General features: G+C 37.4%; 9 protein-coding genes across 18 annotated transcripts in view; 7 read left to right on the top strand and 2 right to left on the bottom strand.

The window, feature by feature from the left end:
* The first annotated feature begins 12,050 nt into the window (after nt 1-12,050).
* On the top strand, nt 12,051-34,123 carry LOC106651155 (pituitary homeobox homolog Ptx1). Its single transcript, XM_023462591.1, has 5 exons — nt 12,051-13,331; nt 13,410-13,632; nt 19,911-20,111; nt 21,933-22,183; nt 32,084-34,123. Exons 1-5 carry the CDS (start codon nt 13,206-13,208, stop codon nt 32,873-32,875), a joined length of 1,593 nt encoding a protein of 530 aa, XP_023318359.1. The 5' UTR covers nt 12,051-13,205; the 3' UTR covers nt 32,876-34,123.
* An 8,068-nt stretch (nt 34,124-42,191) lies between these two features.
* Nucleotides 42,192-52,835, bottom strand: LOC106651189 (progestin and adipoQ receptor family member 3). Of its 4 annotated transcripts, XM_014369596.2 has the most exons (8): nt 52,172-52,834; nt 46,747-46,951; nt 44,783-44,961; nt 44,559-44,715; nt 44,327-44,479; nt 43,939-44,218; nt 43,684-43,848; nt 42,192-43,395 (listed from the first exon to the last, which is right to left on the bottom strand). In XM_014369596.2, exons 2-7 carry the CDS (start codon nt 46,912-46,914, stop codon nt 43,709-43,711), a joined length of 1,077 nt encoding a protein of 358 aa, XP_014225082.1. In that variant the 5' UTR covers nt 46,915-46,951; nt 52,172-52,834; the 3' UTR covers nt 42,192-43,395; nt 43,684-43,708. The 4 variants fall into 4 exon arrangements, with proteins under 4 accessions (XP_014225082.1, XP_023318356.1, XP_023318358.1 ...); XM_023462588.1 differs by lacking the exon at nt 42,192-43,395 and having other exon boundaries at nt 43,709-43,848; nt 46,747-46,948; nt 52,172-52,835; XM_023462590.1 differs by lacking the exons at nt 42,192-43,395; nt 52,172-52,834 and adding an exon at nt 47,188-47,255 and having other exon boundaries at nt 43,709-43,848; nt 46,747-46,948.
* Nucleotides 52,836-55,879: 3,044 nt separating this feature from the next.
* LOC106651215 (ubiquitin-conjugating enzyme E2-17 kDa) lies at nt 55,880-62,405 on the bottom strand. Of its 2 annotated transcripts, none has more exons than XM_014369645.2 (7): nt 62,044-62,405; nt 61,619-61,832; nt 59,977-60,040; nt 59,357-59,388; nt 58,959-59,036; nt 58,459-58,564; nt 55,880-58,245 (listed from the first exon to the last, which is right to left on the bottom strand). In XM_014369645.2, the coding sequence occupies exons 2-7, from the start codon at nt 61,640-61,642 to the stop codon at nt 58,106-58,108; spliced, it is 444 nt and encodes a 147-aa protein (XP_014225131.1). In that variant the 5' UTR covers nt 61,643-61,832; nt 62,044-62,405; the 3' UTR covers nt 55,880-58,105. The 2 variants fall into 2 exon arrangements, with proteins under 2 accessions (XP_014225131.1, XP_014225130.1); XM_014369644.2 differs by having other exon boundaries at nt 61,619-61,817.
* A 271-nt stretch (nt 62,406-62,676) lies between these two features.
* Nucleotides 62,677-66,653, top strand: LOC106651190 (transmembrane 9 superfamily member 4-like). Its single transcript, XM_023462499.1, is given in 11 exon segments — nt 62,677-62,817; nt 62,928-63,137; nt 63,256-63,503; nt 63,579-63,725; nt 63,799-63,951; nt 64,036-64,313; nt 64,388-64,600; nt 64,671-64,828; nt 64,903-65,162; nt 65,236-65,416; nt 65,489-66,653. Coding segments are annotated over 10 exon segments (1,881 nt in total). The 5' UTR covers nt 62,677-62,817; nt 62,928-63,134; the 3' UTR covers nt 65,729-66,653.
* A 6,645-nt stretch (nt 66,654-73,298) lies between these two features.
* Nucleotides 73,299-74,866, top strand: LOC106651156 (facilitated trehalose transporter Tret1-like). Its single transcript, XM_014369544.2, has one exon. It carries the CDS (start codon nt 73,376-73,378, stop codon nt 74,690-74,692), a length of 1,317 nt encoding a protein of 438 aa, XP_014225030.2. The 5' UTR covers nt 73,299-73,375; the 3' UTR covers nt 74,693-74,866.
* A 226-nt stretch (nt 74,867-75,092) lies between these two features.
* Nucleotides 75,093-128,276, top strand: LOC106651214. 6 transcript variants are annotated; one of them, XM_023462491.1, is made up of 9 exons: nt 81,141-81,182; nt 121,765-122,180; nt 122,266-122,606; nt 122,716-123,210; nt 123,303-123,625; nt 123,706-123,804; nt 123,876-124,631; nt 125,477-125,627; nt 127,393-128,276. In XM_023462491.1, exons 1-8 carry the CDS (start codon nt 81,153-81,155, stop codon nt 125,480-125,482), a joined length of 2,466 nt encoding a protein of 821 aa, XP_023318259.1. In that variant the 5' UTR covers nt 81,141-81,152; the 3' UTR covers nt 125,483-125,627; nt 127,393-128,276. The 6 variants fall into 6 exon arrangements, with proteins under 6 accessions (XP_023318260.1, XP_014225128.1, XP_023318257.1 ...); XM_023462492.1 differs by lacking the exon at nt 81,141-81,182 and adding an exon at nt 75,093-76,693 and having other exon boundaries at nt 123,876-125,627; XM_014369642.2 differs by lacking the exon at nt 81,141-81,182 and adding an exon at nt 75,093-76,992 and having other exon boundaries at nt 123,876-125,627.
* A 2,105-nt stretch (nt 128,277-130,381) lies between these two features.
* LOC106651157 (F-box/LRR-repeat protein 7-like) lies at nt 130,382-131,911 on the top strand. The gene is made up of 4 exons (XM_023462565.1): nt 130,382-130,526; nt 130,590-131,104; nt 131,165-131,438; nt 131,505-131,911. Exons 1-4 carry the CDS (start codon nt 130,382-130,384, stop codon nt 131,909-131,911), a joined length of 1,341 nt encoding a protein of 446 aa, XP_023318333.1.
* A 1,788-nt stretch (nt 131,912-133,699) lies between these two features.
* LOC111694424 (proton-coupled amino acid transporter 1-like) lies at nt 133,700-135,860 on the top strand. Its single transcript, XM_023462564.1, has 4 exons — nt 133,700-134,091; nt 134,926-135,089; nt 135,153-135,346; nt 135,772-135,860. Exons 1-4 carry the CDS (start codon nt 133,700-133,702, stop codon nt 135,853-135,855), a joined length of 834 nt encoding a protein of 277 aa, XP_023318332.1. The 3' UTR covers nt 135,856-135,860.
* A 6,105-nt stretch (nt 135,861-141,965) lies between these two features.
* Nucleotides 141,966-144,179, top strand: part of LOC106651181 (proton-coupled amino acid transporter-like protein pathetic) — a 22,025-nt gene continuing 19,811 nt past the window's right edge. Inside the window, exon 1 of the mRNA XM_014369583.2 lies at nt 141,966-142,507. The gene's annotated coding sequence lies outside the window, so the exon portion shown is untranslated. The remainder of the gene's footprint in view (nt 142,508-144,179) is intronic.

Here is a 144,179-nt window from a genome sequence, read left to right as displayed (position 1 = left end):
GGAGCTGTTATAATTGTGGTACGGTAGGACACTATTCTCGTGATTGTAAGAATTCGAAACGCGAATTTTCTTGTTATACATGTGGTAAGCCGGGTCACGTAGCATCGAGATGTCATTCTAATAAAAATGCGAATAGAAACGATGTACAGATCGAAGAAATTTCGTTGATGAAAAACAATCAGAGTTCGAACGTTAGTATTCAAAAATTTATACGCGAGGTTGAGATTTCTGATCATAGATTGTTAGCGCAAATTGATATGGGTGCGTCGGTATGTACAATAAAAGCGTCTGTAGTCAGCAATGCTAAATTTGTAGTAAATAATGTGAAAACTTTGATTGAAGGTTTTGGACAGAATACGGTAGAATCAGTAGGTATGGTCGAAGAAATACTAAAATTCGATAAACTCAAGCCGCGTAAAATGATTTTTAAAATAGTGCCCGATGATGTTCAGACATATGATATTATTCTTGGTCGACCGTTTACTGAAGCTCCCGATCTGTGCTATGTACGCACTGGAGATTCTCTGGTATTTTCAGATGTTCCGAGTCAAAATGCTAAAACTAAAACTTTTAAAGCTACAGAAAAAACGATTCTCGAACCTGACCAAATTTGTCTCATTAATGTACGTGTTGATGATAAAGAAATGGCTGTACCAATTACGAATATGACTAATGTGCGTCAGATCATTAAGGAAAATGAGTGTGTCGGTGAACAAATTTTGACTGTAGAACAAGCTAAAAGCATTGAATGTAGAATGAACGAAATAGTCGCCGAGGAAGTGTGTGTTGATGAGAACGTATCGGTCGAACAAAAAAGTGAGCTATTGCGTGTTTTAAATGAGTATCGTATGTGTATTGCGAAAAATTTGAGCGAAGTCGGAAGAACAGATACTATAGAAATGGATATTGATACAATCAATGATGATGTGGTTCATTGTAAGCCGTATAGGTTAAATGCAACAGACCGTCGTGATCTTGAAAAGTTAGTCGATGAGTATAAGCAGGCGGGCTTAGTAACCGAGACATCGTCGCCTTATGCGAGCCCTGCATTCTTAATTCGAAAAAAGGATGGCACGCCGCGTATGATCATTGATTATCGACGACTTAATAAAATTACAAAACTCATTCATTATCCTATACCTAACATTGACGATTTATTGGAAAATTTGAATAACGCGTACGTTTTCATTACTTTAGACTTAGCGTGTGGATACTTACAAATGCCGCTTTCTGAGAAAGCCAAGGAAAAAACAGCGTTCATTACCGAGACTCAGACCGGGCAGTTTGAGAGAGCCATGTTTGGCTTGGCCAATGCGCCACGTTATTTCGCCAAATTAATGGATAAAGTTCTGGGTACGGTCAGAAAAAAAGGCATAGCTTTCAATTTTTTCGATGACATAATAGTATATGCAGATTCATGGGAAAATTTGATAAAAAATTTTATTGAAATTTTAGATTCATTAAAAAGTGCCGGATTAACTTTGAAACTCGAAAAATGCAAATTCGGTATGAGATATGTTGAGTATTTAGGTTATATTTTGGGACAAGGAGAATTGCGTCCAGGCAAAAGGAAAATTATTGCGATTGAGGAATTTCCCGTACCGACGAACAAAATAGAAATAAAAAGATTCATTGGATTGGCTAGTTTTTTTAGGAGATTTATCCCGAAGTTTGCGCAACTTGCTAGGCCTATGACTCGTTTGTTAAAAAATGACGCAATTTTTGAGTGGAAAAATGAGCAATCATTAGCATTTCAAGAAATAAAGAAAAAGTTATTATCCGAGCCGGTACTCAAATTGTACAATCCAAAAGCCGAGAGATCAGAGCTTCATACAGACGCGTCGAGTAAAGGGTTAGGAGCAATGTTTTTACAACGCGATAGTGTTAATGAACCATTAAAATTAGTATACGCAATCAGTAGGTGTACTACAGAAGCAGAAGCTTCGTACCATTCTAGTCGACTTGAACTAATGGCTATTGCTTACGCGCTTGAACGTCTGAGACCGATGTTAATTGGAATAAAAGTTTATGTTTATACTGATTGTTTGAATGTGATTCACATGAATGCTTGGAAAACTAAAAATCCACAAATTGCTCGTTGGATGAGTCAAATTTCTGAATACGATATAGAGATTATTCATAAATCAGGCGAGTCCATGAAGCATGTAGACGCACTCTCGCGTGCACCGGTTTCTCATGAGTTTGTAATGAANTGGCCGATTGTTAGCAATAAGATACACTTCGCGTGCTAAACTGTATATGCGTGTCTGCACGATGTGTGGCGTGCGTGTGTGTGTGCCGCGTGCGATGTGTGTGCGAGGGGAGGGGACGCTGAGCGCGTTGCGTGACTGTGGTGTGTGAGGCGTCGAGCGCAGACTCAGGAGAGTCACTTGATTTTGGGCCGTCTGCGGCGAGGGTCGTGTGACCGAGATTGTACTCCATTTTTTACCTTTTCAACTAATAATAATTATTTTTAATCTCTTTAACTTTGCCTTCTGACTCATTCTCATCCTGACCATAACAAAAGAATGCTGAAAGCATAAAACGCAAACTGAAAACCAGTCTAGTATATAGATATTATACGTAAGAAACGAAAGGCAGAAAGAGCAGCACAACGAGATTTTCGATTTACGAAAAGGGGTCGTTGCTACGTAGCGTCGTTGTATGCCGCCAAGTCCTCGCGCTTGATCCTCTGTCAAGAAAATGTATAGAACTAGGGGAAGCACCGGCACGAACTTGTTACATTATATTTATCAGCGAAAGCAGAAGCGGCAAAGCACGCATACACACACACATGCACACGCGAATATACTGCCTTTTTCCTCTTTGGTTTCGACTCTTGGTAACTTGGTAGCAGCTACAGAGTACGGCACAATATTATATCGCGATTTCCCTGGGGGAATTGCAGTCACCAACAAAAGGACGCGCAGCGCTTTGGCGCCTTTTATTGCATATTCTACGCTTCGACGAGCATCTTTTATTCTCTTTTATCTTTAGTTTTTTCTATTATATTATTTGACTCTGAAGTCACTTGGAAAATTGCGTGGGATATATATTTTGTGCGATTTGCATTCGAGCTTCGACATTCGGAGTAGCTAAAAATTGAACGAGGCTTCTTTTCTGTAAGAGATTTGTAATAATATTGCCGCATTAAGGTAAAAAATATCAAAAAAATGAATTTTCTCTCTTAGAAGCAAATTGATAAATAACCTATACGAGGAAACGTTCCGAATGAACAAGCGTATGAACGCCACCACAAATGTGCATTCATAAACAATGCACAGATACAGGGTTGAAAGTGTGGGATTCGTTGCTCTGTTTATCTTTTCATTTTAAATCGTACCAGTCGATTGTCATTGTTATTGTTCTGTTGCAAGCTTATAGACACACACGAATCCAATGTTTTTTTATAATGTACACGCGTACACGGAGCTCAAAAGAGATGGGGTACGTTACCAAGGGTCGAGATACAAGAATAATTTTGTTTTCAATCGCTGAATTTTGCGCGTTCTGCACTTTAATACGATAGAAAATGCGTACGTACTCGTGAACCAGTTAAAACGTGCCAACGCGCTTGTAGCTACACGAAAGGTTTATGACACAAGAGGAAATCACCGTTAAATAATCTGGCCCCAAAGTTCACTGTATATATAGGTTCAGCACAAATGTTGCCGACGTATTTAATGGCTCGAAGCATTTGTTTTCTCACTTCGATACGAGTGTGCAATTTTATCGTTTCTCAGCTTAAATCAGTCGAAAAAAGTAAGTATTCAAATATTATTCGAAGAGTAATGGAATCAGCGGGCGTTGTAGAAAAGTAAAAAGAGCCGCGACGAGGAGAGTAGCGCGTGCTGCACGCGAAAAGGCAGGGATCAAACGGTCACAGCCAACGGCAGCAGCGCAGCTTCGAACATTACCTTTCGAGGGTCTCTTCAACTCTTGTGTATCTATGCGGGTGTGTACGTGTATAACTAGCATTATACAGGCCTACGCATTAGCAAAGGCAGCTCGAGGTTGAAGCAGCTAACCTCTTGAAAATCGCTTAAAATAACACGAGCACGAGCCAGCGCGTGATTTTACATTATGTAGATGACGCGAGCGAGAAGGGGTGAGAAGCGCCCCGCCACTGATATTTAGAACGTAGACCGTAATGCGTAATCCTGGATAATCATCCAGTGCTCGCGCACGCACGCCCTACGACTCCTCTCGCAGACCGGAGAGCTCGAGGCCCGATGCGTCGCCTCGCGTTTCCAACCTGGCGAGCGCCGATCTATTTTCATTTTTTCCTCCGCTGTGCTTACGCTTATTCTTCCCCTAGCCTCCTTGTCGTGCTTCTCTTTTCTTTATCAGTCATTCGTGCTCCCCAAAATTTCCCCTGAGCAAGAATGACAAGAGTCCACCTATAATTATAAGCATTGCAGGCCATGATATTCATTTATTTCGGAACGATCGATCGATTCGCTGGCAGGATAGCTTCTTTCGCAGCTATCCTAGTAGTCCTTGAATTGTTAATGAAAAAAATCGTATTCTCGTGAAAACTCGTTTTAAAAACTAATCAACCTAGAAAAATTAACGGAGGCACGAATAAATCACGTAATTGAGATATCGATTAAAAGTCCATACATTAATTCGACGAGCAAGTGGAGGCTCGAGCGAGCTATCGAACTTATCAGAAAAACACAGGCATTCATCAAAAATATCCAAGTTTGACGAAAAAGGGGTTGGATTTATTCGAGCGTGAGGGCATCTTTCAACGTGACCGCGCTCACCTTCAGAATTATGCGTGCTGATACGGCGCGCTACGTCACCGGCTCTTCTTTGCCCCGGCTCGGCGCGCGCTGTATATATTTACGGAGTCAATGCCACTCGAATGCTCGCTCGTCCGAATAATCGGACGTATTCGGTCGTGCAAGCCACACGCCCTCGACGCTTATGACAGCCCTAACGTCAAGTCTCCCGTTGACTGACGCTTTTCTCCTGATGGAAATCCAATAACAGAGCGATTATATCACGATAATTCAAGCACATCGCTCTTCTGCTGCGATTATCGTGTTATTTCGATTCTCGGAAAAGTACTGAAAAATATTTCTGTTTTCTAATTTTCTTGTGCTCGAATGCATATATCCGTATATTAATTGCTTCAACGAACCTCGTTACGTAAAAGTAGCAAATTGTTACTGCGCCGCCGAATATGCACGAGTCCATCGTGCGATCGTGCCGCGAGTTATCGATGAAAAGCCTTGGGTCAACGTATTGTTAGATTGATTTGTCACCCGATACAATAAGTAAATGAACTCACGTATCGCTCGACGTTTATTCGCTACCTCGATAATTTGCTAGATGATTCAAATCCTTTGCTCGGCTTTATCAAAATGACAATGTGACTATAAGCCGCTCAGATAAATTTTTCCTCTTTTTCTTTTTTTTTTTTTCATCGTTACCAGGAAAAGTTCAAAGTCATTTCGACCGATGCGATAGTTGTAGACCTAATAATTAAACGATCCTTGCACACTAAATTATTAAAGTAAAGGCATAAAATATGTCTTCTTCATCTATATCTGATTTCGGGGAAAAGTAAACACGCACAATTGCAAAATTGAAAAGTGATTAAGCGAGCAGCGCTTCAAAACGAGCTGCAGTGCAGCTCGGAGAGATAAGCTTTATTACTTGTCACTCATCATTGTTTCGCATGTGTGTGTAGCGAACCATTTTCAATTAGTTTACGCGCGGATGCCATTTGAGCATTTGGTTGTGAGATTCCTTCGGCAACTACGAATTTCTTCTTCTTTTTCGTTATCAAATTTTTTTAATAAATAATTGAAGTCTCAAAAGCACTTTTTAGACAGGACACCATTGAATCACAGGGTAAAACTTGTTATATTACAGCTGAGTATGACAAAAGTATATCGCATCAAAACGCTGTGAAAAAAACACATATCATTGAAACGCTGTGAAGAAAAATACACCTCATCGAAACATCATTATATAATTTTTTCAATCGTGATTCGATGAGATGTAATTTTCTTTGCGACATTTTACAATTAGGTGTTTTTTCTTGCCCTTTTGATTGTATTTTTTTCACAAGCACTGGCTATATATTAATTGTATTCCATTTAAAACGCGAAAAAATAATTTTGTAACTTTTTTTGTTTTTATAAATATTAAAGTATTGAAAACATTATTTTTTGAGAAATACAACGATTATAATTTTTAGATCGTTAAGTAATTTTGATATTATACTCCGGATGATATTATTAATGTATATTTTTCGATCATTTTCCATGTATTGATAATAATAAAATATTTAAAATAACGTTTATATTTTGTCGATCCACCTTATGATCGATTAAATGATTTGAAAGTATTTTCATAGCAGCTCTGAATTTGCATGCTAGCACAAAAGAGCCACATTGAATGCATAAAATGTGCTCGTGCCTATTGTGCTCAAAAGATATAAATCAGCTTGATTTTGATAAATCGTTGAGAGAGAGAGAGAGAGAGAGAGAGAGAGAGAGAGAGAGAGAGAGAGGAAAAAGCATCTTTACGTGCATAATAGTTTAAGAAACCGATGTTCACGAGAGGTTACCCAAGCGTGAGTTGCTTTACACTCATCCTATATAGATACATAATTTATACGATAAAAAGAAAGAGGGGAAAAGGAAAGAGAATGAAGAGAGAGAGAAAGAGGGAGAGCTTGAAAAACGACTGAGGCTGCTGAGAGACATTGGAGGGTACAGGAAGCAGGAAAAGGAATATTTATAACGTTGTGGTTTTGGCGCCCAAGTAGACTTTCCACCGTATTTTCGCCTCGAGATGATTTTCTATGATTGTTGAGAACAATTTTTATCCCTTGAATTTTTATAATTTGAAACAACTTTTAAATTTGAAGTTTGGAAAATACAAATAGAACTTGGTAATTTTTATAAGAAAATTATAAGAAATTTTTGAATGTCAAGAAACTTTGCTTCTAGAATCTTAATTTCGATATACCAATGATACAGCTTAGCAACATTCCTCTGGACTTCTGGCGACTAAGATCAATATTATAAAAGAAATGAGTGAAAAAGTGCAAGAGATAAAGCCTAGAACATTTCTCATTCTTGAAATATACTATAAGCTACGCGTATACACGGAACACGAACTCAATCAAAGCCACGCACTATTGCCTTCTACATAAGCATGAGCAGAGAGAAAAAAGACTGGCAGGAAATACAGACTAACGCTAGGAAAAGTTTCATCGCATGACGGCAAGAGCAGCAACAATCACAGACGCGCGCACGCGAGAAAAAGAAATGGGGAAAAAGTGAAAAAAAAGCCCGAGGCAAAAAACGTGAGATTCGCTCGCAAGCGGCAGCGCAGTCGCAAGCTCGAGGAAACAAGACGGCCAAGCGGACTCTTTTCTCTCTCGCTCTCTCGCACTCGCTGTGTATACAGCATGATGGCGTCGGGGCAGTAGCGCGCCCCGCCTCTACTCTACTGCTTCCCATTGGCTCTGACGTCACGGCGCAGAAACACAACGAGTGGGGTATTCTATCCTATCTATGCTCATCTGCGTCTAGTGCCGCGCTTCTGCCTCTATTTTAGACTTGTCACACATGCGAATTGCCAGAGACTCGTCTCAGCTCCCTCAAAAAGCAAAAAAGAGACTTGCTTTTACTGGGAGAGAGTTAATTTCAAATGTGTGACTTTCTTATCTTCCTTACTTATCTTTATTAAGAATATGCTTTCTCAATTTCAACGTTTGGCTGCTTTAACAAATAAAGCTTGTCCTACATGTCAGCTTTTTATACTCCCAACAAAGATATGCAAATTCATTGCATAACTACATGCGTGCATCAAAGTTTTGTAATCCAAAAAATAGCATAGTTCTTTACATAATTGTAATAGAAAATCATTGATAAAATTTTAAATAATCTTTGAATGATATTAAAAGCCGAAGGTATGATACGATATAATAAGTATGTAATATATCTTTACTTTTCTTTTGCCAAAATGTTTTTCGCATTAATATATTCTCAATTATATTTGATGACCCATAAAAATCGAATAATTGGGTTTCGTTTTTACTGCAGTTTTTAGTAACTTTTTTTATTTGATTTTCCGTTCCGTCGAGCAATATCTGCGATGCTCGATTTTACGAGCGATTTCGTTGATGTAATTTGAACTCCGATGCGTCTAAATTTTTGTACGTCAAATTTTCATGCTCTGAGAGATACATGAAAAAAGTGAACTTTTTTGTAATAAAGTTGAAAATCAATTGCTTGAATAAAGTTAGCAACAAAGTCCTATGTGGGAAACGAATTATCCGTTTCTACATAATTCAGTATGGAATATGAAGCATGCCGTAGTTGAAACATTGCTGATAAAAGCTTGAAATATTAAAGAGTAAACATTAAATAAAGCAAGTTATATGGTATTACATTGACAAGCCAGTACTTTGATGCATAAACAGGGCTGTCCTTCTATAACTGCATTAAAAAACTTACCACACATGTAGTCTTGTATTCTATGGGGCAAAAAAAGTCTCTCTCATCAGAAGGATCATCTCAGAGTCTTCAAATGTTGTGGAAATAGTCGACAAATGGTACGTGAATCGAGGCGGGGTTGACATACTATAAAGCTACTCAGGGGAGTATATGCGAGCATATATCAATCGTTCATGACTCTACACAAACATCGAGCCCTGGGGAAGTCGCTACTTATAAAATATGTCAAAGTTTTGTGGTTTTCTATTCTACTTAGAATTGCCTTAGTTTGATTTGTTTGGCTATGTAACAATTGTTTGTCATTTTACTTTTCATCGTTCAAATGCACATAAATTCAAAAGAACAAAGAATTTGGAAAAGTGATTATGTAGATATTATAAGTTTTCTTTTCAGTACCCTCTAAAAAGAACTCGTTTCAGTTAAAGGTTATAGGAAATATTGAAATGATTCTAAAGTAAAGAAAGTAAAATAAATATATCTTTGTAAAACTAAAGTTAAAGTACTACCCCAGAAATACTTTTGCTAGATAAAAGTTAGATGCATCCATATACAGAGAAGTAGGAACAAGTGAGTTATATAACAACGTCGCTAGAGTAGGGTACGAAGAGGGAGAGGGAGAGAGAGAGAGAGAGAGAAAAGCGAGTTCGGGCCCAGGCATTGGTAGGACTTCTTTTGTGATTGAAAATTGATGGACTGTAATCAAAAAAGAGAGCTCGACGCGTCGCTCGTTTATCAAAGTTGGTAACTAAAGGGTGCTACGTGCGTTCACTCTAACTTATACATACTTTATATTTCTGATTTTTTCCAATTGCACAGATTTTTTTATGTCTATACCGATAGAACAATGGTTTGTCGATAATACTTTTTCTATTGCAGATTATGTGCTTTCCACTTTTCCAGCTTCATTTCGAGTTTATTATTTTTTTTTTTTCAGAAGAAGAACAAAAGAAGAATAATAAAAGTGTTACGAGGAAAGTCAAACAACAAAATAAAATACAATTTAAAAGATTTACAACTGTCGTAAATCTCCTTGATGAAATGTTTGACAGTAATTTATGGGCAATGTAATAAATTCGACATTTTCGACAAAAAATTTGAAAATTCTTCAACGTTTTCCGAGTACAATGAAATTTTCATTAAAAAGAATCATTTTAAAGCACACATCGGAATTATAATTGTGATATTACCTCCTTTGTTGAAAGTTTTTTAAATTCATTGAATATGCATAAAGTTTCATTCTTTCAAAATCCATCATTTTTGCGTAATTTATCAGATTTTTCTGTTTTAAGATCAATAGTCATTTTGTTTTTTCCTAAAAGCACGTGTCTATGAAAATTTCATCAACATGTGCTGTTTCAACATGATAGTGCAAATATACATGGCATGTTTCAAGTCTCTCGAAATGTGTATTCGATTTTGCCCATTTTCATTTTGGACGGAGGACGATTCGTAGTCGGTTCGGCACGTATGTATGTACTTACATAAAGTTAAAGGGAAAAAAAGCGAACACGGTATTTTTTTCTTGCTTGTCTATATATTTTCTACAGATCGTCCGGAGTGCAAAAGCTGTCTTGAACGGCTCTAGGCGACTTTATGCGTCGTAAAAATGATATAAAATTTGTAAAGAAAGAGTGTGTAACGAGCGCACCTATATACTCGCAATGAAACGAAAGAGAAATGAGGGTCGCGTCTCTGTGCTGTGACTTGAACATCAGTGGTATAGCAGTTTCTGCAGCAGTAGCAGACGAGCCAGAGAAGAACGGATGGATAAGCTGAGAGGGAGAGAGGGAGAAGAACGACGAAAAAATATACCGAAAGAGGATATAGACTCTCGTGATGTCTTCCCATCGTGATCTCTCCTGGCTTTTTTCTCCTCGTTTTTACTACTTTTTATGCTTCTCAAGTTTTTCCTTATTTTTATCGGATTGCGTGCGCTACATAAGCTGGCCTGATGTAACCCAAGTGAAATATATTGTTGTTCGATTTCCTTCAATTTCACGAATGGAAAAATTTGTTCCTAGCTACACCTTGTTTTTATATGAAGTAAGTTTATTCGTGAATGCTTGTTCGCGTGCGTAAACGTAAATTTTTTTTATACATCTTTTTGTCGCTTTGCAAAAGCTTCAATTTCTTGTGAACGATATAAATTATTTGGTCAACACAGTCACGAGTAGCTAAAAACCCATGAAGTTGATATTTTCAATTATAATTCCAGCCGTCCCAAATTATATCTCTATCATGAGACTTGGATCAAGTCCCGATTGATCGATGAGAAAAAGTCATGCTCGTGTACCACGAACATGGAGAAACTCGTCCAAGCTCAAAGAAATATAAGAACTCTGAGTATATGGGAAAAGCTAGTGCCTCGATCTCTACTAGCTGCAGCAAGCAATGTCTCACACACAGACGCACTCACATGCGTGCGTCGGCTGACACGAGAGCAGTGGTTAGGGGCAAGCTTTTTCGAACACGCCCACATGGAGCCTCGAGTGGGCGGAGTCAACAGAGTCAACCCCTTCTCGCGTTCGTTTACGTAGCACAGAAATTTTTCTACTACCCTTCCAGCCTCGCTCTGCACATAGTTATAAAGTCAAGCTGCCAACAGAAAGAAAAGTAACTTTTTCCGTGAGCTGCTCCGACGACAGAGCAATTTGATATGTCTCTCTTTCTCTCTTACTTTTCTCTTGTTTTTCTTTTGTTTCTTTTTGTTTCTGTTGCCACGGAGTTTATTATATACACATTTGAGCTTGTGCTGGGGAAAGGGTAAGGCACTTTTACTTCACTGTCAATATACGAGTTGCTAATTCATGTTTTCAAGTATACAAAGAAAAAGTGAGAAAACTTGGATGTCTTTTCCCATTGAAAATCTGAAACTTAGATAGTGTACATTTTGTACGTCCAAGTTGGAATGAAAAAAAAAAAAAAAAAATAAATAAATAAAAGTAGCGTAATTTCGATCGATTTGCTGGCAATTATCATTTGTGATTTGCGTTCAAAGTACGCGCAAGCTCTTGAACGGCTAGCTCGAGTATAAATTAATATCATCATTCGGCTAGGCGTAAGTGTGAACAGGCGCGAACTCAAAGAAGTATATTCCGGCCGATTGTTGGACACTTGCCCAAGTCTCCACAGAGTCAATAAAAACAAATTCCATCTCGCAGCACATTTTCAAGATGCGGCAGGACGCGAGCGAAACGGAGCTCTCTTCCTCCGCGCGAGACTACGTGTCAGGCTAGTCCGTACTTGTACGAGTAGCGCGATCGGTCGTCCGTAGCCGTAGATGTATCTGTCGGCCTCGAAGCGCACGTACGGCCACGCAACTTTGGAAGCGGCTGCGAGTGCAGGGGAGAGCTGCGCCCCTGTCGTGCGGCGACGTGTGGGTGGAGCAGCGAAGCCGTCGCCGCGTCGACTAGTCGAGTGGGGAGTCCGACTCCCCTCGGCTACGCACGCAGCATCCGCAATGGAGCGACGGAGATCCACACCCCACGGTGTCTATGGGCAGCAGCAGCAGCAGCAGCAGCAGCATCAGCGGTGGCAGCAAGCTCGGAACGTGACACACGCACACGAGCTTACACGTACAGTCGCAAGTGAGAGAGAGAGAGAGATGAACAACGCACGTAGGGTCGAATCTTCGTTGTGTGGCGCACGCCAAGCCGTTTTTCGAACAGTAGCAGCAGCATCAGCAGCAGTGACGCCACACAGTACAAGCAGCAGCAGCATAAAAGTAGCAGCAGCATCAAGGGAGCTCTAACTGTGCCTGCTTTTGATTTTCTCTCTCTTCTTTTTCAAAGAACATCGGCATCGGCATTGCTCGCGAGACTCGATTGCGTCAACTGATGCGTTCTTCTATCATCGTTGAGTTGTATTCGCCGCGATTTTTCTAGTTGTTGGAGAAAAAAAGAGAAAGGGAAAGAGAGAGAGAGACCGGCTTAGCCGGACTTAGCGAGGACGTGGAAGAGCTTGCAGATACCACCTAGTCGAGTTTAGCCTCAAGGCTACAAGGTTTATCTAAAAAAAAAAAAAAGAAAAAACAAAGGAGATTCACCAGACATTATTTTCTGCTAGTGCAGTGCGTGATCGTTGTTTGTTTGGTCGTCCTAATTGGCCAGGCGACGTTGTTCCTACGAGTGCAGTTGATAACGATGCAAGTAATGTAGCTCGGTAATTCTTGAGGAGGCGAGCTTATCGCGCGCCTATGCTATATCATCGTTGACGCGGAGAGCGATTCGCCCCGCCAGCGTCGCAGCGCAAGCGACGACCCGCCAAAATCAGATAGTACGTGCATATTCATGACACAGTTGCTTCCGAGTGTGCAAGAGAAGAAGAAGCGCAGGACTGCGCCGACGAGCCGACTCTCAGTGTCAGTGCGAACATCCCGATGTGGCTAGTGCGCGTGTAATCCTCGCGATTCGTCGTACACGACGAGATTCACGGGCTCTCTTGATTCGTTGGGGTGGCGTGCTTGAATTCACGACTTGCTCATAAAACAGTGTTGGATTTCGTTCTACATTTTCGTGGTATTTTCATAAGCGAGTGAAAAGATAATCGAGTCGCTGCTCGCTCTTTGATTGTTCGCGTTGATCCGCGTGGAGTGAACTTGCGCTCGGGAAGCGCCTGGACGCATCAGCCCCGTTCGCGACTGCGGCCCATTGCAGTTGGCCAAATTTTTCCTCCCTACGGTGATCATCCCCAACAGCCACGACGTTAGCCTACTACAATATGGAGCGCGGCAGCGGGGTCGGGGCCGGTGGCACCGCTGCCGGTTCTGGCCTCGAGCTGGCCGGCTCCGAGTTATGCCTTCAGGACCTGGTGTCGGCGGCCCCCGGCAACGCGGCCGCCGCAGCCGCCGCCGTCAGCAGTGGCCTGCACCAGCAACAACAGCAGCAGCAGCAGCAGCAACAGCAGCAACAGCAGCAACAACAGCAACATCAGCACCAGCAGCAGCATCATCTCCAGCACTCGGATCACGCGCACCATCAGACGAGCCATCATGGCTCGTCGGCGCTTGAGCATCTGCACCACGCCGTCGCCAATAATCACCATCACCATCATCCTCATCACGAGCACCATGTGACCGCTGCAGCAACGATGCTGCACAACGGCAGCCATCATCAGATTTTTCATGAACCTCTCGAGAGGCTGAAACGTGGTGAGTCGCTTCTGGTTACGAATAATCTTTCATCTCTCTTGCTTTAGGCTCGATTGCTAAAAAAGCGTGGCATTAGAATAGCATGCCACGACGAAATTAATTCAGTTTTCTTAGTTATATCGATCAACGAATTGAGTGGATGCACGTTTACGCGATTCAGTAATCGATAATATTGATTATTTTTTTCATCGTGTCTTTAGTTCGTTTTCTTGTTTCAATTTCTGTGCAATAAATTCACACGCAATCTTGTGAGCTTTCCTCAAAGGTCATGACGCTTTTTTCGTTAATATCGTTCCTATACCTTTGTTCATGGCGACGCCTTAATCCGTCGGGCGATTTCCACCTTGGCTCCTTATCAATGATTCGAGTATTCGTTGAGTTCGTTCAAGAGTGTGATAATTTTCCGTAATTACGATTCGGTACATTAATATTTCTTAGCATGATAATATCGTTAACTCTATAATATGCACCATTAACAACTATTGAAAATAAACAAGTCAAAAGCAAGGCCCAGACGAAAAAAAGTTGAAGAGAAACCCGTTAGTAATCTGCAATATAAAGCTATACAAACATTGGTGCGCGAGTAAGTCATATAATTTAAACGTTTTATTCGTAACAATAAAATCGCTGAATTTCCTTCATTTGCGCCTGCCTTCTGTCACTTGGACGACGCGTCACGCTCGTCGTTGTACTCATGACAAATATTCTTATCAGGAGTGCAGCGCGCAAAAACTTTTAAATCACTCGGTTACTCGTTGCACGTAAAAAACGAGCTGCGAGCGAGGAAAAATTCATCCAACGCGAGAAACGACAAGTTGTAACTGTAACACTTTCCTCACTTTTGATGTTGGACAAATATGAGATAAATTTTTAGCATCTATCAAGATAATAAGTACAAGTGTTTATATCACTTGCCCAGAGTACTGCAGACTTTGTCAAAAGCAAAGATGTGCCAAATAAAAGCCAAAAAAAATGTATTATTTATCATTAATGAAACTATTATTATAAAAATCATTGATATAATTTGTGAATTTTTAGCGCGCGCACTCCATCGAATTGAATCGAAAATAAAAACTCGGAACCCAAAAGCCTGGGAATTGGAATCGGTCGAGCTTAGTCCAAGAGAATTAATAAATAATTCTTTCTCTTGTAATATTATCAGAGGGCAGGAGCAAAGGGATTGAGTCAGATCGTGCACAAACAGGAGACGGTAGCGACGGTGCTGCTGCTGCTGCTGCACCGCCACCTGTTTTGTGATTCATTAACTCAGTGGGCTTATCGGGATAAGGCCAGACTTATTCCGGAGGCTCGAAGCTGACACCGCGAACTAAAGCTGATCTTATTCCAATGGCATCCAACCTATTCCCATTTCAGTTTCCAGACTCCAATTCTGACTGCTTCCTTGGGCTTTTACTTTATTTTGCTAGTTCTCCTTCTTCGCTTTGCCACTGCCTATATCGTCGAAACTCCATTGCCCATTGCATTGCCCGCGCACGTATATAGGTAATACCAGTGCAACGATCGCGCTATTACCTTACATCCTCTTCCGTATTATATTATAGGCCAATGTCGTTGACCAAAAAGCAAAGGCTTATAATGAAGTTGAATTCGTATCGAATAAAAACATTTGTGTGTCATGCCGTGTCATTGATTATATATTCATTATTGTTTTTAAAATAATTGTAATAATAATAATTATTATTACAATTATCGGCTATTCGTTTGTTCACTTCTTCGGTTGATATTATTTTACTTGCATGTATTATAGTCGCGTATTTTTGGTTGAATTTATTTTGTTTTAATGTGTGATTGTGCGTATATCATACGTACACAGCCAAGAATACTCGTCGAGTATATTAAAAGTTCACCAGATACAAATCGCATTGTTCGAGCAAAAAATTAATCGGTTATCGCCCGGGTATATAATCGGAGATATAATCAAACCTTAAACTGATAGACTGAACTCGCAAAGTTGAAGGTGATTATTTATTGCTCTAAAAACATTTTCCACTTGCTTCTGCTCCGGGTAAGCAAGCTTCTTTGCTAGTATCCATCGTAATTTACCGGTGTATAATCGAGCAATATGGGATCATTGTCGGCAGTTATACAAACACAATACAGGCATTTATGTCATTAATAGTTAATCGATCACAACAATTACTAAACTAGCAAATTGACTAAGAAAACAAAAAGAGTTCAACAGAGGGATAATTATTCAAAACACTGGTTCGCATAATTTTTCAAAGCATATACGTTATTCAGAAGCAACTGAGTAAAGACTGACATTTGAATCAATTTTCAATAAGCTGCTTTAATGACGAACCTCTTTCTTTTTATGTCAACAAAATGACGATATCGACTAGAACCAGTCTATCTGAGACCATTAATCTCTGCTCTAGCGTCATTCCAAGCAGAAAAATCGTCCTTCTAACTATTTATTCAATCCTTATATGTACGCACATTCCCCGTGCGTTTCATCACACGTTCGGCGGGTGTCTGTTTATACAACACACGTACGGCACTCGCAGGCTTTTATAGGTCGCGCTTCATTAACTACCCCTTTACCGATTGGAATTATCCTGCATCGAGCTACAGATGTGCGCTGTTTGTGCTGCTGCATGCTGTGTACCATATACAACAAGAATAGTGTTGACAAATTACTCGGCTAGCCACGGGTAAATCATCTCTCCCCTTTCGTGACCAAAAAGTCACCCATGGGACCCACAGCGCCAGTGTCAAAAGATGTATGGCATTTCAACTCGAGCAAATTTCGATGTTTTAGCGAGATATTTTATATACGTAGATATCACGGGTGATGATTCAAAGGGAATAGGGTATTGCACTGCTGCCACGTCGACGCGGACTTCTATCGAAGCAATAAACAATGCCACACATTTTGAGTTTTGCAGCGGTAATTGACTTCTTATACCGATGATTAATATTCACAGACAAAAAAAATCGCCGCTTCTAAAACCGTTGAAAGCTCGAATTATGGGAAAAATCTTTATTCAGGATGAACATTTTTATGTCTTCTGCATTTTTTATAATTTATTCAATTCAACAACGAAACTGTAAATGAAAACATCGTTGCACTTTACGTTTCTACTGAGAAATACTTAGTCAAAAATATAAGGCTCTAGAATAAAATAAAATTTTTCGGATCATAACATCAAATGTAAACCAATTTTTAACGATTCTGTTAGTTACGATGCGCTCTGCTTAAATAAATGAACATTATACGAGAAGCAGAAATTTTAATAGATATGCCATAATCGATAAGATTAACATGAAAATAAACTTATTAAAACACTTTACTTGTTTTGTTGTCGTTGCCTAAAAATGTTATTATGGGTTCATTATCAACATAATCTTAATTGTATTTAGTAAACTGAAATTGTATCAAGTAATGAGTACTTTTGATGTTTATAATGTTTTTTCCTCCTAGAGGAAGTTTAATGCTAATTGTGGTAGATTTCAAAATGAGTTTTTCAACCAGACATCATAAGACAATTTAGTTTACATATTTGTAAATAAAATTGAATTCCCAAAAAATGTGATATTTTTTATTCAAGGATTCACTAATTTTTCAAAAACTGTAATTTAATCTTAAATATTATAAGATAAAAACTCTCTCTTGCTCAAGAACAATAATTTCTTTTATTTGCTGTATTCAATGTCCAAAGTTAAATTTTAAATCGCGTTAATAAAAATTTATTTGAACCTCCCGTTACACTTATTGACCTGTAAAAATAATAGGAAAAATGTCTAGTCTGTAACGTTAGTTTGCAAAAAAATTCCGAGAAAGAAGCTGAAATAGACGTCAGGTCATTGCAACTCAATAAAGCGCGGGCAAAATATAGCAGACATCGATCGTAACTCGTAGAAGAGAATAACATAAAAAAGAAAAAGCAATATGATTAACGACTATACACAGGCTACCCGAGGTATAAAAAAGCGATTTCGAACGAATTAGGCACACGAAGTATCGAATAATATTACGTGCTGGTGCTTCACTTGTATACAAGTACATGCTCCGGGATATCATGCCTACATTATCGCTCAAGTGAATCGGAAAAAAACACGTGAAAGTCGGGCCTATTTCAGTGTCATTCGATGCTCTACCAAGTGCAAGTAGCTCCAAGTCGAGCTCGACCATGCGCTCGCTTCAAATAAATTGCTCCAAGGGAAACGTGTGCAGTGTATACGCAGGCTAGGTAAAGAGACCCTTACATTATGAGGCGTCATGCCAAGACACGCGCCACTAAACACCCTGCCATCTATGCAGCAGCTAAAACACAATAGCCGATTCCGACACGTGACAATTTAGATACGCTCGCAATTTGCTGTCGATTTACGTGCAATTTACCACGATAATATCGTTCACGCTAACGGATCGTTTAGTTGAATTTACTTATTCTTACAGATAATTAGTATTAGTAGCTTATTATTACACCTGAAAATTCAAATCGATATCCACTCGACAAATGAAAATAGTGGAAAGGAATAGTATCGCCTCATTTACTAGTCGAGGAGAAAATTAGATTGATTTGGACGCGTAAATATTCGAAACTTAAGAAAGATCAAACTTGCATGTACGAGGCAATAAAGTCCGTGGAGTTTAGCCCTAAAACATTGTGTACTACATATACATGCCTGTATTTCATTCGTATGTAAGGACGAAGAAAATTACTCAAGAACACAAGTCAAATACATGATCAATCCAAAATAATCAAGCGACGTCTCATTATTTTATACGTGCGAACTAGTAAAATTCTTAATTTAACATAATAATATCTAATAGTCTCACACTTGATACAATTTTTCAATCTTCTATTATAAAAGTAAAAGTTTCATATTATTTTATATTGAGAAAACAATGTGGTTTTACTTAACGGAAATTGTCGATTTAACTTCTACGAAGAGTGTAGGTGGCTATTTTTTCTTGCTATTAATTTTTGTCGCATCAAAATATATTTTTTATTTAATTTTTCCGACGCAATAATGAAATAAACGAGATCAAGTAATTTATAGACCTGCAACATCGTGCTCAATCATTATCTTTTAATCATGAGTAAATATGATTACATTCAGATTATTATATTTTATAAAAACTCTCAAAGAAAAGTGGAATCTCTCAAGTACCTCGTTATTGTTTATTGAAGTAAATACATTTTTCGAGGGGGGCCAAAAAGAACTACGGACGAGAAAAGTGACACTTCGCAGTAGTCCTAAATCAGTCGAGGCGTGACAATTCCACTTATACGCAAATAAGTACTTATAGTTTACATGCGCGTCGACTTGTAGTAGTCGTTTGTACATACATGGAAGCTGATGAGCGCGCGAGTACGTGTACGTTTCGTCGCGACCAAATATAACATAGCCTATTAGTATCTCTCTCTTTTTTCGTGCACGCGACAACTGCATCGCTACCACACAGCGAGTTTTTTTCGGCGCCCGCCCACGCCTACACAATTTTTCGACCTATTTGTCGCGGATGCACATCGCGTGAACGTGATGTTTCGTTATTTTTTTATTGGCCGCGAACCGAGAGCAAGCGCGAACGTGCTATTTTTAAATGCGGATTATTCGTTTATTTTGAAGGGGCTGGCACATTTTTTATTTTTTATTTTGTGGTATTTTATTAGCGGATGATATTATAAACTCTGGAATTTTGACGCCTGTCGACGAAAATTTTCAAAATAAAGAGACGATATTAATTTTTGCTTACGCCCCTCGCTCACTGCGTTATGCCATGATAACTTTTTGACAAATTTGTTTTCTAGCGATTTGTGTGTTTTTACATCTGGATTGCTTTTTTTGTGCACCAAAATCTCAAGAACGATTCACACGTACTTTTATGGCTTTTTTGATGCCTTTTTGTTCTTAGTTGACTGCAAGCTATAATTCATATTATAAATCACTCGCATACTTATAACGTTTACTTCACTCTTTATCCTTTATAAATCCATGCAATTAAGCATGATGTTTAAATTTTCTATATCATTTTTTCATCAGTCTTAAAAAGTATTAAATTTGGATAATTGTTTTGCACAATTTTGTTGTCGCCCTATTTGAACTATCAAAAACTAATCAAAAACTAATATCAAAAAATTAAATGATACATGTACATCAATCATACAAACAGGCAAAGAGCTATCACTTTATGAATTTTAATACGTAAGCGTATTAAAGGCAGCTGCCAGTCACAAATTACATATCATTCGATTTCATATAATGATTTTGACCATAACATTGGTTTTATTTGTTAACCACAGAATGGGCCCAAAACGACTTCCGAGATGAAACGACGAGTGGTTTGGCCAGGCTTGATTCTTCAACGCACACAGCCGGCGGTGGTGGCAGTAATCCTAGCACACCGGGCGCGGCGCCCACAACTCCCTCCGGCGGATTCTCTGCCGCGGCTCAGCATAGAAATCGCAACAATAGTATACAAAGGCCCACTGACATTCGCAAAGGTAACAATTTTATAATAATATCACTTTTTATAGAGTGAATTAGATATCAATTGACTTTAATTAAGCTATAATAATGTTTATTTGAAAATAAAGACAATTAATTGCAAGCTTAGTGGTTACATATTTTTTACTCAGTGGCCGAGACTGAATATCAAATTTCAATTGTTCAGAATGAGCTTACCCACAAATCTAATAGAAACAAAATATTTAGGTTTAAGAAAATAGTGACATGAGCTCGAATCATTCAAATGAACTTGAAAAACATCGTCAATAGAACTTTTTCCAATTTTCAAACTGGTTGTCGTTGATTTTTTTACTATCATAGAAAATGAAATGAACTTATTATTAAGTCATCAATTCACTAAAAAAACAAATCTACGATTTCATGCATTAAGCCTATCGCGAAAATTGGCAGATCAGTTTCAATAATTTGTTCCCACTTCAAAGAGATCGTCATCGATTACCTGAGGAAATTAAAATTTTGTTACATTGTTTGGATCGCGTACTCGATCGATCTGAAAGGGTGACTTGAATGGATTCACACCTGTCAGTATCACAGCGGGGAGTTGTGTCAGCCGTCACCCATACCGTCGATCTAAACGCACCACCCGACCAGCGATTACCCAGCTAACTTAAAATGTATCCATTCGAGCCATTTCTGCAGCTGAGACTGATATTATGCTCGATTGACTGTTAAAATTTGATTGATCGATCTATACTTATTGTGTGTGTGTGGACGTTTCCGAGGACGATTAATGCTTAGCATAACATTAATATCTATATAGGCTGTATCACGTTAATCGCGGTACAACCCAAAAAGAGATCTAATCATGTTATATAATTTATTGAATGAAAATCTTGAAATTTCGAAACATTCAGATATCATTCGTTTGCGTCTATCGAAATTAAAATATGAAAATTAAAATATAAAAAAATATTAAACACTCATTTTGACGCGCAATTCGGGTAGTGTTTTTGTTTATCTCGAAATTGAAGTGTTGCAGTCTATATAAAATAAATGAATTTGATAAACTGGCTTAGCAATTTTTTAAATTAATGCTTTAATCTTTTTACAACCAATAGCATACGTTGACCAAATGATTTGACTATAGTACAAATTTGAACTGGTTTTGGACCAGAATTGTATACTCTAAGCAATCAAATATCAATGGAATTTTGGCATCTCGATATCTTTTCTGACTAATTTCAAAAGTTTAATAGCAATTGATTTTTTAAATTAAAAAAAAAAAAAAAAAAAAAAAAAAAAAAAAAAAAAAAAAAAAAAAAAAAAAAAAAAAAAAAAAAAAAAAAAAAAAAAAAAAAAAAAAAAAAAAAAAAAAAAAAAAAAAAAAAAAAAAAAAAAAAAAAAAAAAAAAAAAAAAAAAAAAAAAAAAAAAAAAAAAAAAAAAAAAAAAAAAAAAAAAAAAAAAAAAAAAAAAAAAAAAAAAAAAAAAAAAAAAAAAAAAAAAAAAAAAAAAAAAAAAAAAAAAAAAAAACAATACGATACGAATTAAAAACTTTAAAAATAAAAATACATCGATAGATTTAAAGCTATCAGTTTCGCTATCGATCACTGCGCCATTTTTTACGTCACTATATTCATCTATCTTTGTTTTTGTTTTCAATACGTCATAGACAAAGTTGGACAGCTGAAAGCCCATATGTTGCAGGAGCAGTACCTGCAACTATGGTTGTCAACATTCGACTGATTAATCGTTTGCAAATTTTCATCAACTACTTTTTATTCTGGCCAAAAAGTTAAAAAAAAGTATATCATCGTTAACATGACTCGCTGCTTATAAGAAAAAATGATGCTTTCAGGGGACCGGCCTTTAACGGAAATAAAACACGAGCTGGTGACGTCGGGCGGTTCACCGAGCGGAGGCGGTGGTGGCTCAAACGACGACGACAAAGATGGCAAAAAGGGCAAACGTCAGAGACGACAGAGAACACATTTTACGTCTCAACAGCTTCAAGAACTAGAGGCTACTTTTGCGAGAAATCGTTATCCTGACATGTCGACGAGAGAAGAAATAGCCATGTGGACGAACCTCAGCGAAGCAAGAGTCAGGGTGAGTAGTTGGAACAATGATTTTCATACAAACGCTCATCACTGGAGCAAAAATTGCACAAGTAAATATACGCAGTAACAATCAAGAGCGACGTGATAAAGTCAAGCACGTTCACAAATAATAATAAACAAACGTCGCTCTCTATCATTTTTTCCTTTCTTCTTTTCTGCTTTCTATTTTCCTTTCTTTCTTTCTTTCTTTCTCTCTTTCCATCTGTTTATAGATGGACAGCAGATTACACGAATATTGAATTACCAAGTCAATAATCATATACGCACGTAGAATTGCAACAACAAAAACGTACGCTCGTTACTTTTGGCATTGGCAAACTGTTTCATGTCAATATATCACTCGGTTCAAAAATTCGTTGTCGCGATTGGAAATTACATCAAGTACGCCATTGCGTAAATTTTATACGTAAAGATTTTTATAATTGACGGATTCTTGACAAGCATAGCGATAGGTCGCGAGTCAAAAAAGAAAAAAAAATAAAGAAAGAAGATTCGCAAAGATGACATTTATACGTAACGAAAAGGAAAATATCCAGGGGAAATGTATGCTGAAATTGTAGATGGCTGCGCGTTCAGCCACATTTATTTAAATGTCCTGGACATTGGTTTATGCAAAATCATGTTGAGGCAGCAGAGCAGCAAGCAGCGGCCAAGATATTTGAGAGCTGCCAGGCGACGTATACCCGCAGTCAGATGTTATGCTTCTATCCTTCTCAATTTTGCATTTATATAGGAAGTGTATAGTAGTTTCGTTGTTAAAATTGTCGCACATATATCGTATTCAGAGTATAGTACAGAGAGAGAATCTGTACTGCAGCAACAAACTCGTGCGTGCGTATACATGTGTATGTAGGAGAGAGAAAGAGAGACGAGTAAGTATATATGTGTGCAAAGAGAGGGAGAAAGCGTCCGACAGAGGCTTTGCGCTCAGTAAACCCCTATGGATTTATAGAACCGCACGCGCGCCCCGCAACTATAGGCCACGACGTTATGCGCTCCACCGCCTCGACTAGACTACAGCGGCACTTGCATCTCGACTCGCTGCTGCTGCTAGTACTACGCGTATAAAATGTACACCGCGAAATTCCACAAAATCTGGCCCTGAACGTTGTGCCGAAAACGCGGACGCTTTTGCGCTGTAGCAACGTCTAGGCCGACTCTGTGCGCTAATCAGTGCACCTGCGCCAAAAGTCCCTCTCGATTTTATCGGGCCCGCAGGATTGACGCGTCGAAACAGTCGAGCAAACGTCTCTCGCTCGCGATAAGTTTTTCCCAAAAAACCAGTTTGTGGCCAGACATGCCTTGAATAGTACACGTACGTACGTGACTGGATGCGCGCTCGATCTAGTCCGGCCGAGTTATCGGCGAGGAGCGACTCCAGCAGGCGCGCAATGTACATATAGATACCGGCAGGCCTGCAGCAGCGCCAGCCGCGAATGTCGCTGTCCGACGATAATCCGCCGGTGATTAAGACCGTAAATCCATTGGCGGATTAGTATTGGCGCGGTGCGCGTCAGCTCGTGCTGCATCTGCAGCCAACATCCCCCTGTAATGTCTTCGTATGCCGACGGTGCAGCGAATACTGCGGCCTGCATCGCTTCATCATCCTCTTTTTCCTCCCTTTTTCTTTCTCATCCCATCCTGACTTTTCCCTCTTACGTATTCCCATGGAACGATGAAATATATTCAATCCAATTGGCAGCTCGGGCCTATACGCGTCCATTGCCTACAGCTAAGATGGAAAAAAAATCACGACGAGATGATTTCACTGGGCGCTACTTATAGAGTATTTAGGCGTGAAAAAAATGAGCGACCGAATCATCGCGTTTCCTGAGCACGCACGCACTCTCGTTCTGCCGGTGAAAAACGTCACGATCGCTGTGGCTCGATCAAGCTGGATCAAGGAATTAGCAGCGCCGAGTAATCAAGCTACGAAATCAATTTTGACACTCGTGGCTTAGCTGACATAATACATTTGACTTGCTACTGGTTTGGAAAAAGAAAGAAAAAAGCGGCCGAAGCTGGGCTATTAATACGCGGACGAGATAGCACGGCACGCCCGACTCGAGAGCTCGGCGGCAGTCGCGAACCCGTGGAACGGCAGAACGCGGCCGCTCCTAAAAGTGCCGAAAATCCTCGGGGCAAAGACAAGCGCCAGCGCAGTATTTATTTTCATTTCGAGGCTCAGCCGCGGATCATAAAGAGCAGCAGCGCTAGCTGGAGCTCGAGCGAGGATTATAGCTTAGTAGTGCGCCTGTCAGCGAGCGAGCGCGCGCGAGGCCACCCACCGACGCCCCGAAAGCCGTATATATCAATTATTAGCGGCCAGTCGGCAATCCTCGGGGCAGATTTGCATCGCGCGCATTTACATTCGTTCTAATATCGACGGCTGCAGCTGGCCATTAGGCAGCGCTCGGATAGGTGCAGATTCATTAGGCGCGACGCCGGCTCGAGCGTTAGCCCGGATTTCGGCAAGTTGGAGCGAGCGAGCGATAGTTTAGCACGTCGGCGCGTGTACAGCCTGGGATTGCGTCCTTTGGCTCGGGCGCAATCCTGAAATAGCGAGCTGAATTTTCGACCTTTTAATGAAGCCTAGCCAGTTTTGGCCGATAATATTTCAAAATGCGCCTGACTGAAAAAGCTCACTGCGGCTGTAGTTAGTTAGCGCAGGCCAAAACAAGGAGTTATCCGTGAACGCGCCTGGACGACGACAGAGTCCGCTTCCTCGATGTTCGCTCGGTCCTTTTTATCATCGGTTCGTGTTTTCTTTGCAGCTACTGCAGCCAACGCTCGCTTCCGAGCCGTGCGTTGGAGAGCGTCCACCAGCCGTAAGCCATTGGGCGTGCTTGCGCCAAGCCGACTGCGCCGTACAGCAACATTAAAAATCACGTGTCTCCCGCTTGAGCTCATAATCTCGTATAATCTTTTGCAAAGTTGTTAATACTCGCCAGGGCTTACCAGTCTGTTAATTTAATATCCATACAGGTGCACCAACATTGAATATCCAAATCTCGCTTTCTCTCTCTCTCTCTCTCTTTAGTCGCACTTATATTTATGTGTCTCGTGGCTGACCTATTCCGCGTTCTCAACATATCCAATCGGATAAAAGAATCCATAAAACTTACAAGTTTGCGACACACGAGTCTCTCGATTTTCAGCTGGGATTTTGAGCGTTAGATATTTCAAAAGCCTATATAAATTTTGAACGATTCACCCAGGGTGGTTTTAGATGTAAAACGATAATAGTTTGTGGCCATGATATTTCTAAACTGTCAGACAGCGCAAAAGTCATGCGCGGTAGCTTCTCAAAGTCACGACGCCAAGGGCAAAATGATGAAACAACAAAGTTACACGCGTTTAATTCGTCATTTTTACTGGAACTGGAGAAAAATAATTCATTCGAGTGATCAGTCAAATCATAATCTAAATTTAATCGCTGGTATGCTTCGCCGTCCTACATATTATATCGCCCACGTAAGCTTCGGAATGAGAAGATATATATCCGCTACGGTACGTCACGGCCGCGTCGGATGGAAAAACTTGCTGCAACAGACAAGAGGATGTGTAAAAATTGTCTAGCTAAGCAATTCGTGCTCTCTAGCAGCGAACGTGATCATTTTCAGTTCTTTCGCTGTATGATCCATCTCTGCGCTGCGCTGCAACGAGCTGCTACGAACCGCGAGATTTATGGAGATGCTTCGGGCTTTTTTCCCCTCGCGACGAGCTTCTATATGCATGCGCGAGCGGTACGATACTTTTTTTCTTATCCATCTCGTTCCAACTTTCGTGTTTTCTTTTACTGTATATTTTCCGACGCGCGAAACGCGCCCGACGCTTTGCGCGCTCTATGTTCTTTTGCACCGACTATTCGTGTGTATACGCAAAAAAAACTTTGTGTAACAAGCGAGCTCGTCGTTTGCATTCATAACTTCATGAGAGCTGCATCGCTTAGAGGAACAGCGAAAGACAGTTATTTATGAGTCAAAAATTTGTTATCTTTTTCAGGTCTATATGAGAATATATAAAGTTTTTCTCAAACCTCGCAATTTATTGTGAAAAAACAACCTACCTTATTTTCTTTCTTTTTCTAAAAGTAAATGTCTTACTTGTTTTATTAATTGATTCTGTTCTCGCGAGTTCGTCTACAATTTTAAAAATTCATTCAAGCCGTGTAAAAATTAGTTACGTAGCAATTAAAAAAATAATTATATCAGTATGAAGTAGGACAAAGAGCAGCGCCTCGAGATATTTTATGGTCTTGTCAACTGACACACATTCAGCAGCAGCAACAAAGCGACATTTACGATTCCTGCATATATTACCCCGCCGAGCACACGTGCGTGAATGAAATAATTCGTCATCGATGCTCGAGGGACTTTGAAAGACAACCATCCATCATGTGGTAAAAACTATGCAGTCTGCGCTAGCGCATACTTTACAAGCTTTAGCTAGACTTTTTGCAAAAAATAATCGAAATTATTTATTCTCGATTTTCAAAAAAGTGTTGAGTACATTTTGCTGGCTGAAACCTGCTCAATTATCAGCGAAACAAACAATACTTCTGAAAAGTCTATTTTGGATGGCAAGATGTTGCTGCAACGATAAGAGCAGAAAATACGTAGAAGAGAAACGTTCGATCATGATTATTAGCCCCTCGGCTCGTTGCACTTTTATCATTGTCGTAGCTTATCGTTACTCGTACTCATGCAGCGGTCGAGTTATTTACGTTTGTACGCCTGTGGGCCGTTAACACACATAAAAGGACACCGACGCAAACAAAGAAAATAAAGCCGATATCGCAGCTGACGAAGTCTATTAAACAATTTGCAACTATATGAATACATTGATGATCATGCGAATGCTCAAGCCTCAGATATATGGCCGATTCTCTGTTAAATCAAATGGCCGAATAATTTTTCAAGATTCTCTTTGACTCGATGAACAGTTTCAAAATTCTAACGTATAGAAAAATGTATTAAAATAATAGCTCATATTATGTAGCTATAAAGTTATAACATTTTTGCGCGTTTTTCATACGTTTCTTTATACGTTTCCAGTTGCCAGACTGATGGATTTGTTGAAAAAGTTAAGGAAGTACCAACTAACAGCGTGGAAAAAATTTCCGAATGCTCAACGTTGAAAGTCCGGAAAATTTTAGGACATTCGACTCGACGGAGAATCGACCGTATACATGCGAACGTTGTACGTATCGCGATGTTTTATCGCGCGCAGCACTCGATGATACGAGCACATTCAAAGATAATATCTGTATATATGATCGCGCCACTTGAGCAACTACGTGTGTATCTATCCTGTTTGTTTACATTCATAATATACATAAAAGTGTATATGTGTATGCATTTATTGCACTTGACTCGTCGTTAAACATTTTTTTTTTAATTTCAATTTTTTTGGGGAAACAGAGGCACGGATCAGAAAGAAAAACAAAAAATGAACTTTAATTAATGTCGAGGTTCACGGTTGTATTTGGTCAGACTGTATAATTTATCGACTGTAAACATGCGGAAGAGTAAATATATTACTTTAAACGAAGCTCGATTTCAGGTACGTTGTGTATCGAATATGTAATTCAGCAAACAAGCCACCGAAAAAATCGAAGAATGCATTTGCAGAGAGCAGCAGTAAATAAGCGAAGCGCTCGTGCACATCCGCGCGCGTTCTAGCCCCCGAACTGGATAAATAAATAACACAAGGAAAGAAAGCTCGAGTGCGAGCGCGACTCGAGGCCATAAGAGCTTAAGTAGCTTGTTGCACCTTTGGAGCGCGCGCCACACTCTCTTACTCTCTTTTCGCGCCGGTATAACGCCGCTCGGAAGTTATGGACGCGGCCGCGCAGGAGGCAGCATGAAATCCTCTTCGAAGCCCCCCGGATATCCGCTGGCTCTTTGGCGGAATTTATTTTTAATGAAGTGGCGCACGCCTCGTGTACGCGGCCTCCGCTGGGCTATGCGTAGCCGAGCGCGCCAACTCACCTTATAGCTCGAGAACAACTTATACTTTTATTGCGCGCGTGTCTGGCTCTTTGCGCCTCGACTTTTGCCTCGAGCTAACCAAACGATCCTTCGCTCGTCAAGCGGACGTACATCGGTAGCGAGTAAGGACCCGTCGCAATTTTTGGCCCCGTCTCGAGGTCACGCACAAATAAAAATGATACAAACTGCATCATAACGGGCACATTCGTAGATAAAGAGAGTGGAGCTGAAAAAGAAGTGGAGCTGTGAGATAAGAGTTGGAATATCGGCGAGTAAATGTGTGCTGCCGCTTGGTCGGACAACAGAGCCAGAAAAACAAAGACCCGCGCACGCACACACGTAAGAAGATCGTAGTAGCTGCCTCGAGCTTTGTATGTATGTAGCCACGCAAGCGAGTACGAGAGACAGAGCAGAAGAGAGAGAGCGAGGGATGGTGGATAACGTAATGATGGCGGCGGTGGCGACGCAGCTCGGCTTGCCTTAGGAGGGGCGGGGCCACACCGAGGGGGATCAATATAATCCTCCTCCTTCCCTCTACTCGGCGTATACTCTATCCTTTACATTCTAGCAGTAGCTCTTACATATACAGAGGCAGCTGGCGTCTCCGGGTCCAAAGACCAGAAGCAGCAGCTTCGTACCAAGTGTGTGTGTACGTGAGCTCACGAATATGAAAGCTTTTTTGCCGAGCTCGCTTGCCCCTATATCGCACTCGGGCATACAATGAGCGATTCAATGAGTCGTGAGTCCAGCGAGTGAAGCCACTTTTCTATGCGTACGCATCTTCATTCGGCTACTCCTGCAAACTCATTATTTTTTTGTATTACCCTTCCCTTCCTGTATGTGGCTGCACTTGTGTGTCGAATCCCTAACATTTTCCATTTCGCGCGCAAATGGGCATTTTATCCCTTTACCTATAAGAGATGGAGCAATTTAAAAGCTCGCCCAGATTTATCACTCGATCGTTTTGTGCCGCTATTCTGTTGTTTCATCGACGTACGTACGATTCGACCAAGACAATCGTAAACGTACATGCGCTGCAGCCTCCCTCACTCGCTTCGCCTGCCCAACGCGTTTGTCATGACGAATGGACCAGCCAGAGTTTCTTCCTTCGACGTGACAAAGCTACCGTGCCAACTCCCGCTAGATCAATCAGAATGACTTTTTGTCACGCGCTCGAATATACGATTCAAGGCTTCCGTCGTCCTTTTCCAAAGGCTCATTTACTTTGCTTCTCGCGAATCAAATTACACAAACGAAGCTGCGATTTCTTATTACATCGCAATATTTCATTTACGTCCAAAGCAGCTCGATTCACCACTTGGACTCGTCTTAATCGAATGCAAGCCAACTACTTTATTACCATTATTCCATCTTTCATGCGAATAACTAACTATCCTATAAAAAACAATTAAAATAAAAGCCGATTAGTTATAGAGTATAATGTGATGTATTGATGTGGTGCAGATACCACACGCAGAGAGCTTTTTATGAGAAAAACCTCAATGTCGTAGTGGACAGAGATAAAAATATACGAGAGGATGATTTCTTACCACCAACTTGACTGCTCGTTTTTTTCTTAAATTTCTCTCGGTATAAAAGCGCGCTCAGTTCTTTATAAGATCACTGATTCCTTGAGCAGTGGCACCCAACTGTCGCATAGAGTCGTCCATTGGGCGACGACCTTGATTGGCTTTATAAAAGTAAAGAGGGAGCCGCACTTTTTGAGATTTCAAGCGAGTCACTTTGCAAATCTCAATTATAATACCCGAAGAACGATCTAAAGTCATTTGTGCGAACGTTTAATAAATGAAAGTATATAAAAAAAAAAATTAAAAATATTCAAAAGTTATAATAAATGTAAAAAGCAATGCAATCTGCCAGAAGTTATTTATCGAGCGGGTTTGTGGCCATGATGGCCGAAAATGGGCGCGGTAACTCGAAATTAAGTGGTCGCAGGCGCGTGCGTACAATCCTTGGAAAATGTGTGTGTAGCTCGTGCGCAGTGAAAGGCAATAAAACCTCATCGAATCATGACCCTTCGCTTTTCTAAGCGCTTCCGTACACATATAATATGTTTGTCTATCTATAAAAGCATGTTGGTACGAGGCTGTGGGGTTTAAGCTACTTCTTCTCCTCTCATTTCTTTTTCTTTTCTTTTCTCAAGAACGTTGCGTGCCTATATATACTGTAATAGTTCCAGCGTATCACAGCTCAATCTAGAGAAGCTTACGTAGCTGTGATGAGACTACGGACTGAGGTCTCATCAATCACCCTCGCTTGGTCACCCGCACACCCTGCTATCGCTTTATCTAACATTACTCGATTTTAAGAAAATTTTTCCTGGAAACAACTTGGATTTTTTCGACCTTTCACCATTAGCAATTGCGCTGATTATAATTTACCAATGGGTTTCGAAATAATTTTTTCAATCGAAAAGACATGCATCCTATTCAATGAAAAGTTTTTATTAAAAATCCCATTTCACTCGTCATTCGCATATGAATACGAATTTGAGCTTTTCACACCCGCCATTGCGAATTAATGCGAAAAATGCAAAGAAAAAGGTGAAAAATTATCAGACCGAGCGAGTAAAATTGGCAGTGCACGGTGAGACAGTGGCAGCCTTAGCAGAAAGATTCCGACGGCGTCGTCGTATATTACTCTTCATTAGTTGCGCGATCGAGGCACACAAGTTATACTTTGGCGCTTCCCCTCATTCAATGACTCGCATCTCGCGCGTTCGTGCGCCGCTCGGAACGTCGCTCGGAACGTCGCTCGGAACGTCGCTCGGAACGTCGCTCGCAAGCATCCAGCCGAGGGGCTGACGATGTATTTTCCGGGCGCAACCGCAGCGCCGGCATCTGTCTCTTTTCGCTCGTGGACGAAGGTGCATAAGCGAGCCGCCGACCACATTAAGCCGGGCAGCCAGCTGTATAATTGCCGGCGATTTCGCGATTCGCTGCGCGTCCGAGATATCGTCCTTCGTTACAGCTGCGATGGAGAATCATCGAAAGCTCCCGAGTTCGGCAAAGCAATTGATTACGACTAGCTGCGGGTTCGTTCAGGCATTGTAAGACGCGGCGGCGCATCGAGCCTACCAGCCATCATCCAGGGGATGGATGGTTAAAAAACTGTTAAAAGTACATAAGGAGATGTAGCGGCGATGCCGAAGGGAAAATAGCGCTTGGGAGCTGCGCATTAGGCGCTGAGCCACGCGCCGACTTGAATTAACGCCATCATATTTCAGAGTGGCAGCCATGCAGGGAACAGCATATACGGCGCACGCTAAGAGGGGCTCGCTCTCCTGCCATTTGTCTCGTCGCTCTTCCTCTCGCTCGACCCTCTTGCTCGGGTGCTATCTCTCTCTCTCTTTCCCTCGAACATGGCTCGCCTCTTCTTCAGCCTGAGTAATACGCGCCACCGAGACGATACATATAAATCTGGCGCACTATCTACCTCTACACACATACACACACAGAAATATATGTATAATAGCATGCAAAAGCTCGCGCGATCGTTATATTTACGTATATAACTGGCGAGAGAGCCCGGGGAAATTTTTTTAATCAGAAGAGAGGAGGAAGCCGCGCTACGGTACGAGGGCGATTATCGTCACACGAAAACTTGCGCCTGCAGCCAAAGGGATCCCTGTATTTTTCATTCGCAAGCTCCTTCCCAGGTGAAATATTTGCGAGAAGAAGGAGCGTCTCGCTAGATTAATGGCTCTCGCGAGTGCTTTATTTGTGCTTGCGATGCGCCTTATTTCCGCTATACCCGATCCATTATTCATATCGCAAGCGAGCGCGACGAAAACAAATGTCTCCTCTCGCACACACTTACGCACTCGCACACTCTTTAACACGATTTAATTAAGATGCAAAAATGTCATGTTGCAGGTCTGGTTTAAAAATCGTCGGGCAAAGTGGAGAAAGCGCGAGCGAAACGCCATCAACGCGGCGGCGGCGGCGGCCGAAAACTTCAAGTCGAACTTCAGCACGGCGGGCTTGAACAGCTTCATCAGCCAGCCGTTCGGCGACCCGGACCTCTACAACAACAGCTCGTACTACAACTGGGCCTCGAAGGTGCCCTCGCCCCTCAACTCCAAGACCTTCAGCTGGCCCGTCAACGCCCTGGGCAGCCATCACAATCCCCACGTGACGCCGGTCAACTGCTTCAGCTCGGGCAGCGGCCTGTCGAGCGGCCACGTGGCCGGGATCTCGGTGTCGGTCGGCCAAGCCGCCACCTCCATGATCCCCGGCATGACCTCGGGACTGAGCGTGGCCGGCTCGCCGGTGGCCGCCTCGAGCGCCGCCTGTCCCTACGCGGCTCCGACGGCGCCGCACCACGCCTACGGGCCGCCGGTCTACTCGCACCACCGGGCCGCCGCTCAGCCCGACACCCACGTCATGACCAACAGCATAGCTTCGCTGCGGCTCAAGGCCCGTCAGCACAGCACCACCTACTCGGGCTTCAACAGCGGCGCCGGGGCGACGAGCAACAACAACAACAACAACAACAACAACAACACCTCGTCGGGCAGCGTCGGCGGGGGCAGCATCAGTCCCGTCAGCTCGAGGGCTTCGTCGGGCGGCGGTGGCCTCAGCGCCTGTCAGTACGGACTGTCGATAGGGGCGAATCCTCACTCGCCGAGCACCGACGCGAGCGCCACGGTCCGGGCCCCGGTCTGAGGCGAGGCGGGGGCTTCCAACAGCCCCCGACAGCAGCAGCAGCAGCAACAGCAGCAGCAACACGCGATCGGCGCTGGACTCGCGGCTAACAATGGCATCGACGCCACCGGCACGAGTCAAGCCTCTGCCACCGACGAGCCCCAACTACAGCAGCAGCAGCAACATCACAACTCGAGCGAGCCCGTCGAGTGACATAGGCCAAGGTCCGCCGTAGGATCGCCCACGCTGTCGTCGACTCCCTCGTCGATGGCGTCGCCGAACAACTACCTGTTCGACGACGAGAGCACCGCGACGGACCGAAAGCTCAGCGAGAGCCACGAGGAGCTCGGAGGCCCTGGGCTCGCGGCCCCGGTCCAGGTCAACTCGGTCGAGCGCTTGGGCTTGGCTGGTGCAGCTTCGGCCACTTCCAGCTTGGCCGGATACCTGCAGCATTCGGCTGCGGCCTCGGCGGCCGGCTACTGGCCTCCCTTGATATACGACTGGCCGGAGAGCTCGCCGGCTTTGCAGTTGCAGCCGCAACAGAGCGTACGCAACGACGCTGTTCAGCGAGATCCATGATGGAAGTGGATTTATCCGGACGGGAGAGCGTTTTTCACGCTCGTCAGCTTTTCCATTTCGTCGATCCAGTTCCACTCTCATCTCCTCCGTATGATTAGTTTTCTACGAGTTTTTTTCTTTGACTCGACTCCCTTTTCATCATCGATATTTTCAATATTATGCTCGATTTACCGATGCATCGGATCCTGTTGGACAAACACCTGATCACGTGTCAATGCTCGTGTGCTGATAGTCTTATAAGAATAATCAAAGACCTTTCTAATCATCCCATGTAGATATTCTGTATAGTGAACGTTTGAAATAAATAACAGTAAGACTAATATAAATATAGTGAAAAAGCAAATTGTTATGACTCGACGATAATTGTATACAAAGGTAAAAACAGAAATTTATAAAATGATAATAAATTATATACAAACAAATTTAATGATAATAAAATATATGAACATAAATAAAACAAAATATATAAATGCTAATCAAGTTCGGCATATACATACCAAAAATGTTTTAGCTGGTAAGGTAATGATGACTCCGTAATTATTACGGAATGAGAGGTGACATTGTGAAATAATTTATGGCAAAATAGTATACCTTTTAAGGATTTAAATAATTGTACAGTCTAAGCGTTAATTACTTTAGTAAATAGAGTGGCCAGTGCCATACAAATACATATAATTAATAGCAACGAAATATAGTTGTTTAAATTATAGTAACCATTATACATATTTATAAATTGACACCTCGCGCAACTTTGAACGTTTGACATCTCAATGAATTTCGATTATCTGGGTAAAAACTATTCGTATTTGTACAAGTATAAAATATTTGTGTAAAATCGTGCATCGAGTATTTATTATACGCAATAAACATTGTGCAAAGTATATCACTTAACGAGACAATGTTTGACAATTATCATAATTTTTAGTTGTGCGTCAGTACGGAAGTTGACGTGGCAAAGTCGATGTCAGTCAAAAAGGCCATAGACGAATTCAAAAGTTACATGAATATATTCAAACCCGATATAAGAATGTGAAAAAACGGTCGATATTTTGCATGAATTTCAAAGTCGTACAAAAAAAGTAAAGAAAAGATGCGGTTACGAGTAAATGGAAAAAGGGAAAAATGTCTGAAACGAATAGAGAAACTCGCACGATACTCTGTGAAAAGGAGAAGAAAAAAACATAAAAACGAAAGAAAGGCCATTCATCGCGTTACGTTGATGACATCCTAAAGCAGACGGTATAACAGTGACGACGACCATGTAAAAAGGTAATACTGTTATCTTAAGATACTTGGCCAGCCATTGTCAGTTAAGGCGCGCCCGAGTATAAACGTTCCTAATCAGCCCATCTGACGATGGAAGGCATACCCATTTGTAATCTAGTCACAATAAAACCGATTCTATTCTACTTCAAAGTCTTGTGCTTGCATAGTTATTTTTCAACTTTTAACCCTTTGAATTCCGCCAGATGTTTGGAAGGAGAGACGAAGAACTACGCAAGCAATCACGGTAATCAGCAGCTATCTCTTTATTCGATATCTGCAAAATCGATTAAAGAGCAATGATCCCATCGAGCAAATTATGCACGTGCAACAATAACGATCGACATAACGAAGTGGGTGCGATGGAGTTATTGCGCGTCAGTAAGTAAGAGAGAGAGAGAGAGAGAGAGAAAAAAGACCATCCCGCAAAAGCATCACTGCGTGTAATGCATGCCATTATTACAGTAGCACAGGCTCGCACATGCACAGTGGCAAAGGCCAAGTTACGGGCTAAATCGCCCTCGATAAATTATGCACCCCCTTTTGTCTGCAAAGTGTATGTATTGTATGTATATTGTATATATTTATTATTATTATACAGGGAAGGGATCGGACGCGGGCCGGGGGTGCTGCGTAGGTACGCGTGTGGCCTCGGTACTTTGGGCATTATAAGCAAACGCCGTCGCCGCTTCGCCTTTATTACAATATCGTCGCGCGTTAATGTTATACCTATTACGCTACATTATGCCGACCGTATGTTGGATACATAAACCGACAAACATGCTCACGGAGCACAGCTCCGACCCTCTCTTACTCACTATTGTAGCTTCTCTGGCTTGCCGAGTCTTCTGCCTTTGCCACGCAGCTCGCGATGAATGCGAAATCTGAAATTCATTATATATGTACGCACGCCTCACTATATATATATACACACTTTATACGTTTAAGCTTCCGCAGCTCCTTCCAAAGCTCGCCTCCGCCTACCTATACGTGTGCTCAGCTCGAGCTTTTAATTACTTTTTCTTCGTTTGTTTCGCGCCTCGTGTACAGCCGCGCGATATGGCATACATACGCTTGCTCCCTATGACTGGAATATTAATCGTTACCGCAGCGACGCGAGCAATGCTAATCCCTCCACTTTATTATAATGAACCCTTCTTGTGTATCGCAGAGCGACGGAAGAAAACTAAAAATGGATTTAAAATTTAATTTGTGTTTCCGTCTTCTAAGCCACTTTGAACACGTACTGCTCGGTCTTTTTAGACTTTTTCTGATACGCGCCACAATGCCCAATAATTCCGATCATGTCTCAACGTACCAAATTCAAATATAGCCTTCAACTGACTTGACATGATGAATGAGCCTAAATTATAATTTGTAATATGTTCAGATTGGTCTATGAAAATTTACAGCCTCATAAATAATACTTTTCTGTTGCTTCGTGGCAAGTGTCGGTGGTTCTTTTCATTTTGATTCGGACCTTTTTTATTTTACATGACGATGCTCATATGGATTCTTGTGTTTTAACATTAAAGTCACGATGGATAGGAAATTGAGCGAGCTTGTGGTTTGGTAAAGTTTCGAAATTACTTAAACTTTCAGCGTCGATAAATTAATTTTCAAAGGGTACATCGAAAAAATCGACTAGTTTCTTTAGCGCGTTAACATAACATGATGAGCGTTAAAAATGTACAATGCGTAGACGATCTAAATTCAAAGTCATTGTAAAACAGTAGCATTTGAATTGCACCCTTCAGCTTGGTGAGTAGACGCTAATCTTGCTGCTGCATGTACTAAAATAATGACTCGCTGTCTGTAGCTTTTAAATATAATAGTCATCGAGTCTAATCATCCAATTGTAGATGTAAATTGAATACGATTGAGCCCAACATAGGAGCTCATTTGCAAAAGTGTTTTGCTCGTGGGCGGGCTTGCGTTGTAGGTACTACGTTTTCCTTCTCGCCTTCCAAGCTGGCAGAAATGATCCGAGCTAGGCTGCACGACATACATGCGCGCAAAGCCAAGTAGCTATACTCAACGGCATCGACTGCACTCGCTCCTACTTCCAGCTATATTGTCTCAATATGCAAATGGCAATCAACTTGAGTGTGAGCTTCTCCTTTCCTGTGCGCATGCAAACGCGATTCTCCGCGAGTACACGTATTCTATACGTTTTTGCCGGCTGCGAGGCGTGCTTGGATCAACCAGTCGCTTCTGTCTATGTTATAAATATTTAATCTAATCTAAAATATCGTTACGCAGTGGACTTCTTTTATCTCAAAAACTTGCTGCAATGTAAAAATATTTTAAATGCATTAATTATATTATAAATGTTAAATCATATTTTATGAAAACTATTGTAATCCTGGGCGATGCTTCAACAAATCTTGATTACAAGTTAACATTGAAAAAAAAACTAAATTGAAGAGGTCATAGATAAAGTGCATAAATTGTTCAACAATTACTTGGAAGACGTTTAAACGTCATTTCTTAGATGCTCAGGGTTGAATTGCTTTAGTAAATTTACATGTAATAAGAGAAAGAAGACAAAAGGGAGGAAGAGAGACGATGCACTTACAAGTTATAGGAAAGCGTATATAAGTAAAGAGAAAACGCTTTGAAGTATAAGGTACAGTAATCCCTGGTCGCGCTTGCTCTCTCTCTCTCTCTCTCTCTTCCTCTTTTTCTCTCTCAAACTAGCGACTGACGGCTCGCCTAAGCCTTAGTGATTTAGAATCTTGCGCTTGGAGTATTTTAAGAATCCCCAGCATGCTCTCGTTGCTTCTCGTGATCTCGTTTGTTCTTACACCCAGAGCAGCAGCGATCTGCTTCATGCGCATACCTACTTAAAACCAGTAAAAAAAGCGATTAATATCCTTGCTGCGAAAACGTTGACTAGCTGTAAAATTATTTGTAGTGAGCACCAAAGTAGTTCATGCGACATTAATTTTCCTACGTTTATTCTCACAAGTTCGTGTAAAATGTAGCTTTTTAACGCTGCACGAGACTAGTATCTGTACTTCGTGCTGCTTAATAAACGGAACTGACTTTTTAATCGCTTCATCGACCATCGAATCAGATTTTCCATAGCAATGAGCCAAGCTATAATTAACTGATCCTCGCCAAAAGATGTAAAGAAAATCAATTATTGGGATAGCTATAGAAATACATCTGCAGAACGACGATTAAAGTTTCCGATTTAGATTAAGCTATGAAAATAAGGTATTCGCGCAATGATGCTAATTGGAATAAAGAAACCTCTATTAATACCGTATGCTGTGCTTTATTGATACCTCCAGATGTTACAAAAAAAGATTAGGTGTTTTCACATCGACGATGTAAATATAAACTTGGTGATATAAAAAATGAATTATCGTCTGTTATCAGTGAATCATAAAAATGAAAATGAAGCCTAAAGTGACCAAAGATTTAATTCAAAGTAAAAATAACTTTTACAAGAGTCATAGATAGAAAATAATGAGATGTATACATTTTTTCCAAACATAAAAATGAAATAGAAATTGCGTCGATGAGAGATTTTTGTATTGTACTATGATTAAAAGCCATCTTAGAGCATTATATATGTGCGGACAGGGCAAGACAAGTGTTTTTGGCTGGGTTGGCTCTGCATGCAAAGCGTCAATGAACTTGGCTAACATATCTATATTTTCTTGCTCATGTAGCGCCAAGAGCATACAATGATTTTGTCTATTTCCAATGCAAAGCCTTCTCGAGCTAGCTGCAGCCACTGAATTGAAAATCTTTCAGCGAATGTCATTATTTTTCATTTAGGCTCTACTGTATACATACATATATTTTGTCTATAGCTACGTATGCGAAAGACTTGGGCGATGTATAATGCAGCTTTCGTTCTCGTATACCTACTCTTACTACGAGGAAAAAAAGTCGCACCCGTCAGACAAAGCGCTGCGTTTCAATCGGCAGAGGTTCTTTTTATCGCGTTAAATGTAGATACGCTATTTCATTATTGAAATTCAATGATTCGATATTGCGCAAGTTTTTTTCCGAATAATTGATTTCTTTTGAAAATTCAACTGATATCTGACGAGCGTAACCGCTTCGATATGATTGAAAAAACCTCGATCCCGCGTTAAGAAGGAATAGACGCCCAGAAAAGTTCGCTTTTTGAATTATGCAGTTGTAGTGTTTTGGATACTAGCACCATAAAAAGAGTAAAATCAAAACCATCCCGAGCTAGCAAGAAGAAAAAAACACAAAGACGAGCAAGTGCGGATGCAGATAAGAGGGCAAAAGGGGGCGCACATCAGCATTTTCTTCTTTCTCTCGGCGGCAGTCACAGCCTTTAGTTTCAAACTATAGGTGCCGCAAAAGCAGTGGCACTGAAACTTGCGTGCGCTCGTTGAATCTAATTACACTTTGCTTGACTGGGAGTGCTGTCGAGACGCTTTTGGTATCTTCCCTCTCGAGCAGGCTGCTTCTGGTTGCCAAGCGACCCCGAAGCCATCTTGGAGGGTTGCAGCCACTAATGGCCTAATGAATTTAATGGAGGCTCCTACTGACGCTCTGCCGTTTCTTCTTCTCCTGTAAATGTGTACGAGCTTCTGGATCGGCACAGGTAGACACACAGATAGGCTAACAACTATATTTTTGTTTATATTTTTTTGTCAACAAGAGACAGATATTCAATTTGATGTTTATAATACTTATAAATATAATATAAATATAAATATTATAATTCTTATAATACGTATACAGCCATTTCATATTATTCAGTCACTTTACAAACAATCTTTATCATTTTCGATAACTGAGTAATTATTCCTAATAAAATAGTATAAAGCGCTACTCCAGTCTGTGCTAAGGTCAAAAAACATTATTAAATAATGCGTCCTTCCTAAAAATGAGAAAATATAAAATTATTACCAAGTATGTGCAGAAACAATTGAAAAAATTGCTGTTAAAAAGTTTTTGTTGTTATTGGCTAGAATACCACATTCGATTTATGGCATGATTCCATATTTTTTTGAGTTAGACAGCGCCTATTCTTTTTTTTTCCACCTATTTTACCTCTGGGAAATCTTCTAGGTACGTGAAACTTTTTCTTTACAAGACAAAAATCAATAAACCCGGCAACTTATTGCTTTTCGTTTATTTCAATCCTTTTTTCGCACCAATTTTTGATAATTAAAAAATTATCAAATTAAATTTATTATTTTTAGAGAACGAATTCAAAAAAACTGTATTTAATTGTAAAGCTTAGCAGCTGGAATCAAAGCCTTTTACAAATTAATGACCTGAATAATTTTAAGCTTTAAAATATAGTTATTAAAAATAATTTTTCAGTCGATTGGTTAACTTTTATAATAAATTTGATATATTCTCATGCTATATATAAAGCGACTTAACGATCAAAAGATTTTGCGTTTTCTAAAATTTGCAGTGATTAAAAAAAGTAATCTGAAGTTCCTGCTGAGCTAGGTGATTAAAAGGTTCTCTCTTTAAACACACCCAATAGTTTTGCTTCCTCATAGAGGAAGTTCTGTGATAGGCTTGAAAACGAGATTTGGAACCTGACGTCGTAGGACAATTTGGTTTACATATTTGGATTATCAATATATTACGCGTTGAATGAATCTCGCGCTAAAATTCTGGCCTCCCCAACAAATCTGGAAAATCGATGACTAAAAAAAAAGAAATAATTTTTTTATATATATACTTTGTATTTACAATGTATATAAATAATAAATAGCTTGTATTTACAAGGTATATATATAGTAAATACCTTGTATTTACAAGGTATGTACATTGTATGTACAAGGTATATACATTATATATATACCTGGTATATAAATTGTATATACCTGGTGTATACCTTGTGAAAACTTATTTTATATTTCTTACTTTCTTAAAAATTCTTACAAAACTCTGACTCCACCGAGCGAGCGTGAGCGAGCGAGGTAATCTCCTAGTTTGGATTATTGATTGATTTATACCTATCATTGAATTACCAACTAATGTCTGTATGGGGGTTTGTTTTCTCGGCCCTTTGGCTAAGATAGAAGTGTATTGGCCGTGATTGTTTAGTAGTTAGGACCCTAGACAGTGAATCAAAATTTAAATACGAATTTTCCCTTTAATAACCGATCCCTTTTTTTAATATAATTTTTTATGAGGAAGCTCTTTGTCAATAAATTGGCAGCGGTTTTTAATTTTTAAAGTGCAAGCGTGATCGCAAAACTGTTTATCGAGGAATTTTCCTAAAATTTTGGTATGTTATAGTACATCATAAAAGGGACCCAAAACCAAAATTTTAGACGAAGTTCAGATTTTAGATTTCGATCGAAAATTTGAAACGGTCAAAATTTATTAAAACTTGACAAGGAATTCAAAAAAAAATATTTTTAATTTTTTTTACCGGAACCATCGGGTTCCGGGAACCTTTTTTTGTTAAAAATAGCGTTTTTCGGCTTTAGACGCTATTGCCTTCAATTAAAAAATCTGAAAAAATTCAAGGTTGTTTGGATTGTTGAAAAGTACCTTCATATTTTAGATTTTTCAATTACTTCAGGGCTTCGAAATAAATATAATTAGAAAATAGACGTTTATAGCGGGTGCAGGAGGAGGGAGGGGGTCTAAAATTTTGGTTTTGGGACCTTTTTATGATGTACTTATAACATACTAAAATTTCAGGAAAATCCGTGAATTTCGTTCGCAGGTTTATTTAAAAATTTCTAAATCTGACCCATATATATGTGAAAAATATATGTGAAATGATATATGTGAAAATAAGTAGTAATAATAAAAATTATTCTTTCAAAATTTTTTTGAAATTTCACAGTTTTTTATAGACTATAAATACAACTTCATTTTAATGTAGTATAGGCTACTTTTGATATTTTTTATTTGACTTTTAAAATATGGTGGCAATAACCGTACAAGAAAAGGTAATATTTTTCAAATTTTTGCATCACTTGTAACGTATGAAAATTTCCCCATTTTTTCTATACTTCACAAAAAAAAATTAAATAATGAGTTTATGAGTTTGGAAGAAATTTAAATGAAATCCCGATGACAAAAGAAACGTAAATTAAAAAATATAGCAATTTTTCTTAAATTAACTACGAATAAAATTTTTTATTGAAATTCTAAAGTTTATTTAATTTTAATTTAGCTTTTATAACAATTTTGGCATCTTACCCTTCGATAATTTTTTTTTTAATCGCCCATTTGAAGAAAAAAATTCGTATCATTCATCGACTGTTGAAAACAGGAAACAGTTTAAAAGATCCCAACTGCTTGAACGGGATTTCATGTATTTTTGATTATATAAATTATTTTCAATAAGTATTTCAAATTTGTAACAATTTTGTTCGTAAGTTTCTGAGAGTAATATGCGTTTCAAAATTTCATGTTATCAAAACGCATAATTTTGTGTTGGAGTGAAGAAGGTTATAATGATATTGTGTTATAAATTTTTAAAACAAATAATGCTTTCAATAAAGTCATAATCACATTTCAAATATCACAACTATTCACTTTTTTATTTTCTTGAAGAATTCATCTTTAAATATGTTTGACTAATTAACTATTAATTATGTTTTAGTTGTTTTAACTAGTCGTAGTAACCTTATAACTATTCAGTCCCAAGTAGAATAAAAAATGAAACTTTTAAATGTGTGACCCGTAAGCTCTGAACGAAGTGTGAATTATAATTAATAAAAAAATTTCAATACTTTCACCAATGGAATAATATCGTTTATTTAATGATGAATAAGAAACAGATGTGAATCGTAATCATGATTACGATCATCTTATTTTTACAATTGGAATATATCCTAAAATAATTTTATACGTTCATTTTTTTGCCCCAATGTTTGTTATAAATATAGAACAAGTACGGATCAACACTTTAAAGGTTCGACACCAAAACTCACATAGTTGGCAAGTTTGAATCAATTTCAGAAAAGGATTTTGAATCGATCTATTCTATTGTTGAAACATGAGTAACTATAATAATATACCTTTGATGAAATACTAATTCTATTTCTATATTTGGAATTATGATTTTATGGTATAAAAATATTTACATCGATCTTTTATATGATCAATCAAAAATACAATTTTTTGCACTCATAATATATAAAAAATATTAAATCTAGTAACATATTTTCATGATATTTTGTATTGAATCACATTTTAATATCTTGAGAGAGAATTTGTCAAAAATCATCTCTGCTTGTCGCATGAATAGCAGATGCTAATTTTTAATCGATTTAATTTTCAGCTCAATAAGCCGTTTAAACGAACAATATTTTTATGATAAATCAATAAAAAAAAACGTTGTTAACGACATAGATAACAATAAAATACATACAAAACAACACTTTTCCTTCTAAACAGTAGCGAACCGTCGCATTGAAATCTTAACGATTTCACGATAGCATAACAAAGCGTCCAAAGTTCGGAAAAATTTTTAGTTGAATATTCCTCTTCACTTATCACGCGCGTTAACATTTACTCGAAAAACAATAAGATTTGCTAAAAAGTAAACACTTTACGTCTACGTAATTGAGCATAAACACGTAATGGATTTTCCATGAGGCAGGTGAGCACGCCTTGATGAGCGTAGTAAGGTATCACCGGCTGCTCTTGATACCACGATGACGTCCACCGGGACTCCAGTTCGCAGGCGCACTCCATTGAGAAGACTGCTGGAGCTGTAAAATGTCATCGTAAAATCCAAGTTATCGTTCACGCTTTACTATGTGTCCGCAAACTCACGTGTACGTGTACTACACATCATTCAAACTGTGTAGTCAAATGTTATTACTCGAATTATTATTTGGCCGGTTTCCACGTACACGAGGTGAATACGGTCTTGAATAATATTTATACTTTCGCATTCGATTACGTAAAAGCCAACTTGCAATTCAATGATGGCAAAAGTGAATTCAAGCTTTTATATGTGTATACGCAGAAATTTCGAAATTAACAAGGTCACTTACACGATGGATCGTCATCGGCCTCATGTCATAATTGACTCAAGCCAGGACAGCCGTTGTTGAGACGGTACTCGACGTACATCATGCCGGTGTTATGCCAATAATAAAGAGCTGCAACGACCAATACGTGCCACCACTGATGCGATGAACCAATGTAGTCGACCCATCCTTCGAGATAACGAAATATCAGCGTTTCTTCTTTTTTTTTTTTTTTTTTAATCAACAGGGGCTCAAACACACAAAGCGTGAAAAACTTACCTGGAAACAGTCTTTCAGGCATCTTACTGAAGTAAATGAGAAAAGCTGCACCACTGATGCAATACATGCCGAGGACACGAGGCAGAAGCAAACTGACGATTGGATTTTGCATTCCACCCATGGCCACAGTCCAATGGAGAGTTGGCACTACTCCATAAACTGCCCAACCAACGAATACAGCTAATTTGATGTTTTCGTTGATTTGATATCGTTTCATTTGTAACATCATCGCCACGATAAATATCGCCAATATAGTAATCAGGTAGAATCGCTGCAGCGTCTATTAAAAAGTAAGAATGAGACGGTTAAATATTTGCAAAAACAAATGCTGGTAATGAAGAAAAAAATCATAATAGACAAAAAAAGGAAAATAGATGAATTGATTTACCTTGTGACACCAAAAGGCGTAATAAACTCCTGACATGTATATTGCTAATAAACTAAGAGCCACTCCGAGAAGATCGTAAGAAAGAAAGTACCAGTAATCCTTCTCACTTCGGCAGGAAAATGTATGATATATCGAAGAAAGTATCATGCACGCCTAAATAAAAGAAAGATTAACAATTACAGAACAAATGATGATTTCAGAAATTAGATGATAATAATTGAATGTAATTTACTTGAAAACAAACAAGCAGCAAGGCACATAAAACTTTATCGCCGAAGGGTGCACTAATATTGACTAAATATAGATCGTAAAATGTAAGACAACAGAACAATGCAAAGCCAAATATGTGACTCCAAATATTGATTGTTTCGTTTGTCCACCAGAAAATACTGTAAAAAATTTTAAAATCGTATGCTTCCAGAAATATAAATCTTATAATGCAATCGAATTGTTTACCTTTCAATGCATAATTTAGTGGTTAAATAACCTCGATAACCACTGAGTATGTAAGGATTGTGCCTTAAATATTCTGGAGCCAGATGCCACGGTAATAGTTTTCGCATTTTTTCTTCATCCTCGGGTGTGACTGGGCCTTTAATTGGGGAATCTGCATAAACCTTTGAAGACTCACAGAGCTGAAATGCAATGAAAATAATCAATTATATTTATTATGGTCGATATACAATCACGAGAGTAAGCCCCAATGATCGAAGGTGATTTTTTATTGCAGTTTTCGAGTCATGAAAAAAAAGTTTGAATAATCAGCTGATCGATCGTCGTTTCGAGTTGATAAATAAAAATTAGGAGACATCAATGATCATGTTTTCCGCCAAACATACCTACTTTGAATGTGAGATTGTAACTCATAGCAATTCTGATCTTGTTGCCACATTTGAATACTTTTGTGATCGAAACATACAAGACAGTATAGAATTTCAATATGTTTTATGCAAAATTTGAAAACTAATCAATTTTCTCATTTTGCAGTTGGTTTTCTAAAAAAAATTATTATTCATAAAAAGAGTATATAACGCAGATACGATTTATAAGTAGTTTTACGAGAAATTTATTATCAGTGTTCAGTTTACCAGACAAGTCAGACGATATGACTATTCGGAAAAAATAATCGCTAGACTTGTATAAATCATTTCCAGGAGATCGCAATTATTAACAGAAGAAAAGTATTAAACATAATCAAATCCCACGAGCATGATTCACTGATATGAAAATTTCGCCATTGAGTACGCGCGTTTTTTTGATAAATTATTATATCAAGTAAAAACGCCAGCTGTGTTTTAGCTTGAGATGAAAATCACAGAAAAAACTGAAGAGAGCTGAATTAAAGCTATAGAAACTTTGGCAATGATTTAAGCAAAAATGATAATAAAATAAAAAATAAATATTTGTAAAAAGTGATACAGCCTAACGGACTGCAGCCTCTTTATTGTAAAGTGGGTCACAACGGGACACCACTCTCCAATAAATGCTGATCTGCAGCGCGTGTGCACGCACTCTTGTGTGTGCCAAGTTCCATATAATAAACAGCTCATCCACTCTCTTTAAAAAGTGGCACATTCATTTTGAAAAAGAGGGCAAATCTTCTTTTTTCCATCGAAATCGAATTTTTCTTTTTATCGAAACGCACAGCGCTCTCTTTTGCCGTTTAAATGCATTTGAATCTCGTTTGTAGTTATAAATTTTAGTTGCTCGAGGTAGCTCGATCACTTTTGAAAGGACGTTAGCTTATAGTTTCTAACTCTGCATTTGTGTTTAACGAAAGCTTATCAGTGCGCGTTCTAAATATTCTGACCCCAATCGTGGAATGCGACAAAAAATCTTTAAAATATTCACCCTATTTGTAAAATAATTTTCAGAGTAAATACATTTTAAGACTCCGCTTATCACATGTCATAATAAAAAAAATAACAATAATGAATTCCTAATAAGTTAAATTCAAAAACACAAATTGTACTAGAACATAAGCTGAATACGTCGAAATACGTATGAAATTTTTTTACTTTCTCCATGTACCAGGATCGACGTAGGTAACAACTCCTTTTCTTGCATGCTACGATGTGACTTGTAACTTTCATTTGAAATTGAACAGAAAAATGACTCGATTCTAGTAAAAATTTAAAGAGTAATATTATAAGCACAAGTTTTCATAATATTGATGAATAAATTTAATTTGAATGAAGATTCAATTGTAATGACTAAAATACTAATCTTTAATAATAATCTTTTATAATTCTTTAACATTGCTTACTCTCTGGAATTATAAATAAATAATGATCGTTGATAAAAACAACAATGAATTCTGCATTTATATGTAAAGTCTGTGCGAAAATTACTGATGCAATAGTGTAATAATAATATAACAGATATATAAGTAGCGTTTAATTTGGAACTGACAATACTACCTTATCAACGAGTGGCTGAGAGGCAGCTTCATCTTTTTTGTCCTGTGAAGTCGGCTTATCGGGGGAATTGTTATTGTGTGCATGCTGATGATCATCAACTATCTCCTCCTCTTGGATAGTCATCGTACACGTTGAAACCTCTTCAACGCCAGCCAACATTTTCATCATTTGTAAGCCGTTTATTTAGAGATGATCGACAACACTGCTGCAACGAAAAAATAAAAGATTATAAAAAGCGAATTACTCATCATTGGTGAGAAAATCACTGTCACTGCATGACGTACACCGTATAGTGTATGCTTCAATGCTAATGTATACATTATGTAACTACGAATGTTAACGTTCAGGAAGCGATGACAGAACCGTAAAACAAGAATATTCTTGTAATGTTTATGTACATATATGCATCGATTAACCTGTCATTTCCTAAAGTTCACTGACCTATACACATGAGCACAAATTGATCGGATTCAATTTAAAAGAACAAGAGCATATTGAAACATTTAATAGTTTATAAGTTCAATTTCTTACAATTACTGTTAGGAGTTTTAGAATACTTTACTGATGTTTGTCTTCATTTGCGGGAAACAAATCAATTATATATGTATATATATTATTTTCTAGAACTAAAAGTTTGATTCTTGCTCAATTTCTATAACAGACCACTCAATAACACACAGAAATGTTCGAAAAGTATCAATGAGTCAAAGTACATTTTTTGAATAAAATATTATGCTAGAATAATTCCAAATTTTTCATAGCAAGGGAAAAAAAGTAGACAAAGGGGCCGATTAGAGTTTGGTTTTAATCTTAAACGTTGTATAAATTGACGTGTGAATTATATAGTTATTAGCGAAGAAATTTTACTTTAAGGATTTATCGCTTTCTTTTTTTTTAATGTTTACAGTTCACTTAAATAATCATTATTTTTATTTGTGAATATTCATCATAGTTACTAGATTCAAGGTTTCCCAAGCAGTAGTTTTTGAGCATCATATAGAAAAGACGGAAAATAAAAGTTTAAAAAAAATATGCTCGGCAAATATGAAAATAATTATTTTTCACTCTCAGTATCGCTTTTCTCTATTCGATGGTCGATTCAGCTAAAATAAGCCACTCGCTCGAATATTTCCGTTCACTCTCACCTGAGTGAATATTCGAAGGCTTACATCTCGAGAAATTACAGTGTGCAGCTCAGCACGGGCCAGGAAAATGCCAGTGGAGCTCGCATTAACCATTTCCAGCGGCACAATATCTTCTCGAGAAAGTTTCAAAGAAACGGTACTGAGCTCTCATCGTCCAGTGCGCAAATGTGAGTGAATACGAGTGTGTATGTGTGTGTGTGTGTGTGTGTGTGTGTGTGTGCAGCGTTGGCTGTGGCAAACATATTTATTTATATATATATATATATATATATGGGTCAAAATAATACTTTTTTACAAAACCGTGCGCACGTATGTCACCGATCTTGACGCGCTTTTGGTATGTTATAGTACATGGTAAAAAGGTCCCAAAAAAAAATTTTTAGACCCCCTCCCCCCTCCTACCCCCCACTTCCGGTATAAACGTCCATTTTCGATCTATATTTTTTCTGAGGACATGAAGCAAGTAAAAAATCTGAAAAAATTCATAAAAATACTTTTCCACAATCCAAACAACCTTGAATTTTTTCAGATTTTTTGAGTGCTTCAGGCCTTCAGATAAAATCATTGAAAATTTCAAAAATCGAGATACGGCGGTATGAGCCGATGTAGTACTCGGAAATTTTTTCAGTTATTTTTCGCATTAAAAAACATAACCTCAATTTTTTTCAGATTTTTTCAGATTACCTAACGCACCTTTTGAAGCCAAAAACCGATTTTTTTGACGAAAATAATTTTTTTAGGACAGTACGGAGCCTCGAAAAATCTGAAAAAAATTTTTTCTTGTTTTTTTCATCAAAATACGTAATCTCAAATTTTTTCAGATTTTTTAATTGAAGGCGATAGCTTCTAGGGCCGAAAAATGCTATTTTTAACAAAAAATGGTTCCTAGAACCCGATGGTTCCGGTGAAAAAATTTGAAAATATTTTTTTTGAATTCCTTGTCAAATTTTAATAAATTTTGACCGTTTCAAAAGTTCGATTGAAGCTTCCTAGCTCATTTTAGAGCAGGACAAAGATTAGTGCAAAATATCTGAAGACGTTTCTGAAGACATTAAGGAATGATAAAACTCGTTTGATGCTCTAAAATGAGCTAGGAAGCTTCAATCGAACTTTTGAAACGGTCAAAATTTATTAAAATTTGACAAGGAATTCAAAAAAAATATTTTCAAATTTTTTCACCGGAACCATCGGGTTCTAGGAACCATTTTTTGTTAAAAATAGCATTTTTCGGCCCTAGAAGCTATCGCCTTCAATTAAAAAATCTGAAAAAATTTGAGATTACGTATTTTGATGAAAAAAACAAGAAAAAATTTTTTTCAGATTTTTCGAGGCTCCGTACTGTCCTAAAAAAATTATTTTCGTCAAAAAAATCGGTTTTTGGCTTCAAAAGGTGCGTTAGGTAATCTGAAAAAATCTGAAAAAAATTGAGGTTATGTTTTTTAATGCGAAAAATAACTGAAAAAATTTCCGAGTACTACATCGGCTCATACCGCCGTATCTCGATTTTTGAAATTTTCAATAATTTTTTCTGAAGGCCTGAAGCACTCAAAAAATCTGAAAAAATTCAAGGTTGTTTGGATTGTGGAAAAGTATTTTTATGAATTTTTTCAGATTTTTTACTTGCTTCATGTCCTCAGAAAAAATATAGATCGAAAATGGACGTTTATACCGGAAGTGGGGGGTAGGAGGGGGGAGGGGGTCTAAAAATTTTTTTTTGGGACCTTTTTACCATGTACTATAACATACCAAAAGCGCGTCAAGATCGGTGACATACGTGCGCACGGTTTTGTAAAAAAGTATTATTTTGACCCATATATATATACGTGCATGTAGCGTAGGTAAGAGCAGCAGGCGAAACGGAACACGTTTAATCCACGCGCCTATAATGCCCGCACGTATATAGAGAGTGTCGAAGCTATTTATTCAAACTCTCTTCTCCAGAAGCGAAAATATACGTAGATACTTATATTGTATGCAGCGGCTCCTGAAGTTCTTCCTATGTTACTGTGTGATCAACACGTGTCTGCCAAAAATGATCGAGACTCGTTGGAATAATAAATATAATTTGCATCGCTGTATGAGTACAAGTCTGCAACACATGCTTGTCTCGGCACTTTAACGGCAACGCTCCTCATTATCAAATAAGCCAAGCTCATTGTATTACATAGTACTTTTTGATTATCTGAAGCGCAGTACATAAGACGAGCATTTGCTCGACGCAAACAAATGAGTATAAAAGCAAATAGAAATTACGCGACAGATGAAATTTCGTTGGTTTAAGAGCCACTGGGAAAATCTGAGAATTTCGTCACGTATTAACACGTTGACAAATAATTGTTTGCATTTTTTACCGTCGGCCAAGAAACGTGTAAAGCGTCAATCCAGAAGAAGCATCGAGTCGAAAGTGACCTCGTCGAAGGCCTCTGGGGCCGGCCACATGAAAAACTAAGAAGCTCGCTACACACGCTGCTCTCTCTGCCTCTGTAATCTGTATACATATATATGCTGCATGCAATAAACGGCGCAATGCTGAGCTGACCGAGATTCTAGGCAGGTCGATCATCGAGTCGCCTCGTGCACCGCCGTGTGCGCTTACATCTCCACTGTTGACTATCCTCTGACTGTCTACATCGCGTGCGAGCACATTTTCAAGCGACGTCTACTTATAGACCGTAGAATTTCGATTCCCTTTCGTCCGAAGTGCCGTTGATTTTCCTCGAGCTCAACAGTCGGATTGGATGCTTTTGTCAAATTACTCATTCATGCTTATGGATCACTTAATTAACGAGTCACAGGTGCTTGACTCAAATTTTTATTGACATTTTTTCTTGCATAATCATGACAACTCCGGTAAGCTGATATTGCATCGACTTTTAAAGTGTCATTTTTCCGATGATTATATATTGTGCTAAAAATAACTGGCACATTAGCCCCGTAATTTTAATTTATTTGACATGCCGTACTTCCATCGTATTCATAATTGTACACCCTCAGATCGTCTTAATGATTTTGAACTATAACTATAGCATAAATACTAATTGGAATTTAATTTATTTCCTCCTTTAATTTATTTATTTACACTGGCCTATTGCGAAAATGAAAAAGTATGCACATTACTCGATTTTAAAAATAGGCTAGAAAATCAGTTCAAACGAACTCGTATGTCAAGTATTCTAGCTGAAGGCTAATCGCTCTCACGGGGAAATTCATATCGTAGTTGGTATCGATTTTTCATGCCAGTGCAAAAAAGTCATCAATGAAATTCTCGTAACGAACAGTAAGTATAGGGAGACTGAAAGTATTCGAGGACGATAATGATACCTTATCGCGCTTGCAACTTATTTCTAACTCAACTTTGCTAAAATACACCATTCGCACGGCTTCGACAAAAAAAGGTCATCGTTAAAGTCAGGGTCGTCAAAAACGTCAATGTAAGTCTTCGAACGCAATCGAATTAATGCATATACGTGGTCATGCGACTATTCAGTTTTTCTGCGGTCCACATTGAGTAGAACAAAAAAATACACAGAGCCGTTCGTGATCGAGACAGATCTGCAATGCAATAACTAAAAATTCAAAGTCTTAAAACAATCTTCCATATTTAACTTATTTTTTAAATTGTCTCTTTTTTTATTACTTTTACCAAATTTATCGTATAAAAGTTTAGCCTTCGTGTCTAATAATTCAATAGAATAATTATATTATTTTGTTTAATTATATTCAATAACAGTACGGAAATGCTCGTATACTGTTCTAAAGTTATCTTTATACCGACAACAATATCCGAGTATTAACTTTGTCTATGTGGAATAATTTTTATTTTTCAAGAAAATTAAGCGACTCTCGCTATGATAAGGAAAGCATTTATTATGATAAAAAAGGACAGGCAGAAGTGCCAAACGAAAATTGCGGTAAAGTTGTATACGTAAATTACTTTTGAGCTTCATGTGGTTTTACGTAAGCGTGTACACAAAACACTCAAATAAGCGGGATTCGAATCGAGACAGGGCAAAGAAAACTATTTTTACGTAACGTACAATTAAATATCATAGCTACAAGTATCACGGGTCTGACTTGTAAACGTGCTTGAGAGCAATCATACAAAAAAGTACACCTTTACGATGCATGGTGCGCACATAATAGTACTTTCGCGACTCGAGCCGTGTAAAGTGTCATTATTGTCGTGAAAAAAAAATGCCAATATCGAAGGAAGAAAATGTTAGGCGGAAGGTGTAAAGCCGGGAAGGACAAAGGAATAATTTGTAAAAATTGTAACTTACATGTGCGTCGATCCTCTAGTTAGGCTGAGAATGCGATCGACAGATTTGTGAGTAATTGTCAAGAATCCAAAGGCAAGCCAAGTTGGTCGAGCGTCCAGCGAAGCAGAAGATGAGTCGCCGCCGAAATAAATCGGCCTAGCGTCGTCGGCGAGACATGATGTCTTGGCACTCGTCGCGCTGGACGTGCACTCAATACAAGTTTACAAGGAAGCTAGGCAAGTTTCGGTCGTCTGGCGTCGAAAAAAGAAAAAGGACGAGCGACGTTGGCGGAGAAAGGGGGAAAAAAGAAAAAGAAAAAGCTGCAGCTGCCGAGGAGGCGACCGATGCTGCTGAACCGATCGCTGGCACTGAACGAGAGCGCAACGCCGCCGCGAGCGCAACGCAGCGCGCACGAGAGTCGCGATGCGCGGTGGGATAAGACTCTCTCGGCTCGTCCGTATACGAGTATTTTGCACGAGATTCGCATGCGGCCTATACGTATGTCTGTGTGACGGTGTTTGTGTGTGTGTGTGCGTGGCTCGACTGGCCGCTCGCCGCTGCAGTCGAGTGGCGAACGGACGGTGATAGTGCAGCCGATGCCGAGCCTACGACTGGCCACTTGTCGCTCTGCCCGACTGCGAGAGATGACGACGAATCCGCCTGTGACTGCAATACTGTCAGGAGCCTGGAAAGTGACATTTACCAGGATGCTTTCAGAAAATTAGCGAGCATTTTTCCGCCGAAATTCCATTTTTTCATGGGCCGGTCCCGAGCACTCGCTCTGTCTGCGCTCGAACGGCGCATCGCCTCGAATATCGCGAGTATCAAGCACTGCGCGGCCGAGCGTGATCGAAATCCAGCCCCGAGTTGGTGCGAGATAGGCGCTTTCTCTCTTTTCCTCCGAGCAAATCTCTCAAGGCGAGCAACAGCGCCTAGTCCTCGATCAGTATAGATCTGCTTCTCTTGACTTACCGGCCAAAGGTGCACGATTTCTGAAGGAAATCTCTGCGAGGATGCAGCCGAATCTTCATCAATCCGAAAATATTCCTCATTTTTACATTCGTTGTATGTTTACTACTTTGGCCTGCGTACAAACTGACTTCTCCGAGACGAACAGACTGATTTTTAAAGATCTTTCGACTTGGCCAACTTTCGTTCACGGTCAACCTACAGGGAAAAATAAGTTAAACCCGTATGATAGGCGCAACCTAAAACGCATTTCTTCTCTACGATTCATTCTTTTTCACATATGAATACGCTTCAAACTTGAATATTTATTTTGATGCTGCTGATAACATATAAATACCAATGGTACTAACTTTCCGTATCATATAATAGCAGTATTTTGTGCGATTGGCCTACCGAATTTTGGTTAAATAATCAAATATTGTTTCGCATGCACAGTCAAATGCATTCGCATGAAATCAACAATCATATTTTTAACCGCGGCTCGTCAACCACTTCAACTCTCACTTTTTTCTATTGACTAACTTTCGAAGAACAGTTTTTACTTCGTTCGTCAAAAAATTCTTTAAAAATTGTTGAGACAATCATCGTACAATATTCAATAATTATCAGGGTACCGATGGTTCGATATAATTAACATACATTGAGAGATTCATACTTTCATTGTATAGCTTCTTGTCCAGTAGAATACGACGACCTCTACTGGATAAAAATTTAACTTAATACGATAATTTAATGACGAAAGTAATCCACGAGTCAAAATCTACTTTTTAAAGATTGTCATGGAAAAGAGTATAACAGCTCAGAACAAAAACATTGAAAGAAATTTACAAGTTTTTGAGTTTTATCATTTACTCGTTACGATTTTCAAGGGATCAATCATTACACGTAATTTTTTAAGTTAAAACTATAAACTTTCGAAGAAAGCTGATTTATAAAAGGTCAATGTGGAAACGTACCTACTACCTTATAAAATATACCTACTTATGAAAAGTCAATTATCGAGTTTCGCCGTGAGATTTACTACCTCACTCTAATCCGTCTCTCCTAGTATCTAATCAATCATTTATACATATTTCTTTTTTTATTTTTCTTGCAAATATTGTTTAGTCGCTTCGGGAATGTTTCTGAAGAAATGAGAGATTGTTATTTTCTACCAGGAAATGTATACCTACGCGAATTTTTTTCCATTGAACGATTTATCCAACGTTATGATAAAAATGATAACATGTATGTATTTATAACCATTCATTGTAAAGGTTTTTTATGATAAAAACATTTTAAAACAATCAACCAAAGAGCTCATTGACTCTGCAGCAGTGTTTCCTCTCTATGTAACATAGTATTTAAACGGTTATTAATTGATGTGGGTGTGTAACACCAACTAGAATACATATGCTAAAACCAATAAAGCAGCTAAAGCTTAAAAACCATCCAACCCTCAATCAGTTAGATCACTTTTGATAAACTACGGTCATATTCTATTGGGTTCTGTATCTGAAAAAACATTTGAAATTTATAAGTTTTTTGAAAAAGATGCAAGTAACAATGATAGACTGATAAATTTGGCTGCCCTAGAAAATTTGCAAAACACTTTTAGCAATAACTTGTATTTTTCGATTGTACTTCCCAATGTATTCGAAACATTTTTTTTTATTATTTATCATTAGGCGATAAGAATAACTTCAAAAACCGTACCGTTTTTTAACAAAAAAGTATAAATTGTTTAAGCAAATATCAATTGAAAATAATAACCACAGCTGAAAGTTTAAACTCTATTTAAACTCTATTTTAACTCTAAATTCCATTTTAAAGTAAATCGGAACAATGTTTTTTTTCAATTATATATATTTAATTATTACTAGTAAAATTATGAAATACTTGTGATGTAATGCTTTTTTTTATGAAACCCTAGAACAAAATAAACATTTTTTTTACTTTGCAGACTGCGGAAAGTAGCTACTGTGAACTAGAATTTTATGCGAAAAACCAAACTAAATAATATTTTTAGTGTAAATAGTTTCGTTGAAATTATACTCAATTGAACAAAATTTAGCAAGCCCCAAAAAGTACCTCAGATTAATAAAATTTTATAGTTGAATATGTAAAAAGCAATTGTGTATATTATGATTGTTTAAACTTTAGTGTCTTGTTTATTAATCGAGAAAAGGATTATGTAATTTTTCCGGTAAGTTTGATAGTTACAGTCTTTGATAAAAGTTTAGTATCATAACGAGTATATTTTACTTTTAAAAGTTACCTGAGTGTCACCATTTTGTTATTTTTTAAACATCTACGTTAGACATTTCTAAGCTTTTCAAGATAAATCAAGTGAACATGTCAGAAAACGTGTTTGACATTTTCCCCCTTGGTTTCTTTATTTCCTAGAAAATGCAATAAGCGAATTATTCAAACGTATAATTATTCAACTAGCATAAAAACGTTAAAATTTGGAATTTTCATGAAATACCTTCGCAATGACATTGATCGCTATTCAAACTATCGCTAACGCTGAGTAGGTCATAACCGAAATCTCAATAAGAATCTAAGCTGATGTTAAAATTAGATTTTTGTGTCTTTTATATAGACAGGGCCAGTTACTTGTATTCAGATTAATTTTTGTTATCTATGTACATGTTCGCGATAGTATCCATTGTAGATGTAATATTTTTTTTTATCCATACTTCGTACGATTTCGGAAATTCTTGAATGGTAAGTTTAAGTATAAGTAATTATTGTAATTGATGTAAAGTACGTACAGTATCACAGGTGCGGCAAAATTTATTTGTCTTAATTTTTTTTATAATTCACACGTTTACATTGTTCCATCTATTTTAGTAAGTTTATTTTTGATTTAAATAAAAGATTATTTGTTTTCGGATCAACTCAATTTTTAAAAAATAATATTATTTATTTTATTATTATTTTTTTTTTTTTTGAAAATAACACACTGCGATAAACGGAATTAAAACGATGAAACTTAAAAAAAAAATATTCAATGATCTTGATTTTGATCATTATCAATTATACAAATGAAACATTGACAGGATGAGTCGCTCTGAGTACCTCACAAATCCGTATCCACGCATAAACCAACAATAATTAATTTTAAACACGAAGAAATAGAAGTCAGTGGTAATCTTTACATTGGATGAGAATACAGTTATTCACACGTTCGTAAATTTTTTTTCCGTTTTTTTTTCTAAAAAAAAATCGCGATGTTTTGTGAAGACAAAAAACAAATCGAAAATTATCAATATTACTTGAAAACGTGCAATAGACTTGAAAATTAATACCTATCATGCAGACTATTGAACAAATGCGTGGATCTCCAAAATCATGTAAGCGTAGATTGAGAAAATATTGCATTAGGTACAAAAAATATTCGATAACTGTACAATAGTATGTTAAATCATGCGATATCAACATTACATGTTACGATGGTGACAAGACATGTAGTATTTTTTGAAATTTTTTTATTTCAATATTTATTCCGAAGGATTTCATCGTAATTACAAGTATAAACGCGATATTGTATTTTTTGGACGAGCATGAACTCGTCTAGTGCTCGTGACAAAATTGTACTCTATCGCTCTTTCGCACGTACTGTCTCTCCTTCATATTTTTCACAAAGGTATTTCGAAGCCATGAACAACTGATTTACAGAACCTACGCAGTATCTATCTATATAGTTTTATTATTTAAAGAAATCACTCTAAAATGCTCAGATTCAACTCCTAAGGGCAAGTCATAGTACTGATTGTTTCCTTTTTTGTTATTATTACTTCACAAAAATAGAAACCAGCAATAAATATGTTTACCTTTTTGAGCGATTTAGATTAGAAATTTGATCATTTAGGCTTTTTTCTCACTTGAAGTCACAAGTAGAGTAATATATCATCAGTAATACGAATTTGTTCATAATAACTTCTCATACCCTTTTCGTGCTAAAGGTATTAAACGATATCATTGAAGTATTATACAACTAAACGAATAAATTTTGCGTTGTCAGTGTTTTAACCATTCCTCGCCCTATCATGCACATGTACACATACATTACTAATTATAATAAAAATCATTGAACATTTTAAACGAGTTACTCGTAGAATTTGATTTAAAAATATTTATTCATCAGGCAGTTGAATTAGACAAACAATAAATAAGACATTATTAAGTAATAAGTAGTGAATGTGAAGTAAAAAGAAAAAACATGATCGTTATCTTTTTTCAGAAATATTTATATATAGAGCCCAGTCTTACAAAAAAATGACCGTATTGTATCGAAGGACGGGCGTAGATCGCTTAGAACGTTTAAGACTAATAGTCAGTGCACGGGTATTTTGTTTCTAATTTGCACAATATTTGTCCACATTTTATATATTCTTACACGCTTACATACAACGTTTTTCTGTATTCATTTTCATTTTGAAAATGGTGGGCATATATAAATATATACCAAGATATTACAGCGTTATAAGTACGATCATAATAATTAGACTATTTAATTCAAATAAAAATCCTACTTTCACTCGACATATTGTAATTTTTTCCCATAGGTCTCGTTTATTACTGTGAAATTAAAGCGAACAATATGCTGTATTTAAAATTTCTCAATCCTGTCTTTTACGCAGGTATTTCTTTGATCCTTAATGTTTTTTAAAATTCATGATTGATAATTAAAAATTCAAAGTTCGAAACCACCTTTTTTACTTAAATCCTTCGTAAATCGCCTTCTTATTGCCAATAGTGGCACTGACATGATAAATAGCGCAGGGTATCCAGGGAGGAGGAAATTTTCTTATTGAAACCATCACAGCTGGCCTGTGATACCCTGCGATAAGCTCGCAAGTCTAATTTGAACGACGTTTACATTCATTTATAAGAAGACAAACGAGCCATAGGTTGAATCAGTACTGATGATACATGGCATTTAGGCGGGGACTGTTTGATGGTGGCATACAGATGTTGAGGTTAACAGATGTAAGAGGATCACATAGCATACTTGCGCGTCCATTCACGAGCCAGTTCATTATATTTTTCTCTGTCAGTTTTATATATCCTGGCTATCTCTGGCACCAAAGGATCATCTGGATTTGGATCACACAGCAAAGAGCATATGGACAAGAGCACTGAAACATAACATCAAGTTAATTTTTCATTCATTTCAATAAAATTCTCATCATGAAAACTTTTTAAATCATATACATTTCTAATTAAATTATAATTGTTAAAGATAAACTTATCAAAAATAAAAATAATTTCAAGTCCTACAATTAAAATTTTCATCTTCTAATACCATGTTTATTTTTATGTTTATATATATTATTGATTATTATACAAACCTTTCGAAATGGTGAGTGCAGGAGACCACTGCGATCTTAAAATATCCAAACAAATGCTACCATTACTATTGATATTAGGATGGTAAATTCTAGTTGTGAAAGCCACCTGAATAGATGAAAATAATGATAAATTACAAACAATGAAAATTTTGTTTATCTAGTATTTTTATCAATTAAATGGAATAAGTATCTAGAATAAGTATTTAGAGACTGACTTTGTTTAAGACATACTTATTAAATTGTTTTGTATACTTTATAAAGTGATCCATACCTCAGTCCTGGCATACAGTATATACCTCAATTTTCAAACAAGTTTTTCAAAACTTCTACTGAATCTTTTTGAAAAGGCTCTATGGGAAACTTAATAACATCAAAATGAAGGTTCTTATAGAAACTTTTTGAGAGATTTATTAGAAGTTTTTTTTGAAAATAGAATTGGCTGTGGTAGGGATCTCTTTAAGGAAAATGATGAACTTTGGCACATAAAATCAATATCTTACCTTTGGAGGTTTGAATGGGTAGTCTGTAGGAAAGTGAATTGTAAGGAAAAAAACTCCTCCTTGGTAGGGGCTGTCAGGCTATAAAATGAAAAAAGAGTATGAAATAAAATAAAATAATCAATTATTCAGATTAGAATCAATATATGTTCAATCAAGTATTTGAATATTTTTCAGTTTAAAATAGTAAGCTATACAGTAACATACAAGTTGAACATAAAGACATAGATTGATATTTGCTTTACAAAATCAAAGAAAAATTAATTATTAATTGTTTTTACACGAGCACAAATAATACCCTTTAGAAATTTCTTAGTTCTTGATTTTCTACTCTATTGTTTCAATCATACCACTTGATTTGAATATATTTGAGTCTTGAGTTACTAACCCTTAATACTTACAGGACCCATTATGGTAGCTTGCCAATGGAATACTGAAAATACAAATAAAGCCTCATGAATTCATTTATAAAAAGTAAAATAAAATATTTTGGTAACATTTTGGCTGTCAATGGTCACAAATAATAGCTGTCAATGGTTGTGGATAAATAGGATCATAAAGTTTGACTATGATCAAATTTGATTTCACATTGCATTTCAGAGTACGTCAATATATATTTATCAAATATGAAAAAAAAAGAAAAAAAAATAGTCAAATTAAAAATAATGAACAAAGAGTCTTTCCTTATTCACAATGCTTCTATTACTCTCATGAACATCATTGTGAAAGAGAAGTTTTTACATTTAGTCATTTGTTGAAGCCATAGTAAAAACCACAACTTTCAAATTTGTATTTTGAAACATCTACAACACATTTTTCATAAAGATTGTATGGTGTCTTGGCGAGCATAAATATAAGAATCCCCATAGAATTGTTTGGATGAATTTTCAATAGATGCTTCACAAAATGAATGTATAAATGATGGTTTTTACCTTTACATTATTAAAATATAGAATAATATGTACTAATGAATGGATTAAATAAAAGATATGCAATATATAAAATCGATAATATAACTTACAATCATCCCCCACTGGACCAGCTGAACATTGTGCAGGTGGGTCTCTTCCCAGATCCTGGAGTTCCTGCAGCAAAAAAAAAATAATTTTAATTCAAATTCAAATTTGATTGTCAACAAGTACAACAGAATGATGTAAAATGTAACTTTTAAATTGTAAGTTTACAAATATTCTACTTTCTACTATTATTGGAACAAAAACAAAATTATAAAAAGTATAATTCAATTGATTAGACAATTTAAAGATAAGTAAGGCAATATAAATTGTGATATGTTAATAGATATATCATTAAAAGTGATGCAAGTGTGGTTAAAAGTAACGCAGTAGTTTTAAATTTTAAGGGTCATGGAAGCTTTTGATATTTTTGACATTTATCAACAAAAAAGTTGAATGTTTTGATATGATCCAGAAATTCATTTCAATTGAAACTGGAATACCGTTACAAGATGAGAAATACGTAGTCTCTTTAAGCACTTTGGAAAAGAGGTAGAACGACGGTGACGATGAGCAAGAAATGTAGAGTTGCGCATTTCTATATATATACATGTAAGTGTGCACGGTCGAGCAAGTATGAGCGCGCCCAAGCCTTTACACAGTTGGCTTCGACGAAGATTTTGTTCGAAACTTCCGGCATGGATGGCAGACGAGCTACGTACAAGCGTCGTGCTAGACGAGGTTTAGCGAAAATTGAGGACAAAAAAGCTCGAGTCTGTATTGCTTTCGATGAGGCATGCGAGGCGCGGGAAAGCACGTGAGAACGAGTAGAAAAAAAGAAAGAGAGAGAGAGAGAGAGAGAGAGAAAGATGGAGACAAGAGACAAGAGGTATACGCGGCGACAGTAGCAAGCACCAGGAGTCAACGGTTATGCGGTTGTCGTTGCAAACTCACACGCACACACACATACTTGTACATGAAACGAGTAAGAGAAAAAGACATATGCACGAGTATATGCCTATATATGAGCACATACGCACGCACACGAAGACGAGTGTACGTTACGTGCGAACGAACCCGTGTATGTGTGAGTGTGCATGTAGATAGACAGAGCTGGGCTTGCTGACTGTACGATCCGCGAGCAACGTACGGGAGAGGATTGCACTCGCGCTAGGTTAGCACGGAGACATCCTGCCTGGGAAGTCGAACGGCGAGCGCAGGCATAATCGGATATTAATTTTTGGCCAAAAGGCCGCAGGCGGTTATGCACGTACGAACACGAAGTCGAAGACGACGATAGGACGTGGTGCACAGAGGGGGACCGAGCCATTTATATTAGAGAATGTGCACATATATATATATATATATCCAGAACGTACATAATGATATTTATTAATAAATGAGCAACGATGCCAAGATGGACTCGGTGGAGCGAGTCGAAGGAAAGAAGGACCCAACGAAATGAAGAAAATCCCCGCGGATTGCGGCGGGCGCGTTTCTAGCCTAGCCTAACTAAGCAGAGGGCTGAGCCGCGGCCTCGACTCGCACGGCAACACGGCAACGAGCAAATGGCAATCGCTAGCCTCGGCACGAGTCGTGGAAGATTCGCGTCGGAACGGCGACGCGTACATGGCCCGAGAGGCCGCGGCGATGGCCATGGCCACGACGATGTAGCTCGATCGTCGACGATGACGATGATGTTGCACGTACCTTGTTGATCCGCTTGAGCGCCATTTGAGGATCTCTCTCTGAGTTGATCAGCGACTGTCGAGTATCGTAGTGTGCAAATATATAACTGCGTGCGTAGGTGGGGGCGACTCTGTTTTACTGCCTGTGCCAACTGCTGCTGCTGCTGCTGCTGCTGCTGCTACTACTACTGCTGCTCGTCGCTCGGCTGGCTCACTCTTGCCTGTAGTGTAGGTTTCTATGTGTATATAAATATATATATATGTGTGTGTGTGTGTGTGTATATATACTCGTATGCGGTATGAGTGTGTGCTTGTGTGTGTGCGTGTGCGTGTGCGTGTGTGGTGTGTATGTGTCGAGTGCGTGTGTATATATGTAGCAGTTATATATAAATGATAATGCGTTATGCGAGTGGTATATTGGTTGGTATATCAATATCGCGTGCGTACGTGTTGACGTGCGTGAATCGGCTACGGGCAAAGACTGCTGAGAGGCCTAAGAGGGTAGTCCTCTCTGTTGGAGCGAGCAGGTAAAACGGCAGAATCGTCACTTGGATGTCGCGACTCGCAGCAGTAATTGCGCAGGGCCGAGATGGTAGTAACTAGCTTGGGCGAGTCGTATATAGGTAGTACGGCCTCCAACAGTTCAGACGGTCCAACAACTGTCCCCGGAGTCGCTAGTCGGTACTCAGCATGACTGTCGCTCGGCCAAGTTTGCGCAGTTCCCGCAGTTCTCGCTAGTCTAGCGCCGTCTCGTTCTTTTAGCGCTAGACTCTTCGCTCGCTCTTTAATTCGAGCACGAAACGCGAATATCCGTCTCTACGGGCTACGGCCTACGGCTCCACACGCAGTCTGCGCAGTCTGCTGGTCTCTACGGCGTAAAGTACTGGTGGCGCCTCACGTCCGAGTTCTGAAACTCACGTCTGGCGAGCCTTCTTTACAATGCACGAAAATAATTTAAAAATTTCTTGATGTGATTATGCATAATTAAACATTTTTAACATAAAAGGGTCCATCTTACAACATAATCATATCAAGAAATTTTTAAATTATTTTCGTGCATTGTAAAGAAAGCTCGCCAGACGTGAGTTTCGGAACTCTGACGTCAGGCGCCACCGGTACTTTTCGCCGTAGAGTGCGAGCGTAGAGTTTGCCTCGGACGGACCAACGCTGCGCACGACGCTTGTTGTAGACTGTAGTCGACAAATTTCATTTCAGACAGAGGTAAAGCTGCATGCATCAAGAGGTGCGGTAGCACCTAGCCGGCAAAGTATAAAAAAAAAAATTATAAAAAAATAATTTAAAAAAAAATTTATTTAAAAAGAAAAATTTAGTTAGAATAACATATACATCACGAGGGCATAGCCACAAAATCATAAAAAGTAAAAATAAAAAGCCTAAAATGCAACTTTGATCGCTGTTATATCTATTCATCTATTCTACGCGGGGGTAGCTCATTATGATACTCATTTTACTCAAAAGAAAATAAAAAGTTTCGATGAAAAGAGAACAAATTGTCAGCGTACAAGTTTTATGACAAAATGGTAAGACATATGTTCTGTTAGTGTATGCACTTGGGTTATGAATTTTTATTTATCATTTTTAGCGGTGTTTACTCAAAATTAGCAAAAATATACTGTATCAAATCATTTATTTTTGCAGAATAGAATAAAATCGAAGTTTACTGCTGCAGTTCTGGTATTCCTCCTCATCTGGGTTAACTTATGCTATGCCGTAGGAGACCCTACGGACTTCAGAAAAGGCCAGAAAATTGATGTGGAAGTTTCCAAAATGTTTAGTTTACATACACAACTATCTTACGAATATTATTCGTTGCCTTTTTGTTTGCCCAAAAATGGTACCTTATCTTATAAATCTAAAAATTTAGGGGAAATGTTAAGAGGTGACATGTGAGTTTTAAAATTTTGTATCTTTTAGTACAAACATTATTTACAATAATTTTCATGCTTATTGAAATATTTCAGAATTGTTAACACACCTTATGAAGTTGCAATGGCACAAAATATATCTTGCAAACTCCTTTGTGATAAGCCAACAGAACCCATGACTTGGAAAGAAAGTAATTCTTCACTTGTCTATGAACGAATTCAACAAAATTCCGTTGTTTATTTGTAAGATATCTAAAGTTTTTGTGTAAAGTTAAAAAAAATCTACCCAATATAATATATTTTTCTCGTGTTACAGATTGATTGATGATTTCACAGCAGCAAGTCTAACTAATGCAAATAGTAATATCTATATACAACCTGGTTATTATCTAGGTGGTATCGATGAGAAAAATAGAGTGTATATAAACAATTATTTAAAACTAAAATTAAGTTACCACAAATATGGAGAGTAAGTTTGGCAAATTTTTCAAATAGAAAATCATCAAATTTTCAACTTTTATTATTATCACATTACTGCATTATTGTTTTCTAGGAATAAATTTAGAGTAGTTGGCTCCATAGTAGAAGCTTTATCAGTAGATTATAACCAAGTAGGCTATAATGGCAGTACTTGTAACATTCCACCACAAGCTAGTCCACAATATGTCAACCCAAACGGTACTAAAATTCTATTTTTCTATTCTGTTGAATGGCAGGAAGAACCTCGTATTAGTTGGGCCAATAGATAGAATATTTATGTTACGAAGAATCATATAGAATCGCGTTGGCTTATTATAAACCGGTTAACGTTTATTTCGATTTCATTTTCTGGTAAGTTAATGCCTTGAAAATTATACAATATATCATTTTAATAAAAAAGAATGAAATATAATATTACTTTCTAGGAATGGTAACTTTTTTGTTGTACATTCAAATAAGAAAAGACATAGAAAGGTGCAATAATTATAATAGTATTTCAAAATTAGAAGAAGCTTTAGAAATAACCGGATGGAACTTTGTTTATGCAGATGTATTCAGACCTCCCACTAAATCTCTGCTTTTTGCTGCTTGTATTGGTAGTGGTATTCAAATATTTGTTACAATATTTATTCTTGTCTGTTAGTTGACTTATTTACTGCATTTATAAATATTCTAATATGAAATAAATTATAATTTAATAAATCTTAGTTTTTTTCATGCTTGGAATATTTCAATCAGCTAGTAGAGGAGCTATAGGAACTTGCGCAATTTATTGTTATAGTTTATCTGGAGTAGTAGCTGGATACTTTTCAGGTAGATTATATAAGACAATGCAAGGAGAAAGGTGGAAAATAGCAGCTTTTCTGGTAATTTCTTTTTTGTATTCAATTTATTCAATTCATTTCATTATGAGTATTAACATTTTTCATGCAATTTATAGACTGCAACTTTATATCCTGGCATAGTACTTGGAACATATTTACTCTTAAACTTTTTTTCATGGAAAAAGCATAATTCAGGAGCAGTTCTATTTTCAACGATGATTTCTTTGCTATGCACTTGGTTTGGTATTTCCTTACCATTAGTTTATGTAGGATACTTCTTTGGCTATTGTAAAAACCATTTTACTTATCCTGTAACAACTAAGCAAAAGCCAAGTAAAGTTCCTGATCAAGTATGGTACTTGAATCCTTTAGTCCGGTAAGTTTGAGAAATCACAAATTTATAATCATTTATTCATTGTATCTTAAAATAAACCTTTTGTTTTTAATAGTATGGCGGCAAGTGTATTTCCTTTTTCAATAGCTTTGATTGATTTGTTTGACATTGTGACTGCATTATGGCAAAACTATTTATACGTTGTCTCAGAATTTTCATTTATAGTTTTTATCTACTTGGTAATATCTTGTTCAGAAATTTCTATAATTACGGTTTATTTTCAGTTATCTAAGGAAGTAAGTATCTCAATTATGTTAGCAATTGCTTTGATGAGTTCATAATTCATTTTGAACAATTTTTCATTTTAGGATTATAGATGGTGGTGGAGATGTTTCATATACGGTGGAGCATCTGCCGTATACATATTGGCATTTTCAATATATTATTTCTTCGTAGAAACAAATATAACAGAGATAGCTCCGACTTTGATGTATTTCGTTTATATGAGCCTGATGGCTATCACATTTTGGCTACTTACTGGAACCATTAGTTTCTTTGCTGCTTTTATATTTATTAGAAAAATGTTTGCAACTATTAAATTAGCATAGTTATCTCAAATGATTTTGTTAGCCAGTGCATCTCTGTTGCCAAAATAGCAATGATATATTTCTTTGTTTCGCTGATAACTACTTTTGATTTGATGTGATTGCAAGTTTGGTTCAGATTAATCATAATAATTTCAAGAGCAAAATTAATTTTTTATAGTAAGAAGACTGGTAACTTACTTTTTAACCATACCTTAGTTTTCACAAGTTGCTATGTTATCAAATAATATGGTAATTAATATTTTGTAATTAAATGGTTAATGAATCATTATATAATGTAATCATTATAAATAATTACATCTTATAAAATCGATACAATCGTTAATTTATGATTAAACCAAGAAAAAAAATCTTCAGACAATTTATAATACATCTGTACAAAGTTATAAATGAAATTTGAAACTTATAATTGTAAGGAAATTTAATTCAATTGCGATTATGTCTGTTTGATTTAAAAGTAGTAACACATCACGAAAAACTAAAATTAAAGCAAAACTTAATACTGCACCTGTTACTATTTGTATGCCTTAGCTCAAAATTTTCATTAAATACAAATCTAATAGTAAAATTTTTTGTTGCAAATGATTTTAATCGAGAAGTGTTTAAGAGTCTTGGTTAAAAAGTATTTTTTTTAGGTGAAAATTATACAGGGTGTCACAAAAGTATAGGGACCTCCTAAAAGCGGCAAAATATGCGGAGGAAAAAACAAAAACCCCATCAAACGTATTTTTTGACGGAAAATCCATTGATGACCTTGGATTTGATCTTGAACATAATCTCAAAGCAATAGCGACCCAAAAATCGATTTTCAAATGAAACCCTCCATTTTTTATTTCAGATTTAAAGGATCAACTATTTTTAGAACGCCGAAATACGGCTATTTTTAAATAATTTTTTTTTGTTTATATTATAAATATTGATATAGGCCAAGTATAAAAAAATTAAAAATGCTGACAAATGCTAATGAAGATTCCGTGATGGAGTACGACAGAAAAAAATACGAATTTGATTCTTCGTGTCTGTTTGATAGTCTATTCGAGCTATGCCTTTCAGCCTGCTCTAATTATGCTAATTTTAAAAATATTATAGTCAGTACATGTACTAGCCACTTCTGTATCAATGCATCGATCATTAATTACATGGAGTCTGGAAATTATACAAATTTGCCTAAAGATCGTTTAAAACATTGTCTGAAATACTTCACTGTTGAAAACGGAACTATAAAATGTAATTTAAACGTAAAAGAATTTGTAAAAATAGTTTTTCAAGATTGTGAATTTATATCAATTGAAAATGAATTAATCATAGAACTTGAAAAATCAATCGAAGATGAGTTATTCAATGCCAACAGCTTAGCGAACTATGTTGATAAACATCTAAAAATTAAGAACAAAAAATTCAAGCACCTGTACTATTTTTGACCATGGATCAATTTAATATCTCAAATTCCATACATCCAGCTAGCATTCCAATTAATTTAAAAATCAATAATGAATTATATTTTCTAGCTGGAATGATTTTATCTTCTACAAGTAAATATGATAAAAATTTGTTACATTATGTTGCGTACTGTAGGTCCGTGAATGATCGATGGTCCGTTAAGGATGATCAACAAAAAAAATCTAATTCTTTCAAAATTTCAAAGTTAGAGCATACAGAAGAAAAAATTGATATTATTTTATATGTACACAGTACTATAAATTGATTGGTGAAACTGAATAAATTATTTTTTGTATACAAAATTTTTTATTAAAATAAGAAAATAAATTAATTATATGTAATTATAATTGATCTAATTCCTTATCAGTTATTTTTAGATACGCATGGTTTATTTAAATTAATGTTATGAAAATTTATAGCAATTAATTTATTTTAATTCATGTATAAATCGAATTTCGCGTTCTAATCGGTATATATATAATCCGCAAGTAAGGAGGAATTCATTGATAATTGTTTCAGTGCAATAAACCGCTTGTAGCATGTTTGAAATGTGAAAGTGAAATTAGCGCCCAGCCGAATATCAACATTTTGTTTATTTAATAACTTTTTAACGCGAATTCCGCAAGTAAATATAAAACTGGAGGAATTATCCGCAAGTAAGGAGGAATTCAATGGGCTATTTCTCCACTCGTGAAATGCATTTTCAAAAACTTTTGGCGCTAACTTAACAAGTCTCAAACCGACTGGCCAAGATAATAAAATACTCAGATTGCATAGCTTAAACTGAGCTTTTATAATTTTTACTTTGAAGTCCCATAGATTGACGTATTTACCATTATGTGACGTGAAAGTTTAATTGTCATTACGATGCACAGAATTCTGAAGAAAACAAGTGCCGCTGCTTGTCGCCTACCCTAAAGGTTACACTAATTATCTTATGAGGTTATCGTAGCCATAAAAATTTGACAGAATATGAGAAAAAAACGCGTAGTTCGATAAAATAAAAATTAAAAAAAAATAGAAAAAATTATTCAAATCAAAAGATTAAAAGATGGATACTAACGAGTGCCATTGCTCGAGAAAGAAAAAAAACTGCAGAAGAAAAAATAGGGATGCAAAAGTGAGACAAACGTTAATCGGTATCGATGATAGTAGTTCTTGCCAAAGCTCAAGCCAGGTAGTTCAAACGAGGCTGGAACTGCCGTGGGAAAAAATTGCCATCCGAGACTCGGACTTGAGTGCATATCTCGAGTTCTTAGATGTGCGTAATTTCGCTACAAACTACAATAACGATAGAGGACGATTCGTACGTCAATTGATTATTATTTTTGCTCAACAGTATTTAGCGGCAGAAAATGACGAGGCCGAAGAAGAAGTTGATCGGTACGAAGATGAATACGAAGAGGCAGAAAAGTCGGCAGCCGTCGAGAGGTTGGCATCGGATACGATACGTCTGCCGTGGGAGCAAATACTTATCGAGGACGAGCCGCGTTACAAAACGAAAAAGTCCGACAAGTGCGACTCGGACGTCGAGGTCCCTTGGGAGTCTATACTGCTGGACCCGGAGGCGCGGCTCAAAGATGAGGAAGAAAAGCCTTGCCCGGAAAATAGCGTAGAAATGCCTTGGAAAGAGATACTGATTCCCGAAACGCTCCTCGTTCAGCCAAAGAAGAAGAGGCACCGGGCCTGCTGCAGAAAAGCTGTCAAGAAATGCTCTTGCTCTTGCAAAAATAAAAAGGAAAAAACATTGCAAATGGAATGTCCATGAAAGCACCAACAATTGTTACATATCTTCAAATGTTATTTCATTTATTATCTGTAAAAAATTTACTGAATTGTAGAAAAAAATAATCTTTTGATATGGTAAGCTCAGTTCTATAAAATTTTTCATCCCCGTCAATTTCTCTGTTTCAATGGAAAAAAAGGGTAAAGGCTTATCGCGGAATCGAGTTGTATTTGTACGTATATATGAGCCGTTGACATTTAAGTCAAACAATCATTTGTTAAGGAATGACTATCAACCACATTCATAGCGCGAGCGAGCCACATTTCTGGCAGGCGGCAAGCGGCAACGTCGAGCGAGCTTATCGAACAGCAGCCGAAGCGGCATTTATTTGGACTCTTCGTTTTATACTTGTCTCGGCTTTAACCTCTCGGGCCCGTGCTAAAGGTAAATTAATCGTTGAAAGGAAGGAGAAGAGCTGCTGAGCGCCGACTCACATGTTTCGCGAGTCGAGCGGCTTTGACGAAGCCAGCCATAAGAGCATGACGTCGAGGTCGTCGGTCTACGCCTCGGACATGGACTACGAGACTTCGAGCGAGTACATGCAGAGCGCGAGGAGCTCCAGCTCGACGGACTCGTTCGAGAGCAGCGATCCGCGCGACATCGAGGACGACTTGGGCCGGGGAACTTTGGACTCGGACGAGCCGAGACCGTTGAACCGATCGAGCTCGGCAGCGGACATCGGCGGGCCAAAGCACCCGGAGACGGTCGCTGGCATCCGGAGCGCCGCCTGCTTATCCGACGAGCCACGGATTCCCATAACGATAGCCAACGAGGAGGCTGCTGGCGAGGGCATCGATCGACCGCGTACCAGCGGACCAGTGGAAAATCAACCGAGGACGTTTTTCCTCGAGTCGCTCGAGGACGTCGCTGGTGCAAACGAGGCCGGCGATCGCGAATCTTGTCTCCGCGACGACTCGACCAGGCAGCGGACCGGATTTTATCTCCAGCTGGACTCGGATCGGACGCCATTGGTTAGGCTCGGACACGCGTCTCGCGTTTGGCCGGAGCGAGGCCTTGATCGGTCGCGTCTATTGCAGAAGCCGGACGACAGCCGCTCGAAGGAGGCGAGCGCGAGGGAGGACGTGGAGCGAGCCACGGAGAGGTCGGTCGACGCCTCGGCCAAGGGCTCCCCGGCGCGTCGAGCTGGATCTCGTCGAAAGCAGCGAGACGCCGCCCGAGCCATTCCTCATCGGTCTCGAGTGGGCCAGCAAACGGCCTCGGCATCGGCGACGACGACTCGTTACAACCATAATCGCGGGGTCGAGTCGATTCTGCGCATCGATCACGAGCTTCAGCCTTTGAACATCAAGTTGTCTCGCTTGCTCGCCGAGTTTCGCGCCATGAATCTCAGTAATAAAGGTCAAATCGACGAGGCGGCTCTCGTCGTGCTCTCGTCCAAGGGACCAGTGCCGACCAAGCAACAGCCGCTGCGTTGCCTTCGTCGAGGCTCCGTCGGAGGCTTCGGCTCCGGCAGTCCGACGCAGCCGCTGCAACAGCGATTGCTTCGAAATTCAACCAAGGCTAACGAGATCGAGACGGACGTCTTGCTGGCCGAGGAAGAAGATGAACGATCGCCGCTTGGCTTGGCAGTCGATTGTGCTGCCAGCAGCTCAGGCGCAAAGCATCCAGCGGCAGCTTCTCTCGGGTCTGCTCGGCCTACCGAAGAGCCGAGGCAAGCAAAGTCGGAGTTCGAACCTTTGGACTGCTTCGCTCCAGAGCAACGGAGCTTCGGGTAATTATAGCCAACTGATTTTGTTCGATCAACTGCACGAGTACAAACGCGTCGACTGCTCGAATTTTGTCCCCTTGGCATCTTTGTTGTATAATCTGGCTCAAGCATCTATTGTTCGGTTCTCTAGAACGAGGTACTCATTTACACGGCATGTATGTCCAATTTCAGATTTGACGATTCGATCGAGCTGAATAAAGAAGTAGTCGTTGATAGCGAGAGCGAAACAGCGATACAAGTGGATTCGATCGACGATCCGTCGCCGAGTCACAGAGGATTCGAGGCAGTTGGCTCTGCGCGAGATAACGATGATTTTCGGCTCAAACGTCATTGTTATGATGGATCGAACAAGGCACTGGAATCTTGTGAATTTTCGTCGCGGTCGAGCAGCGACAAGTCCGAAAACATGTCAAATGGTCAAGTTCAAGGCGAAGCTCAAATCGAAGCAGATAAAAAGTTGTTGGGGGCTGGTGATAATTGTCTTAATGCATGCGTCGACGAAATTGCAAATGTCGCCGGTGTCTTTATTGGGAGCAACAATTGTTAAATCGATCCGATTCCCTCGCGTTTATTCAATCCTAAGCAGCCATTCGATTATTACGATTTAAAAGTTTTGATAAAAGCCGAGTCAGTTGATGAGCATATTTATGGTAATCGATGATTCATTGAGCGAGTTGGCTCGACTAGCGAGAGAGAGATGCTTGGGCTTTTGTGAATGGTATCGCAGTTTGCGTCGGTACTGCGGCGATGGCTTTGTCGACGCGGTTAACGAACTTTCGCCTTGGCTGACTCACTTGCTGCTTCCTACCTCTTGGCCAAGACACGGCTGCATTTTCGTAATACTCTGCGCAAGGCGTAAGTGACCAAATTTATCGGCAGAGGTGACTGCACTTTTACCCATCCAAGTCGTTTGAATGTCAGCTCGATATCGCTCTCATTCCCTCTTCTACGAAAACAATTGTCCGAAAGATATCGATTGGCAGAGAGCCGATGTCGAAGCCGATCGGAAGATTTATCGTAGAAATCCGCTGTGTTCGATGCAGAAGACAACGAGCCAAGCGTTCTCTACACTCGACTCGATTCGCGCAATCCAGCACTGGAGATTTTTGTCGCACGCATATAGGTATATAACATGCGTATAAGGTAAGCAAACGTGCGATAGCGCGTCGTTTCGATTGTTTGCCTGCCGAGATAGCCGTACGGGTGTCGATCTACGGCCTCGTCTGATGCAGTCGTTCGTCGAGCAAACAAAATTCGAGCTTGGCCGACTCTTGCGGCTCGAATGGGCGATTATTATATATGCGTATATATCGCTCGGCCGAATCAATAAAGAATATATAATTATTATCTCGAAGTGGCGTGGCAACAATGCTGTAGCGCCTCGGCGTCCCGATAAGCCTCGGAGAAGCGACATTTTTGCGAGACTCGTTGGCTGCTTTGCACTTTTCAGTCCTCGCTCGTAAAGTCGCCTTGGCTGACTCGCTGATTCGCCGACTAAGGCTCGATTTCAACTGGTTTATGAAGCCGTTAGCGAGGTCGATTGTCAAAAGCCATGATTTGGCGCGCAAACTCGTTGTTTTGTGTACCGGCCAACTGCAAGCAACGTCTCACCCAATGGACGGCGACTTTTGGAGGTGAGTGATCCTCGATAGGCTACTTGTACCCGTCATTGTGGGCTAATTTCGACCAGTAAACGATCGCTTTGGCAATATTTAAACTTTTTCCTTGTTACATGCCCATCGGACGTAGAAAACGCGTAACGTCGATAAAAATATATTTTTAATTATCTTTCATAATGTATTTGCCAAAATGGTCATTCACTGGTCCAATTATAGGCGGCAATAGCAATAGCCAAGACTTACATCGAGGGTGTAGACGTGAAAAAGAGGGTATAGAGAGAGAGAGGAAGGAGCATTAATTTAAGGGGACTTCCCTCCTTCAAATTAGAAAGAAAAATGTTTTTTCAAAGATTTATTTGTAATAGAATAAAACGACGTACCTCAATGAAATTTTTTATGCATACTTTATTGACCTCATACTATATAAAAAAAATTCCTATAATTTTTTGCTACCTAGTGTCGCCTGCTACAATTGCTTTAAAGGAACACGAAAAAAAATCGCGGCGGGAACGTTTAAGAAAAAACCATTAATTTTATAATCCTGAAATTTTAACACGATAATCTGACCATGCTACTGCTCAGAATGAATTAGAATAGAAAAAATCGGCATAATATTTTCGACAATATAAACAATTATCGAAAAAAAAAAGTTCGATTTTCGAAAAAACGCCGTTATTTCTTTATTTTTTAACCAATGATGATTTCTATTCTAGTTCATTCTGAGCAGTAACATGGACAGATTATTGTGTTAAAATTTCAGGGTGATAAAATTAATGGTTTTTTCTTAATTGTTCCCCACACGGTTTTTTCGCGTTTTTGTTGAAATAATGTTAGCAGACGACACTGGGCGGCAAAAAATTATAATGGTTGGTAAGGTCAATAAAGTATGTATAAAAAGTTTCGTTAAAATACGTCGTTTTATTATATTAAAGAAAAAAATATTTGAAAACACATCAAAACATTTTTCGTTTTCAATTTGGAGGAGGGATGTGGCCTTAATTCGTTATAAACGACGAGTGCACATAGACGTACGAGGCTAACGAAGCATCGGGTTACCAATGTTGCAAGTGTTCATGATGGTGATGCAGATCGGGATCCACATAGGCTGGTCGTCGCCGAACATGGAGCGGCTGCAGACGGCGAACGCGAGCTCGATCGGGCCGATCACGAAGGAGCAGGCGTCGCTGGTGGCCTCGTGCACGGGCTTCGGCGGTCTCCTGGGGGCCCTGCTGGGCTTCGGCCTGTTCGAGCTGCTCGGCAGTAGGAACGCCATCCTGCTGGTGACGAGCTGCCTGAGCTCGCAGTGGCTCTGCCTGCTGGTGGCCGGCTTTCGCGGCTCCATCGGCTGGGTGTACGCGTCGAGGCTCGTGGGCGGCGCCTGCTTCTCCATGACCTACAACTGCTTCTCGCTCTACCTCAGCGAGGTCGTGGACTCCGGGGTGCGGGGCACCTGCATCTCGATCGCCGCCTCGGGCTCGGCCATCGGCATCGTGCTGGGCCTCGTGGCCGAGACCTACCTGCCGATGCAGCTCTCGAGCTCGCTCTACCTGCTGGCCTGCCTGGGCCTGCTGGGCCTGTTCTCGTGGCTGCGCGACTCGCCCTACCACCTGCTCAAGAGCAAGGACGCGGCGAGGGCGCGCCGGGCCATCGAGTTCTACCAGCCGGGCCGCGACTGGCTGCTCGAGCTCGAGCAGGTCCGCTCGTACGTCGAGGCGACGGCGAGCTTCGGCCTCAAGGAGCGACTGGCCGAGCTGAGGGCGCCCCCGGTGCGCCGCTGCCTCCTGCTCATAGGCCTGGTGCCGGCCCTCCCCCTGCTCAGCGGCTCGCTGGCGCTGCGCTCCTACATGCAGACGATCCTGGCCCGGGCCCGCTCGAGCCTCGTGCCGCCCGAGCAGGCCGTCATCTACGTGAACCTCGTGGCGATCCTGGCCTCGCTGGCCTCGGTCGGCTTCATCGACCGCTTCGGCCGACGGCCCCTGTTCGTCGCCTCGAGCCTCGGCACGACGGCGGCCATGCTCGGCCTGGCGCTGCACTTTCTCCAGACGGGCGAGCGCCGCGCCGAGCTGCAGTGGCTGCCGATCGGCTGCATCGTCCTCTACTTCGTGGCCTTCTCCCTGGGCTTCCAGTCGGTGCCGGCCGCCATGCTCGGCGAGCTCTTCTCCGACACGGCCAAGAACACGGCGGCCTTCGTCTCGACCCTCTCCACGGCCTTCTTCGCCATGCTGCCCGTCAAGGCCTACCAGCCGATGGTCGACTTCGTGGGCGAGCCCTACGTTTTCTTCGTCCACGCGGGCCTCTCCTTCGCGGCGACGCCCGTCGCCGTCTTTCTCATGCCGGAAACCAAGGGCAAGAGCCTCCAGGAGATCCAGACTCAGCTCGTGGCCCGAGCCTGAGTCGTCTCCTTTGCCGAGCCGGAACGGCCGATGCGCGCCAACCCCACTGCCGATCCTCGACTTGTACCTATGGCGAGCGCGTAAAATTCTGCTTGCTCGCACCCAAGCCGCTAACATTTATCCGTCCCAACGATGTATTCAGTCTCACAGGATATTTTTCATAAATAAAGCAAAAGCAACACCACGACTTTTTATTTTATTCCAATTGAAATTGTCTCGATTGATGAATAACGAGTATTACGCGTCTCTTGTAGACCTGCGCGTAACGAATAGTAAGCAAGCTGTTTTGTTGCTCGAGCTACGACTCTAGCTCGAGCCGTCAGATGTCGCTGCTGCAACGCTATTCGAGTCTCGAAATTCGTTATGCTCGACTCTCGGCAGTCGACGCGGCTCTCCTGAATTGACTGCGCGATCTACCCGTGCAGCGCCATTATCCGAGTCAGCAGGTCGTTTTGACGTTTTCTCCCATACCAACGAAGCAAGTCGAGCTGCGATCGCACAGCCGCGTATAGCTGCACTACGACAGCAGTCAAGCTCGCCCGGAGCTTCGGTGCAGACCTCTCCACTCTCCGTCTGTGTTCGCTCGCGTGTGAATTCTAGTTTTGTTCTTAATTGCTGCGAACCAGCTTCTTTAGAAATTTGTGCATGTGTGTGTGTGTGTGTGTGTGGCGTGTTGCTGTGTTGCAGTGTTATATAGCAGCAGCAGTGGTCACTGGTCAGTGGGCTCGTTTTCAAATACTTTAATTTGCAAGTGGCCAACGTGCTCGTTATAGTTGGCGTACGCAGGCCTTTCGTGTCGTTGCTGGCTCGTATATAGCTACTCCCTGTGTGTGTGCTGTGTGCATGGCAGCCAGCGTCGATTCGCCGTTAACAGCAGCAGCAGCAGCGCCCGTACTGCATCCGACTCGGATTGTTCGTTGATCGAGGATCGACGAGCAGTGGAATAAAAAAAAAAAAAAAAAAGAATAATAATAACAAAGTGCTCCGCTGCGCCAGTAAGCAAGAACTCCAACGATATAATAGCGAGCAGCGAGCAGTGGCTCGTTTGACAGGACGTCCCGTTGTACGGCCTCCTTTGTTGTTGGCGCGGCCGCGGACTGCTCTCCTGGATCTGGATCTAGTCGGGCAGAGCCGAGGCAAATTAGCATCGTCGAATTGGGCGACGCCTCCGCGATCCGTAGGCGAGTAAAAGCGGCGATTCATCGGGAGCGCCGATAGAGCATCGGCACTGGCTGCAGGTCCATTAGTATGAGTTGGCTCGCGAGTCGCCATGTCCAAGCTAATAATCGTCGTCCGACCGCACGACTCGCGCTGACAGCGATCGCCAGCCGAGTTAGCAGCTCGGCCTCGTGACAGGAGGCTGTCATCGAGCGTCATCCGCCAGTTTCACAGACTGCCCTCGCCCATCTACATATGTACGAGTAATAATAATAATAATAACAAGTCGCAGAGTGCAGTGCCACTGTAGAGCGAGGCCCGCGCTGCTGCGTGCAGCCAGTCCAGCGAACGAGCGCAATTATTAGCCTTCGAAGCCACGATCGACAAAAGAGTGCGATGCCTGCGTTGCTCGCTCTTCGTGCTGCTCTTTGCTAGCTACCGCGAGTGCGTGCCTGTGCTCTTGTCTGTGCTCTTGTCCGTGCTCTTGTCCGTGCTCTTGTGTGTGCGTGTATGTGTGCCCGAGTGAGCGGCTTGCCGCTTGCCAGTGTCTAGCCGTCCAAGTGTGTGCGTGCTCGTGGGCTGCGCGACTGCCTCTCTGTGTCGTCTAGCAGTGAAACACGGCCTGCGACTATTTACAGTGTTTGGCGTTCGCTTGTTTAGTGAACGAGTGTTGGTGCTACTCGTACATGCGTGTCTCTTGGTGCGTCGGCAGAGCTCGGGCCCAATGACATACCGACTACGTCGTCGATGACTACGACGAGCCTAGCCAGATAGGACGAATTACGAGCTCGGGCCTGCAGGGGGATCGAGTGAATCGAGTCGAGAGTCGCCAGAGGCATATAGGTAATAAGTAATCGACTGCTAGCATTGCTGCGGCGATGTGGTCGGCCAGATGGCGCCAGCAGCGCAGCCACTCCGCTGATTTTGATCGGAGCTGCTTCCAGCGCGAGCAGCTGCTAGCGCGCCCCGACTCCGGGGCCGCCCTCGAGCTCGTCGACGTCGACCGGTCTCCGACCTCGTGGCCGCTCACGGCTGCCCAACGGCCAGCCTCATGCCACAGCCGGAACGCCAACTGCAACTAGTGCTGCAACGTCATGAGCCGAGATCTCTACGTGCCCTGCCAGACGCCCTTTGACTACCCGGTGAGCACATGCGATCTATTTCTTTTCAGCCAGCTATTATCGCCCCCCCCCCCGTTGTATCGACGTTCGTTGCATCTTCTTTGAGTCTGTTCGACCCCCCTTTTTACAGCATACCCCTCCCTCTGACTCGAGTTCTTTTTTCTGCGGGCTCTGCACGATGCACCGTTGCCACTGCTTCTGTGATAACGTGTGCCCGCGAGTGCGGCACCAACTGTTTATAGCTCTGCTCACGCGATATTCTATTTTTTTTTCTTCTTTCCGTGCGCTCGACGCCTCTGATCGATTCAACAGAGACTCTCTGATGATGCAGTCCTCTATCAACTGGCTGCGTTTTATTACTTTTTAAGACGTGCCCGATTTTAGTGCTCGGAGCAATTTGCCAACTGCTTGTCAACGGCATCGTATCGATCTCGAATAATTGTTTCGCTTTCGATTTCGTGCTAATGAGCGGCGAATATTTCTAAAATTATTCCCGCTATCCCGATGATTCTCTAGTACGATTCCAGTCTCGTGCGTAATTTGATTATAAAAAAGCTGCGATGATCTCGTACGAGCCAAACATTTTGCTGATCACGGAGCATTGCATCGGGTGAAGCATCGGTTAGGCCTTGCAGCACATGAAATTTCGAAACTTAGTATAATCTTCAAATTTTTTCTTACATATTTATAGAACTAAACTGTATGCTTACAACAACTTTAAATTGACATCATTAGAAATAGACAATTAAAAGGTACTCATTAAAAATTTTCTTGTGCGTTTCGAGGCTGGAAAAATTAATCGTGACACGAACTCGAGAGCTCGATCAGTCGAGCTCCAAAGTCACGAATCTCGGTTACGGAAACACCAACCGCAAAAGTCGGAACGTCGGGACCTCGTCTCATATTACTGCTTGAGAGACAATCAAAAGACAGTGCAAATGGGTGTGGTTTCTTCGCGATTTTGACACTGTAGCCTGGGCAGCCAAAAGCTTACAGCTTGCTCCGCTGTCACCGTTTCGTTCGATCGCGAGGCTCTCAGAGCTTCAAAGCGAGTGCATTGTGCTACACTGAATTATACAAATTCCACTTTTTCCAGCCTCCGTCAGTTAGCTGTGAAATATCATGTAAATAGTCGTTTATACGCGCTCGTTTATAAAATCTTGCAGGTGTTAATCTATACGTTTTTTCAAATTGAAGCTGCATCACATTTATACAGTTATGGCACAATCCTATCGAGCTGCTCGCAACGTTTTTGTAAATCGTTTGGGATATAGACCCTGAGCCAAGATCATCTGATTCACTATTAACACGAGTTGGTTATGTTAGCAAGAGAGATACTCGGTACTGTCGCTGCAGCGACGATTATTCCATACAAATATGAAGTTTACACATTTTTCATCATAAAGTTATGTTGTGCATGAATCAACGAATGTACAATTGTATAATAGCAACGGAACTGCGTACGTTTGCACGCTGAAAGTTTGAAGGGCGAGTCCGCTTACGACTCGTAACGCACCGGTGAACGTTAATTTTTTTATAGTCGCGCGCGAGCACAGGTAAAATCACTACACGCAGCATGTATATTTCACGAATACAGCAGAGCCGCGCAGAGACGCGAGACATCGAAGGTCTCGAGTACCGGACTGCTCGCAATGATAAGCAATCTTCCAAAGGCAACAGGCTCGATTATCACATGCCTTTTTAATACTTTCACTCGTCGGTCTTTTTCGACATCACGGCCTGGCATCAACGATCGCCTGCACAACGTGACCCGATGTGCGTTTCAAGGCTTCGCGTCACTTCATGCCGACGTGGGCTTACATAGTTCCCAGCGATGAGTATGGCTGCTGCCCTATAGCCACTGTGCGGCAACATTATGTATCTACTACAAGTGTATAATATATGTATGAGTTGTGACGAGAGATTGTCTGTTAATTGACGAGATTCAACATTGTTTGCCAGTGGATTTCTATTGACTTGCTGGTCAGGCGCATAAATTGCCATACAACGATCACCTGAAAAAGAGAAAGAACTCGCGGCAAGTGTGTATAAAGAATAATAACTTTTACGAGGGCAGCAGCTGCTTATAGTAAGCCGAGGCAAGGTCACCGATTCGCATTCGTCGCGCCTCTCGACTCTCGTGTCCGATCGCGCGCAGCTCCGACCTTTTCGACTGTCCCGTGCTACACGCGTACGCACACATATACTTAGCCTTTGCATACCTTCTTTACCTAAGAACATTTACCTACATTTATCATCGACATCCACGTAAACATCACCACGGAGACTTTAACGAATCACGACAATTCGACTGCTTGGATAATCGAGTTTTCACCAATTTTTACGCACGTAAAATAAAAATTAACAGCTATTCATGTATGGGATTTCTTTAGTCATGGCTTATGAGTGTATACAATTTTCGTGAATGCCTTAGCATTCTTTTTGGGCAATGACTGTAGTCACTTTGTCAAATGGGATATCACGAAAATGTCTGTTGAGTGAATGTAAAGTATTTGAATGATTTCTCCTTATAAGCGCAAATGAGTACAACTTCGTAATAGTCACACATTTTTCGTAAATTTTATGAATTATAAAGCTCATCAACATACCACCGGTTCTTATCATCAGTTGCGTCTACTAGATTCATAATGAATTGTTTATTAATGAATTTTATGATGATTTAAAAAGAAAAAATGTTAAGCAAAACTTGTTTGATATTTTTTATTCATAATGTTCAATAATTACTTTCTTGTTCTCAACCGATTGAGAAAAATAGGTACAAATATTTCTTCTTTTCAAATGTGACTTCAAAAAATAGTTGGAAAAAGTCATTTTTATTATTTTCACTCATTTTTTTCTGTAATACATTAAGATTTTTAAAAAAACTTTCCGACTTTTGTCATCAAACAGACGAATTTTCCTTTGCCGTTGGAGCATTGACATTGTAAACTGGCCTAGAAAATTACAATTTAACATAATTTATGCACCGAAGACAAATAAAATTTAATACTTTCAATTTCTAATCATGAAAAAATATAAATATTGAATTGACTATACTCTAACAGTAAACGTTCGCGTCGAAAATATCCCAACTTCAGGTCATAACCTTTTCAGAATTTGTTAAACTCGTCTTCTTACAAAATTCAGCAATTGCCAAGATGTGATCTGAACCTGAAAACTAAAAATCAAAAATCTAAATTGAATTAACAGTTTTTCCACATTTATCAGAGCGATGTTGTTGCTATATTAATGATAAGACAAAACGTTTAGCCGCTCGTTCAGATTTATTAGTAACACACGTGGAGCTAGTCATTCACGCTCTCTGTGAAATGCAAGAAAAATTTGTAAAATTATGAACACAAATGAAGACGCAGGGTCGCTCGAGACCAACTCCTCATCCTCGTCCTCTTCCATAAACAACATTAGCCACGAAAACTCTACAAAAGAAAAATCAGACTTGAGCGATGTCGATAGAAGAGTATCGTTAAAAAAGAGATTCCGTGAAAGGGTAAAGTTTTTTTTCTTATTTTTTCAAATCTTATAGTTTTTAATAAATCAGTGAGTAATATCTCAACCATTTCTAATTTCATAGGCAGTTTTTGCATAGCAAAAAGCAATAGCAATTTGACGAGTTTTTTTGAACCTTTTTTGTTATCATTCTGATTGAAAATATATTTTTAATTGAACCTGATAAATGTCGTAAATCTAGCTATACTGCCCTATCACAGGCCGGACAAGCTTCCGATCTCTTGCTCGACGAATTAAAGCACTAGAAGGTGCGGTTAAAGCATCGACTTTCCATTTCACGGCAACGGCTTGATTTCGAATGCTCTATTGCTTCGAATAGCTACAACGCAGAAAAACTAATTCGTTCAAAATTTATTCTTTCCATAGAGTTTATTAGTTAGAATTAAGTATAAATTGGTGTGAGATCGAGGCAATTTACAGAATCCTTTGTTCTTAAAAACATAGCTTATAGCGGAGAAAGAATCTATCCTTTTAAATCAAACTAAATCGATGAGGCCCTTGTAATTTAAAACAGATGAGATGGAAGTTTTCATCTTCTTTGCCGTCGGTGACCAGTATTGGCAGTCGATTCAAATCCTTGTTGAAATGGCGAACGAGAGCTGCGAAATTGCCCGAAGAAACTTCGATGTCAGATGAGCGAGCGACGACTGCAGATGATGCCAATGTTTCATCATTCGTCGAAGGTAATGAACGATTCTTCGACTCTCTTATTTTCATATATCGTTCATACATTGACGTATTTACGTATTTATGAAGCCACCACAAGCTCGATCATTTTTAGTGGGTTTGACTTGAAAATCGATTTTAACATCAATTTTGGTAAACTCTTAATTTTCTTCAGAAATTTCAAGAAATAATTCAAGTAGCAGTGATGGTGAGGCAGAATTTTCGGATTTGGCGGTTCAAAGTCAAGGAGACACTCGCTCCGCGGGTGAAACGCGTAATCTCGTAAACTCTTATCTCATTTCGAGCTCTTTTGAGCAGCAACAGGAGCAGCATTCCGAAGCGGCATCTTATTCGACGCTTCCTACCGATGAGTCAATCGTGCTAGTGGCCGACTTTAACGCAGGTACACAGGTCTGAAGTCCATTTTATATAAACACTGCCCGAACGAGAGAAAGGTGGCAGCTGCGAATCGTATTAAGAAAAAGTAGCGCTCATTTTTTGTTCTGGCTTGGCTATTTTAATACTTTTGTTCCACAACAGGAACTTTCATAGTTTGCATTGGAACTCGCGTTGCTTACGCGGCACACTTGTTATCGGAAGTTCACCGCAATGATTTATCCGCCTCAAAATTTTAATGTGTACGAAGCCATGTGAGGCTAAAATTCGGTCATTCAAAAACGGGCGCACTTTTCGTGATGCACGAAATCAATGCGCAGTGTTGCAAAAAAGATAATCAGAGCGTCATGATTGTGCCTTGTACGAGCGAAAAAATAAGGAAAATTTATTACACGCCATTTGTGGCTGGAATATTTTCGCAGCTGACGTTCTTCGCGATACTCGATATTTTAAAGAGCCAGAGCACTTTTGAACGATAAAAGAGGAACAATAAGCGATTGTAAGCCACTACTGCATTATAAAAATTAATTGAGCAGACGATTTTTGCATGTAACAAACATTGCGAATGAGAATGCACAAACTACAACCATGATCGAAGCGGCTAACCTCATTTATTTGCTACAGTCTGCACTAATGCATTTTTCTGGCCAATGTCCTACCTCTGATTAACTTTTTTCTTGCTTGCTACAGTGCAATTAAACGGTATCTTAAAAACGTCACTGAACGAACTTATGTCAGGCCATACGATCTGCTCACAAAGGTTTTTTTAGGCTCTTCGCAGGGGGCGAGCTCCCGTGGTCCTGAAAGATTTTCCGAAATTACCTCGAACTCGACGAATTACGGGACGGATGGGGCATTAGATTTTCATGAGCCAATGACCAGTACGACTGGTAGCACCGAACAAGAAATGAATAATACTTTGGATGCTCAAGAAACCGCGACTTTGTCATCCAGAATTGTTGGCCTGCAGATACAGTAATAATCGAATGTCTATTCATTTATTTAATTTATTTCATTTAAAAATTTGCTTTGAGTGCTATGTCCAACTGGAAACTCTTAATTTCATTTGATCATTTAATATCGCGATGAAACTTTAAAACCGGAGAATCGATAAACAGGCTCGTTACATTAAGGCTCACCGAGATGAAAAGAAATTTATTCGGTATCTTTCTATTATAGACTTGTAAATCTGGAGTGTTTAATTTGCCTCATGATATTGAACTTAAAAGATATGTTACTTATCGTATGTTACGTATCGGACTTATCGTATCAATCTTAACGTGTCTGTTGTGCTTTAAAACGTCGCCAATTTATAACTTCCGTCCCTCTATGAGTGCGTATACATTCTATTAGTAGTTAGCGCGTATGCATCCCTAGCCGCAGACTTAAATGCATAAAAACAGTTTTACTATAATGAAGCGAATAAGTTCGCTTCTTTGTCGAATTTTAGTTGACTTATGCTCTACTGCACAGGCCGGCTTTAACACATTAGAATGAATTTGTTGTTTTTGTTGATGTCCTATTTGAAAAAAAGTATTCGTGTCATTACGTGACAATGTGTGATTCAAAAGGGGTCGTCAACGATACGCATCAGTCCTTTGTCGATTTTCTTTGCAGAGGCACGAGCACGGGTTTGCGGATATTCGACTTGTTACCGGTTTTGATTCTTCAGGACGGCACCCCTAGCAGTAGCGATGATCAATACACAGACGTCAGTACCACCGACTACTCCAACTCGGCCTCGACGAATAACAACTCTCCCGAGTAAGAAATCGTATTTTTTCCATCCAGTCCGCAAAGTTAGGGTAATACACAGTAGAAAGAGTCAAAATGGCAAAACGATGTAAACTTTACAACCCATCTTTGATTATTGCTCGCGTTCGGGCTGCTAACGTATTGCTGAGGAAACTTGGCATTCAGTATACAGGCTTTATACTCTCATTCACATAAACATCTATTTTCTACTTTCATTCTTGCATCGTTACTCAATATAGACTGTCTGCTAGTGATCGATTTTTGCAACGAATTTTATAGTCTGCCAATAGTAAGGGAGATACTTATAGCTATAAATAGGAAGAAAAATATTATTATGCATTAATCCTGCTTCTAAGATACTCCTAAAATTTGTAAATTAATTAATTTATTTAAAATACTTGTGTATTAACAAATCGTCTGCCTTATAATATTTCTTTATTTTCATGCAAGTGTTACTGTAAATCATTCTTGGTAATTTTTTTAAAGTTATTGGTTTTTTGTTATAAACTAATATTGTTTACTAAATGTATGTAATTGGTAAAACTGTCTGCCAACTATTTTTTCGTGTGTTGCATACTCTTAGCTTTCGTTCCATTACAAAGGCAGACAGTAAAAATTTGTTTAAAGAACCTATCTTTTTTTGAAACTAATCTTATCATTTGAATGGGCGTTAATGCATAATAAATTTTATTAAGTGCATTTTCTTGCTACTTGTAGCTATAAGTATGTCCCTTACCATTGGCAGACTAAAAAATTGGTTGCAAAAATCTGTCCCTAGCTGACAGTCTATGAGCCATGTGGCGAATACTATTACTCACGCATATACATAGACAAGTTGCACTTGGCTCGCAACATCGCAAGCCGTGTGCAGCTCCCTCGCAGCGTAGGCGTTCTCCGTGAATGCGCGATAGACGCTGGGCGCGTCTATGTGCTGCAGAGACCTTACCGCATATACTTGTACAATAAGTCTAATAATGCCTGGAAGAGCCGAGTAAAAAAGTGTACGTGCGCGGCTCGTCTAACGGTGAAAGCAAATGTGGGCGCATCATAGGCGTCGCTTTGGCGACTTGCGACACGCGATGGCCGATATAAATTTTTCGCTATCGCTTAAATATAAGAAAAATTTCATCTCTAAACGATCGTAAACTGACGAACGTAAACATAATCAATTCCAAAGCAACTGCCCAATTTAGTCAATTCTCGCTTTCTACCGCTACGACGGGTGGCAAACTGCATCAGCTGAGACCTTTAATTTTTGCGCTCGCGACTGATATAGAAAGGCAGATTTTATGTACTGGCTAGAATAAACATCTCGCTTGTTCGAGCCTTATGTACGAGCTTCAAGTTCCATGAATACTTTAGTTGAGCCGCTTTAAATCCAAGTCAACGAATTCACGTGCGCGTCGCATTTTTCCAGCGACTCGAATCTGATTTTTTATGCAAGTAAGCCGTGTCAAGTGGCCGATTCGTCGACTAATTTTGGATTTACGCAACAGTCGCGCGTTCCCTTGCATTTGAGGCTAAAATATGTAAATAGCTAGTTTTATTTAAAGCTCGTTATGCTCGTCTCTTATCTACGCGAGCAAGATCGAAATGTGTTCCACATTGTCGAGCTCGATTGAAAAATATCATCATCTCGAGCTTAAGCTGGCAGCCAGTGGCCAACGCGTTTTTTCATACTTATCGAAAAAAGTGCATGAATGCCTTAACGAGCGTACCTTATATACGTCGCGAGCCAAACTCTGATGCAACGGTTAAAACTATATTCATTACCTCGAAGTAACTTCATTTTCTCGCTACCAGTCCGCCACATTTGTTGGCATAGATACTTAGCAATGCAACACTTCCGTAACGCAGACTGAGCACTAGTCCTGCGATACCGTGCAAAATTATGCTCGAGCTCTCGTGCTGGAGACGTCGACTCTGCCGTTCTTTGGACCGTAAGGTCAGTCCACCGCCACGACCCGCACCTATAATTCACTGCAGCCTCGAATATCAATAATTTCTTCGAGTCGTCAGCTATTACGCGTGGCTCTTGCCCCATGGCTTTATGCGTCGCGTGCGACGCACTTTTTTGTAATATGGACTCGCAAACTCTTTGCCGCTGCTTTTTTAGAACTCGATGTTATGAAATATTTTATGGCTTATCGGGCTCCAATGCTCGCGCAAATTTTCTCTTGGTGCAGTTGCTCGAGCTATGGGTTGGAAGGGGAAAAGGCAAAAAAATCATCGGGGGCTGCCATATGCTTAGAAAGTTGCGCATTTCGCTTACGAGAGACGTTTTTGCATGCACAATTGGCTCACTGAGATTTAACGCTCAATGTTGTATAATGTACAGCTTTTACGCACAAGTAATAAAGTTGAGCAAATTTATGTAACTAGCAAAATTATTATTTTAATTTCATTATGTGAATTGCGGACCGATTATTGTAATTACATCGGTACGGAAGAAATCGACAGCGGTGGCCGCGTATGCTCATAATTTATCGCGGCATCGGTATGAAGCCAGTTCAGCATCTTGTCTAAGGAATCTTTTCTTTTTTTCATTCTCTCTCGCTCTCCCTCTTTCTGTATTTCCCAGTGCGTATCGTTGAAGGAAAATTTGATACTCAAACTTACGTAAAGTCAAACGTATGAGAATATGGGAATTTCACTTTTATTGCAAGCGAAACGTACCGAGATTGCGCTTCATTACCACAAACCTGTGGGCTTTATTATCATGAACGAATCTATAATAATTATTGCAATTATGTGTCCAAGCCAATGAGTTTCAGGCAGCTTTAAAATGTGCACGTAATTATTTTATTGTTATCAGAAACAATTTAAATGTATGAATTACATACGTCTTACCGATGAATCTCCTATGATTGTACGAGGTTTCTCTTGGCGGAATTTCTTAAAAGTCACAACAAATCAAAGATGTTACAACAATTACTACTGAAGCTCATAATAACATAAATGCGTAAGACTTACGTTCGGGACGGACACATTTTTAATACTTTTTTGAACTGTTGTATTTTCACTGAATGGGGTTTGAATAGTTTGCGAATGAGCATATTTTACTCAAAATTAAATGAAATTTCTGAATTAAGTATCAGATTTTCAATATAATAAAAAGGTCAAAAGTTATGGATGGTTTAAAAAAAAAAACCGCTGCCAATTTATTGTCAAAGAACTTCCTCATAAAAAATTATATTAATGAAAGGGTTTGGTTATTAAAGGGAAAATTCGTATTTCATAATTTTTGAGTTTTAAATTCCGTTTTCATGTTTGTATCAAAACTACAAAAAAACTTAGAGATATCTAGAATTTCGTGAAAGATTCCCTTGCTATCTTAGCCAAAAGACCGAGAAGACAAACATACATACAGATATTTGTTGGTAATTAATATCAATGTAGTATACAAATGTGTAATCCAAATTTTCCTATGACGTCTGGTTCCAAATCTTGTTTTCAAGCCTGTCACATAACTTTCTCTATGAGGAAGCAAAACGTGATTTCGAAAAAAAAATTTTCTTTTTCTTTTCGAATTTTTGCATGAAAATATTTTAAATCTTAGCGTCTTAGGTACAAATAAAGTGTCCATGGGTCCTTATCTTTGAGTTATGACAATTCCAATTAGTGAAATATAATTTTAGGTACACCAAATGGCGACTGGAAAACGAAAATATTTAAGAAAATTTCTGGAATTTTTAACTCAAAAACGATGGTTTCAAGAAAAAAATTTACAGATGGAAGAAAAATTTTCTTAGATATTTTCGTTTTCCAGTCGCCATTTGTTATACCTAAAATCATATTTCACTAATTGGTATTGTCGTAACTTTAAGATAACGGCCCATGGACGCTTTATTTGTACACAAGACGCCTTTTTTCGAAATCACGTTCATTTGGATAAAACCATCCATAACTTTTGACCTTTTTATTACATCGAAAATCTGACACCGAATTCAGAAAGTTCATTAAATTTTGCGTAGAATAGTCTTACTCGTAATTTCTTCAGACCGAATTTTAGCAAAAATACAATGGTTCAAAAAAGTAAACAGACGAAAGAAAATTGAAATTGTACTCAGTTAAATGTGAACCCTTTGTTTTTCAACTGTAAAGGAAGCCACTTCTCTGTTTCTTTATGTAAATTTAGTATTTTGGAAGACATGAAAATAAAGGAGTTTATGCTTTGTGTACAACAGATCTCAATCAAATTTGAGCCCATTTCACAAATTGTAATGTACATTAGTAAACTCGCCACTAGTCGATCTGAGGCCAATCTTAATTACATCGATTTAGTGCACGTCGAATCTCTATAATTTTACGACTTATTGTCAGCAGATATATACAGTGCTCGTGAGTAAAAATTACTTGCTAGAGAGCTATTATAACGCTGCGTTTGACGCACGGATGTCGTTACTTAAGGTTTTTTCGATGCGCAACTCTCTTTCATTCTTTCTTTCGTTCTCTCTCTTTCTCTCTTTCTCGCACACTTGCGTGCGCGCAGACAAGTCGAGTGAAGTGAATAATATATTACATTTCGACTTGCGAGTAGTCGCGTCGTATTGTTTGCTAAATCACCTTTTGTATAAAGTGAAGCGGGAAAAAATTTTTCGACATCTTGTAACATCAACTCAGATTATCGCACTCGAGCGTATTGGTCGCCATTGTGCATCAAAATTCTATTTTTCGACGCAATGAACCCTTTCTTCAAGCCATAAATGTATTTGAACTTTTTAAAGCTGTGTTCAGGCGATTCTGATGTAATTAATTTTTGAAAATATTTTGTTAAAAATCTATTCATGTGTCTAGAAAACAACGAAACGCCGTTTAATTATTTTTACCCAGTGCAATAAGTGGACCCGTCTATTTGTGATTGCAAAGTTATTGATCATCCTTCATGTGATAAAATAAAAATATCAATTTTTTTCTTCTATCGTATCAAACTTTTTACCTGTATTTTTTTCGAAAAATTACTATACACTTAACATCGGTTTTATCATGAAAATAACTATAAAGGTTTCGAGTTATTGCCTGATACATTAACAAAAATTTCTGTCCGATATAGTTAAACTGGAAAAAAAGTCTCACAAGTTTATTATACTGTTATAGTGTATAGCACAAAATAAAGGTAATGGGTAACAGCCTTGTATTAGTGTTCCTCATGTTAATGTAGGCAACACATTTTGATGCATTCAGTGTTGCCAGAATTGCAACTAGTTTATAGATGTTCATTGATACCGATATAGAAATCATCAGCTTAGTAATGATCAAGCAATTTATTGCAAATAAGTTAGCAAGTACGAAATGATTCGAAAGTTTAATTATTGAAATAATCACTGTGAAATGTGAATGCAAGTATGCAGTATTAAAGGCAGCAAACAAGCATCGTCACAAGTACGTGACTGCGCAGTTTGAAAATTGATACTTGATTAAGAGGACATTCCCATTGCAAATAGTAAAAAAATCACTTTTTAAATATTTATTTTTTTTAAAATTATAAATTTCATTCATTCCGGACCTTTTGATTATTGTTCCTTACATATGAAACTACAAAAAAAAAATTTTTTTATGGGACTTGAGACTAATTTTGTTGGCTGCAGACAGAATTTGCTGGAATTCACGTTTCAGCTCTTGCCAACGATTGAGAGAAATCTTTAAGTCAAATCCTCATGTTTCATATGTCGTTTTAATCGTTACAACTTTCTCAACAACATAAACCTCTAAAAAATTGATATTTTTAATTTTTATGATATTGGTATGAGTTTTTCTGAAAAAATGCTTTTTTCGGGGTGAATGTTCACCCTCATAAAAAAATTAGGGATGATTTTTTTAACTTTTTAGAAGTTTGTGTTCTAGAGAAAGTTGTAACGATTAAAAAAAAATATGAAACATAAGGATTGGACTCGTACTTTTTTCTCAATCGTTGGCAAGAGTTGAAAAAAATGGTTTCAACAAAAAGGCGTTAGAAGTTTTGTTCTGCACATATCGAGCACGCTAGTCGCTTCGCGTAATCGGACATAACTTTTTTTCCTTTATGAATTTGGTTTTAAAATTTTAAAAGAGTATTTTTATGGCGCTAAAGAAATTTTTAACGTAAAAAAATGTATCGATTTTTTTTTCATTTTCAATGGCAGGTACAGCACGCCCCCAGGTGGCGAAGACTTTATTGATACATCAATAATTATAGACAGGATCTCGGACAAAGTTATCAGACCCCTAAATTTCCCTACGTGAACACTTGAGCTCACTAGTTCTTAATATCCATCATAAAATTATTCATTGAGAGCAACTTATGAGTTCGATCATCCAGTCCATCCAGTACGATCCATCCGGATTTCTCGAACCTAAATCGCGTGTACAATAAACAACATGAACATAGGATTTGTTTTACTCATGTTCGCATGCTTTATTCAACTCAAGTTGCAATTTTCTATTTATGAATTTCTTAATGTATAATAAATAAATCATTAGGTGTAATTACTTTGGTTGCGTGTAAAGATGCAATATATTTCATTACTGACTGAAACATTGAATTGAAGTGTAATAATTGCGAAACAAATACTGCAAAAATAGTTATAAAAATAGTATATTAGAATGCACAATGGGTCTTGAATGCGTGTATGTGCTACCCACTCCCGCTCTTATAAACGCATTATATTCTATCGACTGCTTAATTTTTCATTAAAATTCGAAGTTTCAGCTACAATCTGTTTTTGTTAAAGATATGTTTTGTAGCTCTGCACTTAAACGTTCTCTCTGAAAAAATCTAAAATAAATTTAAGGTTATGTATTTTGATGAAAACAATCAGAAAAAAAATTTCCCATATATTTTAAAGCTCCATATCGTCCTAAAAAAATTATTTTTGTAAAAGCAAGGGGTTTGCCGCTATAGACTTCAGCGCTTTTTATGAAAAAATGTTTAACCTAAAAATCTTGTCGAATCACTTTATTCTGATACTAAAAATACGTATAATAAGTTGACTGAGGTCAGTGTGCCGGTGCGCAGATAGTAAACGTGGCACTTTCTTGAGTCGATGCTCTGAGGCTTTCCATTTTTCGCTCTCTAGGCACGTAATCTTATATATTACAGTTGAAAAAAGTGATTGGATCTTCAAAATTTCTGATTTCGATTCCTAAAAAGAGGACTGTAATAGTACTATAATAGAACTATAATAAAGTTTATATATAATATTTATGGGTCAAAATAAAATTTTTTTACCAAACCGTGCGCACGTATGTCACTGATCTTGACGCGCTTTTGGTATGTTATAGTCCATGGTAAAAAGGTCCCATAAACAAAATTTTAGACCCCCCCTCCCCCCTCCTACCCCTCACTTTCCGTATAAATGTCTATTTTCTATTTATATTCATTCTGCAGCCCCGAAGTAATTAAGAAATCTGACAAAATTCATAAAAATACTTTTCAACAATCCAAACAACCTTGAATTTTTTTAGATTTTTTGAGTGCTTCAAGCTTTCATATAAAATCATTAAAAATTCAGAAAATCGAGATACGGTGATATGAGCCGATGTAGGACTCGGACATTTTTTCAGTTGTTTTTCGCATTGAAAAACATACGGGGCTAGGAGGGGGGAGGGGGTCTAAAATTTTGGTTTTGCGACCTTATTACCATGTACTATAACATACCAAAAGCGCGTCACGATCGGTGATATACGGACGCACGATTATTTAAAAACTTCTGAACTTTACCCGTATGTATAGAGAACTATTATAGTATTTTTTTTAAATACCGAAAGTGCGTTAGCGAGTGTGGATAATGTTCTAGTCTACTATTTCTTAGCTTATGAGCTTTTTCAGCCTCGCCTGATTACTTATACAAATTTTTTTCAACTCATAAAGAAAATCGGAGAATTGTTTATAAAACTACATGTTTAAAATAATAAATTAATGTTTAAATCGTTATGCAGAATATACCATGAAATAAAAACTAAATCATTATGAAAAGAGCAAAAAAACAGTAAAAGTAAAAAGTTTAAGTCATCTTGCGTGAAAGTATACACGAGCCAAGACAAATTCACTGAATCTAGCTCACTCATAGTACAATCGATCAGCAAAGTTTACTTTTTTGAACGTCATGCACAGAAACGCAGAGAGCAGCGGTACTACTACCAATGACATGAGCACCAGCATGAGCGGCGGTGGTTTCTCGACGACGGGCATTTTCGAGATCGTCGCTACGACCATTGACATGGACGCGCGACATGATTACAACGAGAACGAATTCGTGAGACCGTACTATGATCCGAGCGTCAAGGGGACCGTGAAAAAGATGATCCGTCGCATCGACGAGGATCCACCTATTTATTAGCGCAACTCAAAAGCTAATTATGCACATGTCATACTGACTCTTATTTTCTATATTTAAAAATAAAAAATTTTTCGGCGACAATTAGCAACACGTATTATTTCCGCAGAACAATATGCCTGGAGGTGTGTCAACTGTTTATTGAACTTTATATACACGCGATACGAGAAAGGAAATTTTTTTCAAATTGCAGTTGGAACGCAAAAACGGAGTTATCGCTTTGCTTATACTCACTATATTGGTTAGTAATTAGAATATCGTTTGCAAGTGTAAGTAAATTCTAAGTGGAGGTTCTCGCAACAATGCTGAATCTTGAGAATTACGTAAAAAGTCGCTACCGCTGCGGCAGTGGGGGCTCGTATTATACCTACTTACTCAGTCGCAGATTGCAGCGGCTGAGCTTAACGCTCGGAACGTTATTTACATCTGGCGCTGGCTTGTATAGTTGCGCGTATCGTTGGCAATCTTTTTCTTTGCCGCGGCTAGCAGCCGTTCGTTTGCGCATATTTCCTAATTTATGGCTGTGTTTCTCGTAATAACTCGAGTGTACTTTTCAAAGTATGCAACGCGTGTGTCGTACCTGTTGTGGACGATAAACATTTCCGACTGACGCGATCCTTTCTATCTCACGCGAGGAGCCAACGAACCTTCAGAATTACCTTCGCAGAATGACCATAAAATAACCTTCGCAAGCTCATACGTACGTATAATACCTCTATTTATCCGTATCCAGCTTAGAAAAGCCGCGCGCGTGAAGATTATATCGGAGCCAGTTATTTAAATAGCGCAGTTGTGATGCGATGATTGATTGCTCGTGATCACTCTGGCGATGATTGACTCGGTATCGTGCCCCAGCTCCTAATATAACTTTGGCCAAGTTGATGCGACTCTCGCGTCTAATACTTTTCGGCAATCATTCAGGCATTTCCTATCGTGACAATTTGAGATTGAATCGATTCCAGCGTGTCCTCGCGTTTTCGTTATAATCACACAGGTATACGTAGTAATGCAGCGTGCGGAACGTTGTATAAGGCGTCCGAGAGTAGACCCGATGCGTGTTAGATAATATTAATTTTTGATTTGTCCCTACACGCTCTATCTACAGCGGGCACTTGTCGAGAGTGAACAACTGCGAGTATCTCTACCATCATTGACGCGAAGATTCTATATGTGCATTGTGTACATTTTCCATCTCACATTGTCCAGGATTCCAACTATCCCAATCTATTTCTTTCATTATTTCACCTATTGTCGCAGGACCGATAAAGCTGCTTATAACAATGTTTTTTATGTTTAACTATATACATCGTGCGTTCACGTTTTTAGAAATTTATCCGTCATCTTAATTGTGCGTGGCACGTAAACTTTCATTAGTTAAAGCGACGCTAGCAAAGAAGTTTCTCAAGCAAGCACCGCCATCTCGCTCACGCTTATCTCGTGATCTTCGTCAGTCTTCTTCTTTTATTTACACTTATCATTGACTGAAAGTTTCGATGCGAATAAAATAGAAATAGAATGCATACAGTTGGTCGCTTAATCGATATTTAATTCTATACGTGTTGAAACACCTTTTTATAAATCAATATTTTATATAAGTACGTGCTGTAGTACATTTATCAGTCGAAATCATTACGCAGTCACGCCTGCAAGAATACTTATTATTTTGAACCTAGTTTAAGATTTTTTTGTCTTCGAAATTAAATTGCTATATTCGTATATTCCAACGCAATGCATGTAGAGGATATTTGCCTATTACCGTTTACTTTTCTTATTCTTCAGGGGGATTTAAAAAGATTAATAAAAACGATTTTCAAAATGTTGTCTCTTAAATGCAAAAAAAATAAATTTTCTACCTAAAAATTCACTCAACAATTTTTCCAAAATACAATATAATTACTACGTAAAAGTAGATTTTTGTAAAGACTACAGGGTGAGTCATATTTCTCTTGCACTAGTTGCATACGATCTTTTTTAACATTTTGTTCGCGAAACGAAATTCTTACGACATTTTAAAGTTAGAAAACGCAAGTTTCGCTCACAGACAGTGTGCTAACATATTAGAATACGTGCTCGGCTTCACCTCGGCTGATCATTACTCGTGCTCTCAGAGACTTGTCAGTTTTTCAATCTCTAGGCAAGTAATCTACTGTAAGAAAATATATTTATTACAAAAAGCACCTATACTCACATTAAACTATCATGAAATTTTCTTTTATAATCGTTTGGCCATTCTGTGTAGTCTGCTAAAATTGTAAGGGGCGTGGGAGTACTCGAAAAAGCCCGACTCGGTCAAGTCCAGTTTTCTTTGTTTTCGAGTACTCGCCATATTTTCGAGTTTCAACTAATTAAATGATGGATTAACCAAATTATGAACGTCTCCGTTGCATGCGCATGCTCACAAGTGTTATTTACTCCCAGAGCTGATATTTTTACACAATATATACATTATACATACAACATATCGACGATTTTTACGAAAAGTAATACTCTTTCATTTAGATGAACATATAAATGTGTTGATTTTCGTAAAAAGTGTCGATATGTATAAAAATACAAGCGCTGTGAATAAATAACACTTAAGAGCATGTACATTCAACAGGGACATCCAAAGTTTTGTTAAAGAATCATTTATTTAGCTAAAACTCGAAAACATGGCGAGTACTCGAATTTTTCTGACTCAACTTGTCGAGCTCAAAAAACTCGAAAAATCGAGTACTTCCACACCCCTAACAATTGTTTTCTCAAAACAACGTTTTTTAAATTTTCAAAATATGAATTAGATCGCCCTGAAACTTCAATTCTGTAATCAGTAAGATTACATTTTGCTGCTTGGAATGAACTAGAATTGAAAAATTCGACGTAATATTTGTGAAGTTATCAACAATTGTCGGAAAAAAAGTTTCGATTTTCGAAAAAACCCCTACGTTTCGTATTTTCCCATTCCACTTCATTTCAATAACATGATTCTTATTAAAACACTGTACTTTCTTTTTTTTTTCTTTTAAAATTATCCGAGGGCAATTTTTTCTTTCTCAGTTATCGTGCACGTTGTCATTTTCATGTGATTTTTAATACATTTGCGGCAGATGACACTTAATCTCATAAAGTGAAATATTTTTTCAATTTTATTAAAAGTAACCTTTTCAAATGTTTTTATTTGAACAAGTAAAATCCTCTGCAAGTCTAATTTTTCGCGCTGCGCAAAACTTCGTATACGAGTTTTGAAATGTGATTTTAGCACTTTACTATTTTTCTTTGAAAACTTCAATATTTCCAGATTTCTTGAGTTTCGATCGAATTATCATTTCGTATGTATATTTAAAAAGTATAGATGTCATTAATTTAGAAGAAACTGCTTGAGCGAATTTTTTTTTCGATATAAACTTTCTAAATGTTTTACAAGCAGGAGCAAAATTAATTTACTATCAATTATAAACTACATATACGTCATGTAGACGTTGCATTCGTTTTTATTTGCATCAACAAAAAATGCTTCGCTTGGGTAGATATTTGTGTGTGCAAATAGCATGTGATACCTCGATATGGAAGTGAAAACAACTATTATACGAGTTTTTAACTAATGTATGATTTACTATATAGATACGAGCGCATACAGAATCGAAAATATCAAAAATCAACAAGAAATCAACGAATTAGCTTATTTTAGTCAACGTTTATCATATTCTCTCGTCGATTTCACTTTTATGATTTACTTTTACTTGATTGGACGAAATAGTTATTATTATGCCGTGCTTAAGTTCTTTCGATTGATGAAATTTCATGTAAGATGCGAGTAAAGAAAATTACCGGGAAAAAATTTGTCTACCAAACTTTTATAGTTTACACTATTTTCTTGTTACTATAAATAACGATTTTCCAGAGTAAGAGAATAACTTGAAATTATAATTAGTAATCTCTTATTTATGGAGAATATCTGGATTGGTGATTTTACTGTTGAACATTTGTTATGAAGAATTTTCTGTTATACTTTTTTCGCAAAGACTAATGATTCCTTTTGATTCAGTGGATCAAATTATATAATAATGAATGTATGAAAAAGAAAAATTTATTTTACGGCTGTTTCAAAAGTTGATTAATGCTTTAGCGCTTTGTATTCAACTTTTTGAGCTAGTTATCAGTTTTTTTAATATAACTTTTTTATTTTACGTCATATATTAAACCTAATGATTTTATTGGATTTGTGGGGTGAAATTCATCAGCATTAATGTTTTTGAAAAAAACTTCATATTTTCACACGTTTTATGATCTTTTACGTATTTTCTTGATTTTTACATGCTCATTAAAAACGTGAGGTAAGTTGCGGGACGAGAAAAATTAGTTCAAATAGTTCGATTAGAATTTGTGCCTGCATTTTAAGGTTTTGGAAAGTTATGTTCATTCGGCAGTCATGAAAAAAAAAATAAAAATAGATTAACGTCTAGGCTATAACATTATCAACACGAGCAGCTGAAGCTGCGACGGCGACAACAACATCCAACATACAAAGAATCGCACGCTCTATAGACTAGTAATAGAGAACGAGTAAGGAATTGTACAAGTTGGGTCTGACTGCACACGCACAAGCTTAAAACCTCAAGCTCCCGTTATGATACATGCTGTACATACCTACCTTTTATAATGTCGGATAACTTTCACACAAGAAACAGTCGAGACTATGACAGGTCAGCCTGAGTCCGCCATGACTACCGATGAGGCTCCTGAAACGCAACAGTATGATTTACTCATTATTACTGCTACTTTACTCATAATATACATACTTGGTCAGAGCAAAAAATGTATCCAAGCTTCGTTCCACCTGTAAACGGTTATTGATATTCAAAACCCGCTATCAATTATCTACCCAGACAAAATCTATATATGTACATAATATACTGATCAATGCTTATTATCCGTGCTTACCTTGCCCTTATCACTTACCTTGTTACACAAAATCTGATACACTCATTCGATGCTTCCTACGAAAAGTAACGCGTACATAAATCCAATTTCTTCGTGGGGAACTTCAAATTATTAAATTTATGGGATCGTCTTCAGTAAACCCATTAGTTGTTATAACTTCTCCGTAAACCACTTGTTATTTTACGGCTCCATTTTTTACTGATAGTCTATATCATTTGCCCCTGTATAATGCAAGTATCTGTCTGCATTATTTCCTCAGCAAAAATTGTACCATTGTTAATCCCGTTCATATTCATTGCGAAATCTAATCGAGTTTTTGGTATAGCATCATGTGTTAATGATCAATCGATAATGATTAGTTTGTGCATTCGATTTTATCGTCAATTTTGTATCTAGACGAGAATTGAGAAGATATTTCGAGGCACAAAATTCCAATATTGATCGCATGTATGATAGACAAGCTGTAGCAAACAGTTACATATTTCGTAATGTTAATTTTTTGCACACAGAGGCTGTTAATTTATTCTTTAAAAACAGTCATTGAAACTTGGCTGACGTATCTGATAAGTAGTTTTGCTTGAAAGAAGCGCCTCGAGGCGCCAACACTTCATTTCGCAAGATGTGTAGAAAACAATAGTATGAATGTGAGCAATATCGAAAAATTGAATGGGTAATAATGATTGCTGTGATGCGCTTGTCATGCCAATAATGCACGGAACTCACGAACTAAGATGCCTTGTACTTACTTACTATGTGAACGCGCACACTCTTATAGAACGGCCAATGTGCCATGTTATTTTATGCATATATTGTTCTTTCTGCAAACCAATGAATGTGTTAGTGTACATATGCGTACGTGCGCGCGTGTAATATTTAAGCTTATAAATAAAAGAATAGCGCGCATGACTCAACTTTTTCTCATCTTATTTTATGACGTTCAATATACATTTAGACAATTAAAAAAATTGCTCTCTGCTCACACACTACCTTTTATAAAAATGTATACTTGCATATATTAGTTGAACCTTGTTATAACTAAAAGCAACACAAATACCTCTCTTAAAAGTCCATGATTATATGCTACATTTACATCGCAAAAATCCTTGTTACTTTTTGCTTGACAAAAAATGATCGCTTCAATTACAACAGCTTTACCGCAGCCGTTTATCAAATCGCCACGCATCTCGCCCTAAAAAATTGTGATTTATTTTTCCTTGGCAGCTGCATTCGCTATAAAAATTTAAGGTGTACCGTGCGTTGAACTTTCGATCAGGGCAGAAAAAACGATAGTAGAAGCCAATCGTAGTTTTGGTTCACTTTAGTTTTTTTTCGTTTTCAAGGGCACAGTTTCTGCGAATCTCCGTGCCACGAAGAAAACCGTCGCGATTGCTTTGGCAGCTCGTCCTCCTACGAATATTCTGAAATAAATATTTATCATATGAATCAATTTAGTTTATTACGTGCTCAAAAAAATGTATTAAAAATTGATGTAATTCAAATCCAGTGACGAGACCCTCCCGCATACTGGTAGAATAGGAACCATATATTTTTTATTATTCATTATAATTATATAAGAATTACGTATTCAATTTATTTCGAAAACTAAGTTTCAAATATCTTATAAACCCATTGTCTAGAAAAACATCAATTTTTCGATGATTTGAAACAATATCAATTCTTCTTTTAGTGGATTTATATTACGCCGTGAGTGAAATTATTAGTTTAATTTTGTAATAATTTTGTAATACTCAAACAATGTACAACAAACGAGTAATTTTCCTGGTGAATAAGTTTGCTTGAGATAATATAACCCTCTGATAGTAGCAGCTCTGTATTTAAAACTATTTTCCGACTCAAAACAAGACTTTTTATAAAACTTTATCATGATAGCTAATGTTTTGTTAATTCGAATATACTGCACTTATAACAAATGATATCATTTTATATCGATGGCTGCATGGTTTTAGACATCCGTCACAAAAGCTATTCATTAAAATGTACATGTGACTTGCGATTGGACAATGATCGAAGAGGATTAGAGGAACAAACTATACAAAGATGGAAGTGCAGCGTATCATAGGAAGCCAAGCCCAAAAAATGAATGCAAAGTAATATTGCCTTCGTTATAGGCGGTACAGTTGAAGCTGTAAGTGCGTAGGGTACGTACATTGCGAAGCATTGAGTTGAGAGATCAGCCAAATGCGCAGACGGCGACAGCAAAGTCGACTCTGGCGGAAAAGAAAGAGTTGCGCTGCACTCACTGCACTTGAGCTTGATGTAAATGTATTCAGCTCACGGGGTAATTACCTGCACGCGCAAACGTATAACTCACTCTCGCTTTTACTTATACTTATAATACGTACATACGATGCTCCGCTTCAGGCGGCTTTATGGATGGCGAGAGGTGCTCTGCCAGCTCGCTTTCTTTCTTTCCGCCGTTGCCGTCGCTCTCGATATATGTACGTGCTGATTCACTTTGTCCGACGCCCGCTTACTCGACGCGCTTTTGTCGTTTTTCTTCGATATCGAATGGCCCAGAGTTGAAGAAAAGAGTCGCCTGAAGAAAATAATGCGCGTTTGACTCTTTGGGCACTAGCTATAGCGCAGATTGACTTACAATAGACTTGAAGTGTATTTTTGCAAGTAACTGAAGCGTTGCGCAAGCCTTCATATCGCACGCCTAGGCGTGGTCGTGCAAATCTAGAGCGCAGATAAATAAATGATTGGAGGCCGCAACGAACAGTAGCAGCAAATGATTGCTTGTTATATATTCGGATCACGCACACTGTGATGATTTCGTGAAAAACTAATCAAAAATTTAGTGGGCCATTTTTTTGCTTACTTGAGTAGGTTTGCTGCGGGGCTTGTAGTACAGAGACGCGTTAGCTGCATGCGTCTCTCTCACACTTAGTGATCGTACGCGCACACGCGCAATGTTGTTCGATACTATATCTTTGCTTTTATTTTTACTAGTCCCAACTTCGGCTGCTACTCCTGCTGCTGACGTCATTGCAACAAAAGCCCATTAATTGTCAATATTTTTTTGTCCAAACATAAAATACAATTTTGTGGATTTTTTTTCAATTTCTCTTTGTCAAGCAATATTCTGCATTATAATTAATCTTAACTCTGTATTGTATTGTCGCTGGCATTTTGAGAAGCAAATATAAAGTAGTAAAAGCATCTATGAAACTCAACAAAATATGTAAATAATTAAAAAAATTCACTTTTATACATTTCGAAAAAAAGTGATCGAGTATATTGTTACGTGGGTGGAAGGAAGTAAATAAGTTTTAAGACAGCGAATTAGGCTTGAGTTGCCGAGAGGAGAGGGGTCTTGTCGTCCCCCGTGACAATATAGTGCAAGTGGCATGCGCATCTTACCATGAAAGTATGCAAATTTTCTAAGCAAAATGTGTAAGGGATAAAACTGCAAAAGGATCATTAAGGAGGTCCATTGAATTTTTGAAAACTAACATGGTATCCAAAAATATTGAGACAATTACTAGTTACTCTATTTTTAAGACGCACTTTCAAAAAGAAGAAAACTTTGTCTCTCATTCTTGTATAATTATTCGTGACAGAACTTTAGTTTTTTTCGGTAAATTATAAAAATAGGGTACTTGGACCAGTGATTGACCGCTTTCGACCAGTTTTGGATGACCAGTTTTGGATGTGAAATAATTAATTCTTTTTTCTTGGGAGATGATATATCTCTCAAGCTGAAGGATGCTAAAAATTGCTACTATTATTTTTATGTTAATTTAAAATCTTACAACCTGTATAAATCTGTCTCGGGGCCGTATGGGGTTTATGCCCCACGGTCCGAATAATAAACAAATTTAATAATCAAATTAAATAAATATCATATTTCATAAATGTTCATTCACTGGTACCCGTTCATTGATTGGCCCGACAACCCTAGTTCAAATTTGTACGCACTACAAGCCCTTTTTAATACACGATTCATTGAATTCATTTACCTCGAGATTTTCTCAACATACCATTGGATTCGGGGGATCAAGAAAAGTTCTCATGGGAACCTCCTTAACACCACAGGGGAAAAGGTCAAGCTAAGACTTTCTTTATACTTCAAAGGTCATACGTTTATAAGCATACTTACAGCCACAGATGAAGTATGTGTATGCTTGAATGCGGCAAAATCTTTTGAGGTATAAGTCTGTAGTTTTTTGAGAAATGAGCTGCGACGATCACGTAAGATTGTATAGATTTGAAACGAAGTTTCAATAAAAATTCTTAGTGGCTATTCGCTTAGAAACTGTGACAGTGGCATATTTTATCCTAAATATTTCAAAATTTACACGTTGAAAAAAATCTTATAAGTAGATCCAGCAAAAGTGGGTGAATTAGCAAAAGATATTTTGCCGCCTGAGCAAAATATCTTTTGCTGGATCTATCTCTAAATATTTTTCAAAGTATGCTTCATTTCACGAGGATAAAGATGAGGGCAAAGTTATTCTAGCATATATCATTGGCAATTGAACATTATTAAAACTAGCCAACAAGCTCTTCTAACTCATAAGTCCTTATTATGTCTCTAGTGTATTTCACTCGTAAAGAAAGCGTAGAATATGCTACTTGCGGGAATTGCGCGCAGAAAGAACTCGATATACTTGCAAATAGAGTTTTCACCTTTGATGTATATGCTTCTCGCTAATATATAACACTTGGGATAATGCGAGAAAGTTTCTCGGCAAGCTCGCGTGCACCTAGCACGAGCTAAACTTTAGGCTACTCAACTACTGTGCACGTGGATAACTCGGAAAAGTTCATAAAATCGTTACTGAGCATCGCGACACAGATCTCTTCCGTTCGTGTAAAGTGTGAAAAGCATTTGACGCGCGTCATGCATATATATTGAGAACAGGAAGTATTACTACAGCTTTGCAGCTACATTTTATAATGTACAGTGCCTGAAAATAAATGTGCGCCAAAAAATGCATATATATGGGTCATATCACAAACGAGTTGATAGTTCAAAAAATGAAATTGAAACAAAGTATGATACTCTTGAAAAGTACATTGAAAAAGGAAAATTCTGAAAATTTCAGCCCTCTAAGATCATTCCTCTTGGATCTTCAGGGTCTCAAAGTTGGAATTTGATTTTTCAAATTTTATTTTGATTTCCTGGGGGGTTTTTCATATTCTATTATGAGATTATGTTGCTTACTTACGTCATTTTTTAGATATCTTCATATCTAAACTTTTTCGTAAAAGGGCCCATGTTCAATTACTTCATTGTATCTTTCGAAATAACTTATTAATCGTCATGAAAATTTAACTGGGTGCTATTTTTGTAATTTTCATGTCATTCTGTAAGTTTCACTAAAATCTGTTCAGGAAAAGTAGGACACGGGTGCCGCCTTAAAAAATTTCCTAATGAAGTGGCTTTTTCTGAATCTAATCAGTGCTACTTGGCGCAGTACGCTTGTTTTTTAATTCAGTGCCACCTAACCTGTTGAAAGCAGCCATATGCATTGCAAATTATTATATCATCATAGCCAACTATAATTTTATTATATAATTTTTGAAATGGTCGTTTAAAGTATCATTTGAAAGTTCTTGAATTATTCATTCAGATTATATCAATTTCATATGAATGTCTTATTTTTAATGAACCCAAAATACTAAAAACTATAAAACCGCATAAGATGAGCAAATAATTTTTATGATGGCAAACTATCATTTCCCAGTGTTTGAAGTCAATTTATCAATTGTTTGGTTCACTCCGCGTCCCACGAACTCCTTCCCAGCTTGACGATAACTATTCATTTATTCAATAATTCATAACTTTTACTTTTTTTCTGTTTTAGGTAAGTTTATGTGCCTGATTGACTCGTACATTGCATGTTTATTTGTGTAAGTACTCATATCGTTTTTCTGATAGGATTATTTTTCTTAACCCATTAACTCGCAAAAGTGCAGTTTTGTGCATGAATTTTCCATTGTAAAAAAATTATAGATTAAGTTGAAATATTTTCTTGAAAATCCATACCCAGGGGGTTTTTGGGTATGCTCTTTCAGAATCCGTTGTTATTTTTGCGATGAATAAAAATTATCATCGTTTATTTTGCAATTAAAAATAAAAAACGTGATTTTTTTACTTAAAATTTTTTTTCAAAATCGATCTTCTACCTTGTCCTGCTTTCGGAGGATTCCCATATAACAAGCAATCGTGCACTTTTTCTCTGAACCTTCAAAAAACGCGCTGGCGCAATTTCTATCTAGCTCCTATATTTCTAAAATGGCAAATTTGTACCGAGTGGCGATATAAAAATTCCCTCATTTTTTACTCGGAAACTATTTCACATGCGCTAAATATCAACTCAAAAGTACGATTTGAAGTGTAAAAATTTATTTGAAATCGTTTAGAGAATATGAGTGAACTTTTTCAGAATTTTTCAGACCACTTTGAATATTTTGCAAAATATGACCATTTCCCGGCCTGTCGAAAAAATCTAAAATGTTCCAAAAAAATTCTGAAAAAATTCACATGTATTCTTTGAACAAATTTGAACCCTTTTCATTGTATGACTTTTTTTTATAAAGTCAATCATTCCCGAATAAAAAATGAGGGAATTTTTATATCGCTGCTCGGTATAAATTCGCCATTTTAGAAACATAGGGGTTAGATAAAAATCGCAGCATCGCGTTATTTGAATGTTCAGAGTTCAGTTATTTTACTTCGAGGTGGACGTCATTGTTCTAGCCAAAAACTCAGCTATCTTAAAATTCGAGCCAAGAAAATTTGCCACTCCGTCGCTCATACAAAAATATTTACAAAGACGACATTAATTTAAATCTATTTTTAGCACTAAAAATTTCTAGCACATTTCAAGAGCTAAAATAAAATCGATCTTATAAAAATATTGAATATCCATAGAAATGCTTCAGTTTCATTTCATTTTTTAAAGGCACTGATAACTCAACTTAGTTGGCTGTTATTTAAACTCAAATAAATTTTTACCGAAACATTTTAATGTACGCAATATATATCCGTGAACTGCACATACATCAGTTCTCGCTCGCGTGTGCACAAATATGCATAATAGATTGATGCGTGTGGTGCATTTCAAGCAGTGGACTTTTACTTGCAATTTACATTGCAGCCAAGTTTCAACAATTCACCTTACGTCCAAGCTTGTAAGGGGAATCTCGCACGCGCCTTCTTCGCTCCTCCGACTCATAATTATGATGTTACGATGAAAAGCTTTCGACACGTCTTTTGCGCGGGCCTTTATTGCATTATGTCGTATCGCCTCTTCGTAACGAAATGAAAGTTTCTTTCTCGTACGACTAAGTTAACTTCCTCGACAAATTAACTATTGTATGGAGTTCGTTAAACGTATGTAACTATTGCAAGATCGCTTTAGCATATTTTGCAGTAGGAGAAGACAACGATGCTCGTTTAATTTTTTTTTCATTTGTCTAAGCGTAGGACGCAGTGGGACTCTTTTGTTGACTGTGTTAAAAATCAGAACTGCCAACTCCGAAATATTACAGGGTTATTTTCACTCCTTCAAGCAAAAAATAACTCATATTCATATAAAACATAAGCCATTTTTTACTCGAAAACTATTGACTTCAGAGAAAAAGTGCACAAAACAAAAATTTGAAAATTCAATAGTCGTGATTACCTCTGATCATGTTTATATCATGATTCCTTAGCGGTAATATGGCTATAAAAAATCGAGAAATTGATGTTTGGCTCCAATTTTTACATTTTTTGCCTAAATAGCTATAAATTTTTTACTATCCAAAAAATCAAAATTCTGAGCTTAGTTTCTTATTAAATTTTGCAATGAAATGGGTGCGTGCGAAATGTTTTTAAGGCCTAAAACTACAGAAAAAATCGCTTCGAAAGCAAACAAAAAATCAAGCCTTTTCGTCGTTAATGCTGCTAATGAGTTAAGACGCTCGAACGTTACTATGATCTTTTTTCATTCTAATACCTGAGAGATAGAGATCGTTGATGCTAGCTTTACTACATGCAGCATTATTACAAGGCATCATTTGACAAGCTCTAAAGGGTAGGAGTCACTGAGACGCAAGAGTAGCGATCGATACGGCTTTCAGGTGCGCCGCACCAACACGTCGCCATTAGACCACGCAACCTGCAAACTGTGTACTAATTCGTAATGAACGTAAGTACTGCATCGGGCAAGTAGCATTGGTCGTTGCGTTAATTGTCTGTATTGGCGAAGTATGAGTGCGTGTATGCGTGCGTGTACGATGGCGCATCCTGTCGGAAACGGATGTTCTCAACTCTATATACGCGATGCTTCGCTAGACTTACCTTTGCTGCGCGCGCTACTATTACCGAGAATTGTGTAATTACATCAGCACTAGCTCTGTACTCGAATAATTTATATTGTACCTGCTTTTTTCATTTGACGATCAAACTTTCGAGATGAACAAGTTTAAAAATGGCGATTTTAACACGGGCTCTTATGGGACGCGGTCTTTTATTGTTTATAACTTATTTAAAAGATCAACCATCTTAATAAAATATATATTTTCTGAAAGAGAAAGTGCCAAGCTTTCGATTGGTATGTTAAAAATTATCCCTTAGCGAACTAACTAATGAGTAATTAAACAAAATCATTGATTTCGAATAGTGCGAGCGGCTGTCTGCCTAATGCGAGAAAGAGACAGTCAGATGCCTCGCTGTGCTATTGTTATGATTGGTGTAGAGCCTCCTTAAGGCTATATAACTTTGTACACGGTTTATTACTTTTTTACTCAAGCAACAACATAAAACGTGCAAGCTATTGAGTCGCGTATAAAACTAAATTTTTTTGTTTTTCAGTTTCCTGCATTTTACACATGCTAGACAAAGGTAGGCCGAAAAAGTAAGTACATCAACTTAAAGAGCACAAAATTACCTTTAATTTGGTGTATGTAAAAAGTCTCTCAGTCCTCTAGAACCGAAGATACAGCTATTTGAAGTTTTACTGAACATTCAAGTATCATGTCAACTGGTGTATGAAAATGACAGATTTTATGCTTTAATTCTCAGTAAAACTTCAAACAGCTGTATCTTCGTTTCTAGAGGACTCAGAGACTTGTTACATATCCCAAATTAAAGGTAATTTTGTGCTCTTTAAGTTTATGAACTTATGTTTGAGGTTTGAGTTTGCCTAGCATGGGTAACATGTAAAAATCTAAGGCTATACTCTGCTTTAGGGGCCTTTTTTGCACGTTTTTCGACACATATTAGCGTCTCCAGGGCAAACCAAGGCTGAAACCATCATAAAAACTTACAAGGGTGTAGTTGACATGTTGAGGAAGCTTCTTAAATAGTTGTAGAAAGGAAAGTCCGGATCATACTTGATTAGATTTTGTGTTTTTTGTTTTTTCTTGGTTATTTCTATTGTAGAAGCCTCCAGAGTGCTCAGATCGCTTCGGGACCTATTTTTTCTGAAAATTTGGACAATTTCTAACAAAAAAGCTCCTGGGCCCTTTTACTTTTGAGTCATTTTACACTGAGCTACAGCTTAATGAAATATTTGCGATCTTTGATAAATTACGGAACAATGCGAAAAAGGCCAACTTTGGAATTGACTGAACTGACATCCTAAACAATGTTTTCATCCTATTAAATATAGAAAAAAATTTTGACCGGTTGAGTTGACAGAGAATCGGCCATATGTATGCATTTATAGTGAATAGACGCCGATGTATTATTTTGTACGCATACAGGAAAATGTTATTGTTTATAGTTTATATTATTTGTAACCTATGATAAGAATAATTCAAAATATACATTCTATGGCAAAAAGGCTTTGGAAATCACATAGTATGTGCAGAATACAGTGTGGCACACGCACCAGTGTACAAACCCTATGGTGGGTGTGATACGTGAAATATTGATCCATAGAATTAAAGTTGGGATCCCTCTTCCTTTAAAAAAATTTCTTAATACTCCGTCCGTCCAATATGGTTTTTCTAACCTTTTAGCATCACAAAATCACGTTTTATGCACCAAATGTTGAAAAATACTGTATGCAACTTGTGCATGATAAGGATGACTCATCCAAGAGTCATCTTCTTCACTTGTTTCATAATATACTATAAAAGTGTTTTGAATAGGTGTCATCACTTATCAGATTTTGAAGTTTCTAATGATAATTTATAAAATGAATATGAAAAAATTTTGATAGTTTTATTAAAGGATAGTTTGGATTGCCAAAATTAAATTTTTTTTGCATTTTTCATAGAATCAAGTATTATTTTAGTTACAGTTTAGAGAATTATTAACTTTGTACAGGTTCACTTAGACATAGCTAGCAGTCTATAATTGTCTTATAGTTGTCATAAATCAATAGTGGCTACGATACGATAAAAGTATACGGTTTAAAAATGTTGGTAAAAAATATCATCTACGAAGTGTCCCGAATCAACTTCTGATAAACTCGTTGAAAAATGATCGAACGACTCTATTTTTATAATTGATAGAGGGGTTTTTCATGGCACATTAAGCAGTTGATACATTTTTGTAGCTTATCGAAATGAGCTTACAAGGAGAGCTTTTCAGGTCCGGGTCATGGATTTGCTCCAAAATTTTTTTGCGGTCTCCTGGTACCTAATACTGAAGCTCCCTGTGCTTAATTTGATCTCATGGGCCTTAGGGCTTATTTTTTAAAGGATTTTCCACATTATAAAAAAATCTTTGTTATTTTCTATATCGATATAGAAGTACTTAAACGAAAAAATGCAACGATCGAAAGTTTTAAAATTTTTCAAAGAATCTGCTTGAATTTTTTCAGAATTTTCGGGACCATCTATCACTCTCTTTAAGAAGTTCTAAAATCTGTTAAAAAGCGTCAAATTTGGGCCTCTTGAATTAAGTGATAGATGGTCCCAAAAATTCTGAAAAAATTCAAGCAGATTCTCTGAAAAATTTTAAAACTTTTGATCGTTGCATTTTTTCGTTTAAGTACTTCTATATTGATATAAAAAATAACAACATTTTTTTTATAATGTGGAAAATGCTCTAAAAAATGGGCCCTAAGGGCCATGAGATCAAACTAAGCACAGTGAGCTTCAGTATTGAGTACCAAAAGACCCCCAAAAAGTTTGGTAAAGAACTGTGACCCGGACCTGAAGAGCTCTCGTTGTAAGTTATTTCTGAATTACTTAATGTACGTCAATAGACGAACGCGTAACGCACTGAAACAGTACGCAACATATGCCGATCGGTATAAATTGCATACTTATTTTAACTTACACTTGCAGCGTACCAGTTAGAGTGGAACTTTCTTAATAAATGATTTTTGAGTTTCGCTTACTTGCTTTTTATCGAAGTTTAAATGAGAAACTATAAGCGAACAAACTTTAAAAAAAGATTTAGATGGTGACTTGGTCGAAATTTTGTACTCATTTGTTCAAGGTAGTTCGATGATTACATTGAATCAATGAGAAATCGAAAAAAAACTTCATATTATTGTTCTTAAGTACGATGGGGAACTCTATGATTTTTTTCATGCTATTTTTTAAGAAAATCGATCTCAAAAATTGGAAAATTTAGACAAAAATAGTGAAGAAATCATTAAATAATATTTTGTATGGTTTCTATTTCACGTAAATATGCTTAAAATTCGTTTTTCATCAAAAACACTTCGTAAATTTATTGTTAATCAATTAATAAGCGTTCATAGAGTTATGTTATTTAAGGTTGGCAGCTCTAAAATTTTCCTATACTTTAGCATAGGCCTTCCCTTGCTCCGCCGTTTCCCTCGCTGTGATCATCGAACTACTTTAAAAAAGAACTCGAAAAATTCTGAAAAAATTCTTTTACTGCTTTGAAGACTCCTTGTTCCTTTGTATTTTTCCAGTACAACCGTTTCTTTTCGAAATGAAAAATACTTCTGAAATTCTGTGGTTAAGCCTATGCCTTTTAAGATTCGTTTAATGCAGTAATGCGATTATTGTAAATTCAATCATAATGAGTGCTTGTGCGTGCGTGTTTGAACAATGTTCACTGTTAGGAAGATACGAATAGTGTAGCTTTGTATATTAAGGATTCAATTAAAACTGTAGATTATATTTATATTAAGTTCGCTAATTGCATTAGAAACGAGGCTGCAGCTACTCACTTTCCACTTTGATGCATAAGTAGGTGTGCTGCTATCGTTGTAACCACTGGGCATGTTTACCTGTCGATTAAGTGTGCGTGCGTGAGTTTCACGCACGTACGTCTGATGTATAAACAGTGTCAAAGAGACAGATCCGTTACAATGAACGACTTGCGATTATTAAGCCATGGTGATATCAAAGTTGATTTGGCGTAAAACATATTAAGTATAAATATACTAATTTCGCTGCTATTTCATGCGAGCAATAGTATGAATTATTTATCAATGACTTGTAAGTATTTTTTAGAAATAGTACTGCTCTCTTCAATTGGAGCAAATAAAGATAATTGATTTGAGCAGTTGCAGCTACGAATCTTAATGTGTAATATCTTTTCTGAGGATCTAAGGATTTCTTTGATGATGACATCTGATATCCTATGATATCAGTCTCCTCACCGCATTAACCTAAATTATACGTTGCATACGTTGTACGTTGCATAATCTGAAATAGTTTACAGTTAGTCAGATAAAATAAAATATATGTTATCGTCTAAAATCTAAAACAGCTTAGTTTTAAGAAATTTAGAAATTATAGCATTTTTAAATTCTGCATTATAAAGTGTATAGAAACTTGCTACTCTTCGTTAACACGGTCGATTTAATAAGCTGATTTGTTCATAAGGAATACAATACATGTTTTAAACATTAATGGACTCAACATGATGAAAATATAATAATGCCTCCCAATTTTATCAAATAAATAGAACAAGAAGCGTGTGATAATTTTAAACGATGTCACGATAAAAAAAAACAAAAAGTAGCTCAAATTAACGCGATGGTCTCTTTTTCTTAATATAAAAAACGTCTATGGGCTTCGTGTTATATTTTGTTTCTGGTCATAGCGTAAGAGTATCACACAATCCTTTGACTCGTACTGAAAATTGATTTGTTTATTTCATGAATACAACGATGAAACTTGATAAGCCTTGATAAGATTTATATCGGTCGCAATTTGTTTAATTTATCGACAATTGAGTTAATTGAAAATAAATAAATTTGACATTAAGTGAGTTTATAATTTAGGAAACACGTTAAATTTTCTAAATTTCTTGGTGCGAACTATACTTGAAATCAATTTGATCATATTTGAAAAAAAATTCGATCTGTTTTTTTCTAATTTCATGAATTTTTCTTGTATTTTGAACCTTCGAAAGGTGTCAAATTGTGTCGATGGGTTTCATTATTATGCCTCTTGGAACAACTTCATTTTGGACTTTCATACTTTTTTTTAAGGGGTTCTGAATTTATAAATATAATTTTGGCTTATAAATTTGAATTCCTCATCAAATTTTACACTCAAAACCATAATTCAACAATTTTTTCATTTTCAACCCAGAAAAGCAAAATGATAATCAGAAAATGAAAACTCAACTTTGAGCCCATTTAGATTCATGAGAGGTGGAGATCTAGGGCTGAAAATTTTAGTATTTTCATTTTTTAATGAACTCTTTAAAAGTACATACTTAATTTAAATGCCATTTTTTGGTATATCACGCTAGACGTAGAATAGCTCATTCATGCATGCGGCTCGTACCAAGATAATGTGTCTTTATGTTTGACTTGTTTATGCAAAAACATTCAATGGTCATTTCCGGATCGATTTCTATGAGTCACATAGCGACTATTCAAGCGCAGTTTATTTCATCACAACTAGTTTGCTTTAACTCTTTGTACTTTGGCATTCGTCTTACAATGAGTATGTATACATAATGTATTTTTATAGCACTGCGTGGCATAAGTTTACATTTATGGCACGCTTTTCGGTGGCATAAGTCGCACATTCTGGCACCGCTGCGTTCGCATCACACTCGCGTACGCTGGTACGATAACCTCACTTCGCGTTACCAGAAAGTGCGACTTATGCATCGGAAAAGGGGGCATAAATGTGAACTTAGCACAGTGCTATAAAATGTTGTACGATACTCGTGTCATAGGGGACACTTTTCGGCCCAGCTATTAGGACCCTCGCTGCGCTCGAGCCCTAAACTACGCCGTGCCATAAAGTGTTACTTATGCCACTAGTATCGTAAAGTACTATTAAGACTGCATCCTTTGAAGTGTTCACTAGAGGATTTGTGTCAAGTGCTAGAATAAATTAACTGCTAGTAGGCTATTTATTTATTTTCTTTGATTGAAAATTACCAATAAATGAATAAATAAATAAAATAAAATACACTCGGCAACAAAATTATCGCAACACGAAATTCATCGAAATTTTGTCGATTTTCAAATGCTTCTATCTTGGGCTAGATTTATCGTATCGACACGCTTTTTTTTTTAATTTCTTGGAAATTTTGTCCTCTTTAAATCCATATAAATTAAGATAAGATTTGAGTTAATGTTGAGTTACCAGTAGTATTTGAGCGTGACCCTAAAAATTACTGAAAAAAAATGACTGTTTGAACGTGTACCAGTACCACAGTGATTTTTTTATCGAAATCTAACATACACCATCGCAAAGTGCTCTTTTTAACGAGTAATTTAAAAAAAAAAAAGACCTCTCTACGATTTTTTTAACGCCCTGTAGGTCGATTTGAAGGTACGGTTTATGTACGCAAAATGCCCAGAAAATCGTCTTGATTTCAGCTAAACGGGGGATTTTACGTACTTTAAATGGTATCTTCAAAACGACCTAAAGGGCGTTAAAAAAATCGTAGAGAGATCTTTTTTTTTTTAAATTACTCGTTAAAAAGAGCACTTTGCGATGATGTATGTTAGATTTCGATAAAAAAATCACTGCGGTACTGGTAAACGTTCAAACAGTCATTTTTTTTCAGTAATTTTTAGGGTCACGCTCAAATACTACTGGTAACTCAACATTAACTCAAATCTTATCTTAATTTATATGGATTTAAAGAGGACAAAATTTCCAAGAAATTAAAAAAAAAAGCGTGTCGATACGATAAATCTAGCCCAAGATAGAAGCATTTGAAAATCGACAAAATTTCGATGAATTTTTTTGTTGCGATAATTTTGTTGCCGAGTGTAGAAACCATCTATACAAAATGGTTAAAATAAGCACTTCATTATTTGTTTTGCGTACAAAATTATAAACCAAATGATCTGCAAGTGATTTATTTGATAGAAGTAAATAATTTTTCGCGTCGATGCAAGCAATGATCATCAATCGGACAATAAAAATTCAAAACAGCTTATCTTTGTAGACTTGAGACTAAATTTGACTTCTATAATTGCTAAGTACGCATTGTGCACAATATTAATTGAAAATACAAATATATATCCAAACAAAATAGTCTTAAGGGATTTTAACCACCTGCAAGGTTCTCGAAGGGACGTGATTCCAGAACAAGCTGGATATGTACCAGTAGGCTTCTTGTACTAGAGTTAGCCACAAAGTCTATTTTACAAAATACTATTGCCTGGGACTTTTGACTCATGGAACTTGACTAATTGCTTAAAGCATGCCATTTTTTATGAACGTCTTTGTCAGAACCGTGTATCGTCGTATCTGCTCAGTGCTCATAGAGAATCTGCAATGGACTTATAGTATGGAATTTTTTCATGTTCTTCATGAATTGCATTATTATTTATTGCGCTGTGATGAGGTGCATTGCTCCGTCATGAAACGACATCAACTTATGCAGAGCGAAGGTGATAATTTCTTTGTGTATCAAAAATACCTGCTAACCTGTATTAGAATATTTTATACTTGAATTGTGAGGAACTTCATTCATACATCAGCTGTTGGCCTTGATTTTATAGATTTCGAACATATATGTAGGTACTTATACATTATGTATGTACCTTTATAATACGCGTATTTTAAAAACTTGTGCGTAAACTAATCTTGTTACTTTTATTCGAATGATGCCAAACCGTATGGAATTATTCCATTGAAATAAATGAAAATTCCATCAGTTCTTAAAACATCTTGATCGAATCGACTAATATGAGTAACCATGACGCAATCTTCGATATCGAATCTTTGATAAATTTTTGCAATAAGTGACTTTAGTTTGAGTAGTCCACAATGCGTAAATTTTAATATTCTACGCTTTTTTTCTTAAAAATAGTTCCTGTCTGAAGAAAGTACCTGCGGGTTAATGGATAACAAAAGAACGCCCTTGTAACCTTGATATGCATTAATGCGCTCATTCTGTACGTATTATATATAAAGTAGGAAGATTGTGTTTGATCAATATAAACTTTTCTCTCCGTGTTTGCGTGCTTTATATGATGGCTTGTTCGTGTTTTATTAGTTTTAGATGTAGGTTCGTGCATCACGAAATCCAGAGCTGAAGATCATCAGCCAGTGACCCAGTAAAAGTACTGCACTTTAATATGCACAAAATTGCATCAGTCGCATCAAGAAAACTGCGTTTTCTATATCATGAACGCTAAAAGTCCAAATAAAACAAATTAATTCTGAATACTCTGGTGGTAGTTTTTGATGACAAAGTAGCAGTTGAAGCAAAAATTGTATATTTAACCATTTTTGTGACTTTCGTTATTGCTCTCGGCTTTCACCTTACAAATTGCTTGCTATGCAACTGCAGTAAATCTCGTACAGATTGTATGTCGATCCGTCTTACTGCTCAGAAAATTGAAGATTCTTTGGTCTACACATACAATTTACAACCTCGAAATCAAGAAAAATATCAACATGATCAAAACACTTCAAAATTTGAATATCGTTTTTAATGTAACTACGGATAAATGAGATCAAAGCCGCGGATAATGAATTGCGTTCTCATCACACTCGCATACGCTCGTGCGCTAACCTCACTTCGCGCTACCATAAAATGCGACTCATGACTCGAAAAAGGGGGCATAAATGTGAACTTATCAGTTTTTTTTTTATAAAATCAAGTTTAACTTTCAACCTGATCATATTTTCGAAAATCTGAGATCAGATTCTGAAAGGGCATTAAATTTTACATGAGAGTTAGTTATTCGCATATTTTTTTGACCCCGTTTTTACCAAAACTACAGTGGCCGAATAAAGTATTGAAAAAACGTTCTCTTCGTACTTAATGGGTTAATATTCAATCCTTTCCGCAATACAATAGCGTACTAAATGTGTGCATTTGTCTCTTTAGTTGCAATATATTAGCAATATGTTGAATTTATTAATTTCTAATAAATTGCATTAATTATAACGTGCCTATTTTCATTGTATTTAGATTTAAAGAATATATTAACTTTTTTGGAGTATTTTGCTACGCTCACTGTAAAACTACAATTTTTATTGTTTTTATTGTATATTTTATTCAATGTTCCTGTTCATTTAAGCATTTCCAACTGGTGAATAATAATTTGGAACAAAGACTCTAGCAACACAGTCGAGTTATAAAGTCAGTTAATATTCTGATTTTTGTTTGTAAAATAAAGTTGTATTGTAATGATTCATGCATAGTTCAATCATTTTCTAAATTTATGAGTTAAAAATTTTATAACCCTTACCGTAAAAGGTGGTTAAGGAGGGGGTGGGTCTGTTCGATGGTTTTCGATCATCATTTCAATAAATTTTTTTTGGGTACATAGTAAAATGTATTTATCTATTTATGAATAAATATTTGAATTAAATTTAGCCAGTTAAATTATATGAAATTACATTAAATTAATTTAATATAAGTCAGTTAAATTTTAAGTTCAAAATAACGAAAAATAAGCTACAGCAAATTTTCTCACACAACTGAAAAAAGATCAATTGCGGTCGACACTGTAGCATAAAATCTACTCGACCGATTTTTTTCCGAATTTTTCCTTTTATTTAAGTACATAAAATATGCGATAATGTCGTCGAAATATTTTGTCAAAAATAATTTTTGAGCTTTTAACATCATTTTGAAGTAAAAAATGACTTTTTTGAAAAAATTAAGGTAAAAAATCATCTTATACGTTGTATCAAATGTGAACATTTTCTGTAGCTAGCTTTTGTTTCGTTATTTTGAATTGAAAATGAAACTGAATAATCTTCAAATAATTATTAATTATGTGTATGATTTATAGATCAATTCGGTGTACTATATGTTACAGAAAATGAAAAAAATGTTTTTTCAAATTTACTCAAGACCTCTCCCCCTAAGAATTGTATTTAGATGGCTGATCTACTTTTCCAATATCTACACGCATATGTAAAAATGCTTACAACGCTTGTATTGAGATTTTTTTCTTCTATATATATGTTTGATATCTTCCGGAAAAACATAATTGCAGAGTAAATTTATTCATGTGTCTCTTTTGTTAGCCAATTATTAGCAGTGCTTTCTCGCATACACTAAGCGTAGATGTATTTTGTCTACTGGAACACTGAACGGAATGGTTTACTCGCATGCAAAGGCATTGCGGTTACTTTATTGCAGATAGACGTTTTGTTCCGCATTCCAATGAATAAAATATGTCCACGTATAATGTGCGTAATAACAACGCAAGGGAAAGGAGCCTCTCTCCATATTACTTGTTCTGTGCACTCACGTATGCGTGTATATAGTTTAGGTTACGATTGTTTTTTAATGGACCTTCGATCACAAGGCTTTCGGATTTTTCTGAAATTTTAGCATGTTTTAGAATGTGTCAAAAAAAAATTAAAAGATGCAGATAAAAATTTCAAAGTGATAACGTACTCCCAGAATCCATGTGAGCGTTCGAATTCTATCGGTTTCAATTCTAAGCGTAATTTTGACTCAAAATCTCTAAAAATCTGAAAGCTGTTTTTAAAATAAATACGCGAGGATATGAAAATTATTCTACGCAGTGCCGCAATGGGCTTACTACCGTTTGACACAAAAGCCTCATTTTCTTTCAAGACTTTCTTGGCGCGTGGAGACGAGTTCACTTGCGGGACAAGTTAAATTTCTTCTCGTGATGGAGAATCTCCACGTACCAATGAGCAGTTTTGCATACGGCTCATTGATAAATTTCAACAGGTCGCGAGCTCCAAAACTACTGTTTCGATGTCTGCATTATTCAAACATAATTCACGTTCACATCGTTAACTAATGCATTCGTATTCGTCTGCTTACAAAAAATACGTTTCTGCAAGTGCAGACATCGAACCAGTAATGTCAGAGCTCGTAGAAGCTGCTCATTGGCAAGTGGTGATTCTCCCTGTCACAAGAAGAAACTTCCCTTATCCCAAGTAAACTCGTTTCTGCTGTCGCAGCAGAACTAGTCTCTACGAGCTAAAGGTAAACTTTTTTCTTTGTGTAATATAAAAAAATATTTGAATAATTTCTTTATTCAATTTCATATATACAGTGAAACCTCCCTTTAGCGGACACTGATAGTTCCGAGAAATTTGTCCGCTATTGAGAGGTGGCCGCTTTTCAGAGGCAGACAGAAAATGAACATAAAACTAATGATATAAAATTAAAAATACTGTTATTATGCATTCATTACTTCATAATGAATTACAAATCAACGTTAATAATCAATAACGTATGAAATTGCGGATATTTTTCAGTTTTTGATGATCTTTTCAACATTTTTATGAATTCATCTCAATATTTCATCATGCGGTGTCCGTTAAAATGATTGTAATGTATGAAAAAAGTGTCCGTTAACAAAGGTGTCCGCTATTAAGAGGTGGTTGTGGCCGCTTTTAAGAGGTGTAGTCCCATGAGAAACAATGTATTTCTGCCGAGATCACAAAATTTCTCCGCTATTGAGAGGTGGCCGCTTTTGACCCATTAACGCGCAAAAGTGAAATTTTGTGCATGAATTTTCCATTGTAAAAAAAGTAGATAAAGTTAAAATATTTTCTTAAAAATCCATACCCAGGGGTTTTTGGATATGCTCTTTCAGAATCCGGTGTTATTTTTGCGATAAATAAAAATTATCATCGTTTATTTTGCAATTAAAAATAAAAATCGTGATTTTTTGACTTACAATTTTTTTATAGCACTGTGTGGCATAAGTTCACATTTATGGCACGCTTTTCTGTGGCATAAGTCGCATATTCTGGCACCGCTGCGTTCGCATCACACTCACATACGCTCGTGCGCTAACCTCACTTTGCGTAACCATAAAGTGCGACTCATGACTCGGAAAAGGGGGCATAAATGTGAACTTAGTACAGTGCTATAAAATGTTGTACGATACTCGTGCCATGGGGACACTTTTCGGCCCAGCTATTAGGATATTATAAACTACGCCTTGCCAAAAAGTGTTACTTATGGCACTTGTATCGTAAAGTACTATTTCAAAGTCGATTTTCTACCTTAGCCTTCGGAGAGTTTCCATAACACCAGTAATCGTGCACTTTTTCTCTGAACCTTCAAAAAACGCGTTGCTGCGATTTCTATCAAGCCCCCATATGTCTTAAATGAGGGATTAATACCGAGCAGCAATATATAAATTCACTCATTTTTTATTCGAAATCTATTCAACATGCGCTAAATATCAACTAAAAAGAACAATTTTGAGTATAAAAATGTATTTGAAATCGTTCAGAGAATACGTGTAAAATTTTTCAGAATTTTCAGACCACTTTGAAAATTTTTCAAAATACGACCATTTCCCGGCCTGTCGAAAAAATCCAAAATGTTCCAAAAAAATTCTAAAAAAAATTCTAAAAAAAAATTGGGAAAAAATTAACATGTATTTTTTAAACAAATTTGAGCCCTTTTCATTTGTGATTTTTTTTTATAAAGTCGATAATGTCCGAGTAAAAAATGAGGTAATTTTTATATCGCTGCGCGGTATAAATTCGCCATTTTAGAAATATAGGGGCTGGATAGAAATCGCGGTAGCGCGTTTTATGAAGGTTCAGAGAAAAAGTGCACAATTGCTAGTGTTATGAGAACCCCCCCGAAAGCTGGGCAAGGTAGAAAATCGACTTTGAAAAAAAATGTAAGTCAAAAAATCACGTTTTTTTATAATTGCAAAATAAACGATGATAATATTAATTTATCGCAAAAATTACGCCGGATTCCGAAAGAGCATACTCAAAAACCCGTGGGTATGGATTTTCAAGAAAATATTTTAACTTTATCTATAACTAGCCCGAGTTTTAGCGCGCTTCGCGCGCTCTTTTCTTTCTTATTCCGCTTTGCCATTTTTCAATATTTAAAATAGAAAAATTAAATAAAGGTTATGTTATAAACTGTAAAAATACGCAATAGGTCGGCTTTTCGCCTCAGCGTCTCCTCGAGAAAACCAATCAAAATTAGTCTTCAGCCGGTCCATAGGTTAATATTCCACTTTCTTAACTTACCATAATACTCGTATTTACGCGCTACAAAACAAAAGCAAGCTACTGAACAACCAATCACAGCGCGTATGAAATGCTAACGCCAAAATCCTCACCACTTTTATAGGATAGGATTTTTTTACAATGGAAAATTCATGCACAAAATTGCACTTTCGCGCGTTATTGAGTTAAGAGGTGGCCGTTAAGGGAGGTTTCACTGTATTAACATCATGAAAAAAAATTACAATTGAGTTATTGATTTTGAGGAAGAATCTACTTGTCCAAATGGATTGGCAGCGATTTATATTTTTTATATTTAAATATGACTGAAGTCTTGATCTATAAAGTGTGATTTACTTTTATATTCTCCATATGAACATGAATTCATAAAATAGTGAACACGTATGGTTTTTTCCTAAAATTTATATTTTTTCGAGAAAATAATTCAAGAATGTTTTAATTATTTTTATATTTTGTGACAAAAAACGTTGAACAAAATATAGGTTGTCGATGAATATTTTTCCGTAGAATTGAATTACAGGGTAGAATTGAATCTTAAAAATTATTTAAAGTTTAAAAAGCGAAAAAATACACTTTTGCTACCAAAATTGTTTATAACAAAAAATTGACTTTTGCTGGAACTTTGGAATAGCTTTACGTTACGGTTGGTTCTTCTTCGCACCACCGGTCGCGAGGAGGTGATCGCGAGGATGACTAGGTTGCAGAGAAAAGAAAGGCACTCGGTTATGTGAGGTTACTTTATTACTCCGAGATGCGTGTCGCAGCTCGACTCGATCAAGAGTGTCGTAATGACCAACTCCCTCTCTCTCTGCGCCGCCTAGCTGCGCGCTGCTGAGAGAGAAGAGGGGAGGATCCCCACATAAATTCGAAAACATAGTTGATCAAAATTTCAGAACAACTTTGTTTCCGGGTATTCAATGAAAAGTTGGTCAAGCTTTTATTTCACGACACAAACATTCGATGAACAACAAAAAAACCTATCCTACTTTTTGTTCTTTTTTTGCATTCTACCTCTGAGTTCTGGCTTACTTTCATCGGATGATCAATCGAGCTCTCCTCTCGCACTGTTGTTGTGCGTTTCTACATCCTTTACCGGTCTTGCCACAAGGTGACCTATAACTTCAGAAAGTGGAAAATTCACGCATGTCTTGGGTTATGCCAAGTATACGCGTGAGCATAGGTATGATAGTGTACCTATATGACGACCGCGCAAAGGAAAAATTCTCGAAATTTTTCAATCTTTCTTGAATCATGATGATAAGGGAGCAGTGACTTTAGATTTCTCACTTGTCACCGTTACGTATCGATTTACAGTACAGAGTCTTAACCTCTTGGTCAGTTGGTTCTTGTCTGTCAAGTGCGATTTCTCGCATTATGCAGGCAACCGCTCCCACTATTCGAAATCAATGATTTTACGCACATTTTAATTAATTATACATTAGTTAGTACGGTAAGGGGTAATTTTTAACATACCAATCGAAAGGTAGTGACTTGAAGTGTAACATATTCGTTTTTGGTAAAGATCTGTTGTTTCATAAAAAAGTTATGGCGTAAAATGTATGAAATTATGATGGCCTCCCTAAAGAGCCCATGTTAAATTTGATATTTTCAACGGCTTCGTTTTCAAAAAGTCAACCCATGATGAAATTTTTACAGCATATCAAGCACATTACAAAGAATATTTCTGCAAAGTTTCATAAACATCTGTTGTTGACCCGTTTTACTGATGAGCTACCTTAAGGGGAGTCATACACCAATTCACTCCTTTTTGTCATTTTTGTGATATAAACCACAGTTTAATGTCGACCTACATTTTCAACATACAACTGGCACCTTTGAGCCCTAAAAAATGTAAAAAAAGTTACAGAATAGGCCTTTGCATCTTAAGAAGGTACCTGCGCGATTGGAATTACTGAAGAGATTTTGATAAAACTTCACAGATAGACATCTATAAAATAATGATTTCCTGAAAATTTCAAAACGTTTCATTAGCTATGAGAAAAGTTGTGCGAGTTGAAATTTAGCCTTTTTAACATGGGCTCTTATGGGAAATAGCTTAATCTGAAAAATTACTGAAGAGATCTTGATGAGATTTTGCATGCACGTAGAAATATTAATTTAATATAATATATGAACAAAACTCTTACTAGTTTGGTTATCTGTGAGCTGAGATACACGTACTATACATATGTACTATACATACGTACATACGTACTATACATACGTACATACGTACTATACATGTATAAACAAATTAGGCATTATGCAATTACATTTCTAGTGACTTTTGATTAGAGTTATAAAAAAGTTTGTATGCCAACAAATGTGAAAAAAGCAAGAAACAAAAAAAATTATTTGTCACCTTTCCATTGTATTTTTCAAAACTCTCAAATTTCGATATTCACTGAGATATATCTGTTTCCGTGAGCCTTTTTCATATACTTCGGGTGTTAAATTTTTTTCTGTTGTGTTTTCTGGCGTCTTTGCAAAATGCACCTTACTTGTGTAACGTAAATAGTTGTCTTTAAACAATTATTTCGTTCAGTTGGCCTTGATATACCGATTATTCGTCTTTAGTCTTAGTTGACCTAAAAAATATCAAGATGAAGGTCGCCATAGAGCCTTTTAAAGAAATATTAACTAGAAGTTTCAGAAAACTGGATCGAAATTTTAATTTTTGGGCTGAGGTACGGATCTCCTTTTGAAAGTTTTGACCCCAGATTCAAAAAGTACATTGAATTTTACGTAAGAAATAATATCTGAAAAGTTTTTTAATCAATTTTTAGTCGGTGTAATTCATCGCTATAAATGTTGTCCAAAAATGATCTTTTCAGGCGTTAAAGGGTTAAAAAGTTATAGGTAAAAAATCGGAGCTGTCTTTTTGCGAGCGAACGATGTATGTATGTATGTAAATTCGTTTTCTAAAACTTTAAACGCGTTTTTTCTCGAAACCATGTTTTCTGAAGCGGGCGGCAAGATATCTCAAAAAGTACTGCACTTAAAGATACACTTTTTTATTTCATAGCTAATTAAATTGTCTGGATCTCAAACCTAAAAAAATTTTTAATTTTTTCATTATTATTTTTTTAGAGCCCTTAAAAGAGCCAAAAAGGGCAAAAAAAATTTTTTTTCTGAACTCCACCATTTTATCAATTTAAAATTTTTTTGCAATTATTAAGGTTCAAACTACAGCAAATGTCATCTAGTTTAAGAAGAACTTCGAATTTTTGGTTTCGGGCAATAGCTGAAGGCGCTAGCTTGCCGCCTGTTAAGGTATTTTTTTTAACGCGACCTCCATCAAACGCTGCTAGGGAATACATAATTCGATATTTTGGTCTGAAAAAATTTGTAAATATATTTAAATACATACTTTATAAGTACCAAAAAACTTGACTCCACTGTTCACTTTTTTCAACAACAAAAAAATCACGAAAAACACGTCATTTTCGAGGCGCTAGATGAGAGCCACCCCCTTAAAATAGACACTATATATATAGGTGAACTATACCTTGCCACCAGATTTGTAAATGGAAGAGGATTAATTAAAAATAATTTTAGCAGAGATTCTCATGTTCTTAGGAAGTAATGATTTGTGGAAAATTAAAGATACGGTGCCAATTTGAGAAATGCACTTGATTCGCAGTTTTTTCCGCTGAGAAATCAAATTTTTATGTAAAATTTTTCAAATAGATTGCAAATTAAAATAAACTTATGCATTACTGTAATAAAACTTATTAAGATCGGTTTGGAATCTTTCATTTGAAATATTGAACGAATGCCGCTGCGAGGAAGCTCTTGATACGCACGAATTGAAATTTTGTAGAACTAAAAATTGAGACGAATTGCAAACGAAGTTTTATAATGAATTTTATTTTTTCAGTGTGGCAGCGGTTCATCGGTCACAGGTGAAGGCGTCATTGTAAGCGGCGTAAATGTCAATGGAGGGATCGGCGTAGGAAGTGGCATGGACTGTATGCCACTGCGTCCTGGTCCGTTTCACTATTTAATAAACGAGCAGGCGAAATCTTTAGTGGCCCTGCAGGAGCTTCAAAATGAAGTTGGAGCTTTACTCGAGTTTCGGGATCTCGTCATCGAGACGTTCCCGAACCTCAGGCATAAAATGGCCGTATCTGCGGCGTCGTCGGCGGTGGTTGCGACAAGTGCTGGTTCAGGGGCCAGTGGGAACAGCCCGGCCGGTGGTCCAGTTCACACCTCGAGCAACGACAATGCTTCCGTCCTCATGTCACCCAGCAATCAGCAGGGCTCGCACATACCTCTTCCATTATCCAGTCAGAGGTACACATTCGAAGCAAGAGCTTTGAAATTTTAAAAACTTTCGGAGACAAAGGCACGTGACTGTGAATTGCGTTAAATTTTTCAGTTTAACGTCGCGGCGAATCGTCGAATGGGAACCGGGCAAGGTGCGCCGAAGAGTCGCGCAATCCAGGGAGACAGACTCGACGTCGTCGTTGCCGCGAAGTCGCAGTAATTCGCATAGCGGAGGCTGCAGCAGTAACAACAAACAGCACAGTGCCACCGTCCAGGACTCGGGTTTTAGTACGGAAACGTCATCGAAAGATAGCGCCTCGACTGCTACCGCTAGACCACAAAGTCCCAACTGTAGACCCGTCCTCGATGAAGCTGAAGACGAGCTCTGGAATCTGCTCGATGTTATTCACAGAAAAGGGGTCAGGCTTAGAGAAGAGGTCGAGAGTTTGCAAGGTAGGCTGTACGAATCTCATTTAAATGAGTAGTGAGATTTAAAAAAATTGAAAATATACGCCATAATGTTGCCGGAGTATCGATATCGTTAAGGGTTTTTTTTCCTCAGGTCGTTTAGAAAGTGTCGCCCCGGAAGACTTGGATGACGTGCCGAGCGACATCCTCGATGCCGTGCGAAATGTCACGGATCACACAACGAGACAACGTAAAAGGCTGGACCATTCGGATCTCGACGAGAATTTCCTCGATGACGACAACGACGACAACAGTGACGAGTTGGCCTTGCTGCGTCGCGAAAAGCTTCAATTACTTGACAAAGTAGCTGAACTCGAAGCCGAGACTATAGCTGGTCGGGTTCGAACTCAAGAACTCCAGTCCCAACTAGCAGCTCTGGCGCTTCTCAAGACTGGTTTGGAGGATAGGTTAAAAATTGGATTGTCAGCCGCAGGCGACATCAGTAGCGAGATCTTAACGCCGGCGCCTAACAGAATAACACCCATCGATGCGGTCTCCACAAATGGCATGCCTTCACCTAGAGGCAGCAACGGAGCACTCAATATCGGTGGCAAAGGTTCGGCTTTTGCAAGCGTCGTTACCTCTACTGGTAAGCGACTAATAGCTACTTCTATTTTCATTTAAGACGATTATAATTCAAACATCACATGGTATTAAATCTAAATGTGGTATTTTTTCAAGGTTCAGAGTCCAAGTTGTCTGCGAAAAGTCGTTTTCGTACGCGAACAATCAAAAAGAATGTATTGCAGCGCGCGGCTAACCAGATGTCAACGACCAATCGTTCTTACGAAGATATTTACTCGGCGGTCGCTTCTCAAGATTCGCCCGCAGAGCGACGAGCTCATCTGGGTGCGCTGGATTCGGTGCTGGTATCGCCGACTCGAATGCCGCTAAGACGATTGCCTCGGGCTGACGTGGATACTTTGAAAATTGCTGCCATACTGAAAGAAAAAGAGCCACTAGAGCTGCAGAGACACCTCATAACTACGACTGTTCACAATCAAGTGAGAGCTAGACGAGTCTTAATAAATAATTGTCTCAATAAATGTCGTGGTCGTTCATTTAATATTTTTGATATTTTCAGGTTTTACAAAAGCAACTGAATGAAGTGCAGAAAAGTAGTGAATGCCTTTCCGAACGATTAGGAAAGGCCAATGAAGAAAATGAGGATCTGCGGTTTCAGGTACGTAGGCGATAAATTACTAGCTTTGTTGAAGACCTTAACATTAGAAATTCAACCCTGTTTAATCGCAGCTGGCCGAGAGAAACATCGAGCTCGAGGGTACTCGAGCCAGAGTGCGGGTGCTGGAGCGTTTGCAGCAACGACCAGCAACTGAAACGGACGCAGATAGTGAGTCTGAGTTGGCGTTGCATCAGCTATCGAATGGCACGTTGGACACGACGAATAGCAACAGCAGTGCTGAATCGTCGCGCGAGCCGCTGGTCAACTTGCAGAACGGTGCAGCGTTGAAGCCTTCGCCTCGCCGGCGACCTAGTCGAATTCCTTTGCCAGGTGCTTCGAAGGCAGCGGCACCAAAGCCTCCGATCATTCAAAGATCGCGCTGCACTTATGACTCAGCGAGTCAGAATTATTCGCGAGATTCGCTCGGCAAACAGCAGCAAACGAGTAACGGCTCCCCTTCGGGCTCGGCTAACTCCAATCGATTGAAGAGCCATCGAGATTCTAGTCGCGAGTCTCTTAATAAAAGCATTAGCCTTAACAAAAGTCAGACGAACAGATCCTTGTCGCGTAGCATCGGCAGCAGCAATAATAACAACAGTGGCAACGACAGCAATAACAAAAACTCCTTGGGCAAAGCAACCAACTCGAATTCATTGTCGAAACCAAAGGATTCGTTAGAATCAAATAGTGGAGGCGCACAAGCACCACCGAGCACCCCGCCGAGAAGGCCATCCGCACCGACGCGTAGATCGCAGAGCCAAGCACCAATTTCGTCCAGGTCCGTCGTCAATGCTGCTGCCAGTGCCGATCAAGACTATGGCGGCAAGGTACGCACCGTTAAGCAATTCTTTTGGAAAACCTGGCTCAAATGAAACTGCGATCGAGAGAGATGATTAAGAAAATGATATGGAAAATAATGCGATTATGCAAAAAGTTTATTAAGGATGGATTGCGATTATTATTTACGTTTAATGAATAGGAGATGGGTTTCTTGCACGATCAATAGCGTTGGTTGTTTTTCGTGTGCTGGATGAACAACAAGTCTCTCTCCCTCGTTGAGATCTGGCCAACAATTGAAAAGGAAACACACTATCAAAAATACGCGTCTCTATGTTTTTTTTATTATAATTATCATTATTATTATTATTATCGTTTTCATTGACTGAACAATATTACAAAACAAATTTAGATGGAATTTCACAGTCACAGTTAAACATTTAAACTCGAGTATTATTGTAAATAATGAGTTTCGCGTAATTAAAATGGTTACTTATTATTATTTTAAAAACACGAAGATATTATCTGTAGCTATAATGTTCAACTTTTTTTGTTATTCGATTTCATGATTCATGAAAAACCAACGTTACACTTTTTTTTCATTATTCAGTTTAAAAGTTTCATTAATGAGGGATGAATATTGTTTTAATTCAACTTCCACCTACAATATCGTTCAAATCTTTAATTATACATGTGAAACTAAAAATTAAATGATAATGTGAAAAGCTGCCGAACTAATGAAAATTTTCTAAAACGACTGCCTAGTATAAATTCATATGCCACTAACACACATATACGTACATACAGTTTAAAAAAACTAATCCAAAATAATAAACAAAAAAATCAAACAAACAAATACATACATTTTCTACGAAATCTTGTGCTGGGCTGACAGAGATGAGGTGAAGACTTGCAACCTATACCATCTTCGATATTTCGTCTGCAAAATACATTCAAGAGCAAAAAAGAATATTATCATACCATACGCAAATGGTCCCGAGAAAAGAGATTTTCGCTCCTTAGCGCAATTTTTCGTCTTCTGTCTCGTAAGTTATGCTTCTTAAAATTATCATTTGCTTCAAGATGCTTTTCTTTGACTGGATTTGCCGATTTTTGCACTTCACGATTCCGTTATATTTTCCTCCGTGACTCCTAAAAAGTAGTTGCCAAATCCTCGATTCCTTGATCACCTGCAAGTTTGGGTTTGTAAAAGTTTTAGTAGTCTTAGTGGTTTGTATATCATTTTGTTTGAGAGTTAATTTGAATGCTTACTTTTCACTTTTTAATGCTATTCTGTTTCTTGGCCATTTGTCGATACTTACAAGCTAAAATAATTTCTTTTAGAAAATATGCATAGAAACTTGATATGGATATTTTTTTATATTAGCTTGCATTAGATCTTTATCTCAGCTGATAACTATGTGACAATATGGTACCATTGATGGTTATCACTGGCATATATAAAAAGTTTAATGCCAAGAATTTTCACGCTTTGCATGTCTATAACTACATAATTTGTCAATGGTGTTTGTGTTACCTTCTGCACTTATATTTGAAGAAAATTTTTTCATGAAACCGGGGTACAGATTATTTTCTCCTAGATGTGCTATATGATCAACACCAACTGTCAACACATCATAATGGCATGTCAATATCTCAATTTGTAGTACATGAAAACGCGGTATTCTATTTAAATACCTAATTCTTATTGCAAACCTGAATAAATTCTTGGCATATGCTTTTTTTTTTCAACGCATTACAATGTCTTCATTGATACAGTAATAAAATAGTATTATTAAAAATCTTAGTGGAAATAAAAAAGAAATCTAATATACTGTTTTTTTTTAAATATCAAAGCTTTTCGTTACAGTTGATAACAATTTTTAAAAACATTTTTAATACATAAAAATGATTTAAGCATGGGAGGAATTTAAAAAAATACCAATTCAAAGAATATTTATTAGACATTCTGCGTATAAAATTTTATAACCATTGAATTGAATTTAATGAAATAATTTAAAATGAAAAAGTTTTAAAGTTTACTGCATGTGGTAGTTTAGTATATTTATAAGGCTTTCAAAATTATAGTACTGCAGCAAAAAACGTACAAAATTGCATATACTTTGAGTTTTCTAAAATGGACACACCTAAACCAATAACAATAATTTCACAGTTCACTCTATAGAAATCACAAATACTTATACAATCCACAATCAATGTATTTAGCTACTCATTTTGAAATACAAAACTAATATTTTTAATTTTATTATAATTTTGATTTTTCTTTTAATTTGCCTACTTATAAATCTATTTTGCTAACATTAAATCATATATATGATAATATTTATATAGTATTCATGGGGTAATACTATAATACATGATAAATACATACAATTTTTGATACAGCATTATGTCCTAACTATATGCATGATTAAAATTATTGTTTATAAAAAATATTTAGTACATGTGTAAGATTATTGGTATTAATTTTTCATGTATATCAATAACCACTCATGGATTAGTAATTCTAATTACTATTATACAGTGCAGTTTTGTCTCTATATGAAAGAAATACCTATAAATCTATTTAAGGTTGTGTAATTTTTTACAAAAAGCATGGTTTTTCAATATGGTCATGCATTTAACGTTTCTATCATGGTTAATAATTATACTAATGATCCATTAAACTAAGAATAATTATAATAACAATAGTATTATAAATAATTTACATCTTGAAATGTATTACCTGTAGAATTAAAAAACAGCACAAACATCCAAAATTTTAATATTCAATACTTTTGCACTTTTCAGAGTATACAATCTTCAGATCCTCCAACTTCATGGCTTTCATCAACTGTTTCAATATATCCAGATTCATTAGATAGTAGGAACGAATCGACTTGCACTGCCTCAACTAAAATTGAATTCATAATTGGTTCACCAACACGTAAACGGCTCTTCAAACCTGCTTCTTGGTTTCAATTCTTCGACAGTATTGATATGCCTAGTTACAGCGGCAAACACCCCTCAATGTTAAATAAGGTAGAGTCTGAGGGTGATTCACTGGAATACGTTAGCAGAATTGAAAATGATAATTAAAACATTTAATTAAATGATAGTTACAGCCCCCTTTATACAAAATATACGATTTGGAGAATCATTCAACTGCTTTATACAAAAATTATTTATCTGTATTGTAAATAAAAAAAATATGAGTCTCTCCATATTATCCTTAGGCTAAACACTTCCTTTAAAATTTTTGTTTGCAATCGTTTATGGTTTATTAATTTGGATACAAAAATGTCTCTGAGTTTAAATCCAAGCTTGGACATTCTTATTGCAAATAATTAGAAAAGTTTATTTCAAAATTTAGCAAGAATAAACAACTAAGCATTCCAAGTGCAAAGATAGAACATTAATTTTGAAACAGTCGTTATATTGTGTCGAAAATCATAAAATTGTATGGCACAAGTGTAACGGCCATAACAATTTATTTCTGAAAAACTAAAGAATTAACATTCCTAGATATGTCATTAATTATCAAACTGGCGAACTCATCGGTGCAATTGGATGTAGTTTTTCCATACTTAATTGTGATACGATTTGTAAAATATATGTACTATTAGTTCTACTAACACAGTTATTCTATACTTTTTTGGGAAAATAAATCGAATATTTAAAATTTTCGTCAAAAATACAGGAAAAAAAAAATCAAAAAGCTAAGCTCAAGTGAGTTTGTACTGCAAACTTTGTATTACTTGTACTTGAAATATAAACGTATTTGTGGATACTAAAATTCAAAATTTACAAAAAATTGCTTAATGGCAAATTGAAATTTCTTTGTAATTGAACTGTATATTTCTACCAAATAGTTTTTCATGTATAGTTGAATTTTTAGATCATTCCATAATCGTAGCATTTTATTTATATTAATGTTACTCTTCGCATACTACATTTGTTTTAAAAATTTCTCTATGGCTTGCTTATATAGTAAATGTTTTGTTTTTCATTGAAAGTTTATGTATTAAAAATAATTTCACCCTATGATTTAATTAAATTCTTGAAAGAATTTGCAGTCATTATTAAGTTATCTAGAAACAAAAATATGGGTAAGTTAGTACTTACTCTATTTTGTCAGTTGTTGACTATTTTTAAAAAAAAGAAATGAAACAAAAATCTATAAATAGAAATATTAAAAAATTAAAAAGTATAGTTTTACTGATCAATGACTTAGAAATATTTGATTAAAAACTATAGAACATCGATTGTAGGTTGGATTTCATGATAAGCATTGAAATCTTCCAAACTCAGAAATGTCTCGTAAATGTAAATAAAATTTTTATACATAATTTTCAATAGTTTTTAATATTCATGTTATCAAACATCGACTAGTAAATACTTTATGTGTTGGTATTCATCTAACTTATCGAAGAAAGTAAAATTGTTTTCAAACATCAAGTTAGTTTAAAAGATTTCACTATGAATCATAGATAGTGCGCAACTAACTTTTTTTTTAAAAGTTATTGCACGACTTTTTTCCTTCATTAAATCGATTTATTGTTACATTATAAACCGATAAAACAGAACAAATGAATGTGTATATAATTAAGTTGCAATTTTGTGATTGATTCGTTGAATTAAGCAAATTTGAATTGAAATATTATTTTTGAAAACTTTTTGTTATTGAAAATAGTTAATAAATATTGAGGAATAATTTATGAGCATATCTCATCAATAAAATTGAGCGCTTCTGTTCATTTTTAAAAATATTTTTCAATTATATTCAAATCCTTTATCAGGTATTTTTTACATTCAAACGCTTTAGCTACCAGGAATAGAAGTTATATTATTATTTTCTTTTCACAAATAAAAATATGAAATTACAATTAAATCTTTATTGTGTCGCGCTAAAGAACTTTGATGCTTATTACTGATATTAAATATTTGACGAATAAATTAGTACAATAAGTTTTATAAAAATAAAGAAAGAAAAGATTTGCACCTGTCCATTGCAACATTGTGTATAAAAGTAACTTATAAAGAATTATTTTATATCCAATTATTTTAATTTCTGTATTGAGAAAATACCTAATCTAAAGTAAGAGTAAACATTTTTGAATACTGTTGCCGAGATTTTTTATGAATATTTATCTATAAAGCTGCATTCATATTTTAATTGTATTGTTTCCTAGACAGTCGTGTAGATATTTAGAAAAATATTCAGTATAAATCTCGGAAATTTTTTTAAAAATGTTCAATTTTGGCTCTATTTCTGTATTTCCCTCATACTATTTCTCTAATAAATTTATTACGAAGGTTGTAAATATAAAGAATCGAACTATTCAAGTGTAAATAAATTGTTATATATAAATCTATAAAACTGAAAATGAGATAAAGTGATAAAAAAATACATTGATGAAAATAAAACATGTTAAAGTGAAATAATTGTTATTTATTTTCAAATATCCTAAAAGAAATCTATCCTTCGAAAATAATTTACCCCTTTTGTTTGAATTTGCACATTTTATTTTTCAATTTTTTTTCTATTGATTATTATTAAACATCTTTTGTTGCAAAACTATAAAATGCTTCTGCAGTGGATGAACAAACGAATAACTAATCTTAAAATCATGGTTTCCTTCGTCTGAATTAAGTCAAAGTATTTTTATTTTCATGTTTTAAAATAATAACGTCATATTCTATTTTGAAATAATTTTAACCCAAACATTCTATAGTTCGCAAAAAGTGTAATATAATAGTATTCATAAGGATAAGGCTATTTTCCAAGTACATTTAAGTAATGAATTCTTTACTTAGAAAAAAAATCGACATTATTGAAATACCCGAACTAACCTCACGGTTGAACATACTTTGTTTAAACGATGATTGCTTGATTGAAATATTTATGAATTTGACAATCAAAGATCGTTTTATGATAAAAAGAGGTAAGTTTTTGTTAAATGTCATTGAAAATCATTTTAACGAGTGAGTATTATATGATTGAACAGTGTGTAAACGTTGGCACGACGTGGTTGAAATGTCTTGGCGAAATATTAAGAAGATTAATGGGCTTTCTCAACTCTGGGGAATAAATTGGTCTAGAAAAACGGATAAAAAAATTTTGCGCATCTTCCAAGATACGTTGCTGCAATGTGCTTTCTATCTAACTGACATTGACTTCACTGATATGTATATCGACGATGATATTTTAACAATAATCGTTCAAGTTTGTCCAAATTTGATGTCAATAGATACAGGAGGATTATTAGTGACACAGAATGCTTTAACTAATTTAGTTAAAAACTGTCATAAAGTTGAAAAACTTTGTCTTAGTTTCTTTGCCGACGGATGCAATGAAACTCATCTTTCACAGTTTTTAATTCATGCCAAAAAATTGAAGTATTTCAAAATAGTTTGCAATTTCGATGTCACAGGCAGTTTTCTGTACAATTTGTCAACAACAACAATCAGCACCTTAATAGTAAAGGACTGCAAAAATTTAATGATTTCTAATGTTTGTAATGTACGTGCTAATTCTAATTTTTTGTTTTTGTTTTTCTTTAATATATTTTTGGTTTTGCAGGTAATTTCAAAATTCTTGAAACTTCAAACATTCGTTTTGATTTTAACGAATTTTCATTATGAATCTTCAACTTTCGGTTATCAAAAAAAGATAACGTATCTGTCAGAAGAAATTATAACTTTACAAGTACCAAACATTAAAGAAATTGATGTAAATATATACTATCGATTAAAATATTTACAAACATTGAACATTTCTGGGACAAACGTGACGGACGATATTTTGATATCAATATCTATGAATTGTAAAGAATTGCGACATGTATTTTTAAATGGCAAGTGATTATAGCTGTGAAATTCGAGTCACTTTTTCAAACTTAACCGTGATTACTTTTTCGTAGATTGTTTTGCAGTAACCGATTCCGGGCTTGGTGCCATAAGTTCTGTACCCAAGCTACAAACTTTATCTTATGATAACCTTAAGAAAATAACCGGTAGATCCATTACTTATATTCCCTATTTACGCAAAATGTCTTCTTACGGCTGTAGCAATTTGGTGGACGATGGACTCTGTGAGATTCTGAGGACAAATGAAAATCTCGAATTTATAGACGTCGGACAATGTCATAATCTGAGTGTTAATTTTATTAAATTTGCTTCGGAAGCTGTAAGATTACGAACTAATGGAGTATCACTAATTATTTATATAAGCAAATCAATGCGCCACATTATAAAACTTAATTACTCTATTTCTCCGTCTTTACATGTAATGATACCTGTTGATGATCTTAAACACCAGTACACTTAAATTATACACATCGTGATTATTAACTGAACTAATTGATAACAACCAGAAAATATATATTTGATGTTATTAAAATAATATACTCATATGTTGTTACTTCATGTAAGTAGTTTCAGTTTAATTTGTCTGTACTCTTATTAATGTCCAACTGATTCCTGTAATAAAAAAATTTCAAACAAAATTTATACAGAGTCTATCAAATGAATAATTGTTGTTTTTTTTATGTTTTGCCTTTAAAATTTTACAGTTAATATCATGTTCAATCTAAGTAAGCAAACGTTGAAAATTATCTAAATAAAAAATAGTTTACTCAATTCGACATCTTGAAAAATTATTATTTAAAATAGTTGATATTATCAGAAATATTAGCAATGGATCATTAATTTATCGATGCACTAAACAATTGCAGTTTTCAATTCTCCATATACGTCGATTTTATGTTAAACGTCAATTTCTGTAATTTATCAATCAACAAAATATTATAACCTCAAATATAAGTTGATTTTTGATTATGTTGAAAATGTTTTTATACATAAATAGATATTCATAAAGTCCAATTAAAATCATCGATTGACGCGTAATTCTAAAAATGCTTTAAAAGTAAAAAATGTATTTTCCTCTAAAAGAAAACGTTTAGAAAAATAAAACCTTTCAGCTTTACGAAAATGTTTAGTACTATATCTACTTCATAAAAAAGTAAATTTAAAAAACTTGAAAAAAAAATTTTTGCAAGATGTGGGACTCAGCAGCCGGAAGTAAAAATAGTCCCACAAATAATGACCCTTCTTCATCGAGGGATCCTGTTCAGTCGAAGGTGTAAGCTTTAATTCTCATACATTGGCGCTTGGGAAAAAGATTAAAAATATAATTTACTACAAAAAATGTTAAATCGTATGATATTTAGATTCTTATTATGTTTGCCAATAGGGGAAACGTTGGAGCTTTTCTGAATTTAATGAAAGCAACGGCCGGGACTGGTCTACTATTTTTGCCCCATTCCTTCCAAAGAACTGGCTACGTTTCAGGGCTTGTGATCAATTTTATAATGGGTTTTCTAATCATCTATACTTCAATTATACTGGTGAATACAATAAATCATCAAAGCCTTGCATATAACTAATTGAGACCAATAATTTATCCTGTGTAGATAGAGTGCGCTCACATTTTATGTAAACGAGCTCGCGTGCCTACCATGAGTTTCGCCGAAATTTCCGAGGCTTCATTCAAGCTTGGTCCAACGGCTATTCAAAATTACTCGAAAACCTTTGCTACTCTTACTAGTGTGTTTATTTGCGTCGTGCAATTCTCAACGATTGTAGTATATGAGATTTACGTAGCAACATCTATTTCACAGGTGATCTATTTAACGGCATACGTGAATTTTTTGTATATTATAGAGGTACTTATCAGAAATTTGATGCCTTCTGAATGCTGATGAAATTTTATACCTTCTGAATGCAGCTAAAAAACTGCTTTCAGACCATATTTGCCGAAGCAAAAGAGTTAACGTTTAAGTAGATAAACAAAAGCTAACTTATTTCAAAATCATACTTCATGTTCAATTGGAAGCTTCATAATCACTCAAATTTTTTATTAGAATGTTTATAAGTTTGAGTTTATAAGTACACTTTCTTAGAGCTGCTCGGAATTCAGTATGTTTGAAGTAGATTTTATCTTCTGAGTCAACTACTACTAAGCAATGTCAACGTTTATCGAACTTGATGTAAAATTATAAACATACAGATGGTTGACGTGCGGTCTCATTTGGCATCTTCTTTCGTTGCGGCCGTAATGCCTCTGTTTCTGGTTCTTGCTACGTTACCGGATCTAACCTGGATCACACCCTTCTCAGCGCTCGGATGGTTTGGCTTCGTCACCGGCTTCTTCAGCAGCTTTTATTTTTTCCTCTCGGACGTCGTGTTTCTGGCCCCCGAATTGCAAGACGAGCACATAGAACCATTCTTCTTTCCGGTATACTGCTGCATATTTCTCTTCTCCATGTACAACTTGTCGGTTCTCATACCTTTGGAAAACAAGATGAAGCATCCTAGCAAATTGCCAGTGATTTTATTCATCGTTATGATGATTTGCGTGATTGTCAACACCATTTTTGCCTTTTTGGGGTACAACAAGTATCCAAAAACATGCGACACTGTCATCAAAAATTTACCCAAATCTGATTCGTAAGTTTCATCATTATTACGCAATAAGAATAATATAATATTATGAACAGTGTTTATACCCTAATAAAGATGTGACATAAATTATCATGCAAGCGCTTGACTCGAACTTTTATAAGATATTACGTAAAATCTTATGTATGATTATCGACGGTAATAGTTCTTAAGTAAATTTTTATGTGAGAACTAGTTCAACTTGAAAGCCCTAAATATTTAAGTAATTTCTTGCACCAGAATTTAAGGTGGAACTTATGTAAAAGTTTATGTCAAGTCTCGTTAAGATCGTCATTAAATGTATTTCGTGTGGACTCTGCGTAAAAAGTGCATGAATTCCATTTAGAATCAGCGTGGATCATTTTTGTAGAAATCTGCTAAGATTTTTCGATCTTCTCTTAAAATCTCAATTCCACGTATCTGTTTTCACAGAAAATAATCAAAAAATCTTGGCAGATTTCTATAAAAATGATCCACGCTGATTCTACATGTAATCTATGCACTTTCACGCAGAATCCACGCGGAATCTGTGTGGAAAATCCACGTAAAAATCCACGCAATTTTTTTCAATTGGGTTAACCCCTCATAAAGTTCTTATGCAAGAAATAACACTTAGAGCTTTTGAGTTTAACCAGCTTTCACTCAAGAGTTTACGTAAATAATCACTTAAGAACTTATACTATAGATAGTCAAATGTAAGATGTTACATAAATCTTATATAAGTTCTTGTCAAGAATTTGCATTTGAGCTTATTCAATATTTTCATTGGGGTATGGCAAGGATGGTACCCGTGAAAACAATCCGTAAAATTTAGTCATGAAAATAAAAAGTTGTGATTGTTAGATTGGCGCTATACATCAAAATTGCTATTTGCGTGTCGGTCGTCTGTACTTGGCCTATTCAGTTTTACGCATTATATTCGACAATGTGGCCAATGATGAAAAATCGATTACCCGATAAGTGGACCATTAAACTGATTTTTCGTTTAGTTGTTGCTCTAATCAGCTGTAAGTTGTGATGACGAATAATATAACTTTGCGTCATGATGAAACTAATATTTTTGTTTTTAGTATTAGTGGGTGTTGCTATCCCGAAGCTGTCTCTTATTCTGGGACTATTCTCTACTATTGGTATGACTTCTATGGTACTTTTGATTCCAATCTTAATTGAAACAGCTACTAAATGGGAACACCTTAGCAGCACGAGACGCATCTTAATGTCTGTCAAAAATTTGTTCATGATTTTCGTTTGGTTTATTCTTTTAGTAAGTACATTGATTAGTTTTTATTCCCATATCCTTATTATTTATCCTTGGTATATGAAAAACGTCGTACACTTATCAGGAAACATATTTTTACATTTTATGACATTCAAAATGTTATAAATCATATAAACATGTTATATGAGCAGTGGGCATGATTTTTTTAAATAAAACATTTTCTTTTAAAGAAGCAATGAATTTTATATGTAGATCGGGGAGTTCTTTGTTGTATCGTATCCATTGTCTTGGTATTCTCATTTACAATGAATAAAATACGTAGCAAAAAAGAATTACGATGATTCGCTAACAAAGGCAATGCAGACGTATTGCATAATATAGAAGCTAAAATGAGATTGAGGTTTCTGCAGACTTGTATGCATGTACTTGTATGTTTTAAATTGTCACTGAAATGCATCAATCAATTACAGGCATTTGGATTGTACCAAAACATCATGGACTTGGTGGAAGAATTTACAGGCCAAAAACAGATCGAATTTGATGATATTTGTTAGAGCTAATCGGCAGCACTTTCAGCCAGATACATGAAGCTCACTTATAAGTTCAGTTTTCCGAAAAGGTGAAAAGAGACTCCAAAAATAAAAAGAAACAGAGAGAGAAAGAGAGAACATTCACAGGTTTTTGGACATATTTGTGCTGTATTATAGAAATTACACTAAGATAAACTGCAAAAATTATAGTGGTGATAAAAGGATCACACAAATTCCCAATGAGTATGCAAACTGTAATAGGAAGAGCAAAATTAATTGAAAAGATGCTTTTATTTACTGATTATAAGACTATGAATTTACGCTCGCGTGAATGCGGATCTTATGTTCTCACTTTAATATTCATACATCGTATGTATATCACTCCAAATTAACTTTATACCTTATGTTGGATAAGTTATTGAATCATGAAGAGTCAATTGAATCGCCTCTCATCATAATTTATGTGTGCGTCTTAGCCCACCGATTTTTCACTCACATTCATCGCCTTGTACTTATCGCATATATGCAGTATGCTTTCTCAAAATAAGAGAAAAATACGCAAGTGATTTTTTAATAATTTTTTTTTACATCTGTTCATCATAAAAGTTCTCGTAATGATCATAATATTTACTTTTGATTCGAAGTTTGAAACATTACAATTTTAATAAGCTTAGCTGACGTGCGTGAATTTTTCGTGTCCAATTACTGTCGCGTCGTAAAAAGCGATTCGCGCTAATCTTATTACAATTAATGTTATCGTGTCAAGTATTTGAACTTACCAACATATTGTTTGTTAATTAAAATTGTTGAACTGAATAGAATAAACATTCGTATGCAAAATGAAAGCTGTTTTGGATTGATACGTAGCAAATTATAGTTAGAATTTTATATTAGAACTCAGTTTTGACGAGTTCTGACTGATGAGTTAACTCGAGATTTCTGACGGCTCTTGATTGCTGATTATTAAAATAAACGTATAAGTAGAAAAACATGCGTTTGTACAACAAATTTGCAAATTCAAAACAATTCGCAAATTTGGAGGCGTCCATAAAATTACATAGTACTCTTTTCAGTTAAGGTTGCACACGTAAAAAGCAGTTCAAAGATCTTCATTTATTTTGCTGTAACATCATATCGACTAAATGCCGTGCTTATTGTAACCTGAAAATAAATAAAAAAATACACTCTGCTTTTTAGAACTCAAAAAACTGAAAATATTTGACGATAAGTCATTTTTTTTATCTTTAACGCCTCTAGTTGATATTTATGTATCATTTTGATGCATTGTACGAATGAAAAGTTTTACTGTATAATTTCATGCAGTATGGATTTACAATGACAAAAAAGGCCAGTTGCTCTTGCTTAATCGTCGAGTAATTTAGTTGAAAAAACCTGTAAACAAATGAGTAACGAGTACGCGCTTCTTCAATGTGAAGCGCAATGAGCCAATTAGTATTCGACTGTTGCCGAAGACTAATTAAGGATAAATTATTACGTATATTAATGTGTAATCCAGTTAGAATCTGAGACAAATTCTTTAATAAAGAAACGTTAGAATAAGCGAATAAATCCAAACTATTTGTAACATGGTGTTTAGAGTAAATAAAAAAAAATATCGAAACCAAAGAAACTAGTACATGGATATAAACATTGACAGCAAGGCCAAAATGTGTAAAAATTGTTAAGGATATCGAAATGGCGCATTGTTATGCTAATTACTTAAAAAATTAAACGTAGAAACTTCTTGCGGATGACCTCGCACCTTCCGACTTATCGCGTTGATGAAAAATTGTACATATCAAGAGCACTGAATTCTTTTGTCGTAGAGACATTGAATGACATAAGCAATGGTGTTGCTGTGCGCGTCGTGTTCAGATGATAGATCGCTAGTGGCCGTATCCTGCATGCTACTGTGCATGTTAGAGACTCGTAACTAATAAGATATTTAATAGCGTCTGGCCAGGAGATAAAAAATTGGCCGACCTCGTGAAAATATGAGATCTACATCGGTATCCGCAATAGCCGTGCATGTGAGAGAGAAAGGCGAAAAGACGTCGCAGTAGCTCGAGAGAGTGAAAGGAGGGAGACTCGGACAAAACAGTGCATTTTCGCAGCCGCCGCAACGCAAAGGAACGAGGATAATAGCAGTGCAGTGCACCGAGCGAGCACGTGTGCATGTGACCGGTGGCAGCAGCAGTAGCACAGCTATGGAAACGTAATTAACCAGAAAAAAAATTTACACAGTAAGAGCTCTGGCAGCTATTACGTAAAGGTGTCTACATTCATGTATCTGTAATAGAGAGCTGCGCAGCCGATATTTGCTGGATGGAATAGACGCTGACGATGGCTCGCGATGTGGGTCAGTTTTTTCAATACGTTCTAATGTGCTCTTCGAGCCGCTACCTCACTCGTTTGCCATCATGCAAAGTAGTAACGAGTCGCGCGCTTGAAAATCAGCGAGCGTCGAATCCTTCCTGTATGCGCACCCTTCAATGTACAAGTTTCAAGTAAAAGACGTGTTTTATTCGAGGGATGAGAGAGCTTACGTGTGCTTGTGAGATTTTCTCTGGCAGCTTCATGCTCTTTTTGTCTGGCTTTTATCCTTTGAGTTTTGCCTTTAGTTGCCGCTTAATTGAGCATAGGTTGGTATCAAGTACATACGTTATGCATCGAATGATTCTACGTGTCTACGCTAGTCGAGGCTCTAGCTATGCCAACCGATCGAACTGTTGTTCTTATTGGTATGCATCTAAATCTAGAGTCAACTCCTGGTACGACAAGTTCATGTTTGAGTTTGTAAAAAATTCATTCGCCTGGATCGTTTCATTGATAACAAAATCAAATATTTCAGCTGTTTTGCACGGTTACAACTGAATCGCATTATTTTTGCGAAACGGATTATATTCATGCTTCTTACTACCCTTTCTTTCTGAAATACACTTTTCTTTCCTTTCTGCAATTATCCTTAGTGGTTACCCGCGTCGATACATATGCAAGCTTACGACCTTTTAAGTTTCGTTAAAAACATAATTATAAAATCGAACGCCAATAGACTGTTGAGTCCATCTTATACACAACGTACTAAAACATTTACTTTGTTTTAGCGTTTACATATCTCTTTCAGGAAAAACTATTAACTTTTTTATTTCATATCAAGAATATTATTTTTACGCAGGTAAGCGCAATCTTAAAAGTTATTGCATCGACATATTGCTTACTTTAAGTAGTTTGGAGTTTTCAGAAAACGATTATTTCACATAGATGATCACGTTAAATGATAAAGAGTAAAGTGTAGGTTTTAAATTTCTATCTAGTTTGATAGTAATTTTTTTAAATGAATTATTATTGTTCGAGACTTCAAGACTTCTTGTGCTTTATTAGTATGCCAGAATATTTATGAAACATCATTCAACGAGCAGTAAATCTGTTGGTAAATTTGAAAAATAGTTCAGTTAAAAAACACTTTTCCAATCAAAAATATAAAATATTAATGAAATACCGAATTCTGCATAAAAACAACGATTTTCAAACCTACTTTCTAAATTTTGACATCTAAAGATTTAAAAAACAGATATGACCAAGTTTTCATTTGAAAATTTTAATTGAAAATGCATGTTATTACACAAATTTCAGTTCTTTTGGGCTCGACCGTCTATGGCGATTATAATTCACTGCAAATTAAAATAATAGTCAAGAAATTAAAAGTCAACAATTAAAATTCAGCAATAAGTTGAGTCTGAAATTTCATTAAGAAAAGAAGAAATGATGAAATGTGGACAGAAATTTCCTTGTCAGTTTCATCATGAATCTATCAAACATTTATCTACATATATCATTCAAATTGACAATGGTATGGTATTTTCAATGAGTACGTATTATTAAAGACATTTAATCACAAGACGAATAAATAATTTAAGAATTTAAAATAAAATTATTCGATTGTTTCAAAATGTTTAAATAAATGATACTTTGTTGGATTTTTGGTATGATATTTGCACTTTTTGCAGTTATTACTGGCGATCGTAGCGCATTAGTTGTATTGCTATCTCTACATTCCTCTTTGTACTCGTAATACAATTTGGAATTCCTAAGATATTATCATTTAATGCATATAAAGAATAATAAAACGTTTCACTTGTTCTTGCTCATTCAAATAACAAATAAAAATAATCGGATAATGATTCGGTGACTTGGTAGATCGAATGAACGTAAAAACCAAAAAATGTTTGTATACAAGGCGTATATATTTTTAAATTTCTAGGGTACAACTGGGTTATACAAGCTTTTCACTGTATCGTCACTGCGACGGTAAAGTTTACTATGACTTTTCATCGTTATCAAAATAATTGAGCTATGCAAGAAGTATGGGTAGCGCTTGGAAAAAAAATTTTTATACCACATTATCGATAATCTTGAAAATGTTCTAGCTTATACCATATAAGTATGCACATATATGCGATGGTGGTTTTTAGATCGTGATCCGAGTAAACTGCTCGTTATTTTATTTTGCATAACGAAAATTATTCTACTAAAATTCAAATCTTATGCTCGAAATGAAAAAATAAACACTGCAAGTTTGAAAGTTGCCGATAAACATTTCCTTTAGATTGCGGTAGTAGATGGAACAATCAATATAAACGAGATAAGTATAGATTTCAATCGGCTTTTTTAAACGTTGTCAGAAATCAGATTGCCTAGTTTCAGTACCCTCAGCTGTGTCTTGCAAGTACGTTAATAAAACATCGATACACACAGCCAGAATCATATATCCTTATCAGTTATATTTAATTGTTCATACGATGATGCAACAATTGGCTGTTTTTGCTCAAAAATCGCGTTTATGAATTATAACGACGATCCGAGGCGATCATGGTCACGTGCTACACACAACACATTAGATACGTCTTTTCTTGGATAAAAATAAAGCAGCTCGTGGAAAAAGAAAAATTTCGACTTTGTCAGTTCGTTAGAAGAAGAATCACATTTTTTTAGCGGTACGAGAGATACATTTACGGAGCGAGCGATCGGATATAAAAAATTTTCCGCTAGCAAGTCTCATCGCGGAAATAACGCCCATCGAACGCATATCCACGAGTACCAATTGAATAAAACACCGATTAGCTCTACTAGCAATAAGATAGTAGCATTATTAAAATAGTAAATGTACAATGGGAAAAGAATTAAAGTGCACTTAACTTTGCCGTAAAGCGGCGATGCACAGCGCATTGACTCGAGCGCGTCAAGGAGCTCGTTCTAGTCGACTTATGGTTTGCAGCGTTTGATTCCGTCAGAGGTTAAAAATTCGATGATTTTGCGCGAGACTCGGAGACACGATTATGCGCGGTATGCGCCACTGTAAGCAAGGATAGGAGACTCGCAGCGACTCCGGACAATTACGCCGATCGCATGCCTTGACGTATAAGCAGGCGATAATATATTGTACAGACATTGCGGCTTACGCATCAGCGCGTCTGTTTATTTCATTCTCGACAATACATACCTAGGTATACATAAGCGCATCGGTCATTAGCATAAATTAAAAGCGATGAGCGCATAAGGTCGCAAAGAAAATTGCGCGCGTTAGGCGTCGGAGTGTCAGGTGGCAGCGCGGCTGTCTCGGGAAAGGTCCGACTTGCCTCGGCGAGGTCGTGCGTCGTTGCAAGCTGGCTCTGGAAGTAGTACGAGCGGCCAACGCGGCGGCTCATGCGTCGTCGCTCGATGCGCTTTGTTTACAAATGAGCAGCGAGACTTTTCTCCTTCCAGCCGAGAGCGCCGACGACGAGTCGGCACGTGCGGCTGCCTGCCCTAGACGCGCCAAGTTGGCATGTGCCCGCCTGCGTGGGTGCCCGAGTCGACGATCCGTGACTCGTCGCAGCTCGCGATGCTTCACGCACACTACGACTCGCGATCGCGCCTGTGCGTGAAAATCCTTCTACCACCTCTACTCGAGCGACCGATCGAAGCTTATGCGAGCTGCCGATCGGTGGAGGGCCTCGGTCGCGGCTCTCGGCGCAATCGGTGTGCGTTGCTCTATCTGTACGTGTGTGTGTGTGCGCGTGCGTGTGAGCATGCGTTTATTATACCGAGTGTATATAAAGAGCCGTGTAGTGTATTGCGTCGCGATCCAGCGCAGCCCGCGTCAAAGTCGGGGTACCTAGTGTCAGTAGTAGCAGCAGCAGCAGCAGCAGCAGCAGCGGCTCTTTATAACACCTATAGAGCTGGCTCTCCGACAGACACCTTCCGACACTCGTTCGCGCAACGTTCCAGCTGCCTATTCTCCTCTTTCGATCTCTGCGTACCGTGCGCGGCACTCTGTCTGGTGGCCGGTCTGCCATATACACACCTACTGTACGAGTGTGTACAATACTCGACACATTCACCTTTTTACCCGAAAGACTCGCCAGTACTATTCTATTTCGGCCCGCGACTTCAAATTTGAAAGTAATTTTTCAAGGATTTCAATCGCTCCGTATAAAGGCCAAATAAAGCGCGCCAGTGAGTAGTAGTGCCATACATGCGGATTGTAGCTGTTGTAAGCGCTCCGCAACAGCTTGTTGCTGCACACACACACACACCTCGTTGCACCGACCGTTTATCTGCTCTCGACCGCACCGAGAAAGGCCAACTGAGGAGGCCAATCGTATCTTTACTCGAGCTCTGGGACATTGGTCCATTGGTAAGTAGCTTCGTTATTATTTATTGATTCGCGCAAAAAAGCAGACATCCCGAACGATCGTTTCATTTTTTCCTTTTCGTATTTCGTATGTGCAAGCCATCGAAAATTGACCATTACGTAAATGCTGCAGCGGTAGCTACGCGTACGCGAGTACAAAACCATCGTTTTTACGAGGTCAATCATTACTTCGTTTTTCATTTACATTATATCTCAACCGAGTGAGAATAACAATGTGAAAGGCGCACTTTTTAAAGTCGAGCAGTTTGCCGGACTTGCGTAAATCAATCTCATTACATTTCTTATTACATTTTTCATTACATTCGTGGCTCCACTGGAGTTTATGCGAGCTAGCTAATTTTCCCTTTTTCAGCACTTTTCGCTTCGAAACGGTCTAAACTTTCAGTGCAAAACGATTTCTCAAAGATCGGTCGAAAGCAGAGTTTTGTTTCTTGTCCGCTGCCGATCTCGAGCCTTTGAGCAGCTAGTTGCGATTAAAAGGACGATCGGGACGAGCTCACGGCCGCAGTTAGTAGTGCATACAATTTAAGGGTAAATCGTAGCTACGTGTAACTTTTCGCACGTGTTGAAAGAAAAATTACATTGAGAGCTGCAGCGAGCAGTATTTGCGAGACCATGATTATGAGAAGAGCACGGGTATTGTGCGATTTTAATTGCTGCCAGGCTCTAGTCGAATTTAAGCGCAAGCAAACACCTTCGGACCTTTCTCAATTCGCAAGGCTATCCATGACTTCTCTTATCTTCTTGTGCGTGCAATCAATGAAAAGAAATCTTTTGTCGCTGCTTTGCCCGGCCTGCACTTATGTAAAAGTCTCTTTACTCGACCGAATATCCGTACTTGAGCGTACAGTGCGCAGTGCGAGCATAATTTGCACACTCGGGTGCGTTACACTTGAGTCATTATCGTTATAAAAAAACAAGAAGAAGAAGAGAATGTTACGCAAGGTAAAATCGCACGCCGGCATAACATTTACAGCTGGATCGTAAGTGTATGCGCCCATGCACGTATGTATAGATAGAAATAGATAGCGCTTCGATTGTCATGGCGCAGTCGAGAGCAGAGCTCGGTCCGGTGCAGCCTACAAGAGGCTGTAGCGCGCGCGACGTCGATGACTTTGTGGATGCTCCTCGCGTGATTTATTCGCTTTAGCCATTGCTAAATAATTGCGAGCTATTTTTCTCCGAGTACGCGTCGTCATTGGCGCATGTTGTTGCCGATGGGCACGATGCTGTTTGCTACCAAGACACCATAATGCAAGGCGCCGACGCAGCGGAATGCGCGACTCGGGCTCCACATAATACATGGCATCCTTTTAAATGCGTACACTTGCGCATTAGCCTATCGTGCGCAATGCGCGATGCTCATCGGAGATAGAGGGCTTTCGTAATCATCGGAGAAGCGATCGCGCCTGCGATTCAAGATTCACGACGTTCTCGGTGAGATCGCCGCCTGCCTGTAGCTGGATATCGAGTTGGAATAAGCCATACATTGTAGCCATACGCCGTAGCAGAGCGGATAGTCTTGCTCGTCGATGCGACAAGGCCATGTAAAGTTCACCAGTGCATCAAGCTTCGATAGCTGGGCAATCGAGCTACGACTGTGATCAATCAACATTCTAACATCGAGATGTCACGATCATCTCATCGTAGTTTA

The sequence above is a fragment of the Trichogramma pretiosum genome, unplaced genomic scaffold (genome assembly GCF_000599845.2).
Source record: "Trichogramma pretiosum strain Unisexual culture from Peru unplaced genomic scaffold, Tpre_2.0 scaffold8, whole genome shotgun sequence".
Lineage (NCBI taxonomy): Eukaryota > Metazoa > Arthropoda > Insecta > Hymenoptera > Trichogrammatidae > Trichogramma > Trichogramma pretiosum.
This window is presented reverse-complemented; position numbering and strand designations above follow the sequence as displayed.

Coding starts and splice junctions, on each gene's coding strand:
- LOC106651215 (XM_014369645.2), bottom strand. CDS start 61,642: ATGGCGCTCAAGCGGATCAACAAG. Junction 59,389..59,976: donor TGGTCCAGTGGGGGATGATT/GTAAGTTATATT, acceptor TTGTATTTTCAG/TATTCCATTGGCAAGCTACC. Junction 58,565..58,958: donor ACCCATTCAAACCTCCAAAG/GTAAGATATTGA, acceptor TCATCTATTCAG/GTGGCTTTCACAACTAGAAT.
- LOC106651157 (XM_023462565.1), top strand. CDS start 130,382: ATGAATTCTTTACTTAGAAAAAAAATCGACATTATTGAAATACCCGAA. Junction 131,105..131,164: donor TGATTTCTAATGTTTGTAAT/GTACGTGCTAAT, acceptor TTGGTTTTGCAG/GTAATTTCAAAATTCTTGAA. Junction 131,439..131,504: donor GCGACATGTATTTTTAAATG/GCAAGTGATTAT, acceptor ACTTTTTCGTAG/ATTGTTTTGCAGTAACCGAT.
- LOC106651214 (XM_014369642.2), top strand. CDS start 76,945: ATGAGCCGAGATCTCTACGTGCCCTGCCAGACGCCCTTTGACTACCCG. Junction 122,607..122,715: donor AGAGGTCGAGAGTTTGCAAG/GTAGGCTGTACG, acceptor TTTTTTCCTCAG/GTCGTTTAGAAAGTGTCGCC. Junction 123,211..123,302: donor AAGCGTCGTTACCTCTACTG/GTAAGCGACTAA, acceptor TATTTTTTCAAG/GTTCAGAGTCCAAGTTGTCT.
- LOC106651156 (XM_014369544.2), top strand. CDS start 73,376: ATGGTGATGCAGATCGGGATCCACATAGGCTGGTCGTCGCCGAACATG.
- LOC106651155 (XM_023462591.1), top strand. CDS start 13,206: ATGGAGCGCGGCAGCGGGGTCGGGGCCGGTGGCACCGCTGCCGGTTCT. Junction 20,112..21,932: donor GCCCACTGACATTCGCAAAG/GTAACAATTTTA, acceptor TGATGCTTTCAG/GGGACCGGCCTTTAACGGAA. Junction 22,184..32,083: donor TCAGCGAAGCAAGAGTCAGG/GTGAGTAGTTGG, acceptor GTCATGTTGCAG/GTCTGGTTTAAAAATCGTCG.
- LOC106651189 (XM_023462588.1), bottom strand. CDS start 46,914: ATGATGAAAATGTTGGCTGGCGTTGAAGAGGTTTCAACGTGTACGATG. Junction 44,962..46,746: donor CTCAGCCACTCGTTGATAAG/GTAGTATTGTCA, acceptor ATTGCATTTCAG/CTCTGTGAGTCTTCAAAGGT. Junction 44,480..44,558: donor TGCTGCTTGTTTGTTTTCAA/GTAAATTACATT, acceptor TCTTTTATTTAG/GCGTGCATGATACTTTCTTC.
- LOC111694424 (XM_023462564.1), top strand. CDS start 133,700: ATGCCTCTGTTTCTGGTTCTTGCTACGTTACCGGATCTAACCTGGATC. Junction 134,092..134,925: donor AATTTACCCAAATCTGATTC/GTAAGTTTCATC, acceptor TGTGATTGTTAG/ATTGGCGCTATACATCAAAA. Junction 135,347..135,771: donor TCGTTTGGTTTATTCTTTTA/GTAAGTACATTG, acceptor AATCAATTACAG/GCATTTGGATTGTACCAAAA.